General features: G+C 46.8%; 4 protein-coding genes across 7 annotated transcripts in view; 1 reads left to right on the forward strand and 3 right to left on the reverse strand.

Moving 5' to 3' along the window:
* Positions 1-716, reverse strand: part of LOC126539607 (uncharacterized) — a 1,835-nt gene extending 1,119 nt beyond the window's left edge. The window contains exon 1 of the mRNA XM_055075391.1: positions 506-716. Within this exon, the coding sequence (XP_054931366.1) occupies positions 506-715 (210 nt within the window). The 5' untranslated portion in view covers position 716. The remainder of the gene's footprint in view (positions 1-505) is intronic.
* Positions 717-2,387: 1,671 nt separating this feature from the next.
* LOC126539452 (1-phosphatidylinositol 4,5-bisphosphate phosphodiesterase delta-1-like) lies at positions 2,388-77,856 on the reverse strand. Of its 3 annotated transcripts, none has more exons than XM_050186294.3 (18): positions 77,509-77,856; positions 25,568-25,738; positions 23,233-23,509; positions 20,044-20,173; positions 19,470-19,585; positions 19,124-19,193; positions 18,956-19,043; positions 18,357-18,474; positions 17,781-17,866; positions 15,718-15,838; positions 15,521-15,606; positions 14,683-14,765; positions 13,300-13,371; positions 12,674-12,767; positions 11,444-11,629; positions 10,884-11,047; positions 6,593-6,728; positions 2,388-6,199 (listed from the first exon to the last, which is right to left on the reverse strand). In XM_050186294.3, exons 1-18 carry the CDS (start codon positions 77,561-77,563, stop codon positions 5,961-5,963), a joined length of 2,292 nt encoding a protein of 763 aa, XP_050042251.1. In that variant the 5' UTR covers positions 77,564-77,856; the 3' UTR covers positions 2,388-5,960. The 3 variants fall into 3 exon arrangements, with proteins under 3 accessions (XP_050042251.1, XP_050042250.1, XP_050042253.1); XM_050186293.3 differs by lacking the exon at positions 77,509-77,856 and adding an exon at positions 53,307-53,400; XM_050186296.3 differs by lacking the exon at positions 77,509-77,856 and adding an exon at positions 40,512-41,094.
* Positions 59,129-61,734, reverse strand: LOC126539455 (protein mono-ADP-ribosyltransferase PARP16-like). Its single transcript, XM_050186302.2, has one exon. It carries the CDS (start codon positions 61,717-61,719, stop codon positions 60,457-60,459), a length of 1,263 nt encoding a protein of 420 aa, XP_050042259.2. The 5' UTR covers positions 61,720-61,734; the 3' UTR covers positions 59,129-60,456.
* A 9,794-nt stretch (positions 77,857-87,650) lies between the features above and the next one.
* Positions 87,651-117,459, forward strand: LOC126539453 (uncharacterized). Of its 2 annotated transcripts, XM_050186297.3 has the most exons (12): positions 87,651-87,893; positions 99,257-99,411; positions 100,733-101,068; positions 102,352-102,621; positions 103,265-103,531; positions 104,292-104,470; positions 106,733-106,872; positions 107,147-107,301; positions 109,152-109,233; positions 110,444-110,564; positions 113,857-114,193; positions 115,986-117,459. In XM_050186297.3, exons 2-12 carry the CDS (start codon positions 99,267-99,269, stop codon positions 116,252-116,254), a joined length of 2,301 nt encoding a protein of 766 aa, XP_050042254.1. In that variant the 5' UTR covers positions 87,651-87,893; positions 99,257-99,266; the 3' UTR covers positions 116,255-117,459. The 2 variants fall into 2 exon arrangements, with proteins under 2 accessions (XP_050042254.1, XP_054931367.1); XM_055075392.2 differs by lacking the exon at positions 87,651-87,893 and having other exon boundaries at positions 98,813-99,411.
* Positions 117,460-122,805: the final 5,346 nt, after the last annotated feature.

Below are 122,805 nucleotides of genomic sequence, written 5' to 3' on the forward strand. Positions count from 1 at the left end.
GTTGAATCATGTCGGGCGGTGACGTATATACCGTATTTACTCTAATATACGTCGTCCCAGATTGAACTCGCCGAGAAATTAAAAATAAATAATTGAACATAAGTCGACAAATATATTCTTTTAGAAAAATAAGAACTTTATTAGAAAAATAAGTCTTTATGTACCGTAAGCACGGCTACTAAATCTTGCTACTCCATGTCACTAGCCAAATCCTTGTCGGAGCTAGTTGCCAGAGAAGTCATCCTCGGCACCCCAAACGACGTCCGCTCCCTGTGCCATCGAGTGCATTGCATATGCCAGTCTGGATAATCTTCTGACTGACGTCGTGCGCGACAAAGGAACTGCATTAGCCCAGTGCTCTAGGTCGAGGTTCTCTGGTCTGGAGGTTGAATCTCCCCTCAAATTTATATTTCTCCACCTGACTCCGCTGTTTACAGATCACTTTTGACAGCTCGCAATGACTCCACCGGCCAAGTTTGTTGGCGTAGAAGCGAGTGAGCCCTACCTGGTAATCCTTCGTGTAAGGCTCTTTTCCGTCGAAGCCGAAGTAACAGATGCCGCTGGATGGAACCACTTTCCCCGGCAACAGGTTGCCTTCGTGGAGTGCGCGGCCGACGTACGTCACTTCGTCTCCCTTGTCCTTGCCTCCGGCCACCGCATTGTGAGGAAGGTGGACTCCCTTGCAACGCACCCAGTGGCACGCTGGCCTGTACATGCTCACTGCACAGCGTTTTACGCGAAGGCGGCGGTGTCAGTAGCTTGCAAGCATATTTCTGCAGCTCTGGTTCTATTGCCCTGTATCATTATTCACGTTGTTCCACATAAATCCAGCTAAGTGGAACACCCCATTTGCAAAAAAAATTTCCTTCTAATAACTACGTGGAAGGTAATTGGAAGAATGCCGTTGAGCGTCGGAAGTTTGAGGATGAATTACTGCCTTTGTAACAAGTGCTCGGAAGGGCTATATATGCGAGCAAGGTTTTGAAGTAGGTAGTTTAATCACAGTATACAGAAATTCTTATTGCAACGTAGTGCTCCAAAGAAACAGCTTCGCTGGATTGGTAAATATTTCTTCAAGGTCGCACAAGTGTGCTCTTTTTTTTCTCAACTTCCTCCATGATGGCATCGGATGTCAGCGCGGGAACCAGTGTGTACATGCACAACTGCATTTCTATCGTGCTATTATTGCTAGTTATTATCATTACTATATTACTAGTCTTCGGTCGTGGTTGCTTCACCGCAATACAGGTTGTATGCTTCGCCGCATAACATGGATTTACGACGGCGAAGCTGATTTGAAAACCTACAACAATTTTATGAGATTAGAATATTCCTTACAGGGAAAGTGTATTTCGAATCGAACGGAATATTATACTATTCGAACTGATTATTCGAAGTTTCAACACCACTAGAGTCTTCACCACGCGCGAGGGATGATTCAGGACCCCTTTGAAACGCCACTCAAAAGAAATATTATAAGAGTTGTGTTAGTAAATTACCCTTACGCAATAAAAGAAAGAAAAGAAAAAAAAAAGAAACGAGGGGAGAAAAGAACTCTTACCACAAGACGAGGTACCGGTCATGGTGTTTTCAGCATGGAATTCAAAAATAAAGCTTTGACGTTAATTTTATCTTCTAATCACAGTGAAAATGACGTAAGTATATGTATATGTAGAGTTCAAGAATGCTTTATCGATCCGAATTGGCTTAATAGTAGTGTTTCTCTTAAGTGTATCTTTCATTGCATTCGGCTTCACATTTTTTCACATGTACAGCGATATGAAGTCTGAAAACTGAAGTATGTCACTGGAAAATGGACTAGCCCGGGGGTGGTAGAGAGGGGTTAGATATCAACCAGCTGTAAACTTATCTATTAATCAGCCATTGCAATGAAACTCATTGGGCTCCTTATTTGAAAGAGAAGTAAAACAAAGAACTCGACAATGAAGTTGTCCGCAAACAATACGTCACCAAGGTGAATATCAAGCCTGAGTGCAAAGAACTTCTGCAGAAGGAAATAGCTTGCTGGATAAGCGAGATTAACTGAAATTCACTTAACGTACTCATTCAAAAGCACTCAAAACTTCCGTTGTCGGTGCAGCACATGGGGATGCCCCCACACAAATGACGTGCACTCAGGCTTGCTGTTCATGTGATTCACCGTAGGTTCATGAATATTGTTTTCGTTGTTTTGCAAACAGAGTTTCCAACAATAATTTTCCGATTTCAACAATGACTTGAACAATGACCACGTGTCACACCACATGTTTTACACATGTGGTCTGACTGTTGAATTTGTCTGCTGTGGCTCGTATTCTCAAGGTGCCACATTTTTGCTCTAAATGAAATTATAATCCCAGGAGGGTCACAGAAAAAGAAACGCAGTCCACAGTTCAATGTCGGCCCATTTTATTCATGATGTGTGGTCACACTGTCATGTTTGTCTTAGAATGCAAGCTTTCACAATTAAAAATTATCTCAAACAACATATAAGCAGCATACCAAACATCTGTTCACTCATTTTTATTCAGTATTGTAATTATGTAAAAACCACGGCACAACCATAATCAAACCAGAGAAACACATCTTCATTATATGCATCGCGATTGTAAAATGGTGCAGCAACAAGTTTTCTTCAGTCACACAATAACTTTATCCCTGTAAGAAAAAAAAAGGGTGCAAAATAGGCAAAGTATATTACATGTTTATTTTCATTTGGAAAACAGTGTTTGGGGATGCAGCAATAAACATAAAAATATAGATGTTTTGTGGAATATTCAATCATTGAGGCAGTGAAATGTTGAGAGAAAAATTGAGACTGCACTGAGTACTGTGTACTATGTGTTCTTGATTTGTAGCAATAAGAACAATAACACTTCTAAACTATACTCATAAAAGCACATAACTCATATTAAGTGCACACTAGGCAACTTAAGATGCACCGCGCATCTTTTGAGCACAACAATGTGCAATCATTAGCCAAAACTAGCAAAAGACGAAGTCAACCAACGGCGTTTTTGTATGTGAATAAAAGCTCAGAGCGACAGAGTCTGCGGGAAGAATGGTGCCAGTAACAGCTTTCCACATGGCGTGAAAAACCATCATTATGTGATAACAAAGACAGAAAATGTACATATAATATCTGGTTGATACTGAGGTAGCCAGAAGGACATAACAAAATAATGTACAACATTACAAACAACTTTTTGGCACATAGTGACGCAGACAAGTCCATTATACAGCTCAAGCGAAGGACGCTTCACATTGACAACACACATTGCAATACACGAGCTGGGGGGCGGGGGGGGGGGGGGGGGGGCAGTGTAAATGAACAAGTGCTGTGAAATAGATAGACATTGTGCAATGTTAAAGCAGGAGACCGAAGTTTCGCAGTCTTTCCTTAGCTGCTACCATGATTCATTGTATTCACCTGCTGAAGAACTTGCATTTAATCATGATGTATATACTTGGAGATGTTTTTAAGACTAGTCCACTGCTCCAACTGACATTTTGCTAAGCAGCGCTGGTCTCGGTCAGTCCCGAGCGAGACCGCATGATGAGTGCCGATGGCTATTCTGCCACATAACCGTTAAGGTGTACACATTGATTGTGACAGTTACAATGTCATTGGGACACCCACTCCCCAAACCCATTGCAAGACCCATATAAAGAGAAAAAAAAAGCCAGTCCACCTGTGTATAATGTCCTGCTTATTCTTTGTAAAGAAAGTTTTAAGCTGCATTGCTTTAATAGGCAGAACATGTACAATCAAAAGAACATGTTTACATGATGGATATAAATTTAAGACTATGTGCCCCCATTGCAACATGCCCTCCGCTGTAACTAGTGGAGGAGTATGCTACCTTGACAAGCCCAACTCGAGGCTCGTTCCAGTGTAGCTCTTGCATAAGCAACTATGTATTTGGATGTGTAGGTTCTATCAGTGCCAAATGGCTACAAACTATATAGTCAGCAAATGTTGTCATTTTCTGCACAGCCTCAAATTCAGGATTGCTGTTTGTGGCACTGCATATTTTCAGTGCACCTGGTGCACCCTTTGACAGGCTGCATGGCCAAACTGCATGATACTCAAAATTTTTTGCAGAACACACGTCTTGTAATTTTTTTTACCTCATGGCTTGTATAAAAAACTCAGCAAAATCCATTGGAAAGCCAGCAGTGCTGATATCAGAATATGTCATCACGCATGACAAAACGGGTGGCGCTTACAAAGAGGTTGTAGCAAAATATATTCCCTTGTAAACATATTCACATCACCTTGACGATTTGTTAGCTGAAGCATATATGGGCAGTGCAAAGGCACAGTGAATACAATAAATTTGTGAGGTAAAAGGCACCAACAATGCTACATCACCAAATGTTGCTGTCATAAAAAGGCGCACCAATGAAAAGCAAAAAAAAAAAAGTGCCGTATTTGCTTTATGGGACCACTTTGTATGCAGCATGCAGTTTTCAGTGATCTTGTGCCTCTGCCAATATATATACCACGGTCGGAAACAACAAAATTTATGCATGAATCAGTCACAACAAGAGGCGAGTCAACAGCGGCTAACATCAAATAAAGTCTTTTTGGGTGCATTAGTGCACCATGTTGCTTGTTGCTTAGACTGCAGTATCTGCGATATTGGCCTGCATTTTCAGACTGCAGGATCGACCCATATTTTTCGTTCAGTAGCGCCAGACTCGGTCCAGCCTTAGGCATGTTCAGTTTAAATGAGCGCATCTGGGCTGTATGTTAGCCTTTTTGAGCAAATTACTCATTATTACTGCTCTGTACACAGCTAAGCACTAAGTTGATGCGTCTTCTTTTCAGGCTTCATTTAAACGGCTTTTTCATTGTCCTCTCTGCAATAGAAATCCTGAACAGTCTAATTTGACGAGATGAAAGTGGCCACATACACAGATCCCAAGAATGCAAAATTGATCTGAAGTCTCCAAAGAAGACCTGACCTTCTAAATTCCACCTGTCGGTGAAAAGCTGCTTTGAAAATTCTTTAATGTAACAAGCCAAGTATCAATAAGTATACAAAATGACTCGGTGATATTGCGAGCCTCTTTAATCTCCACAATCAGTATGGCCTCGATCTCAACCAGTTTATATTCTCACTAATTTGCCTGGCTCGGGTATACTAGCCCACTCTTGGTTAAATATTGACTGCAGAAAATTCCAACTTGTGAAGTTGTTTGGATCAAATATAGGTTTCCCTAATGCTTAAGCTTCATTTAAGCCCTTGCCTGCATGAGTAGCTGAAGCAGTCATTATCAGTCATTGTAGATAGCAAATAACTGTCATGGCATCGTCAGTATGACTTTGGCATCTAATTCGCAAATCAGCTCAGCTGGTAATAACTGGAAAGTCAATAAAAAGGCTGCTCAAGGTGAACATAAGTTCTTGCAAAGGACATTTGCACCTCAGACATTCTACGGCCTTCAACAAAAACATTGTCTTGAACAGCACTCATGGTATGCGCAAACTTTCCAAAATCTCTGTGCATAAGCGAGCTGCCTGAGGGCATTGTGTCACGACACCTGCAGTGTCCTGGCCTGTACAAAAGTTACAGAACAATAGGTTAGGCAACAGGCCCAAATATGCGCATCATGTCCTCAAAACTTCTGACAAAATATGTTGCTTCCCATTTTACCATAACTTCTCAAGTGCAGTGAAGTAAACCTTTGCGATCTCATCATCTGTAAAAGGCAGCATATTGGTGAACAAATGAGTGCATGATCAAACTATAGTAAGAAAAACATGCAACCGGCTGTGTGGGAAATGTTGGTTAGCACAGAAGAAAAGAAACACTACCACGTGCAACACAAACACGTTGGGTAGTTGCATAATGGAGTCATAATGAGGCACACTTTAAATGCCAAGGCTTAGAAAGCACGAAAAGTGCCCCGAGAGGCATGCACTTCTCAGTGGCAGTTCACGATGTGTGCAATCAGGGCTTGCGGAAGCTGACGTGCACAAATATGCTCGCTGGCACCAGAGAGATGAAAGCGTTGTTGCAGAGCCGCACATGCCGATAACCCTCCCGTACTGCATCCAGGGGGATTGCAAACTTGGCCAGCTTCATGTTCTTGCCTGTACGGCTCTCATCCTTGACCGTGAACACCAAAATGGCCAGCTCAGGGACGTGCACGGGCAGCTCAAATTTTTCCTCCCACGTTGGGTTGAAGCCTGCAAGGTATGCACAAATGAAGAAAAAAAAGTTGCACACCACAAAAAAATAATAATAATAATAAATATTAAAAAGATTAGTGTTTTGCATGCCAAAACAATCTGATTATGAAGCACGCCATAGTGTCAGGGCACTCCGAATGAATTTTGGCTGCCTGGGGTTCATTAACATGCGCCTAAATCTAAGTACACTAGCATTTTTCCATTTCGCCTTCATTGAAATGCTGCCACCACAGCCAGCATCAAGCCTGTGACTTCCAAGCTCAGCAGCAGCACAATGTCATAGCCATTAGGCTGCCCAGGCTGCCCCGACAGGTGAAACAAGCACCGATTACTTTGCTGCATCAGGTTGGGGCCAGTGGCATGCAAGATCGGAAGACCCAAGTGACTTACCATTGTTCCTGACGAACCTTGTCTTGACCTTCTGATTGTCACGTGGATGTCCAAATACTTTTACGACGACGTAAGGGTCCACAATTTCACCGCCCGTGGTCTCAAGGGGCTTGGGAAGCTGCTGGCCACTGAGTATCTGTAACATGGATTTGAATCCAGTGCAAGCATAAGAGAAGCAGGTGCAGATGTGTACATTTTATCATTTGTTGTACAATTATTTAAATGTTATTATATTTTCTGTTTGTTTCTAATGACAAAAAGATGCCATTGGCAGACACTGAAAACAATTTAAAAAAGATGTGCCCCATATTATATATATATATATAAATATATTAATTTCAAACGTTCACCACTGATTGTTTTCCATTTCCCATAAGTACATGCCTCAGCTATGATCTATGATGTTGTCCCAGTAATAAAGCAGGGGTGAAAGCACTGGCTGGTCTGAAGATGAAAATAGCTATAAGCTCTTTAAGCGAAGGTATTGTCCTGCTTGATCCCCGCTGCTCTGTAATGCCCATCATATAGGTAGTTTCAATGGTCACTGAAGACAATTCTCGAGAGACCTTAAGTGCTCAAACCGTGAAATTTTTGTATTGGTTAGAATACAAATAGAGTAGAATCTTGGTAATTCGAACTTCCGGTTTATTTGAACTAACACTGTGGTGCTGTCAAAATTATGTATATTTCAATGTTCAAAAACGTTTGGGCCGTTTAATTCGCAGATACCTCGCCGGCAACCATGCTCTCATAAGTGCGCTAACTCACGCTACAGTGATTCCCTACACAGCAGTGCGGCTGTTGCTCCTATTGCAAGTACCGTGTTTTGGCACGTATAACGCGCCGCCCACGCCAGAATTTCAGAAATTCGACACTGAGGTCAGCGAGTGGGTTACATGCTAATTTCTCCTTGAGATGTGACTTCACAGCAGTAAAATTATTGCGTTAAAGTGTGGCTTCGCGCCAGCGCAAGCCGCACTGCCGTGAAGCCACATTTTTTAAATCTTGTCACTCGTGCTAGCTCAGTGCACCTGCGCCGCCTAACGAAGCAATGAACAGAAGTCCTCCATTCAATAAGCTTCCATTATTTCGAACTCTGTTTAATTCGAATAAATTTTTGGGCCGCTTTGAGTTGGAATTATCGATATTCAGCTATTTAGACTACGAGCTTCAAATACAAGATCGAGTATTGAATATATTTGTTTTAAATTAGTAGCTGCCCAGTGGACTGCATGTATCAGACTTGTGTGCAACAAACTGTATATAATTACTTGTAATCAATTGAGACATTCATTGTAGTTCAAATTATTTTGTTCTGTAGTCAATTATATGTAACCTCTTGCTTTATTGATGAGGCAAGGTGTAACAGGCAAAGCAGCTTGGAGCACTTGCATTTGGTGGGAACTACATTAATATGCCTGCAATTATGCCACGTGGCTCCTTCAGGGATGCACATGTGTAGACAGGCAAACCTGGCCATTCAGTAATCAGTTGTTTCCTCATGTTAACACTCCACCAGATGTTGGCCAATGAATTGAACTAGCATTGCCATCGCTCCATAGCGATGGCCACTTCAGATGTCTATGCCAAAAAGTCATGTACAAACAATTTCTTTCATCTTGTAATTGGCCCTATCGCAAACACTTTCTCTAAGCCCCTGTAACAATGAAGCAATGAGATTGATGGAGGATTGGATGCAAGTATCGCAGCATTGAGTAACCACAATCTTGTGTGAAGGTGTTCATATATTATAATGCTGCCCATCCCTCCAGTATGCACATTGAGCAAGTTATAAGTGTCACTGCTGATGAATTTATTAACAAGAAAACGACAAAAAGTTGACTGACCAAAATTTTGAAAAGTATTTGCAAGTGAAGATAAATGACGTGAGACTGGCTACGGAGGATGCATTGAAAAAGCCAGGCCACATTGTTTTAGTTGATGCATTTGTGCAATGTCAATAAAGGTTATCATTAGAAGAAAACTTACAGAATAATAAAAATGGTTTTAGAGTGCATATGGCAGGCATTACCAAATCATGACTGGGAGCTTACCACTGCCGTTGAAAAGAAAAGTGTACAATAACTGCAGTTTATCAGTACTAAGATACGAGGCATGGACTCGTAGGTTAACAAACCAGCTTCAAAAAAAGTTAAAGACCGCACAGAGAGCAATGGAATGAAAAATTATAGATGCAACATTAAGAAACACGAAGAGAGCAGTGCAGATCAGAGAGCGAACAAGGATAGCCAATATTTTAGTTGACATTAAGACAACAAATGGAGCTGGGCAGGGCCATGTAATGCGAAGGTGGATAACCAGTGGACCATTAGAGTTACAGAATGGGTGCTAGGGAAAGGAAGCGCAGTGGCAGGCAGCAGTAAATTAGGCGGGGTGATAAAATCTGGGAATTTGCAGTTGCAAGTTGCAATCAGCTAGCCCAATACAGGGGTCATTTTAGATTGCTGGGAAAGGCCTTTGTCCTGGCAGTGGATCATAAAAATGGGCTGCTGCTGCTGCTGATTATGATAAATAAATGTGAACAAGGCGTAGTAGTAATTGATTGCCATTTGTAGTTACTCAGCTACTTTCGTCGGGCAGTAATTGGTCCCTGTAATCAATTACATTTTAATGAAGTAATTGTAATTGCAGTCAGTTACTTTTTTCTATAACATCTACAAGTGTATTATGCATGGATGCTTTTTCATGGTATGCAGGCTCCTATAACCACTGTAACCCCATGTATACTCTACCATTTCAATAACTCTAAATCCCTAAATAGATATTTGATATGAATGCTTTGTTTAAAAGAAAAGCATTTCATTCATATTTGGCATGTTGGATATTGCATAAACATAATTTCAAGAGCAGCTGATGCGTGTTCTGGCAATATGCACCTAATTAGATCCTATCTTAAGAGCACACTCCAGCTCGGCACGAACTCTGATTTCGCTATTCAAAGACTTCTAAAGTTCAGAAATACTTTTATGAGAAGACCAGCAAAGCAATTTGAAAGAAAATTGTTACAATCGAGAAAGAAAGTTAAATTCTGTTGTCTCTATGAAGCAGAATTTAGATTTAGGGCCTGGAATGTTTTACAAAATTCCAGAAAATCGGTAAAGAGGACGATTAGACTTTATGAAAGTGAGCCAACGACATAATCACCCGAAGTGGGCGGCAGGCCTAGTCCAGGATGCCGTGGCCCTGAGCCGATAGCTTCTGATCAGCAAGTTTCAAGAAAATGGAAGCACAGAGTTTACACATCTGTAACTCTGCACCAAAAACAGATATTGCAGTTCTGTGAACTGCATTTATTAGAGCGTGTAAAGGCAAATCTGATTTATGAAGTTGCAGCTGACATGAAATTGTTACAATGTTTATGAGGGTATTGCAGAAGTCCTAGTCACAAATTAGTGGTATATTTCAGAGCAGTGGATAACACATCAATTTCTTCTCCTCTAGACTATTTAGTGCAGATTAGATAATTGTGATAGTTCTTCTCCTTGCTGAGTTGTAAATGTAATACTTGAGTTATCTGAAATTTTGCAATTTTTGAGAATGTTCTTTTACATTGGCGAACTAAAGAAATATGTTTCTAATGGCCACTAGATCACAGCCTTTCTTTTTAATGCAACAAATGTCATCATAATCGGCGCAGTACATTGCTGAGGAAAGCGATTTCTCTGTTACCATGTGTTTAACTAGTCTGAATGGTGTGGTGCACAAATCAGATGAGACAGTGTGGTGCAAAACTGAGGTCGCAAGGTGCTGGTAAAACTTGGTGTTTTTTCTTGTGTGCTCACTCAGGCACAGTCGGAAGTGTCCAATTAATATATGTGACAGAGTACTACATGTGCTATACTGCACAGATTCTGCATTCTGTACGTGTGTTTCACAGCAGCCAGGTTCGCGTGAGTCGTAGGGTTCCATGTACATCCTGAGTCCCTGCATTGCTGTCGGCGGTAGTTCTAGAGCGGGAATGATTTTGTACAGGCTGTTAACTGATCAAGTTAGTGGTGTTGCAAATGTCCCAACATCTGGTGCAGGCCTGTTCACAATGTTTGCAGTTGTGTACATCTTTTGCATTTGTAGATTCTGCCTTGTGATTCATGATGAGTGACTGCATGCATGTGCACTGCGAAAAATGCAACTGAGTCTTTTTATTATGGTCTAAAATATAGTGATCGAAAAAGCTAAGGCCAAATAAGCAAAAGGCAACTTCTTTCTTGTAGGTGCACGCCTTGAAATTTTTTTTAAACAAGGATTGTTCATAGGCTTTTCTTTTTCTTACCCTCAGAACGAGTGTCTTTTTGAGAGATGGGTCAGGAGAATCCATCCTGAAGTTTCCTTTGCGGAGGAACTCTGGCATCAGCACATAGCCGCAGTGGCCATTCAGGGAAAATTTCGCTTCATTCAAGAACATCTTCTGGTCCCAGCTCTGGTAGTTCAGTGCCACTGAGGAACAGAAGACGGTCAAAGGCAAAATGAAGGCATCCAAACACACAGTGTTGAGTTTCTGAAAGGGCATTTTCTAAAGATTATGTAGTCAGTTGCAAGATTCCACGATTGAATCAGGGCGCACCAAGGTTATTCTTAATGAAAGACTAAGGCAGTATTGTGCAAACAAGTGAAGTATAGGATGATTCTTGGACATAGTTTTATAGTCTTCATGCCTTGGGATCAATACTAGAGGCCACGCTGTGGGTATCTATACTAACGGCCTTCATGATGCCTAGCAGTAGAGTCAGCAGCAATATCTCAAATTGTGGAAATTAGAATTGATCAGTGATCCCTTTTTGTTTTGATATAGTCATTTACTTGAGTGCAAGAAAGTTTCAGCAACAGACGCACCAATCTGGCAGCCAACGTTCCAGAATTTCACAGGGTCGTAGTTGCTTGAGTCTGTCCTGGTTCCCTTGGGATATATCCTGGACAGGTGCTTGCTATTGTGGCGAATTAAACTCTGGGCACCCTCTGGAGTCGATGAGATCTTGCTGGCCTTCACTTCGCTGAAGGAGGCCATTTCATTGAAGTGCCCTGAAACGATTAAATACACGCATGGTAAATTAGCAAAACAAAATGCATGTGAATTTGGAGAGACATAAAAGTTGAACGAGAAGGCAGAGAGCTTGTCCTGAGGAACATTACTGTGCTGGGTGAAAAGGGAGAGGGGAAAAAAGGAATGACGACGAATGACAACAATGACGACAGATCGAGGCATGAGGCAAAACATGTAGCGGGCAAACTTATCCATAGTCTTAGAGTCCAAGCCTACGCTTTTTTAACACATTAAGTAAGGCCTTCATGGCCTGCAGCTTGGTCAAGGGCCCAATACAACATACTCTGACAACATTTTGTTGTTGAGGCAGGTGCAAGCGTAAGTCAGCCTCTCTAGATATTCCATGTGGTGAGGGCAGTCACATATATGTAGTGCATGCTTTATGGTATATAGCACAGCTCACAATCTGGAGACTGAATTAAGATATTATTTCCATGGTGAAGGTAAGAAAATCAAATTCCAGTCATTCGACTATCAAAGACTGATATCTGTACTGTGCTCTGTTCAACAATCTGCCATGTTATTTCTAGTGGCAGCTCAACACTCACTGATGAAAGTCCGGTCAAGAAGATAAGACATCTCGATGACGTCAACTATGTAATGCCTTTAGATCAGCTGTTATCATTTTCAGTGACCACATTTTGCTTGCTCACTAAAGTGGGACCCAAATTCATGCTTAGGGGGAAAAAATTTGTGGTCTCTGATCTGATAGGATGAAACCATAGGAGGGGAAACACCAGCATGGATGTGATCTGATGCATGCATGAAGTGTTAATTTGTGCTTTTTTATGTAATGCTGTTATACCAAAATTAAGTACTCTTTTTTTTCTCTCCAGTTCTCGCATTCTAGAACAATGGTAGGATCTGCAGAATCAAACTGTGTTCACAATAGGGAACATACATTTTTCTGAAATACATTAGTTAATAGAAAAGGGATCAAGTGGTGCTCATATTTGTGGGTCGACAATTTTGCATTAATACGGTATGATGATGGTTGAGCATGAGGGTTCACTTTTACTCACATTTCTCAGCCTCTTCGAATGACTTGAAATGTGTTGCCTTGCAATAGTTGACACAGTCCGATAGCTCTTCAGCCAAGACACTTTTGTGCGTGGGCTAACCATTGAAGCAAAGGAAAAGTAAGAAGAAGAGGACACACTGAACTGTCATTCAGTAAAACAAAGCACAACAGGGAGACAGTTTTGCAATGTCACACTAAGTAGCTGTGAACAGACCTACATGAAAACCTACCAATGTGAGTTATGAACTTGTTTCTGTCTCAGTTCCTGGAGTATTATATGAATGACTGACCTGAACTCACAAATGGAGGATCAGTGCAAGCATGCAAATACAGCAAAACATACAGGAAGCATAACAAATGAATAGGAAAGTGGTCAAAAGCACATCAAGCATTCCATTTGAAAATTGGCAACAGAAACATTTACAAGCTTTTCAATAATCAGTCGTTTTGAAGAGGCACTGGTTAATTGTATGTACATTAACTATATCTGCATAGGGATATTTGAATGGCTAAAATACTTAGTTATTTCAGCTAGTGGACACTAAACACAGGCACTAGAGTTTAACAAGTGCCTAATGAAAGCGGGCACATTCATGTGACTGCTAAAAAGGATGGTGCCTTATTTACTTTGGCAGCAGTGCCTTCATCCTCGCTATCCTCATCCTGATCCAAGGAGAGGTCTTTGTTTAACTTCTTGCCCTGGAAGAAGCAAGAGACACGGGACACGACATAAGCAACACTGCGATGGAGTACAGAGAGCACAAAGTCACAACACAAGAACTGTAACAAGTGTCACGACAGAAGAACACACAGCCTGGATTTCATGACACACTGGACATTGCTAGGAAGCACAGTGCAGTCATGAATACAGAGAATGTCTTAAGTTATAACAAAATAATATTTGTAAGAGTCAGGCATACTGTGGTGATAGAGCTTTACATTTTGATTTTTTTTTTATGTGAACAGATGTGCAGATTAACTTCACTTCTTACAACAAGGGCCAGTGCTGGAGCATTGGATTATGAATTGCTATATAAGTGCACAAGAGCTTATTTTGGCACTTTCCACAGTTTTGGTGAGTTCCAACGTGACACCTAGGGCTTTCCAACAATTAAGGTGTTTGCTGTAGAGATATCGAAGAGGTGACTTATATATATATGTGTATATATAGCGACATAAATGTATTATCTTTATTTATGTTTAAGAACTGGTTCAAACAGACAGAAAACATGGATGAATAAAGGCACACATACACACGCACATAGGCACATTTATTGTTCAATTTTGAAGAATAGGAATGAAAGATCTGAGTTCATAATGCTGTTCTGACGAGTTCACTTGGTGTTGTTTTCCATTTAAACAATGGCGTTGCGAGATTTAAGGAAGAATGCTAATTAACACAATTAGTTTAGCTGTCCTGCATAAATACTTCATAGATATAATTAAGTATTCATGAAGGTGGCTGTTATAATTAAATAATTTTATATTGCATTGCACAACAGGCATTAGCCACAATTGACACTGTGTAGATATTGCGCATAGCAGCCGACTGCAGACACTAGGCGTCTGTCTCATCGAGAATATTGTGTTTTTGTCCGCAAGATATGTTTATTGAACAAAAGAGTGCATTATTACAACAGCTATGTAAAATATGTCTGATAAATATATGCATATAAAATTTAGTGATGCGCTGTCAAACATGAACTTGTCATACTGTGCCTGCAAATGTGTCACAAATGTGTCCGCAAATCTGAACTAGTTAACCAAATGGCACCATTATGTCATTGCTATGAGGCTGCCACTGATGTCTCTGCCGTGCAATCACATAACAGCACCACGCTCACACACTTGGAAGTCATTTGCAGGCAAGCACATAGAGACTTTATGCACCTGTGCACCAGACTAACAGTTTATGCTAATTCTGACTACACACCCTGGCCAATAACTGAAAAACAAGAAAATGACACGCATGCACTCTGAGGTGGCCAACTACTCGCAAAGACACATTACCTTAATGAGGATTTTATTCAGCAGTGCTGAAGGTGGTGGCATTGCCGTTTCTCTTTCATCGATCTGCTTCTTGTACAATAAAGCTGCAACATAATAGAAGCGAAAGCTTTAAGTCATGTTTTGCTCAAAAAATATGCACAAAAATAAGAACTTTCTGCAAGACAACCATATGCTTGGCTTCAGGCAGCCAATGTTATGCCTTCTAAAGTTCTAAACCATCAAAGTCTCTGACAACAGGTGGAAGAGGATACGCATTACCATGTTATATTTATTAAAATAAAGAAACAATCTTCAGCAATTAACAACAAGGAACACTTTTGTAGCTGCAGTTTGGTCTCTGAGAGGTTACTCACATTTCATATCGAAAACCTGCACAAGAAAAAAGATGGGTGACCCTGTTTGAGGAGAGCTGTGAATGCCTTTTGATCTAAGCGTATCTGGGCCGCTATTTTGTAGCGATGCCTTATGCCTTATTTTATGCTATTCTTATCATCCACCACACACGGCCGCCTGATCCCGTTGATAATGTGGGCAGACCATCGCTCTGACCACTGGCCAAGCGTGAAAAACCTGAAAAAGCATAGAATCGGAAAAGGCATCGCTACAAAATACCGGCCCAGCCTTCTTCCATTCTATCCCCATTGCAATGCAGCCTCCTTGATCAGAAACGCAAAACGTGAAGGTTTACTTTGGCTTTCAAAGCTGGAGTCCTTATGCGTGTATGATTGCCATTTATTTCCACTCACAAGACAGCTAACCGTAATAATGTTTAAACAGTACACAATAGTCAGACCAGAATGTTTGGATATAAAATGATAGAATGTATGAAGTAACGTACGGCCCAGCATTTCGACTAGGTGTTTGGCCATCACTTTCTGCTGCTCAAGAGTGCAGTGGTTCTCAAGAGACAAGATCACAGGGTACCTGCACAAGTGGTTGACATTTCACGAGTTTTGTCTGATAAGGCTCATTGCTGAATTCCAGCATATTGACAATATTGAACAGAACTTTTGATGGCTTAAACATTCAACTTACTGCGACTCTTTGAAGGCATACTGCTTTACCGACTCAAGGACGTCACGGAAGAGTATCTTGGTCGTGAGAGTGTAACCATGGTAAACAATTGGGTCATTGTCAGGCCCATCCCAGACGTCGACTAGAAACATGCAACCAGAGCAACGATTAGCATGTTAAACATGTGCCCTGGGGAATAAAAAATGCACAGTGATTTCAAGAATGGTTTTCAGCAGAAAGTAAAGATGCATGCACTAGGAGCAGTCTATTCTTGGTTGATCCCTATAAGGGATATAGTCGCATACTTTCACAACATTTCGCATGGCTCCGCACAGGACACATTGGTGTCTACAAGTGACTGCATTCCTGGCACAATGCCAAGCCAGTGGGCACCACCCTTTGCTTGGAACGCTGTCACGCATAAAGAGAGAGAGAGAGAGAGAGAGGAGGGAAGAAGGAAAGGCAGGGAGGTTAACCAGACTGAGCCCAGTTTGCTACCCTACACGTGGGGAGGGGAACGGGGAGTGAAAGAGAGAGAGAGAACTTAGGTGTAGGATGTCTATAGTCGGGCACTCAAGTCCGTTGCCTTCAGGTAGTGAAAAAGCGCTCGAACTGCTTTCTGGTCTAATGAACTGTGTGGCCAGGCTCCCAAGATCTTTGCTTCCGTAAATGGCCTGTCATCCAGTCTATTCAAGGCATGCTGGAGAGTCTCACATTGATTATCGAAGCGAGAACAGTGGCACAGAAGGTGACTGATGGTCTCTTCACACTTGCACTTAGTGCACATTGGTGAATCCACCATTCCAATACGATAGCTGTAGGAGTTGGTGAATGCTACTCCTACCCACAGCCGACATAGTAGTCACGCATAGAAGCTAACATGTCCAGTGCTATGATCGTACATATTCGCCAAAGTGAGTGACTGACAATATGGCCCCAGAAAAGATGTACCGACACTGTGCCAACTAGTACCTGAACATCTATTAATCGCTTTCATGCACAACATAGAATGCACAATGGCATGAACAGATTGCATGAAAAGGGGATTAATATGTGTATATGTGTATTCAAAGCAAATTGCTTTCCTGTTGTTGAAGCACTTAATAAGCATTAAGGTGCCAAACAACAGTGTCATATACGCCTTCTGTGTTGGTGTCCCTATTCTTGTTACCTGCTGATAATCATCCAGCAAGCTCAAAGATAAAAACGTTCAGTTCTCAAATGATTTGAAGTGTACCACAACCTTGATGGACCCACAAATAAAACAGGAAATAAACTATGCATGCTCAGGAAGGCATCAGGAAGACACCATAGCAACCATGCATGCTCTAGGAAGAGACCAAGTCTTTTTGAGCAGATTACAGAATAAAAAGTTTCTTTGAAAGTACAGTAGCAGCATGTCTGTGAACTCGCAACGAAAAGTTTACAGAGCACAGAATCAGCAATCACTTAAATAGTGTGAACCCTGCATTTGCAGACGCATGTACAAGTGCCTTAATGTGTGAATGCTTAAGTAAAGAAATAGTTCAGGTTGCGTACCTGTCTGGAAGGAAATGTAGTTTCTTCCTGCTCCAAAATTGCCTGTGCGGTCATTCCTAAACTAAATATCAGCTCTACTTTCGTCACATTTTTGTTATGGCCAATGTCTACTTGCTGCCAGTGGCGTGGAACACTTTGCACTGCAAGTTCCATTATGATTTTCTTGAACAATGGGGCTGCGTACCACTTATACTGGTTAATAGCCCGTAGGTGGCAAAAATAATTTCCTTTTATTCCAGCATGGAGTGGCAGGCCAAGGTCTTGCTACTGCAGCTGCACTTTTTGCCCTTGCTAACATTAAAACTGTTTCGCCAAGTGTCCTAATTTCTTTAGCTAAATGAGAGCTTAGCTTCAGCTTCATGGTTGATTTTCTCTGGAACTTACTTTAAATAAGGCTGTAAAGAAAGCTACTGCCTATTTTGTGCTACAAGACCATTTCTTTAGAAGGGATGTTATGTCAAACGGCATTACAGCTGCATAGGTAACAAAACGTCAGGAAAGTAGACGATTCTTAGAACTGAGCAAGACAAAAGGGCATAACTCACGCTCCAGGCAGCGGCATCCTTTCTTCAGTGCCCTGATGTAGCCCTCGACGCTACTGCTGCCAACAAGCTGTCCCTGAACTAAATACCTGCATATCATAGATAGGCAAAAGGGGAGGTATACTTGCTGTTATCTGATGCACAGATTTATGAATAGAAATGCTAGTCTGTACAGCTTCTGCAGTAAGTACTAATCCAGAAAAAGACTGGTATGTGGTAAAAACAGAGTGAAATTAGGGAACATCACATCACAGAGCACCTACAGACTGATTTCCTGTGAAGATGAAAGTAGTATTTGTGTAGTATTGCAAAAATGTGCAGCACCTCTTTTTCTCTTTTTGTTGTAGGAAGTGGCTGTATGTGCGTGCTGGAATACTGCTTCTTTTGGTCTCAATTTCAGACTGACTATGGTAGTGATTATTAGCTGCAAGGATTCACTTCAGCTCACATCATCCTTTCACTCATGTAACAAGTTAACATTGTGGAGAACCTGGTGACATAATTGTTACGTACTAACATTTTGATACGATAGGTAGAAAAATAGGGCAGAAAAATAGGGTGACACAACGAGCTCCTTACGTGTTGTGGGACGATGCTATGTAGTAGTGGTTCAGTGGTTGGTTCATATCCTGGCAAACCTTCCGGTGCTTGGCGTCAAATATGTCATGTTCTTCTGAAAGAAGCATCTCACGAAAACCTGTGCACCAAAAAAATGATTTCCTTTTACTGCAATTTCCTTTCGAAGCAGTTCTTCATCAAAGTTACGAAAAATTTCATCCTAAGCTTACCATTGTATTGTCTTACACCTTAAAACGTATGTTACAACCTGCACAATGCATTGTTCGTTGTTTGACCCTTAAATGACTGCTCGCTTGTATGCTTTGTACACATACATCCAAAGGAACTCGCCATGGTAGCTTAGTGGTTATAGCATTGTGCTGCTGAGCTTGAGGTTCCACGTTTAATCCCAGCCACTGTAACTACATTTCAATGGGGGCGAAATAGAAAAACGCTGGTGTACCTATTAATTTATACGCACATTTACGAACTGAAGGTGGTCAAAATTAATTCTGTGTTCCCCAGTTTGGCTTGCTTCATATTCAGATCATGGTTCTGGCATGTAAAACCCCAGAATTTTTATGTACAAAGAAACTTGCAAAATAATAAATGCAGTGTACCTGAAATTCCAAGATAGCCTTGGGGCTTGTACTTGTCTACTTCATAGTTTTCAATGATCCTCTTGCAGTCGGCCAAGGACACATTCATCTAACCAGAGAATAAACTAAACTTGCGAAAATTCATTACACACTATGCAAGCACTGTAACAGTGACATATCTCATCGCACCTTCTGTTCCTGGGTTAGGAACTTGTGCAGCTGGTCAGGACCCATCACATTCATGGTGTGGCCGGCATACCTTGATTGGAATAGAAATTGGAGCGAGTACCATTTCTCACTTATCAGAAATACAGATTTCACAGGCATTAAAATATTACCTTCAGAAACTCTTAATTTTATACCGCCTTTTTCGTAACTCTTTTTGTGACCTGTCGTGTTGCAAGTTGCATTGCTCCATGTTTTGCTCAGAAGTATTATGTTCACTGCCATTACCTCCTATCCGACTTAAAATTTCTGGTGAAAGTTATAGCAGCTATCAACAAATTAACTATGTAAGAAGGAGCGTAAGCCTCACGTTTTAAAGATGGCATCAATGTCAGGTCGTGACAGGAGGCTGTGGTAGAAGCTTATGAACTCTTCTCGGTCCAGCACATCTTCTCCGCTTACTTTGTGCTTCTTGAAATTGGCAGCCTGTGTCCAAGAGGAGTCACATATATTCTAAATCTTGCAATAGTTGTAATCAATACGAATAATGCAAATGCAAGGCTGCAACAGATCTTGTCAGTCATCAAAAGCCCATGTGGTAAATTCATAAGCTCATGATAGAGGAGTTTTGCAGGAATTTTATATCTGATGAAGAAGTTAAGATGAATTACAGCATGCTAGAGACATGACAATTTGAAACCAAATCATGTATAAGAATTTTGAGGAGAGCAATAGATCCAGCTAATAACATTATATTTTACCTTAAATAATGTCTTATTTTGACATCTACTGCATTCATTAGAAAACTTGAAGTAAATAAATATACCTTCTCAAATAGCAAATCCCCTAACAATTGATGAATTTGGTGATGAATTCCTATTATCTTGAGTGCCATTAGTGCTTGTCAAGGTGCCAGCAAAACATGCATAAAAATAAGTACCCACGTTGAAGAGAGCCCGGCAGTGACGTTTGTCCATGGTGATGTTGAGCTGTTTGAGGAGGCCTTGACACTCTTGGAAGTTCAGAGCACCGCTCTTGTTGACATCAGCTTTCTGAAACTGGTCCCGCAGCCACCTGGTAATGAAAATGAACAGATTGAAGGTCAAAAGGCGAACAAAGGAACACAGAAACATGAATAACTACTTGAACGGCAGCATGGGTGGTAGTATTTATTTTATTCAGGACACACACTAATAATTGAAACTTCGATTATGCTCCACTGTTCTGAGGTGAGTTTTTCCAACAACTGGTTGTCCCATTAGGCATTGACTGTTGTGATCTGCAGATTAGAACAGTCGTGAACCTACTAAAATAGCATCAGTACTACTTATATTTATTTAGCTCACTAGCATCAGATAATTATACAGAGGCATGAACACTCATGCCGAGAAGGTCCAAATATTAAATACCTTCAAAGTAAAAAAAAGTTTGTTTGGGAAAAGAGGACAAAAAAAAAGAGGGGGTTAGGATTGCAACTGTCCTGTGTCCTGCCATGGCCCAGTTAAGACAAACTTTCCTCCTGACTTTTGCGCTGACTTCTTTTTTTCTACTGGATATAACGGTAGATGTGATTTTCTCTTTATAATGCCCAAAAGCTTGTATGTGCATGCTCCTTTTTTGTGTGTGTGTGTGTGTTCTTTTGCTCTGCCATAAACATGCTTCGTTTTTGTTGTGATGCTAGTTCTGTTGTAGGCCCCAACTGCTCATGGCAGCTACCCATATTGGTAGCCGTTTTAGTCGGGTAAACTATACGACACCTTTCTTGTTTTAAATCATACCATGGGAGGACTATAAAATTTTTTTCAACTTTGTTGCATGTACGGACTGACAGCTCCTGGCAACAACAGGATCAGTCGCTGCCAGCCACTCGCTTCCTCCTCTCCCTCCTCCAGAGGGAAGCACGAGAGAGGAGCCTGGCTGCACTGCACAGGCACCACATGACACATTTCTGTGGTGGCAATGTATGTATGTCACTACACTGCTTGATTGCAAATCACATTAATGTCGACATTTATTGTGAGATGGGTTCTGCCAGAATGTTTTTGTTTACCGTTTGGATGGTGAAGGGAGTATCTCCATATGCATGCACAATGTGGTCATCTCAACCTGTTTATTATAGTTGCAAATTCTGTTTTTCTTGGCCTCAACATAGAGAGAGGAAAGCGTAACGTTGCATGGCAGGTTGTCATGTTGACACTGCATCCTACATTTTCAAGTGTACAAATGGTATTCAGACCACCCCTTCTTTTTGTCATCTGTGATTGGTCCAGATTGAATTAATGCCAATTTCCTCCGAGACTGATGCCAAGAATATCATTAAACTGTTTCAGTGCAGTTCCGCATGTTGTATATGACTTTGTATTTGGGATGAATACTGGATAAAAGGTTCACATAATATATTTGACTCACACTTCTAGGACAATTAAAGGATTTCAAGGATGCCAAAGGGGAAACAAACCTTATTCGTGCACATACATTGAAAAATAGCAAAATGTCCTCAATTTCTTGTAGCTAAGCAATTAGCTGTATTGGACACGCGCTGCAAGCTCTTCAAGCCACTTTTATATGTTAACTTTACCATTGTAGCGACGTCAAGTGCCTTCTGGCATGATGGTTAGTAGCATCCAACTTCAGCCAAATATACTCGTTGTGTTAAGGCCAAATGGCCGAAACTTATTTTTCTCCAGGCATTTCTAGAGCCCAGCATTCGAAAATGGAGCCATGATGGCTGCAGCATGAACTGATCTACTAGCTAAGCAACAATATGGTGGCATGGCATGGTTGCTTGATCTGACTTTGTCTAGCTCCATGGTGGCAAAGATGATTTAAACAAGCCTGTCATTGGTGCCTGTGGCCACACCACGTCATAATCATTTAATGACACTCTCAAAAGAAAATATCTGGTATTGTTGGCCAATAACAGTGTCCATGGCATAGCCCCTATGAGGAGTTTGTTACTTTGAATGTTCAAAAATTGCCCCCAACCCCAGTTTTCAAGGCATTCAAGGAGCACATATTTTCGTGTAGTTTAACTCTTCCCGTACCACGCCCATTTGCATCGTTAGCCCACTAATGATGGTTAGAAACGCTGCTTTCGAGACCTTCCGCACCAATCACGGACACACTGCGCTACCGGACGTGAAGGAGGAGAACTATATTTTTGTTTTCTAAGCAGTTCGATTTTTTACCAAGAGGTGGTTTCATATGCGCTCCGAAGTTTCGCAATCGTAAAAGTAGGAACCAAAATGGCTGCGCCCGGGAGCGGCACGCACGTTTCGAAAGATCGCAGCTCTTGTGTTTCCGCTGAGTCTGTGGCTCATTTTATCGATGGATTGAGCAGCAGCTAGTCCGAGGGTGCTGGCTTTTCGTCGGACTCTGAGAGCGACAACGGCACAAACCAGCCCTGTACATCGGCGGCCGCAGGCCAGCACGGCCAACTGCAGTGCTTGCAGTCAAATTTTTGTTGTGGTATGCCTGTTGAATAAAAAATTTTGATTTTCTTTGGAGATGGTGCTTATTAAACAGCAATAAATTTTGCATATCTCATCGTTTTTGCTATATATTTTTCCTAGTAGATACAAGTGTGTCATTACAAGTTTTGTTCATTGTTATCCCACAATCTTGATTCTGGCAGTTTGTATAGATCTCGTTAAGAAAGCTTTTATGCATGAAAAGTGCATTCATTCCGCTTTTTGTTTACGCATTGCATAAAATATTCACTGCACTATTTCCTTCAGAAAAAAAAAAAAAAGGAGATCTGGCATAACCTACAAAAAAAAAAAAAAACGCCTATTTTCCCCATGATAAGAAAAAAGCTAAAGGTCCTTGAATCTCTTTTTTCCAAATTCAAGGGCTTTGAGGGATTTCAAGGAGGCACACAGACTTTATTTGTGTAATTGCCTACGAGTTCGTTTCAAAAGGATTGAAAGTTTCTAAAGGAAATTGAAAATAACGCGCAATATAACGTACACGCAGTCTTAGGAGCGCATACGTGAAAAATCTTCTGTATGCCCCCTGGTAATAATAGCACAGAACCTCCCACGATTAAACCCCTCCCCCCCCCCAAAAAAAAAAAAAAAAAAGAAAGAAAGAAAGGAAAGTGGAGCCACTGTGCCTTCCAGGCGTCCACGCACCTCTCATACTCCTGGTCCCTGCGCGTGTTCTTGCAGTTCGCCACCAGGTGGCGCAGGCCGCGCACCCACAGGTCGCACTCGTTCGGGGTCCGCGCGACCAGGTCGAGCGTCTCGTGCTTGGGCGACAGGATGAGCGAGAAGCAGCGGTCCTCGCTCATGTCGGCGCCGCCGAAAGGCAGGTAGTGCGAGCGCGCGCCGCGGCGGTACTTGCGCTCGACGTCGTTGAACACGTCCGTCTTCCAGCCCTTGCGCACCTCCTCGACCTCGAAGATGTCCACTGCAATTGGAACGCGTACACAACGATCTTCGGTCATGCCCGGTAGTTCACTTAAAAGCTTCCATGAAAGCTTTATGCATAAAGCAGCAAGGTCAAATGGCGCATTTTCGTGTTTCCCGGCAACGGCAGCTTATGTAACCGTAACGTTTACCGGGAAACGCTGGCTGTGAACGCTATGCACGAAGGCGAGCTTTCTGGTAGAAACGCGGCCTCTTGCGTGGGTCGATCTCCTGTTATTGTTTCGCACTTTTAATATTTCAATCTGAGAAGAGCTAACATAAAGGACATGCACTGTCGGTGCTTTATTCCATTACAATTATTTGTGGGTTGCCGTTCTCAAAATTCCGAGGAATAACTTTGTAAAGAATGAAAGACAAGGTATGAGCAACTTTGGTGATAGAGAAGCGGTTGGGTATGCGTGGTTCGGACTTTCGTTTGCAATTCTTTTCGCCGAAGCCACGTCCACCGTCGTCGCCGACGCCGGATTTTCTGCGTGCTTAGGCGATGGAGGCGCCCTGACACTCCTCCGTCAAAAGGCGGTGAACAAATGCCTCTCGGCGCCACCACCGACCACAGCATCTAAACCTTCTGAGGCCAGAAAGCTCTCGCATGAGCGCAAGTTCGTTCAATGGAAACTGGCGCCTGCGTTATGTGCTATCGCTCACGTGCTCTCGCGCGCACGGGCTCTTGCACGCACGTGTTTCGATAATTGGCGCGTCGTCTCCAAAGAGCCACTTGGGCCTGACAATTCCCCGTTATGCTTTCATTTCGAACTTCGACTCTCGCGTATGCAGTCACGCGGGGTACGTGTTTACGCCGGCGTCAGGGGAATTTATGTTGAGTGACTGCCCCAGTTAAATCAGTGGCCTTTATCGTTCTTATGTTTAGTGCATTTCAGTTCACTTAACGCCCTTTTTCTTGTTCTTGGTTTTTTGCATCCGTCACACTGAAGTTACCAGTTTTCGCAAACCTGCGAGTCGAATTTAGTTAGTCTCTAATCATTTAGCTTTATCCACCCCGAGTCTCGGCCAATCCGCCATAGCGGGTATGAGCCATAATGGTCGGAGTGTCGTGCTGTTGTGCTGTTAGGTCGCCGGTGTTATATCCCACCACCAGGCACGTAACCGGTGAAGCCGGATTTTGCTGACCGAGGCTGCTGCTATATTGCTTTGCCGAGTAGCTCTTCGGTAGGACAGCACACCTGTGTAAGAAAAATCGGGTTATTTATGTAGCCCCATCTGTGCTACCTCTATACAAGTGCGCCTGTGGCTGGCTCCATTCTCTGTGGAAATACGTACGCAGTGGAACGACGAACGGCACTTTCCCGTTGCACCAGATATGTGCGCCTTATAAGCGCACAGTTCCTTCATTAAAGTGAAGCTTCGCAGGCCTTTTTACCCGGTGTTTGGCGCGTCTTGCTCAGTGGCTATTTCGTCGAGTAAAGTACGTAGGCAGACTCATGGACGCAGGACTGTCGTAGCAAAGTGTGGGCCCATCCTGGAGGTAGCGTTTAGCCAGCAGTCGCCTTGGGCAGAAGATGGAACTGATGTATAGAAACGTATTTTTCCTTGCTTCTTCTTTTTTTTTTTTTTTAATAGCCGTTTCACGAAAGCTTTTCTTCACATTGATTCCAGTATCTACGTTGGTTCTATTTTCATTACCGTTATTAATTTTCTGTACGTGACGTATTCGACACGACAACAGCAGCAGCAGCTACGGTTATCAAAGCCCGGCAGTGTTTGCTTCACTTCTGTATATTGTGTTAAGAACTGTGTCACCGTGGTTCCTCCCAGAAAAAGTGTAAGAAAATTGTGAATGTTACATTTGTTAGTCGTATGACTGCGCCTTTGTGCAGTGCTTTCTTTTCGTTATTTTTTTTTTATTTCGTCGTTTAGTTTTATTAGCGCCACGACAGTAGAGTGGGAACTGTCAAGGAAGAAGGTGGATAGGCAAGTAAAGGGTAAGGGGAGGGTGGCGATTAAGGGATAGATTTTGTTGGTATACGTTCTAAATTTGTTCGATAGGGAATCATGCAAAAAATCGCGCAATGAAACTGACCGTGGGGATTCCTAGCGAAGAAGGAAGGCTTCCTGGAGTTTCTGTACACGAGGTGCATGTTCTCCAGGAGAAGCTGGTAGCAGCGCCGGTAAGTCTTCTTGGCGGAGCGCACCTTGTACAGGCGCATTCCCCGAGACAGGCACTGCAGCACATCTTCGATGGCCGCAGATTCTGCGCATAGTGAGACAGGTAGGGCACGCTGTAAATCAAATTCTGCTCCCTGTAGTTGTCAGAATTCAGCGTTCTCTCTCAAGTACAACAAATTTCATTCAGACTGGTCTAGCGGCTGTCTCATAAAAGCATTTCTGCGTTTTACTATTTGAGCAGGGAAATCGGAGTTGCCCCGAGCTAAGGCTTTATCCTAACACGAACAGAGTAGTATAATGTTTATTTACCGTAGTATGAGGTATAGGACTCCTTATTGATCATTTACTAGTCAAAATAAATCAACAGCAAGATCATGGCGACCAAACTTGCATATTTCCGCGAACGTGAACCGGTGAGAATCGGCCATTTATAATACGGTATAGAACGCTAATAGCACACACCAGACGGCAAAAAAGGTAACGACAAGCATGCAGTGGGCAGGCGTATCACGTCTGCACCGTCCAGTGGGGACTAGCTGGACTGCTGTTAGGTAGATAAGCACGAGTTGCGTGCAGTTCGCGAGACGCCGTACGAGCTGCCCTAATCGGCATATAAAGCAGTGCATTAGAAACATTAGAAAGCAGCAATCGGAACGGTGAGCGCGCTAGTTTTCTTCATAAATGCACGGTAATATGGGGATCAGTGGCGAAATATGCTGCACATATTTTCGAGTGCTAATGATCGGCACATAATTGTTAATTCAACATCATCTCTAGATAAAGAATTGCATAAACAATTACGCAACCCCGCCATCAGTATTACTGCAGTGCCACATTAAAAATTGTGCACAGATCATCAAAGATGTGCATCCGCACCCTTACATTTCTATGAGGTACAGCCTACAAAACATGCATTTCGTACACCCTTGGATGCCTGGAAGGCGTAGTATAGGTGTTTCGTCAAAGCCAAGCCCTAGCAGGTGAAAAAGAATGACAGAAGGGTATATGAAGGGTTTTTTTGTACAACATTCTACTACTAATGTTGAAAAACCTTTTTCAGTGTTTGGCGGATTTATAAAGCCTACACTTTCACAGAATCCACCGACATATACACACACCACATGCTCCCGCGACGACTGTCTCAGGTGTGAACCGTGTTCAGGAACAGCGGTGCATTTCACGGAAGGTTCGGTGCATGTGCGCATATTCCTCAAGACTAAGTGCTTGGCACGAAGCTTTTATCAGAAGGTGATGCTTTCACTACTGGCTGATTTGAATTCTACAGATACAACACGCCCGCTAAAATCATTACTGGCACCCGTTACTTACAGAAATTTTATTTGATAATCATGGTGGTGACTTACAGTTCGCGCCAATTCTTATGTTCGCCGCTGCTGCGAAACTTCGTTAGTAAGAAATTACCATTTCATCTCGGATTCGTTATCTTTGGAAATCCGAGACAGCCATCGCAAGAGCACGTACGTGTTGTATGGCGCAAGGTGCCCAAAACCCGACTTCGCTTGTTCAGCGAATATTCTTACTAATACAGATTGTACCTGTACAGTCGGACTTCTTTACAACAGAGTTACCCACCGCGGTGGCTTATAGTGGCTATGGCGTTGCGCTGCTGATCATGAGGTCGCGGGTTCGTTACCCGGCCGCGGCAGCCGCATTTCGACGTGATCGAAATGCAAAAACGCTCCTTTCGCTGCACGCCAAGGAATCCCTGATGGTCAAAATTAATCTGGAGTCCTCCTCTCAGTCGACAATCGTAATCACATCAGGGTTCTGGCACGTAAAACCTCAGGACGTAATTAACAACAAAGTAGCATCGGAAGAAAAAAAAAATCATGTGTACGTTACAGCCGATATTCGTTGTAAGAATTAGCATCTCAACTATAGCGCTAGCAGAAGTCTACAATGCTCGGAGTCTGCACTTGACTGACGCCTTCGCTTCCTATAAACTAAGAATGAAACAAGCCGATGGAAAAGTTGGAAAGCGACACCGAAGTCACTAACAAGGCTATAGTTGCTAACCTATACGCGATCAGATGCCGCGAACGGTGCGGGCTTTGTTGCAGATGCGCATGCGCAGCTGCACAAGCGCACAAGCACGTACCTTCCCATCGGGCCATGCGCCGCCATAGCGTATAGTGCGTTGCACTATATCGTACGCCAGAAAAGTTCTACTGGCTGAAATTCACGGGCATGACGAAAGAAAAGCATTCAAAGACTGACGAAAGCAACCATTCCCATATGTCTGTCACTGAGGCTTCAACTCTTCCAAAAACAGAGGTGTTCACTTGATAGCACTTATATCGAGCTTATATATGTTAGGTCAGGCTACATTAAAATAATTTACACCCTTCAAAATAAATAAAGGTGTAAATGTGTATACTATTCAACTCGCAGTTGACACCCTTTTGGGTGTAAGGGTGTGAGTTATAGACACATTCACGCCCTTTTTATATTGAGGGGTACAAATTATTTTGCGGCGTACTGCACTTGGCCCGCCTTAAGTCAGAGCGTGAGAATTGCCATTGCTTTTCTTTCTTTTTAGTTTATTCCTTATTCACGCACTTCAACGTGAGGCGCGTCGTGGGATCGTGCACAGCAATGTGGAAAGTACGTTTCCCTAACCAGAGGGCAGCAAACGCAGCTATGAAGCCGTACATCTGGCAAGCTCGATAAGGTCCAGCGGGTAAGTGGGTGGGTATGAACCGTAAGTTTCTTAACAACTGTGCATCTTTCCTGCTCTCCACGAATTGCGAGGCGAGGCGACCTTCGCGGTGTGCCTGCAGGAAAATGCCGCGCTGCCGTCAACCTCTGCACGACAGCTTTCTAGAGAGCGCGAGCAGCTTGCACAGGCTGTGCGTTAGACATACACACATGTTTTGCAGATGACATCCGAAACGCCACGCCATGGGCCTCCATTTATTTAGCTTCCAACGATTGCTTCTGCAGGCGGCCGAGGGAGTTAAAAGGCGCAGCATATCTGTACAGCGTACATATAAAAAAAAATGCTGCAGTAGATGACGGTAAATATCTTGGCAGCTCTATTTCCAAGCACCCCAACGTCAAAATCACAGCAGGCTGTCATTTCTTAAGGCGTACACGACGTACTGCACATTGCAAGCTCCCAATGCTCGGCACGCGATTACTTTCGCATTCTAACCCCCATCAGAATGCTGCCGCCGCGACCGGGGATCGAACCCGCGACCTCGTGCTCAGCAGCACAACGCCACAGCCACAGACCCACCGCGGCGGGTCTTTGAAGTAAATTGCATCAGACAGAAACGTCACCAGCGAGTCGCCTGCCGTGCCTATAGACTTGAGGCATAACTGAGGTACTCAGCAAAACTGTCGTACGGCGAGCAAGTACGCGTTCGTAGATGAGCACGAAATGAGACAAACATAAAAAGATGACGGGAAGAGCAGCTTACATTGGAAAGCACGTCAAATGATGACCTTTTCACGACGACGAGCTTTCCTCCCTCACTCTCGACTCGCCGTCGACGCCTCTCTTTGCGGTGCGCGGCCGGCTGCATTAATTGCTAATGAGGAGGCGAGGTTGCGTGCGCCTAATCGCGCTGCTACATGCAGTGACAACAGAGCTTCTCAGACGACCTCGCTGCTGTGTCACGTTTCATTTCTTTCTTTTCCCCCTGGCGTGTCTCCAGCCGCACCGTTTATACAGCGGTGAACCAGTACGAACGAAAACACTTCAATTTGCGTTCACGACCACAGGTTGTCCTTGATTCATCGCTGAAATTATAAGAAGGTACCACGGAGTAGGCGTTTCAAGAGGAATCTTACGCAGGACAACGCGAGACAAACATGCACGTTTTTGTAGTGGTGTGCGAATATGCGAAATTTTCGAATGAAGAATGGAATATTGTCAAATTCGATTCGGTCGAATAGTCGCCATTCGCAAATGTGAACTTTTTCGAATAATTTCGAATGCCTTAATCCGTCAGTTGAGAGCGATAAAACACTGTATTGAAATAAAAATGCGATGAGTTAAACCCCGGTGGTCGTAGTAGACGATACACGAAAAGTTAAACAGTGGTGCTCGCTATGCGTCGAACTGGGATAGCCACATTTTTTGCTGCTATATACCGCTGCCATTCGGACACGCTGAGGAGTCCCGAATGTGCGACCAGAGTGCTTATTAGCTCATAATGCGTTATCTCATGCTTCTAGTAAAAAACGCTTCACAATTTGTAATGTAACGGCAGATGTTTATTAACATAGTGAATATAGTAAGACGCACGAACACCCGTTTTATCGAATCCCGGCCACGGCGGCCGCATTTCGGTGGGGGCGAAATGCGAAAACACCCGTGTACTTAGATTTAGGTGCACGTTAAAGAACCCCAGGTGGTCGAAATTTCCGGAGTCCTCCACTACGGCGTGCCTCATAATCAGAAAGTGGTTTTGGCACGTAAAAACACATAATTTTATTTAACACCCATTTTATATAAATGATGAAAGCGGCTCTTCGTTATTAGAAAACTATGCAATTCGGTTCGCTCGTAAAGATCGCACAGCTTCGCACAGATCGCAAAGATCGCACAACTTCGCACAGCTTTAAATTTTTTCTGTGCACTTACTGCAGGCTCACTCCTGGCAGCGCTGAAGTGGCACCTCTCTCTCTCTCTCTCCCTCTAACACCCCCCCCCCTCTTATAGTTGAGCCTCCTAAGCAGCAACGTTACACGTCGTGTAACTCGTGCCATAAGCTCTGGTGCACATTGTATCACTCGCAGATTGCTTCTGCAAGTCTTTCTGCACTACGTGTAACAGCCCGTGTGAAAAAGGAAGAAGAAACTAACGAGAACATTGAAACCAGCAAGACTGTTGACGCTAATGTAACGGCGTGCTAATTACCGACGTTCGAAATGTTAAGAGTTGAGCCCCTTCGTCAAAGCTATGCGGTGACACCAAAAAGCTCCTCCGTCCTCGCTTTAACCGCGAAAAGAGCAAACTCGCACGCGCGTCAGCGCGCGCGTAAACAAGGCGTAAATACGTCAACACGTGCTCACGCCGTCTGCGTACGACTCTCTATGGTGTGCGCATGCGCACGCTATGACATTTTCGGGGCAGCCGCGCGCCCTTTTGTCGCATGCAGGCACGTTTGACGGGAAGTGCGTGCTGCGATTGTTTCCCTTTGTCTGCCGCTGCTGCCGACGCCAGACATACCGCGTGTGCGAAGGACACCTGGTGGAAAGGGTGAGCGGGAGAGAGAGAGAGAGACTTTGGGGCGCTTTGACTAGCGCGAGTCTGCGAGACAGAGAGGGCACGGGAACGGACGCACAAAAACGCCAGTGATGTGGTGGAGCGCTGGTAAACACGTACTCTCAGTTTTGTGCAGCTCTTAACAACGAGCAACTCTTATTTCGGGCTTAGTAATTACACACTCTGCCATTGTGAAAACGCAGCGCGTTGAGAAAAGGTTTCCTCGACTGTTTTCGCATGCACGCTGTTGATTACGCAGAACACACAGGTGCCCTCACCTGGTTATATCCTCCCGAGTCTTGAATACAGCTATGGGATATAATTGGTCTATTAAAGTTGGTTTTTACGTTTTATTGGTATGTTACGAACTTGAAAAAAAAAAATTATATTTCTCTTTAATTTAAATGCCATGGTTAGATGCCAAAAGCTGCATCTCCATGTACTTGGAAGAAATAACCATCTCCTTGTGTTTACTATATGATGAAAACAACATTTCGTTGCCTGTAAACGCAGAGATGAAAATGGAACTACGTGTAGCATATTGCCATATATATATATATATATATATATATATATATATATATATATATATATATATATCCACTATAATTTCTAATAATTTATCGTTTCTTTATTTCATTTATTAAGCACAAGTAATTTCCCCTGTGTTGTCCTTGGTGTCAGTGCTTGTTGGCTTCTTATGATATGACTAATAAAAATCTGGCCCCTCGGTTAACCCCGTTTCTTCTCGTTCATATATGAACGAGAAGAAAGGGGGTTAACCGAGGGGCCCTATTTTTATTAGTCATATCATAAGAAGCCAACATATATATATGAACGAGAAGAAAGGGGGTTAACCGAGGGGCCCGATTTTTATTAGTCATATCATAAGAAGCCAACAAGCACTGACACCAAGGACAACACAGGGGAAATTACTTGTGCTTAATAAATGAAATAAAGAAACGATAAATTATTGGAAATTATAGTGGATGAAAAAACAACTTGCCGCAGATGGGAACCGAACCCACAACCTTCGCATCCTGAACTGAACTTGCGTGCGTAAGTGCGTAATAGGTTGTACGTGTACGGTCTCAATGCCTTCATCCTGCACCTCGTTCCGTCCCGAAGACGCTATATGAGCCTTTGTTCATTCATCCTACCAGTGTCGCCGACGTCAGCCGCTAGGGCTGCAAAGAAAATCAAACGACCTTGCGAACGCCAAGGCTTAAATTTAGTCGTTCCAAAGCGTCGTCGCAATTCTCGATGGCTATTCCCTCCAATTTTTGCTTCCTCCGATCGGTATAAAAACTGTGTTCTGGCGCCGCCGTCGATTATTCGGAAGCTTCAGCGCAAGCTGCCCGTATGCGTCCTTCCGTGGTCCAGTTTCACGTCCCCGCATTTCTTCGCCTCTCCGGAGTACCCACACTGGCCGAATGTGCAAGGAACTCGTATAGCTCGCAGAGCCAGCGTCGATGGCCTTGCGTTCTTATCCTATAGCCCGGAGACGCGCATTCGTTTTTTCTTCTTTCTTTTCCCCCGCCGGTAAAGAGGACGCCTTTTGTTCGATGCGTAAGTCGATACGGCGATCAAGGCGATGCTCGGTCCTCGCACGAGCACGCGGGCGCGGACACACGGCCGAGCTCGTGCACCGGCGGTCGCTGCGGAGACAGGACGCCGCGATCGCGCTCCTTGGCTCGTGAGAGGTCACGTAGTCATGAAATGACGCTCGCTCTGTCTGCATTGAAGCTCATCCACTACGTTCCCTGCCGGGCATGCGCCGCAGGAGGCGCGTCGATATCAAGGAGCATAAGTTTCCATCGCTCCCCTTCCCCCGCCCTTGCCCGGCTGTCATCATGGTGCGAGTAAGTGAGTCGGCGGGGATCAAGGGGTTAATAAAACTTTTGGTGTGGAGATTGCGCCCCGCGAAGGAAGTCGGAAGTAACACCTTTCCAGGGTACCTGTATACGTCTCAAGTGTATGTGAAATATTTTTTTTTTACCCGAGCCTGAAAAAAAAAAGACGATATGCGAAAAAAGTGCAGCGCAACTATTCACGCTGGACAAGTTGATTAATCGATTATAAATAATTATATAATTACATGAAAAGAAAATAGTCTGACTTACTACAAGCGACGGCAAAAAGCATTGCCCTGGTTCGTCCATCTATGCGTCGCGCTTGCATATTTTCAAATTTTGCCACAAGTAACGTGGGACCCAAAGTATAATTCAGGTCAGATATATGCAGCTCAAGGAGACAAATTCAAGTGCAGCCTCCATTGGAGGATGGAGGCTGCTCTCTCCATCCCTCGCCTCCGTGATTCGCACTCGTTGTTGAAGCGTGTCGGCGATCACAGACGCCGCGCTCTTCAGCCGCGAATACGCTGGCACCTTGCGGCCGCCCTGTCGCCAGCCGGCGTCCCTCTCGAGCGGTGTCCGCCTTGGCGCAAGGCCAAGGGGACACGCCCATGGCGCGCATCGCCGACCGCCGCGCCCTGTGCCCTCTAAGCCGGTCACGACGAGTGGTCTCAGTTTTACTGCGAGGACGAGAATCGATGCTCTTAACGCAGTCGAGTGGCACTGTTCGCGAACGGCGCGCCGGGCTGCATGCATTGCAGCTCGCTCGCGAACGCTTGCCTTGGTCGATTTTTTTTAATGCCTTGCCGTTACACTCCTAAAAAAAGTTTACCCTCCTTGGGTTGCGTTTTGTCCCCACAACGATAATCGTCGTCCGTCTTGCCCGCATTTCCTTTCTTTTAACGCTGCGAGCCCGGTACTTCCTAGTAACGAACGGTTTGCGTGTTATCGGCTTGGCACAGCATTCTCGACGGGAAAGTAGCGAGCGCCGAGTTTTCAAGAGAGGAAACGCAACAAGGCAAATGACGATTATTGTTGTGGGGCAAGATAAGCCCCAAAGGGTGTAAACTTTTTTAAAAGCGTAGGAGTGCCAAAGTGGGGTGAAAAGAAGCATTCCCGGCGATTTAGCAGTAAATGCGAGAGAAATGGGTTAGCATTACGTCGCACCTCTTAGAGGTCCGGTATCCATGATTTAATCCGCGTTCACCACATTGTAAAGTGTTGTTCGGGAGTTCAGTCGACAAGAAATGAAGAAATCAACCACTAAATAATTGATAAGTTTACTATTTATTTATTTATGCAAAAACTATATTCTTGTTGTGCATGTATTTTACACGGCAAGAAACCAAGGCGAACATCTTTGTTCCCCAGTTTTAATTCATGTAAATCGGCGCTTGGGCTTTGTGGGGTTCAACGAAGGAACTCTCTCTCTCTCTCTCTCTCTCTCTCTCTCTCTCTCTCTCTCTCAGTCCTTGTTGGCAACCACGAAGGCACCATCATCCCTACAAATAGACTCCTCCTCCGTTTGCACGTGGTAAGAAAATAATGGTACAATATACATGGTATGATTTCAGCTCTGCGCGCAATAAGAACCCATAGAGTCTTGGTTCTGACCATGCGCAGTGTCCGCTTACGCTGCTTCTTAGTAGCTTGAGTCAAAGTATTTGGTAGTAAAGTATTAGTATACTGTAAGAGAAAGACAAGAAAATGCGACAATTAATGCAACAGGCTACCAAACACGAGAAAAAAATATGAAAAAAACGGAAGAGGATTTCCGTAACAGAAATCCTCCAGTACATTGAAAAAAAAATAAGGAAATTCTTGGTTGATTGCAGCTATAGAAGGCAGTGCACGCGACAGTCGTAAGATATAACATGATGAAATTATCGAAATAAGAACCGTTCAGGGCAGTCGTAACGCGATGCGCTGTGGTAGTTTTTGGATGGGGAAAACAAATGACCCATACTTCAAAGTCTACTTTCATTTGCTTTTCCATAAAGCGAAGGATTATGATCGCCATGCAGCGTTACAAAAAAAAAAAAGAAAGCGTGCTTACGGCCGACTGCCACGCCTAACGCTAAACCGCCTCCTGCTTTCTTTAACAAACTACTCGCCAACAGTGACCCCATAATAAAGCGGTTCACAGCAGACGCGAGGTCAGGTTTGCTTAACAATATAATGCCCCTGTGACGAGGTGACAAGGCGCTGCGCGCAGAACTATTCTACATTCATTGAGTTAACTACGCCAGCGGCTGACGTACGGACCTCTTCTTTTTTTTCCCGACCTGAAAACCAGATTTTGTAATAAGCGGCCGGCAGAAACGCTTATCTGAATTTTAATATCCTGTCTCACCTGACATTCCCTGGCGTATTGTCGAAGAGATGCTTAGGCTCCCAAAGACCAGCAGCGAAGCCAAACTTTTCCTTTCGCTCTCTATTGTTGGAAGTGCATAAAATACTAACAAATCAAAAGCTTCGAAAAGGCCAAATCGCCGGCACTTTAGGCAGTTTTAGAAATAGGGCGTACAAAAGAAAGCAGAAGACGTACAGTGGAGTTTAGGTTTCAGAGTGCGCAAAACTCTATTAGCTTCGTTTGCACGGACTCGACGCGAGCGGCTCGACTCGGAAGTCGAGCTGACCCAACCTGACACCGTATGCGTTTTACATTGATGTTACCAAAAACGGGTTCTGCGAGTAAACGCACCCCTCGCGTGCAGGTGGGTTGACCGAACTCGATTCGACGCTCGCTCGGTCCGACCCGCTAACGTTTACGTGGACCCGACGAGCGAATTTGGGCCCGAGAAGCTGACTCAACCCAACCTCATCGGGTTGATGTAAACGTAACTATTGATACGTATACAGTGTGACGGCAGCGCTATAGGGAGACGGCACGAGGGAGGGCACAATTAAAGTGCGTCGCAGTCGCCTTCGAACTGGCTGCAGTCTAATTTAGTCAGGCAACACGGCCAAGTTTTGCGTGTGATTGATACGTAGAACCTTCGGGCAAAGTGATCAGACCAACAGACAGGTACATGTGTTAGTACTTACGGAATCACACACGACGAATAGATAATTCACCCCTCCAATTAACACTTGACCCTTCGCAGTTATGTTCACTGCATGCAACCTACTACAATGCCCATATTCATATTCGCATAGAGACAGCACGTAGCTCCGTGCAGTGTGCTAGAATTAACGAGTTTTAACATACCGACAACACTTTACCATCATGCTGCCTTCATGCTGAAGTGACTAACGCAAGAGTGAACACGGGACACTAGAAAGTCAACAAGGACAACCGCTTTTCCTTGTCGCCTTTTTAGTGTCCCGTGTCCACTCTTTCGCTAGTCACTTCAGCATGGAATACGAACTACCCCGGTCTCACACCCTGCTTCTAACATACTACCTTCGGCACCTTGCCAACTTTGCACGTGTATATATAGGTAAGGTGTGCGCCAACTTGAGGCAGTTTATCTATAGCACGTGCGAAGCCGGCATGTGGTGGAGACTATGCTAAAGCTCTCTAATATAAAACCGCCGTTGCTGCTCTGCCCTTCCTGCGGGACTTCTGCAGAAAAAAATTTTTCCATTGGTTTTTCAGCTTTCATTTCGTAACGCTTTACTGAAAGGCCTTATCTAAATATGCAGCGTATACGGCAAGCCTGCACGAAATCTGAGCGTCCCAGACAGTAAACAAGGCGGTATACCAAAAGGTAACCACGTATAGGAATTTCGAGCGTGGCGCGTCATTTTTACACGGTACATCTGCACTGCTGTTTATGCGTGTATAATGTCACGTCGCGTAACATCACTGGCCGGCTCACTGGCTACGGTGCCCCGTTTAAAGTCGTATAGCCAACGACAACCGTCCCCGCTAACGGTGTTCATCTTTCCTCAAGAGTCGTAGCGCTATTTCTTTTCTGGCACTTTTAGAAAGGTCTTTTTTTTATGTTTGAAAATACCCTTACAGTTCCCTGTCAGTGCATTGAGTAAGAAAGACATGAAAGAAGGAAAATAAAACAAGATTCAATGATTATCGGCGTAACCAGCGAACAAGGAATATAAATAAAATAATTGAACGACACGCGGTTGGGAGGCTAAGAATAGCTAATTAACGCTAGATGAAACCATGATAGCTAATATTGGCTTATTAAGTCATGGCATATGATTTTTCTATCTCTCTCTCTCTTCCCTCACCACTCCTTTCAGTTTTTCTTCTTTTTTTTTCATTTGGAGTTTTGCAGCAAAGTCGCAATCAAGACCGAAAGTTGAGCAAACTTAAAACTGGGTCAGAAAGAAGCACGTATGCTTCCTTATCTTGCTCTGCATTTTGTTTCTTTTTTTTTGTTTTTCGGTTTTCTGGCAAAACGAGAACTTCCCCTTAGGCACCGCCGGCCTCACGAGCGACACTAAAGTGCTCGTCCCCAGTTTTTGTCGTATTTTTTTTTTCCTCTCGAGCGAAGATGACTGCTCTAGAAGCTGAAACAAAACAATGAAAGAAAAGTTGCAACACAAATTACACGCACACTTACTGAGCACTGCAGGGTAGCAGCAGCGGGCCGCTCTAGCGCAGGAGGGTCGACGTTGAGTGTAGAATACTAAGTGAAGATTTATCACGCCTGCATACAGACTCGTGCTGTGCAGAGTAATGTGGTGTAGCGAGCTATACGTCACATGATCGGGTGTCTCAATTCACGCGTCGCAATTCACAGAACTGTTAGCACTTGCTTATGTCCGTGTGCCGGGATGCGATGCATCAAGTTCAAGATGCTGCGAAAGTTGCATACTTGAACCTGGATGTGCCGGAATATTACAACCGTATAGTATGGCGAGTTCTCGCAGACATTTTTACAGCTCATACACGATTCAGTTATTGCCTTAAATAAAAAAAAAATAAAGAAGAAAGACCGACTGCGCAGCCTGGGTTCTCTCCGGGACACGTGACAACGAAGAAGATAAAGTAAAAATATGGTCCGGAATCCCCCCAATGTAGGAAACCCGCACGAGGGTTTAAAGTTGGGGGGTGGGGGTGGGTTGTATCGTCACGAGACTGCTTAGTGTGTTATGAGGGACGCTGTAGTGGAAGGCTCCGGATTCATCCTGATCACTGCGAGAGGAGAGAGGGGGAAGAGAAAGAGGGAAGAGAAGAAAGGCAGGGACGTTAACCAGACGCATGTCCGGTTTGCTACCCTGCACCGGGGTAAGGGGGTGTAGCGTTGAAGAAAAGATAGGGTTCTTTAATATGGTCCCTACTAAAAACACGATTGACGCTCGTCTTGCAGGCGTTGCGGCGGTCGATAATCGAAACCGCGTCCTCGTTCTAGTGGCAGAAAAGCGCCAAGCCACCACGACAGGTCCTGACGCAACTCCTAGCGCACTCAATTTTTTTTTTACCCGTTGTAGTTGCTCAGTGGCTATGGTGTTGGGCTGCTGAGCACGAGGTCGCGAGATCGAATCCCGGCCACGGCGGCCGCATTTCGGTGGGGGCGAAATGCGAAAACACCCGTATACTTAGATTTAGGTGCACGTTAAAGAACCCCAGGTGGTCGAAATTTCCGGAGTCCTCCACTACGGCGTGCCTCATAATCAGAAAGTGGTTTTGGCACGTAAAACCCCATAATTTAATTTTTTAACTAATTTCTTTATTATTATTTATCGACGTATTCCAACATGGAAGTGATCGATTCTGGTTTGACGGAACCGCATGTAACGGTGAGAAATAAACGCACGCGGTGATGTTTCCTGTATTTCCAACAGCCGCGTCTTGTTTGACAGAACTGGTTGTCACAAAAAGTAAGCGTACGTAGACGGTAATTTCTTTTTTTTTTTCTTTTTTTTACCCTTTTTCAAATGAAAAAGGCCAAGATTCAGCTCCACGACCATTCCCGTCACGCATTCGTGCTAATAGACAGCGCAGAACAAATGGCATGACAGCCGGGAGCAAGCCCGCGGTCTCTCCTGCACGAAGAGCCATACCATGCGCCCTATAGCTGTCGTCCGAGGTCTCTCTTATCACGCCGCAACATAAACGCAGGCAGCGAGTCCAATCTCTGGAATCTGAGGCACGCCGAGTGGACAGGTTGCACCCCCCCCCCCCCCTTTGCCGAGTGACAAGGGGGGGGGGGGGGGGGGGGCTGCCTTCGACAGCAACGTCCTCAGAGTTCCAACAGATTTGTTTTATACATCTTTTTTCCTGCTCTCAAAAGAACTGGAACGCGACCGTCAACACGTTCTCCGTTGTTTGGAAGTGACGATTTGTAGCGACAGACTGCGTTATACGCCAGTGATTAAGCGTACGACGCGTGAACTATGCTTGATATAAACATTTCATGTAGGTCAAGTATATGGTGCGCTACGCACGCTTGCTGCAGAAAGCGTTTCGGCAATTAGGACAGGCGTTGTCCGCGACCGACGAAACCGGCCGGATAGAACAAACTTGTCTCCACGGCCTCTCGAGGAAAATTGAGCACATTTGATCGTTGCTCGAGGCTGTGTTTTGCGACTTCCCTACGGTGGGTCACCAGCCGAGCCGATAGAGCTGCACGAATTTGAAGCGTTCCCCGCGAAGCAGTGTCTATATCAGCTGAAACGATGGTAAAATTGGTGTGCGCAGTGACCGTGACAAGGAAATAGCTTGAAACGACCGTTTTCTTGGGACGGGACACGTGCGAAGGAAATTTCTGTCGAAGTTCGAAATAGAGAAGTCGGAAGGCTTAGCCGCTCAACAATGGCACCAGAACTGCGTCGACAATCGGGACGGATTCAGAATTCACTTGAAGGTTAACAATAACGAAAGCGGCTCAAGACATGCTAGGAAGACATCTTCGATCAATATATTCAACCCAAGATTAGATTATGGGGTTTTACGTGCCAAAACCACTTTCTGATTATGAGGCACGCCGTAGTGGAGGACTCCGGAAATTTCGACCACCTGGGGTTCTTTAACGTGCACCCAAATCTAAGTACACGGGTGTTTTCGCATTTCGCCCCCATCTAAATGCGGCCGCCGTGGCCGGGATTCGATCCCGCGACCTCGTGCTCAGCAGCCCAACACCATAGCCACTGGGCAACCACGGCGGGTGTATTCAACCCAAGAAAAAGGAAATAGGAAAGTGATGAACACTAAAAACAGCCGTTACTTCTGTTACACTGCAGCCGTAGACTTACAGATTCCGCATTTCGTAATTCCGGGAAACGACAATTGCGTTCTGTCTTGGCCGCTCCTTCAAGTTTGTACGCGGTAGCAGGACCGAGAGCGATATGCGCTACGCTGTATACCGCGAACAAGAAATACGGTAGTAGTGACGTCACGTCGCCGAGCGAGGGGATCAACCCCGCACCCACCGTTGCAACACTTCCGCAAAGTGCGCAGATGCACCAAGCAATCGCTTGCCTCGGTCTCTACCCCGAACACGACCCCGACGCCGTTCCGGGGTTACGTGGTGCGTGCGCTTCTGCAGTGAAAAAAAAAAAAAAAAAGCGCCACTTGAAACATCAGCAGGCCAACAAGAAAGAGGCGCAGGAGTGCCTGGTCGCGGGGTTGCGTCACCGCACCACGTGTTGCGCGCATCCCCTCAAAGCACGCAACGCGGCCCACCGCGCACACCCTCTCCCAACCATACGGCTGTATCTGGTGGTGGGAGTGGCAGGTGGCAACAACACAAACTGGCGTGAGCAGGCAGCTGGGAGCAACGCGCATGCATAGAAGTTGGCAAACCGATCTCGCAGCTGATTTATGAGCAGCAAAGACAAGGCAACGCATTTCCTACCTGCTTCCAGTTCGGGCGGTCCCTCGCGGAACCACCTCAACATCTTCCTCGGCGATCGCCTTCGCGATCAAGTTGTGTGGACACAGCGGAGAAGCGTGCTTGACGAATACGGCAGACACAGCGCGGCCACGGTAGCAGCCGACAGATGAACTTGGCGAGCAGTGACGACGAAGCGATAGGCGATGCTCTACCAAACACAACTGACCCGCTCACCGAGATGTCCGAGTATACCTCACCCACTTGCACACACGGACAATCAAAAGCGCACAGTGCTAGTTGAACTCACGATAACGTCAGACCAGCGTCCTTCTGGTCAGACAGATGCATTCTCCCTCTGCAGGAGGAGCTGTACCTTTTTTTTCCGTCTCCGAGTCTCCCTCTTCGGCGCGCGAAACCGGAGGCGTAGAGTAGAGGTGTCTGCGCTAACGCGCCTATCTAGTGGTGCTAAGCCGCCGCGCCGGTTATAGAGCACTGTGTGACGCGGACGGCGCTGGTCCGAAAAAACGCACTTGAATTGCGGGCCAGCAGCGCAGTAGTAGCGCGCGGGTGGTGGTAGCGCGAAAGAGCAAAAGTAAACAACCCGAAAGAAAGTGGGACCAAGCGCGACGCCATCTAGCGGCAGCGTGGTGCAACGACAGAGAGAGGGGGGGATGAACGGAATCGGTGGTGGCGAGGGCAGTATGGCTCTCTGCGTCAGATGGGAAGAAGCCCCTCCTTGTCACGTGGAGGGACCCAGCTGTTTTTGTTTCGACGGCGCCTCAGATCGACTTTGCCGAGATAGGCGGCGCCTATGAGATGTTTGGCAACAAAAGAATGTCCTTTTAAATCCTTGCCGAGCGACAGAAGAGCAGTTGCTTCGCGGAGGAAGAAAAGTAGATGCAAAGAAGAGAGTATATTATAGCGATGTGAGCGAGGGGAAGGAAGGAACTAAGCGGAGCGGTCGGCCAAGAAGCGATGAATTAACAAGACAGAAAAAAAGTCGGGGCGCCGGAGTTCGGTCGACAGAGACGACGCCAAGGCCAAACCGAGAGCGTATACGCGGGGCGCCTATGTGTGTGTGCGTGCGGATGTCTCCGTCGCTGCTGACGCGTAGCTCCCGGGAAAGTTGGTTGTTGGATGAAGGAAACAAATTTTGGCGCACATCCCTAGCGGTTAGCCTTTGGTTTGTTTTGTGGCGGTTTCGGGCGCAGTTCTTTTTTGCGAGGAAGAACGGCGTCGACGCTGTCGCTGACAACGGTAGAGTCTGGCTACTAACGCGCGCAGAAGGAAGAGCGTCGCTTTTGTTGATCGCTTGCAATGCGCACCAAGGCCACGGGCCCTCGACGTGTTATATCGCAAGAGCTTTATTTGAATCTTAGGTCTTACCCACTGGCGAAAAAAAAAATACTAGTCGGTGCGGAAGAACACCCAAGCCGCCACAGATTGAAGAGATAACGCTGGCGACATAGTTACATACGGATAAGAAAAGACGCAGTTTCGCCCGAAAGGCGAAGCATTGATAGCGCTAGCAAACTAGACGAAGTAAAGTTCGTAATTAAATAGAAATAACTTCTGAGGTTTCGCGTGGCAAAAGCACCATCTGATTATGAGGCACGCCGTAGTGGGCGGCTCCGAATTCATTTCGACCACCTGTGGTTCTTTAGCCTAACTCACGGCACACGGGCGTTTTTGAAGTATTTCGCCCCCATCGAAATTCGGCCGCCGTGGCCGGGATGTGAGCTCGCGACCTCGAGCTTAGCAGCGCAACACGTACCATAGCCGCCAAGCCACCACGGCGGGTAAGGTTCGTATATTTACCGGCCTATATATTGCAGCGCACAATCGATTGGTAATTAAATTAATAAGCGTGGCGTCACCTGCGGCAAACATGAGCAGATGTCACTCGATGTCCACGAACTTTGTCACAATCTGGCATGAGGAGTGGAGCGAAAACTACGTGTTGCCTCTCGCTCAAACGCGTCTTCGAAAATTTAGATTGCGCGACCTCCAGCAGTAGGCGCTCGCGAAGACTACACACATGAAGATACTGAGCACATAGGCTCCCCCAACTTTTGTACGTGCCAGAGATTACCTCCAACATAGGGCTAGCAGCTACGGCCGGGGTTAGAGGAGAAGAGGTGCGCTCACCTGACCCCCCCCCCCCCTCCCCAGCACGCGCTTGATCACGTGACCTACAACATCGTAAGACCGGGGAGCGCATCAAGCCACCATCTTTCTGGGCTCACCCTCGCATGGCCACAGTTTACGGCGCGCGGGGCGTGATATGATATTACCACACTTTCAAGTACATGCGCTAATTACTATTGAGTTGTGGGCCTCCTGATGGGGAGCAAGGAAATACACTATTTAACCGCAATGATAAAGGACAACACAATGAACTTGTCATCAAACGTGGCAGTGAAATTTCCAAAATACCAATATTTTTAGTTACTCTGCGTAATTAAGTGAACTATAGACATTATCTTTGGTTATCACAGGGCTAAGTTTACGTTCAGCGTTACGTTCACGATTTTTCACTTCACTAGGCGTTCGTCACTAGTCGTAGTAGTATCACAGTAGTCGATATAGTTCATCACCAGTACGAACGTTCAAAAGTAAGGTGCGTCTGTATATGGAGACAGCGTGACCGAAAGGGATGTCCTTCACCGCAGAGAACACACGCCTATTTCCGTTAACATTTAACAATTAAGCGTTCTTGCATGAGCCAATTAGGTTTGGGGTTTTACGTGACAAAACCTCGATACGATTATGAAGCGCGCCGTAATGGGGTACTCCGGATGAATTTTCACCACCTAAGGTTTTTTTTTACGTGCACCTAAATCGTGCACTTCATACGAGCGTTTTATTCGTTAGTGCAGCCGCCCGCCGTCGCGGGGATCGAACCTGCGGCCTTGAGCTGAGCAACGCAACGTCATAGCAACTCCACTACTGAGGGTTGGAGCGAAGCGAACCGCATCAAGGCTATTATTATTATTATTATTATTATTATTATTATTATTATTGTCGTCGTTGTCGTCGTCGTCGTTGTTGTTGTTGTTGTTGTTGTTGTTGTTGACACAGGCTAAGAAGTACCAGGGTGTGAACGGCCCCTTGAAACACGAACATGCGTGTACTAGCGTGCTATATTGTCTATCCTCATAATCAGTCCTCGTACGCCTCTTCCCTCTGAGCAGCTGGTTTCCTCAAATAAATTATCCTTCTCTCTTTCTATATCTCTAGGGTTGTAGTGCTGCCTTTCGGGAACAGGCGATTATCCTCTTAACAGCAGAACCCGACAGACAAACGGGGGGGAGCAGAGTAGTGCGAACCCGTGGGGTGGCCGAGGGATGGGCCAGGTTACGAAGCCATAAGTGGCTGAGCGCCGAGCTCGAGGCAGAATCCGCGAATGTGTTGCCTTGCCGTGTCGTAAAAAAGCTCGCGCACAAACACGGCACCTATTCCAGCGCATCTGTTTTTTTTTTTTGTCTGTTTGTTTTTTCTTTCTGCTTTTTTGCGTACGAAGACGGAATCATTCACAAGTGGGAATGTATTTAGCGAGCGCTTTCTTGCCAAAATTTCACCGTTACCCCACCCCCGGCAGAAATCCTGGGTGGGATATTTACTGCATTTAGTTAACGTCACTTCGTGATATAGTTTTCATTGACAAACAATTATCAGCATGCATGACTGTTTCATCACCATTTTCATTGTCGTATCGGTGATGACCACTTTAGTAACATCAGTCCGGGCACATTACCGGAAGCCAGCCCCAACATCTTCGCGTGTTGTGCAGTTTCTCCCGCAATTAAAGAGCTGGCTGCGATTGAGGCAGCTGCTTCTGAAGTGTGTGTAGTTATTTTATTTCCAATGCAGCATGGTGTCTGTCTCTTGCACTTGCGTACCATGTGCAAATGCGTCATTTAAGTGCGCCTAAACGCCCGTTGGATTCTGAACCTGGCGACGTTTAACGCTAGAACGTTATCTAGTGAGGCGAGTCTAGCAGTGCTATTGGAGGAATTAAAGGGCAGTAAATGGGATATAATAGGGCTCAGTGAAGTTAGGAGAACGAAAGAAGCATATACAGTGCTAAAAAGCGGGCACGTCCTGTGCTACCGGGGCTTAGCGGAGAGACGAGAATTAGGAGTTGGATTCCTGATTAAAAAGGATATAGCTGGTAACATACAGGAATCCTATAGCGTCAACGAGAGGGTGGCAGGTCTTGTTGTGAAACTTAATAACAGGTACAAATTGAATGTCGTACAGGTCTATGCCCCTACATCCCGTCATGATGACCAGGAAGTCGAAAGCTTCTATGAAGACGTGGAATCGGCGATGGGTAAAGTCAAAACAAAATACAGTATACTGATGGGCGATTTCAATGCCAAGGTAGGCAAGAAGCAGGCTGGAGACAAGTCAGTGGGTGAATATGTCATAGGCTCTAGGAATAGCAGGGGAGAGTTATTAGCAGAGTTTGCAGAACAGAATAATATGCGGATAATGAATACCTTCTTCCGCAAGCGGCATAGCCGAAAGTGGACGTGGAGGAGCCCGAATAGCGAGACTAGAAATGAAATAGACTTTATACTCTGCGGTGATCCTGGCAACATACAAGATGTGGACGTGCTCGGCAAGGTGCGCTGCAGTGACCATAGGATGGTAAGAACTCGAATCAGCCTAGACTTGAGGAGGGAACGGAAGAAACTGGTACATAAGAAGCCGATCAATGAGTTAGCGGTAAGTGGAAAAATTGAGGAATTCCAGGTCAAGCTACGGAACAGGTATTCGGCCTTAACTCAGGAAGAGGAGCTTAGCGTTGAAGATATGAACGACAATCTTATGGGCATCTTTAAGGAGTGTGCAATAGAAGTCGGTGGTAACTCCGTTAGACAGGATGGCAGTAAGCTATCGCAGGAGACGAAAGATTTGATCAAGAAACGCCAATGTATGAAAGCCTCTAACCCTACAGCTAGAATAGAACTGGCAGAACTTTCTAAGTTAATTAACAAGCGTAAGACAGCTGACATACGGAACTATAATATGGATAGAATTGAACATGCTCTCAGGAATGGAGGAAGCCTAAAAGCAGTGAAAAAGAAACTAGGAATAGGCAAGAATCAGATGTATGCGTTAAGACACAAAGCCGGCAATATCATTACTAATATGGATGAGATAGTTCAAGTGGCTGAGGAGTTCTATAGCGATTTATACAGTACCAGTGGCACCCACGACGATAATGGGAGAGAGAATAGTCTAGAGGAATTGGAAATCCCAAAAGTAACGCCGGAAGATGTAAAGAAAGCCTTGGGAGCTATGCAAAGGGGGAAGGCAGCTCGGGAGGATCAGGTAACAGCACATTTGTTGAAGGATGGTGGGCAGATTGTTCTAGAGAAACTGGCCACCCTGTATACGCAATGCCTCATGACTTCGAGCGTACCGGAATCTTGGAAAAACGCTAACAGAATTCTAATCCATAAGAAAGGGGACGCCAAGGACTTGAAAAATTATAGACCGATCAGCTTACTGTGCGTTACCTACAAAGTATTTACTAAGGTAATCGCAAATAGAATCAGGAACACCTTAGACTTCCGTCAACCAAAGGACCAGGCAGGATTGCATAAAGGCTACTCAACAATAGGCCATATTCACATTATCAATCAGGTGATAGAGAAATATGCGGAATATAACCAACCCTTATATATAGCTTTCATTGATTACGAGAAAGCGTTTGATTCAGTCGAAACCTCAGCAGCCATGGAGGCATTGCGGAATCAGAGTGTAGGCGGGCCATATGTAAAAATACTGAAAGATATATATAGCGGCTCCACAGTCACCATAGTCCTCCATAAAGAAAGCAACAAAATCCCAATAAAGAAAGGCGTCAGGCAGGGAGGTACGATCTTTCCAATGCTATTCACAGCGTGTTTACAGGAGGTATTCAGAGACCGGGATTGGGAAGAACTGGGGATAAGAGTTAATGGAGAATACTTTAGTAACTTGCGATTCGCTGATGATATTGCCTTGCTTAGTAACTCAGTGGACCAACTGCAATGCATGCTCACTGACCTGGAGGGGCAAAGCAGAAGGGTGGATGTAAAAATTAATCTGCAGAAAACTAAAGTAATGTTTAACAGTCTCGGGAGAGAACAGCAGTTTACGATAGGTAACGAGGCACTGGAAGTGGTAAGGGAATACATCTACTTAGGACAGGTAGCGAGACTCCGGATCTTGAGACTGAAATAATCAGAAGAATAAGAATCGGCTGGGGTGCGTTTGGCAGGCATTCTCAGATCATGAACAGCAGGTTGCCATTATCCCTCAAGAGAAAAGTGTATAACAGCTGTGTCTTACCAGTACTCACGTACGGGGCAGAAACCTGGAGGCTTACGAAAAGGGTTCTACTTAAATTGAGGACGACGGAACGAGCTATGGAAAGAAGAATGATAGGTGTAACGTTAAGGAATAAGAAAAGAGCAGATTGGGTGAGGGAACAAACGTGAGTTAATGACATCTTAGTTGAAATCGAGAAAAAGGAATGAGCATGGGCAGGACATGTATTGAGGAGGGAAGATAACCGATGGTCATTAAGGGTTACGGACTGGATTCCAAGGGAAGGGAAGTGTAGCAGGGGGCGGCAGAAAGTTAGGTGGGCGGATGAGATTAAGAAGTTTGCAGGGACAACATGGCCACAATTAGTACATGACCGGGGTAGTTGGAGAAGTGTGGGAGAGGCCTTTGTCCTGCAGTGGGCGTAACCAGGCTAATGATGATGATGATGATGATGAAACGCCTCTGCGGCTTTTCGAGAGCGATGGATGCTGGTTTTGAATAGCCGCAAGTTCAAGCAGCCCGTCACGTAACCACATCTGTCATGTGTGTTACACTGACGCGACTGGGTGTAGCCGGATAATGTAATTTTCTCAAGAGCGGCCAGACTTCGCGAAACAGCCCGAGTATCTCGAACTGTCGTCTCCAAAGATTTGACTCTTCGTTAAAGCTGCAAATTTCATCGCACCTCTCCCGCCGTGATGCAACATTACTGTACCGCCTCCTGTTGGGGGTGACTTTTACCAAAGCCTATGTTCATTCCTTAGCGAAATGTCGTACCCACATGTGACTCGTGCAACTGTGAAGGGACAATCGAACACGTGTGGTGTTTATGTCATCGTTACGATGTCGAACGCGACGCTCTTCGGAGTGCATTCGACTGGATAGATCATAGTCACTTTTCCGAGACAACGATTCTTGCACCGTGGCCCAACGCGTCGTGGGCTTACAAAGCGACGCGGACATTACTGCGGGCTCTGAAATCGACTGGCCTCAGTGACCGATCGTGGGCATGATGGACAGCCTCACGTGTTTGCGCTGCTATTACCTCCTCCCCTCTTCTTTGTTTGCTTGTTTCTTTCTTTCCATCACTTTACCTCTTCCCCCTTCGTAGGGTGGCAAACGGGACGCTCGTCTGGTTCACCTCCCTACCGTTCCTTTCTCCACTTTCTTTTTCCTCTCCCTTTAAAGAGAGACCGAATGAGGGCATTAACGGTTGCATTAATGGCCAAGCATGACACGGTATGGCTCGAGCCCACGTTGAAGTGAAATGACAGGCAAAATGGCCGACCCCGCAAGCTTACTTTGGAAACAAGGTGTGGGTAAGCCATAACGTTTCGCAATAGGCCAGTTCGGGAGCCAGTGAATCTTTGACCGCTAATTAGGGCCCAGGATCAGACCTCTCAAATCCTGGCAGTCCAGAGGGCTCGCGAGAGGGCCGTCAGGTTTCACCTGATGGTCCCCGAGTGGGCCTAGCCAGGTGACGTGGAGTTCGCTTACGTCTATAGTGGACCAAATAAAGTTGTTTCACTCACTCACTCACTCTTCCCAAGACGAAGGATGCCGTCGCACCCTTGTCATCAGCGAGCGGCCGCGGAACCCAAGCCTCGATTTCAACACGTCACGTGAAGCTCACCGTGACGACTCAGTAGCTGTGGCCTGGTTACTGCTGAGAGCGATGTCCCGGGTTCGATTCCCAGCCGCAGCGGAGGCACCGAACGTTAAAAAATAAGCGCGTTAAGGTGCGCATTAAAAATGGCAGGTCGACAAAATCATTTCAAAGCCCTCCGCTCCGTCGTTGCTTACAGTTGCTGTTTTATTTTGGAACGTTAAGAGGAAGCTTTAGCTAGGGTGCTCCTATATATATATATATATATATATATATATATATATATATATATATATATATATATATATATATATATATATATATATATATATACACGCAAAAGGAGAATTCGTTTTTCTCGGCAACCACTGCACCAAACTTGACGAGGTTTGCTGCATTTAACAGAAAATCTAGTGACTGTTGGTTTCGAATTTTTTTCTTTAGGCTGTCAATTTCTTAGTAAAGATTGGCCAAGATCGCAAATTTTCAGAAAACGAAACTATGATGTTTACATCTTCGCAACTCACCAATGAAAAATGATATCACAATTCTGTGAATCTGATCTCATAGCACATCTAAAGCGGATGAAATTGATATATTACACATGAATCTAAAAAAAATTAGGTGATGTGTAAATACAGCTTTTGCAGAACCCTTGTACACAACGTAACAAATTCGCGTAATATATAGAGTGACATATTGAATTTGTCCGCTTTGAATGATCTAATGGATGCCGTTTACAGAATCGTGATATCTGTTCCTGATACAGAGCTATTAAATTGTGAACTTCGTGCTTCTACTTTTTTCGAACTTATGAATTTTTGAAAATGATTTTGACCGGATTCAGGCCCTAAATCGAAATTCCACTGCCAACAGTCACTAGAATTTAATCTTCTCTCTCAAATGCAACAAATTTCATTAAAATGGGTACTGGGGTTATCTAAAAAAAATCGTTCTTGCGTTTTACATATATTTGAATAGGCCGCGTCGGAGTTGGATCAGAGCTAAAGCTTCCTCTTAAGCCCCGTTAAGCAATCAATAAGTACACTGTAACGTGGTCCTCGAGCTTGTCTACACAAAGAGTCGAAGGGCCCACTGATACGAGTACAGCATGCTTTCCGTATCGCCCGACGACCTTGCACTTAAGCCAACGTTACAGGTAGACCTAAGGCTTTAGGTAGACCGAGTTGTTGGCGCCATCTCGAGGAAATTAAGTGAACCACAAGGAGGATTCAAGGAGGATTTAAGTTTGAGCGGGTTCGAAGTCCTTGTTCCAAAATTTCGCTCCGCCTGTTAGCCTGAAATGGCTGGTGTGCTTGCCGGAGTGCGTCATCACCTCCGTTTCTTGCTTACGCGTACGTCCAAGTATGCGGGGGAACGCTTCATCAGACCAACGGTTGGAAAGCGTTCCACTCAAATAATTTCCGATCGTAGAGATGGCTGCATAGTTCAACCCGTAGACTGTGTTGCCTTGCTATCTACCGCCTCAAAGCTAAACCACTTCTAAAAGCACCCGCTGTACAGATAAGGTGGGTTCGAAGATAAATACGCGAGTTTGATTTCAAAGTAGGAGAGCAGCGTTTCCAGTCCGAACTAAGTAAGGGAGGGATACATTTATTGTGATAGAAAAGCTGAGAGGTCGGCCTGAATCAAGGTTATGACTTGCTACTCAGAACTGGGGAAGGGAGTAGGCGTTAAAAGGCGAGAGAGAGAGAGAAGTGTTGAAGATGATGGTGAGTGAACTCAACACCAAATACTCTTGAAATTCTCAAATCCAGACCGCTCTCGTGCAAGAATTTGACAAGAGCTTTTAGAACATCACGCCGATGACTAAGATTCGGGCCAAGGTCCCAATAGAACCTATTTCAGACAGCGGTTAAATGTTGCGTGCCAAAGATTGTGCTTGCACAGCGTATCGCGGACAGATGCACAAGACGTGTTCTGTGTTCTCGGGTGCCTCGTACTCCTCGCAGTCCGGACCGTCTGCACGGCGGATAAGGTGTAGGCAGTGCCGAGAGAACACCACACCTAATAGTAACCTGTGCAGCAAGCTTGCATTACTTCTTTTGATCGTGGACGATGAGTTCACTCGAGTCCGTGAAGGCGGCGATGACGGTGTCTCGGCAGCGCCCAATATATGCTACACTAGCTGTTTTCGTGCAGTAGTGTATACACCAAGGCACTAGTGTGTGTGTAAGGCATTAAGGAACACTAAGGCATTATAGTGTATCTCCCTCCAAGTTGCTATGTCATGCTACATTCATTACAGTGATCAAGGTTTCTGATATAGCTGACGTGGAATGAGGCTAGCTTCACAACTATGGTAGAGGTCAATGAATGGATCGACCGAAAGATCTACTAAAGCGCTAATTAGACTCAAGAAAAAACAAGGCCCGAGGAAAACGCAGCAGCGAGCCTCTTAAAAGGAAGCTCTACGCCGGGAGCTCCTATCTGTAAGGGTGCATCAAATGAAAACGGAACAGCAGTGCGCAGAAAATCGTATGAAGCATGTTGACATAAACATAGACGAAATAGAAGATACGACAAAAAAGGACACTGTGGGCATTCCTTCACAATAATACTCTACTTATACAAGATACAAGGTAGTATACAATTCGATGTCCACAATTGCAGGTGTTCCCTCTTCATTTGATCGACGGTCATAAATACACTGGAAAACCGTTTTACTCGGCATTCGGTGCACCCATAATTATGTGATTTGTTCCACTCGACAAAAAAAAAAATCAAATCTATTGACTGTGGCAAGCACATTTCATTTTTTTTTTAATGTTAAGCCGCGAATTTTCTAAAAAAATTGCTGAAAATTAAACAGAAGTACAATGTTGGCAACTCTAACTCATAAATAAATGACGATATCACAGTTTTATCGATTTATCAGTTCGTTAAAGACAATATCGCACCCATTAAAGCCTCTAATTTGTACAGAACTGATGCAAGGTATAACAAAAGGCATCTGGTACACGATGGTTTTCGCATACAGTTGCAATTCGAATGCGGCTGCCGCTACTGGGATTCGAACCAACGACTTCGTGCTGAGCTGCATGAAGCCATAGCCACCGAGCTACCTCGACGGGCGCGCAGGAACTTTAGTTCTCGTTTGAGCTCTCCGAACGACATTCTGTCGAAACGTTCTTTCAGAAATTATGAGAGTAGAGGCACGCAGTCGCGTCCTGCGCTATGGCACTATGGCGAGATCCCGTTTCCGCGTCGTCGCTTATCTTTCACTTCTACTTCCTTAATCCTTATCAGCCGTATTAAGAGGAAGCTTGAGCTCGGGGGCTCCCATATAAACGCATGGGAAAGGAGAAATGGTTCTTCTCGGCAACTATACGCACCAAATTGGATGTCTTGCTGTACTTAAAAGAAAAAAGAAGTTAAAGCTGTGTGAAGCGGAATTTTTGTTTAAGCCGGCAAGTTTGTTTTTTTTTATATGAAGCACGATATCGCGATTCTGTAAAATGTACCTAATAGTACATAGAAAACTGTCAGCTTTGTTGTAATATACGTGACTCTCAAATAGACCACTAATACGTGAGCAGGACTTTCGCGAAACCTTCGCAAACATTGCAGCAAATTCGCGTAAGAGTTAAATTAATATATCAAGTTTGTCCGCTTTTGAATTTCCGACCTATGCAATTTACAAAACTAGAATATATATATTTTTTGACGCTGAGTTACGGATTCGTGAACTTCGTGCTTCTATTTCCTAACATTTCCAGAAATTTTTGTAAAATCAATCAAGGCCATAAATGAAATTTACTCCCATCAGTCACTAGAATTTATCTTTTTTTTCTCTCAAATGCGCCAAATATCATAAAAATCGACCCAGGGGTTATTTCAGAAAATATATATGTCACTGCTTCGTCTGTCTGCAGTCTGCACTTCCTGTTCTTGGCGCTGTTACTCGTTTTCTCAGAAAAGTGTTCTAGCGTTTTACACGTATTCGAATAGGCGGTTTCGGAGTTTGAGCCGCGCTAGAGCTTCCTCTAAAGTTTACTGCATGACGCATCTGCCAGCGATCTCCAAGTTGTCCTTGTCCTGCGTCAACTAACTTCATCTCGTGCCTGTAAGTTTTCCGATGTCGTCGCTCCTTGCAATCTTCTGTCGCTTCGAACTCTGTTTCATATCCCTCGGTCCCCATTATTCATTCACGAATCTGGTTATACGGGCGTATGTTCTATTCATTACATGACATCGTCGTCTCTGGTTCTTCCTCCTCGTCTCAACTGTTGAGTATCATCCGCAGGCGATGCATCTATATTCTGTACGACCATTTTCCTGGCTACGCATACCGTTATCCCTTCCTTCACTCCTAGCACAGTGCATCGCTTTGTTTCAAACTTCTTGGATATTAGCTATAGCTTCGGAGCCGTAATAAGCTGGAAGGTGTCCTTGAATAACATGCGAACAGGTGATGGGGTCAGTGAGGACTAAACTTCGCTTGTATAGCATGTATATGTTTAGCTTTAACATCGTTATCCTTTTTTCCTCTTCCATGCATTCACACCGTGGCGCACTGACGGGAGGCGTTGTTAGTTTAACGACAACAATTCTTATTTTAGACAAAATATTACAACAGTTAGACAGCGTTGAGAATTTTCGGTACAATACTTATGCCGTAGAATTGAGGCTACAGTCTCGTTCTCCTCTATTCCAAAAAATAGCTAACAGTAGGTAAGAACATTTCAATCAAGTTTACAGTAACGTCAGCTATGCCCTCCCAGACATCGCATGCAGGGCACTATATGGCTATTCTATATTCGCCTAATTTTAAACAAGAAGCATTTTGTGTTAACGACATTCAGAAGTCGTGACTATGCCAAGGAATGCTTCATTTTTAAAAGCAAGCAAAGAGGCCAGACCTGTTAGGCACGCTCCGTTGCGGCTGTGTATGCTGCGCGGAGACGACAGCGCCTCTTTGAGCTTCCTCATCGCAATATGGCGTTCCTTGCCCACGACGACAAACTTCGTTCTGGTCGGCAGTTCGCGACGAGGCGATGTCTCAGACGCATGATTCCTGTGCACCCTTTCCTCTAATTGAACGTAATGGACGACGCGCGGCGCGGTCAAGGTCGCGCCATGAACGCACTGAAAAACATGGGGAATGTTGTTGGCGTCGTTTCGACCTTGCAGCTTAAGAAAACCCGGCCAAGGCAGGAAGTATAAACTCCTCCCCCGTTTGTTTCGAAATGAACCTGAAGGATTGATCGAAAAATTTTGAATTAGCGTAAGAACAGAGAGACTGAGAGGGAGGGAAAGAAGAAAGGAAATACAGGGGAGTAGTTCAGACCGTCAAGGTATTCTTCGAAAACTATATATTCTCACCCATTTGGTAGACAAAGGTACGTTACAATATAAGGGTGGAAATTAAGGCAAAATTCTCGAATATCGCGTCTAATCCTCAGCGCTGGTAGATCAGTGTTACGTCACGAATTTTCAAGCCGTTTTCTCGCGCTCTGGTGGTTCCGCGCGCAATAAGTTCACGAAACTTCCTACGTTTGATTCTTTGGTTAACTTATAATGCAATGACAGCTTTTTTTTTTTTTTTCACCGACTGAACCCTATCTACAGAACTGTTAAAATGCGCGACATCACGACGAGCTATAGTGCGGGAACTTGCCATTGGCGTCGCCACCAGTCTCGCTCGTCTTTTCGGTCGTATTATACGAAGCCTCCTCTCACAGCAAGAGCGGTCATTTTTGCTGTGCCACACGCGTAGTTTACCACAACAGTTTACCGAACCGTAATATTCAACTTTATAGCATCCTTTGAATGAACAACAACTTAAAGAGAAAAAGATCTGTTCACTAGTATTTGTACAATAAGGAGAAAAGCGCCACTCTTACCGTGAGACGAGCCTTTCGGTAAGCCAGAAAATCCGCAAGAAAGAAAGACGGGCAGCGACACCACCTTGAAGTTCCCGCACTACACCTCGCCGTGACGTCACGGATTTTTGAAGGCCGTTGTCTGTTAGAGCCCATGGCTAAATGTTTATCGGCAAAAACGGACTACATTATATTCTAAAAGAGATGAAGATTGACGTTGGCAAGTTTCGCGAACTTTTACCGAGCCGATGAGGCCCAAACACGAAAAAAAAAAGAAGGAAGGAAAGCTTTTTAACTCCGTGATGTCACATTGATGTGCCGGCGCTAAGGTTCCAGAGAGAGATTCAAGAAATTGAACTTTGACCTGCGTGGTCTCTTCGAATGATCAACTATTATCGCGAAATTAATGAAAATATAGTTTTTCACACAGTACTTTTCAGTCTAACCTGTTTTAGCGTTTCTATTTGGTATCCGTTTTACAGCCATCGCCCTTCTTACTACCCGACACGGCGAGGTTGGAGAACGCCATCGGCTGCTGAATCTCCCCCATAGGGTACAGCGTGTTCCAGAACGTAGCTTCCGGAACATCGGGGGTTCTCGAAAGGTTTCAAGAGCGTCCGCGCAGAGACGTGCTTTTCAAGAGGGTTGTCTGTCCAAACAATGAGCCAAAGATCCCTGGTGAGACCTTGCCTGCGACCTATCTGTGTGACACCGTGGTTGCTTCCACTTCGACTATAAGATGAAATTTATAAATAATCATAATAACCATAACCTAAAACAAGCGCACCCATACAGTTCATGCATACAGATCATTCATTAGGCCGAAAATGGAATACGCCTGCACCGTCTGGGATTCACATATTAGACGAAATATTAATGCACTGAAGAGGATTCAGCGGAAAGCAGTTAAGTTTATTTTTTCCAAGTACAGTATAACTCACTCAACCACAACTATCATGCACGATCTTGGTATACAGACATCACAACTACGGTGGAAAATTCTAAGGATTGAATTTCTTTTTCTACTCAAAAATAAACTCTCGATCCATCCTGCTCCATATGCCCGACCATTAACCACAAGACAAACCGGACATCACTCTGAATCATGAACTCCATGTCAAACAAGAACTAATGCCTTTCAATGTTCCTTTGCCCCCGTACTATTGAAGAATGGAACGCACTACCATTATCATTTTTAAACAACAGTGACTCAATTGAACTGATTAATTTCTTAACACAGATGTGAGTATTTCATTTGTTTTCTTCTGGATGCATGTATGATTTTTTTTTATCTTACCACTCCTGCTTGGGCCCGCATGGGCCTTCAGTGTTTTGTAAATAAATAAATAAATAAATAAATAAATAAATAAATAAATAAAGGCTAAGCAGGCATTGCTGATATTCAAGTGGACGTGCAGCGCCTCTAACAGTACCTGACGTCGTAACCGTCGTTTCCAGCAGGCGATACTACGATCTGCAATCTGACACCGCACAGCCGTTTGACCTTTGCAGATGTACGTTATACCTGGCCAAGACTGATGCTCGATTTGCCAAGTTACGTTTCGATCCTCGCTCCAAGCTTTTATTGCGATTATCTGAACACTCCAGGCGCATTTTTGCCGTCGGCGTCGCCGTTATGTTCCGTATAAAGCCCAATGGCTATAACATCATCGCCGCGCGCCGTATGCTGTATGTGCAGTACGCGTTTCGCCCTGAGCACTGTTTTTGTGATTGTGTTGCGAGATGGATAAGCGGAGTAGTTGGCTGACATTCATCATGAGAACTTTTGAAGAGCAACGAAAAATAAGGAAGATAGAGGAACGTCAGGGCAATACGCTTACTGGCAACTGAATAATTTATTGAATATAAAGAATACCGATGTACCGTAGGAACGATATACTGAAATATCGGTATATCATTTTGATTTTTTATCGCTTGCTTTGCACCACTTCCGCGATCACTTCTATACGCGTACACACTTGAAGCTTCTTCAAAAAATGCTTCAGTCGCGAGTAATCGTCTTGTCCTGTAGTTCCTATGTTTTGCGTCTTTTCGTTGCGCCTTGAACGTTCTCGTCATGTGACTGTGTTGCCTGCCTTTGTGCAAAACATTTCGACGCCCAACTCTCTTTTCCTTCAGAATAGTGGCTAGCCGGGCTCGATGGCACGAACACATTCTTTAGCAAACAGCGCGAATGACGGTACACAGAAGCGCCTCTGTCGTGTGCCTCTTTTCTGCGTCCCGTTATTCGCGCTGTTTGCTAAAGAATGTCTCTTTTCCTACGCTCCAGTAATAAGGCGCTCAGCGTGCCCGAATTCATCGACATTAAATAAGCGTAACTTTTTCCCGAGGTTACCTCTCAGGTAGCGCTCCCATTCCACATCGTCGCTGTATGAAATCCTCAACATCACACAAACACACACAATCACACAGGTACGCCAGAGAACCGAGTGCAGTCACGCAAAACAGAATGTCCCGTTTCGGTGCGAGTGCGTAGCGTGAGCCCCATATGCACCCTCCCTCCCCCCCTCTCTCTCCTGCCTCTTGGGTGTAGCCATGGCAACGGGCTACGTACAACTCGGGACCGGAAGGATCAATTCAGCCTCACCCTCACGCACCCGCGCAAGACACGCGACCATTCACAGTAACAAGACTCAAGTGGCAAGTCTTGCTCTTTTACAAGCAGCAAAGGTCACTCACGCCGAGCCGTAAGTTTTGGAACACCGCGTGCTTACAAACGATCCCCAAAAAACTAAACTACAAGCGGGCAGGCGAGGCTGAATGGCGGGAGATTTGAAATTTGTACACGCGCCTGCCGGTGGAAACAAAATTTAAAAGTACACACCATACACTCTTTTTTTTTTAAATTATGGGGTTTTACGTGCCAAAACCACTTTCTGATTATGAGGCACGCCGTAGTGGAGGACTCCGGAAATTTCGACCACCCGGGGTTCCTTAACGTGCACCTAAATCTAAGTACCACGGGTGTTTTCGCATTTCGCCGCCATCGAAATGCGGCCGCCGTGGCCGGGCTTAGATCCCGCGACCTCGTGCTCAGCAGCCCAACACCGTAGCCACTGAGCAACGACGGCGGATGCATGCACTTTACAACCGATAAAATTATTATTTTTTATTATTTTTTTCGTTTTCATCTGCACGCACTGCAGTCAGGACAACGAATAGCTTTAAATAAAGCGTTTTCGTAATTACGAGGGTCTTAGTTCATTCGACTTTGCTGACGGGCGTGCATAGATCCCATTTGTTGTGCGCGAACTATACTGCCGTTTTGCAGTTTTGTCCATAGGTGACGCGACAGTCAGCAGGCCCCAACAATATTAACTAATCAATGTGACTTTTAGAAACATCGAATCTATAAGGAATTTTGCTACATTTCCTGTCTTCGTTTTTTAATCGTTCTAGTACCCTAAAATCCTGGCAGGCGTTACATAGGGTAGCGCAACGACAAAGGACAATGTCGTATTTCAACCGCGCTGCAATGCGTCTGACGACGATGAAAAATTGTGCAGATATTACAAAAGAACGGGTGTTCATAGATTTGGAAAGCGCTTCAGAATGTTCGGGCTTCAGTCTACGGGCGAATATACAGACCGTTACTTGGAGTTGGTGATGGCGTCGCGAGGATACGCGATTGGCTGGTTTGAAATGCAGCGCATAACGAGTGATTGTAGCAAAGCTTGCGGGGAAAAAGAACGAACTGAAGTGCCTGCTTTTTCGAGCATAGATTAAGTTACGGTTTTGTTTCCGTTTTGCTTGATGATCTTCGGTAGCTTTTTTTTTTTTCTTGTTTGATGAAGCAAACAGCTCTACGTCGCAGTGTTAGGCTTCTTTATAAGGTAGGCATGATGATTCCAAATGAAGGATACGTACTCAACTTCAAGGAATTCGGGGGGCGGGGTCGGTTAGTCGAGAACAAAGTGTGCCTTATGAAACTCGTTTTTTTTTTCCCTTCTTTTTTATGCCGTGCTATACCCGCGATCAACTTTATGTAGCCGCGAATGGAAAGCTACGGAGGCAAATCGTGCGAAAGTGAAAGCGCTCCTGAAGATAGCCCTGCATATTCATACGTGTTAGCTTAAGTAACAGCAACATAAGACAAAACACACAGATGAGTGTGAAATTCGACTTTTTACGTGTTTCTTTTTCACGTTCAATGCTAAACCGTCGCAGAACGTGGGGGCTACGCAGATTCAGTATTTGCTCTAAGAAACCAAGAACTCTGCCAAACGTTTCCGCACTACTTGGCGCAGTAATACATGTGCAGAAGTTCCGGCCCTCATGCCTTCCCTTCATTCAAAAGGATATAAAGTTGGGAGATTTGGTACGGTAACACAATCTTGAATTGTAGTGCTTTCAGGGTAACACCACCACCCTTCGCGCTACAATTCAAGATCATGTTTCCCTTCATTGCCTAGGGAAGTTGTTCGCGAGTATAAATATCGCGTACACGTGTGGTATTGTTAGGGTAATGTTACGGGCAGGAAAGATATTTACAATATATACAGTTACAAGGTTGTCGCTCAGTGGCCAGGGTAACACCATCTACCGATCTTCGAGACACTTCAGCCTCCTCTTCACCTCCCAACTTCCTTGTGTCCACAGCGGCACAAAGTCGTACGTGACAGTATTATTGAAGAGACTCCAGCTACAGTCTATAGACAGCCAGGCAGCAGCCTCTAAGCGTTCTGAAAGACGTCTGCGTACGTGTGTAACATAAACGCAGCCGACGCATGTTCAGAAGGCGGGTATAGAACTGAAAGCACTGGCGAGTAAACAATCGATGAGAAGCAAATGGTGTGCTTTGAAGGAGAACGACAGAGTCAAAGCAAGAGAGACACATGAACGTGAATAAAGTAGAGAGTTTATTGACTCCTCGGTGTTTTTTTTTTTTAATAACTACAGGGCGTAACTACGCCATGCAATATTCAACGCGAGAGTTTTGAAGGACGAAAAAGAAAAACGAAAGTTACGGCCGGCGTTTACCGAGACATTTTGAAAGGAAGCTGTTAGACGCCGACATTGTAAAGATGCCAACCAGCAGCACAGCCTAGACGGTGCATGCTAGTTTACGACATGCGTGCCGTACAAGCGCGTCACGGCATTACAGATACGAACCGCGCTGGCTCACGAATTCGAGGTTCGTAGCACTTCCGTGAAAAATGAAAGAGAGAGAGATGGGGAACAAAATGAGAAAAAGGAAAAGTGATTGAGCAACAAGCGCAAGCTGCGAATCTGCAGCAAGCCTACAAAACTGAGGACGAAGAAGAAGAAAATATATTACCGCAACCGTATGTGTGAGCAGTGTTCCCTTTAAAAGATAGAGAACAGTCTGAGTAAAAACGACGAGTAGAACGCTGGCGCTACATCAGAGTGCCGGCGTGTTCTATAAAATTACGTAACAAAAATCTACACGGCGATGGTCCAATGACCTTCGTGCGGTTGTCCTAGCCAAGGTTTTTGAAACACGCTAACAAAAGAAAAATTTATCTAGGCGTAAAGAAATAACCTGCAGATACGACGTAAAACATTTGTACTGTACGTGAAGAAGGAGGCTGAGAAACCACTAGAACAACGTTGCCTATAACGTTGACTACGTCGTTCTAGAATAATACGTCTGTACAATACGCGTCGACAGCTACACCTTATTTTGAGCAAGATGACAGCACACGGTAATAGAAAAAAAAAAAAAAATAGAGGACACCCTGTTTTAACAAACGGCGGCTAATATTAAGCCCACCGGCCACTCGATAAGGCACTTCACGAGCTGGATAGAGCGGACACGACGTAATGACAGCTGCCACGATACCACGTCCGTGGCAGATGGCCCCTTAATTTGTATCACAAAGGCACTTTTAGCGCCACACCCTGTCACACATTTTTCACACTGATGAAAATTCTTAAAGTGTCTTTCTTATGAAAATTGGCGACTAGTGTTGGAAGTAAAAAAAAAAAAAAAAATCATAGTAGTCATCGGAGGTCAGGTATCGGCCTCCAACGCCAATTTCTTCCTCTTCTCGCTTTCCCGTTTCGCTTCTGTGGGAACATCGATCCTTGCGTTTTTTTAGGCGTGAGGTTACACCTGCGGACGCCCACCAATTTCCCATGTTAACCATTCTTTAGTCCGTGTCAAAGACAAGAGACGGACAGGCCGACCGGCGCCGAGCTTTCGTCACCAGTAGAACAGCTTCACCATGAGCTTGTGACCCACGCGCGAACTTGACAGCCCGATGCCGCACAGAAGCGCCGCGTACGCGGCAACCATGAGCCACGACTTGTTCTTGCACAGGAAGTCGTGCCAACTCGGCGAGTAGTAGGCCCTGTTCCCGGGCCTCACCGTGCCGGCCGGCAAGACGTCCGGCGTGGGCGGCGGCCGAACCGCCGTGTACACCAGCAGGTACTTGACGCGCACCACGGAGTTGTTCTGCACGAGGTAGTACTTCTCCGGAACCTTGCCTCCCATCGAGTCCTCGGCGTAGGCCCTGGAGGGCCTGCTCCTGCACCTGTCCTGGCACTTGACGTCCGGATGGTCGACCACCTCGCACATGGCCACGCAGGAGAGCTCGGGACTGACCCGCGAGTGCTGCCAGCCGTACCCTGCCGGACTGAAGGTGGCCGAGACGCTCAGCTCGCTCGACAGGTAGGTACCGGTGCCGTACAACGAGTTCTTGTTCATGTGGGCCAGCAGGCCGTTGTGGAGGATCGAGTAGAAGTTGTCCAACCGCGAGCCGTGGTAGGCGAAGAAGACTTCGCGGTCTCCGCGGGCGCCCTCGAAGCGCCGGTCGACCTGCGGGCTGTGCTCGACCTCGAAGACCGCGTCGACGGCAGAGTCACCGCTCAGTTCGGGGACGTCCTCCTTCCTTCGAGACCTGAGACGGACGCCGCCGCACGTGAGGACCCAGAGTAGCAGCTCCCAGGACTCCCGAGGAACTCCCTTCGCGGCGGTGCCTGCTGATGACTTGGCGCCATCACAGCCGGCGGGCAACAGGGCGCCAAGCGGCGGAACTCTGGAAGCCACGTCGCGAAGCTCGTCGATGCGCTTCGTGTCTGTCGCTTGATCAGCGAACGACGTTGGGAAAGGTCGCAGCACGGTGTCGTAACGGTACGAGCGCAGCGCGGCCACGAACAGAGACCACTGGAGGTCTGCGGCTTCGACGTCTTCGGCGAGAATTTTCGAGACCCGGAGGCGGGCGTCTTCCGAATCTTGGGGAGGCGGCGACCCCACCGTTGTGTCCGGTGCCGCCATGTTTCCGCCGGTGCCACCTGCTTCGCTGCTGCTGGCTGCTGCCGCAGCACGAGAGCGCTGACGCTCGCTGCGCCACGCCACGGCGGCAGCCGGCGTTGCTGTCATTTTGTTTTCGTTGTCGTCGTCTGCTTGTGCAGCCGCGGCAGCCTTTCGCGCCGTTCCACATTCGCTGCGCTTTCGCACGGCCATCGATACCGGCAGGATAACAAAATAAAACAAAACGAGCAGTAGGGGCGCTTGCGCAGTGCGAGGCGAGAAGCAGACGACGCCGGAGAGCGGAACCGAAGCGATTGGTTTGTGTTCACTTCATCGATAGGAGTTCTTTGTTATCGACTGCGCTCCATACGGCGCTTTTTTATCCCGTGGCCGCGGAGGTCGCAAACTGATCTCGGATAGAGGCCGAGGCGTCATGAGGTGACGAATGTATCATTACTTACGGAATTTCGCTTAACCTACGGCATTTCGCTTTTGCGTTTGCAGAAGTGAAATAGCCAGAATATAAACACCAGTCTATAGTTGGCTTTCTGCAGGAGTCTTCACCAGCGCCTAAATAACCATTTTGTTCTGCAGGTGTATTGGCGATGGTAAGGGCGAGTAATGGAAACAATACCTTTCCTGTGGGTGGGGAGAGCAACTGATGACGTCAAATTTTGTCAATAACTACCACAAATCATTCGTTCTCGCGCTCCCATCCTGAAAGAGGGAGCAATGCGTCCTTCAGTCGAGAGTCTTTGGCTGCATAACAGATAGTGCACTCGGGTTTCTCCCGACTGTTAGCCTATCACCGTTGTGGATCTTGCCACTTCATGTCACGGGGCTAGAATTAACAGACCAATGCACATTCCGAATAGCATATATGCTCAAAGGTGTATAAGATTGAAAGTTACTTGACACCACATCATGTTTTCGTCACATCCCTCTGTATAACTGTATCGTTAATTGTCATCACTCCCACATTAATTCGCGTTGTTTCGCGATTGGTAATTCATTTTTTTTCTATTTTGATTATTGCTTAACTCCACCATTTCCTTTGCCCTCACTTTCGTTCCCTACCATTTGCAATGAACGCTTTTATTTCTTTTATTTGCTTTACATACCGGTGCCTTAAGGGCGCCATGGCAGGAGCGAATTGAAGCAAGATGTAGCGAGCGTGAAATAATCAAAATGCATTAAAAAAAATTGTAGATAGTTGAAACCAGGCGCGGTGACATTATGAAGTGATGTCGAAGGACGAATTTCTGTTGGCAGCTTAATAGCCAAACGCATGCTCATTTCCTGGTAGAATTGTACTTCCTGTGAGTAAAATTGTCCAGGTAATACAGCCAGCGTAAGAGAAACCATGCTGTGGATGCTGTAATAATCATTGTGCTACAGGCTGTAGGTCTGCCCTGCGTCACGTGCATAGTGCAGACAAAGTGCAGACGGCTCCCGTCTGGTATAACGAAGTGAGCATGCCTTGGTCGACATGCTTCTTGCCAAATGGGTTGGGCGATTCAGCCTTTGCAGGCGGCTGAGATGAACTAGGTTCGACGCTCCTCCGACCCGACCTGCCAGCGTTTACACGACCCCGAAGACTGCCGCCCGCGACAAGGGCGCCCATACCCGCCTTTGTCCATTTGATGTAAACGCAGCTCATGTCGCCTCGTCTGTCGGCTCTACCACAGCGCGAGCTTTGAACCTTTTGAGAGTAACGTCGGTGGATGTCGGCAGAGTGTCTGCAGCAAAGCAGCCAACACTGCTTGTTGCGAATGGCCACCATGGGCAAAGCTGTTACACCGTACGGCGTAATGTCCGAGTCGCGAAGCTACGACAGGAAAAGATGGGAAGGAAAAAAATATATTGAGGCTACCGGTGTTTTATTAGTAGCATTGTAGTTGCGTGTTTGTTGACCACAATGCCTCTGAACTGGGATTAAGCCAAACGCTTAGTATTGTGTCTGGCCAAGCTCACCTGTGATTGGTGAAATGGAAGAATGGTCAATATATTTTTCACTATAGTATGTTCTTGCTTTCTCGACAGCGCTTGCAGCAGCACTGCGCACTGTTATAATAATGAAGTCGTATGCCAATGAAGCTACGTGTTCGGCACGCAAAACGGCTTTAAATTAGTTTTCCCGACTTCTTTGCGTCAAATTATAGTCACCACCCTCATACCCGCGGGGGGGATAACAAGAAATAAAAAAACGGACAATTGCCAAAGCGCCGTAAATAATTTTCTACAATACTTGTTTCCACGAACTTATTTTGGTTTCGGTACCCAGAAGGCATGTGGGTCATGACGTCATGATACACTGGCTCGTTCCGACCCTTTCCCGCTATCGCTATGGCTGCCACGCAGCAGAGGTAAAGCGCATCCACAGCGCTCTTTATGAGGAGCAGCATCACACCTATAGCCTTGTTGCTACGTGACGACAGCAAAGTGTCGCCATTCATGACGTCACCCGCTTCGGTGGCTTAGCGGCTATGGAGTTGTGCTGCTAAGCACGAGGTCACGGGGTCGAATCCCGGCTGCGGCGGCTGCATTTCGATGGGGGGCGAAATGCAAAAACGCCTGTGTCCCGTGCATTGGGGGTTCGTTAAATGGTTTTGGCAAGTACAACCCTACAATTCATGCTTCATGACGTCACAAAACGCCACTGACGGCAAGTCCGGCACTTCAGACCAGCTTTAATATCAAATGAAAGTGGCTTACGAATGTGTGTTTTCGAGAAACATGTAGTACAGTTTTGCAAACGTATAACGTATGTATCAGTGCTACTTTCGTTGCCATGTTTTAAATAAGAGTTCGTATGACTAATCTTCTTGCCCTTTTTGTTGTGCCCAGCAAGGGGAAAAGGGTTGTTTCCGTCCGACTGCTCGAGCAAAAGAGAACGATTATGGCTAAAGGCCGAAATAGAACTCCGCTCAGGGATTGGGAAAAATTCAAACATGACATATATGTGATTGAAGAGAACGCGGTTCGTGCTTAAAAAGGCACAACAAAGAGTTGAGACAGAAATGTCGTTGCTCGTCCCACATTACAGATTCCAGTGTTTGTCTCCTTTCCTTTTCATAGAAAATATCAGGTGCGACGCCAAGAAGAGAGGAAGGGTTGCAGTCACCCCTGACGCCACCATTGAAGTCGACCAGCGACGTAGTTATGGCCGTGTGCATGTTCGATAAGCAGACGTGCCAACCTTAGAATAAAAGAAATACCGCAGTCAAAGCCGAAAAATTCTAATGTTTGGCGATATCTACTAAATGTCGTTTCGTTATAGAACATGTTGATTGTTTATAAAGGATTCGCTGACATTCGCTTTTTTTTCTGCAGTGACACTGTGAACAGGCCCTCAGCTCTATGCAGTCGCAGCAAGAATGATGTGCATCACAGCCAAAGAGAAACGTTCTTGCAGTGTTTATGAAATATTCGTGTAATGGGCAGCCGAAATTTGGGTCGCCGTTACTACACATTTTGTTCTATAACTTCATGTCGTTGGTGTGGGCAGGTCCGAAGAATCGGGCTCTGAAAAAGCGATCAGCCAACGTATTTGAATTCTTCCGAAGTCAGTGGTTGCTCTTAACTAGACGCGAATGAAACATCGTAAAATTTCGATACACCGCGATTTCAATACGACAATCGTATTGATAGGTCATTTCACGATGAAATCGTAAAGGTTGGCAGGTATGAATAGGGCACTGCCAGCCCTCGTCTTCAGTCTGGCGAACGCTATGCTTGTATAACGATTTGCTCATTACACCCGCATCGGCAAAAACGTGAACAGCGCCTACAACGAGGCATTTGCTAGGATTGCACACGAAGGAATTTCTTACTTTGTATTTCTAGCGATACTTATCCTCTTGAGCGCCAGTTTCAACATGCTGTCTGCGTATCAGCCAGCCTGCGTATTGTCACCTTTCTGAAATATGCATCGACCACACTGCTGATTTGTAAAGCCAAGACTGCTCTCATATATTACGTTATCAGGACACCCTAGGAGTATATAAATGGCGGTAAAAGGAGTCGACACAGCCTTTATAACAGATTATATATATATATATATATATATATATATATATATATATATATATATATATATATATATATATATAGAGGATGTGCGTGTGTGTGTGTCAGTGTCATCTACTCGGGGTTCGCGCCAAGCATGCAAGCTTGATTGATTTAGCTGGGGAAAAAAATGAAAGAACAAAAACAACCTTGCAAGTAGGTCACGTGAGCCTACGTGCGCAACACGGCCGTCTTGTATGCGTGTGCTGCAGAAATTTCTATTTGCCCGTGCACGTTCAAGGGACACCTGCAGACTTGGACATGCTTTGTTTACCTTTCTCCACAATGGGAAACCTGCTGGCTGTCATAGGAAGCGGTGGACGCGGAACGTGCATGTGATTGTCGTGCAGGTGTCCCTCCAAGCTTTTGTACTCGGCTCTTCAGCTTTCTGAAATATGTTTGCACGCAACATTGGAGATGTGAAGGTCGGGTCTTATATTCCCCCGCAACCCCCCCCCCCCCCCAAAAGAAACAACAAGACAGAAAAGAAAAGAAAAAGAAAACACACAGAGACGTTGCTGACACTGCGTTATAACGGAGTCCGACAGAATAAGCAAGGAATGACGTTGCACAGTTGTCCGCTATAACAATTCTGCTTTAAGATGTTTTGTTCAAGGGCTTCAAGTCAAAACTTAATAATAATAAATTATGGGGTTTTACGTGCCAACACCACGACCTGATTATGAGGAACGCCGTAGTGGGGGGCTGCGGAATAATTTGGACTACCCAAGATTGTTTAACGTGCGCTTAAATTTAAGTGCCCGGGCGTTTTCGGATTTCGCCCCCATTGAAATGCGGCCGCCATGGCCGGGATTCCGTCCAGCGACCTCGTGCTTAGCAGCCCAACATTATAGCGACTAAACAACCATGGCAGGTTGATAATAAAATAATACAAATAAACAAATTATCGAGAAGGAGGTTGCATGCCTTGCTGCGGCGCCCGCCGGCAATCCCGACGTCTCGCCCACCGCAAGAGCGATGCGGGAGTGGACGTGGGGGGATCGCATGACCACTTTCAGAGACATCACGCAACACTACAGATTGAACAGAAGTAAATGCCCACCACCGCACGCCAAACGAAACAAGAAACAGGCGGTTGCCTGGAGGCAATTGCAAACACGCACATATCCGAACCCGGCGATCCTTCACCTCTGCTACCCCGACATTTGTTCGTCCGACGATTGTAAAGCGTGCGGAGCCAGAGCGACGCTGCAGCACATGCTGTGGGCATGCACCGGTAGCGAGCAGCAGGAGTCCCCGACGAACGGGGTAGACATGGCAGTCTCGAACCGAGGGGCGTGTTGGGAGGCGGCCCTCCTCAGCCACGACCTCGCTGATCGACTGTGGGCCGTCCGGCACGCCGAGGAAGCCGCCCGAGTCCAAGGACTCGAGGCCGTCACCTAGGCTGGGGTGATTATGGCCCCACCCCGCCCAAATCGCCGGACATTTAGAATAAAGCTTTCACTCACTTAAAGGGATACGGACACAAAATCTGAACATTTTACGAAAATACTGAAAATGAGTCCTCAGTGTGCGAGTACACCGAAAACAAGCAGTCACTTAGCTCATTTTTCAGCGGATGGCCTTTGGCGTTTCTGTGGGCGCGCGCAACGCCGCCCGGCCCAAGCGAGTTGGAAGGCGTGACGTCACGTAGCCCTCGTCGGACAGCCAGCCGGCCGGCCGCGGTCATTCGAGGCGCGCCGCCATCGCGAGCATGGATTCGGGTTCTGGTGCCTCTGCCAGCGATGAGCACGCGTCCGAAGACGAGGACCGTTCCGTCTTGGCAAGAAATATAACCGCTTACGGTTACGAGCCTTCCGCGTCAAGCGACGAAGAAGAGCAGGCTGTCATAGACGTGCCGGTCCGGCAGCCCGCGCCAGCAAGATGGTAAGCTTTTTTTCGAGTAAACTTGAAGTGCAGCAGCAGAGGTTCGTAAAGTTATGCTACGTAGGATGTAAGATGCCTAGTTTCGTGATGCATGTTGAGACAGAAAGGCGGATATTACGGCTGAATTGTAGGTATACCGTCGTAGCTCGTCGCTTCGTGCTTACCTACGCTGTCGGCTTTCGACAGCGTAGGTAAGTTTTTGCGCGACGAGGCACGGCATGCGTAGAATTTTCCAGCCGTTTCATAGCCCTGTGTTTACGGCTACTGTCACATTCACGCCATTAGAAGTAATTTACTGGTTGAACTCGTTGAGATGGGCGGCTGCGCTAGGGACCCGTCGACCAGATCACTCAGCTATACATCGATTCTGTAGCCATAGAGAAAGGAAACACTTTGGCTGTGACATTTACTAGCGAAATGCTGCGCGAACAATTAAGTCATGAAACCCGACGCATGATCATGCAAAGACCTATGAAAATCCGTCATTTTTTGCTTCAGGTTGAAAACCAACGTGTGAAAAGGCAATGTAAATGCGCTGCGCATTTTAGATTACTACACATACATGCTATTGTCTGGCGTTCATTCACTGGCTGCGTTTCGTATATTTGATCAAATAAAACAGCGCTCATATGCTTTAATTCAATATTAGACGCAGAGAGAGTGTACACAACATGAATATTTTGTTTTGTGACAGAAACATGCATCCGCAGGGTGAGCAATTTCTGTCACAACCCGTGAATATCTGTTCTTGCACAGCCAATGAAAGGGTAATTTCCCTTCTTTCAACAGGTGCCCCTGCGGTCACCGCTGCGGCTACATGCCTACAGAAAGAGAGAGGATCTGTTGCGCAGAGCAACAGAAGGTGGCGAACACAGCTGAGAGTTACAAATGCATCACTAAGCACGCGCTCTTTGAATTGTATTGCCTCAACAGGAGCCTTCTGAGTGGCATGCTGAGGCTTTTCAGCACATCCGGGCTGGTCGCATAATCATCGTCGACGAAGTGGTCCGCGCAAATGAAGCCATTTTTTAGAAGTCTCCATGCTGGGCGTGGTGGCTGACAGGCGCGTATCCAAAGTTTGCGCACCTTCTCGTCTCTGGGAAACGTGTGCGACGGCGTGTCACGACCGACGTTGCTGTTGTGACAACCTTGGGCGCAGTGATGTCTGGGCATTTGCTTCCGCCGCGACGAATGCGTCAATACCGATCGACGACCGTGGGAACGCGAGTGTAACGCGCACCACCTGCGCGGAGCACCGGCGGGATAAGGTTTCAGGCGGACCACGTGCGAACATCGCCGACGGCGATAAACGAACGCTGCAAGGGACCGACACTCCGGAAAGCCTGCCTGCGACGGCTGTGGCTGACCTTGGCCGCGCGCGCGGGAGGGGGGGGGGGGGGGGAGGGGGGGGGGGCGTGTTATCACGTCAAATTTTAGGTGCTACCGGCGGCCGCTTGGAAGCAAGGCGCAACAGAAAATCGAAAAAAAACAAAACAAGTTGTTTGTCCTTCCTTTTTTTCAAAGTAGCTTATTGTATTCGTCATTTTCAGCAGTTCAACTTTTGTTCTGACGCAAAATACCCGCCACCAACTTTTGTCTCCGTATCCCTTTAAGGTAGGTTGTTCCCTTTCGCGCGATCCATGAAATAGCGAGCCTATGTACCCCGGAAGAGTTGTCGATTATCCTAGGAGCCCTCAACATTATGAAAGGAAAGAAACCCATAATTGCGCTTAGGGGCGCGATCGGATACTGTTTTTCGAAACGCGCGTTCAGTTTGTGTTCTGTTTCGCCTCGCGCGATTGGTCTAGGCTGTGCCGAGTCGTCAGCCGCGCGCCCCAGGTGCTCGTACAGGCTCAACGTATTTAGTGCGATCCCGTTTTTTTTTTTTTTTTTTTTTTTTTTTTTTTTTTTAGTGCGATCCCGATCCCGATCCCGATCCCGATCCCGTTTTTTTTTTTTTTTATTTAGTCCGATCAACGTTTCAGCGCCCCTCAAAGGGGCGCTGAAAATCTGTTTCTTATTAGAAGTTTGTTTTTACAGAAGTCATCTATAGAATTAAAGATGTATTATTGTCCACTGTCCTTGCGGGAACAAAATGTCGCTTGCATTCGAGTGTGGCGCCATCTTGCGCCGAAGTCCATCTATTAATTTCTGACGTTCTGCGCTTCGAATTGGGGGCACTTTAGTACATAACGTTCTAATTGACCAAAAGCTTGACAATGCAAACTCGAGGGTGATGGTCCAACTCCTGTCCTACATCGTCAAGCTGGAGTTTGCGCTGACATTGTGCATATGCGATAAAAGGGGAGCTATTGCGTAACTGCTCCTTTTCGGCATTATGCAAATGTGTTCGCTGTCACAGAAGCTGACTCTTCACCAAGGCTGAAAAAAAAAACATTCTTTAGTTTCATGTTGCGAGGAAAGCTTCACTAAAGGATTAAGAATATTATCATTATGTATATACGCAGCTAGGCCGTGTCAAGATGTGATGTGATAACTTTATTTGGAATCCGGCGATTGGGAGGCCCGGGCCTGGGGCCGTCTAGATGGGCACTGGGAGCTGCTGCTCCCGTGCGGCATCCTTGGCTCGCTGGACGGCCCAAAGTTGGTCTTGGAGTTCTGAGCTGAGCAGCACGGCCGACCACCGTGCCCGTAGATTTTCTGGGGAGACTGCCATTTTATTTTGGTATATTTCACATCCCCACAACATGTGTTTAAGGGTGGCTCTAACAGACTTGCATAGCTTGCTCATGTCACTCTCGTATATATCGGGGTAGAAAGTTTTTAGTTGCACGGGACTCGTATAAGTTTCTGTTTGTAGTCGCCTCCAAGTAACGGACTCAGCTCTGTTCAGTTTAGTGTGAGGCGGTGGTAATACTCGCCTCCGATTTTGCCAAGAAATCCAAATAAATTCTGGGGTCTTATATACGTGACAAAAGCATGATCTGCTTATGAGGCACGCCGTAGTGTGGAGTACCTACGCGTTAATTTTGACCACTTAAGGTTATTTAACGCGTGTAGCTAACTATGAGAACACGGGGCGTTTCTTCATGTCGCCATCTATCGAAATGCGGCCGCCGCGCCCGGGATCGCACCCGCGACCTTCGAGCTCAGCAGCGCAACGCCAACGCGGTTTTTCGACGTCAGGCCTGCCAGTTTCCGTGCCATCGTTTGGCTGTTTGTGTCTACAGAAACTCGCGTTCGCTTCTTACATCTAGAAGGTTCGCTTCCGCCAAGTCTGCCGGTCAGGGCCTCTAGCTCAGCCGGGTAGTTGGCCTCAGTGCGCAGCGGCCGCGATATTTCGACGCTGTCGAATTATATTGTTTGTGTTAGGTGATTTCTTTTGATTTTGACCTAAGAAAGGAAAAAAAAGAACAAATGTTCCCACTGTGTTCTTGACATGCAAAAAATTCTGCTTGAGCGGCCGTGTTCGCCTTAATGGGAGTTTACTGTGTTCATTGTGAATACGTTAACCATACTAAATTCGCAAGAACGCTTCTTCAGAAATGTTGACGTGTTATAGGTTAGGATGTGCACAGAACGAGTCAGCTTTACCTGGAAGCGTATTCGGCGTTCTCACAACTGCACGTATAAGTGCCTCGTCTCTCGTATTCTCGCAGAGAAAGGACGCGTACATTACACGAACCCAGACAATGACCCACTCCTGCCAAATATAAGCGTATTACATGAACATAAGCTCCCGAGGCTTGTGGCAGCGGCAGATGCGCGGTGCTCACCTTATAGGAAGTGAATGCACTTGCTGAAAATGTAAACAAGTGACAGCAGCTTTCACGTTTATTCCGTGCTTAACTTAGGGACTGCGACATGCTAGCCGGTACTCCGGCATGGTGAGAGCCATCTTAAGGATTATTCAATAGCGCTCATCTAAAATTGCTTGCGATTACTACGAGACATAAAGGGGCGCCCGCAGGAAACCTATCTGATAACAATCCTACGGTCTCAAGAGGTGCGGAAGGGCTGACTTATTTATGCTCGAGCCGCCCATGGCCGCAAACCGCACGCGTGCGGCCGTGCGCAAAATTGCACATGTGTAAACGTAAATTGTAAACCACATGTGTAAACCTAAATTTGTGTTCATGTGTTCGACATGAGCAATTTCTCGCATGGCCACACGCGCGTGGTGCATGCAGCTTGCGGCGCCGAGCTGTGTGGTCAATCTGTGTGGTCTTTCGCCCGGGTGCGGACGTGCGGAAAACTGCACGTATGGCGCACAGGTGCGCAAATTTCGGTTTACACTGGGACCGCATGAGCAGCGTAAACCAAAATTTGTGCAAACGTGGGCAACATGTGCAGTTTTCCGCACGCGTGCGGAAGTCCGTGCGAATTGAGCGCAAGTCGGCCTTAACCATCTCGCCACGACCTCATTGCACAAGCTAGAGATAACACTTTCTTTAGGCGCTACCAAACAGCGCTTGCTTTTTTGTTGGACTTCTCTGGGAAGGGGGGGGGGGGGTGTCTCAGTAGGGTGTCTTAGCCCGATAGCGGTGAGTAGTTAGCCCATCATCTATTTGTAGTTTGTACTCATTGTAAATACACATCATGACTTATGGAGGTCGCGGGATCGAATCCCGGCCACGGCGGCCGCATTTCGTTGGGGGCGAAATGCGAAAACACCCGTGTACTTAGATTTAGGTGCACGTTAAAGAACCCCAGGTGGTCGAAATTTCCGGAATCCTCCACTACGGCGTGCCTCATAATCAGAAAGTGGTTTTGGCACGTAAAACCACAATTATTATCATGATTTCTATGTTACACAGAAAAACGTGTGGAGGGCTAGCCGTATAAGCGGACGTGACATCGCCGTGGCCTCCAAGATTGCTTGATCTCGGAGGATGTAGGTTCGCGTATTCTGCTTGGAAATGAAGGATGCCACGCACAGTACTTGTCTGTAGTCTGTAGCTGCGTGAGAGCTCAGTGAAGGAGGAAAGAAAAGTACCATCTACAAGAGTGTAGCAAGACATTACAAAAGCCAAACCAATACGGGTTTCTGAGAAGGAAAGCTTCGCAGTTGAAGAAAAAGTCGTAGAACGAGTCGATTTCTAGTCAATTATTGTGGTAATTAGTTAAACCTATAGGCTATCGGATTGCAGTGCGAGGTGAAATCAATAGCCAACTCGTTGCGCAAGATCTCCGTAACATAGCAAATCAGTATTATGGTAATTTAGCGCTAATTAATACATGAACACAAAGGAACAGTGTAGACAATGACGGGTGCTATAACCATAATTATAATGCTTGACCAACTAGCCCAAGAGTCAGTCCTCTTGGAGCAAATTAATTCTGCGCGAAATTGAGAAATTTGGTTCAGATACTTTTTTTTTTAGCGAAACTTCCTCCTCTTTGCGGATTTCTGCAGATCCGGTTTGTTATGGAAGTTGAATGCACTCGTTTATCTCTTAAGCGTAACGATTCTAGTCAGTTGCACGTATCGTTCACGCACAAGCGTCTGGGAGTTTCTTTGTCCAATCGCTGTTTGCAAGGTTCTGGTTGCAATATCTGTTTCATAGTCTTGGCGCTTTCGTTCCTGCAACGTTTGAGCTACACTGAACGCTACACTCGAATTTCCAATACACTACAGAGCTCGAGTGTGCGAAAACTAATGGTGCGGCTAACATATTACCGAAAACGCGCTCTGTAACAGCACTGTTATCCGGTGAATAAAACACAACAATTCTACGCTGAAGTACTGTTGCACGACTATATAGATGCTAATCCTAGAAGTACTATTGGTGAAAACCACTGTTGAGTTTGCTCTACCCACAAAACGCAATAATATTACGATCAAACTGCATTCAACAAATTTCCCCACACTCTTTTTTTTCGTCTCGTACACACGTTGACAGCCTGTCTCTGCAGTAGGACAAAGAACAATACAAGGTCAGGAACGCAGGCAGAAACGGGGTTACGATTGTGTCCGGAAAAAATATTGGGCACGGACAGAAGCATTTCTTTTTCTTCTTTATGCAAAAGTTGTGCCTATATATAATGCCTTCCCCAAAGCTTTTGTGCCACATAAGGGCACATGGAACGTGTTGTGCTCACTGACTCAGCACAGGTTTCTCAATGTAGTCGATCAACTCCGTGCAAGACAACTGGCAAAGAAGAAATGCTAGAAATGCAGTGTCATTAAACGCTCACAGTTGTACACGACAACGATGTCGCGTTTTCAGGATGGCACCAGTTTCGGAATATTAAGTGCCAAATTGTACAACAATATACATGGGCGTTCCAGTTACGTTTGTGCTTCGATGCCTAAAAGAGTGTTTTGTAAAAGAAAATTAAGTGGAAAGACGGTGAATTTTTACCGCTAGTTCGATGGAACATATCTAGAAACTAATGTCGTGCTGAAAGTTCAACCCAAGCGGTTATGCCATGTAAACGCAGCGGCTAGAATTCGTAAATCGCGATCCGCAAAGTTAACAAGTTAATTAGTGAATTTTTGTGAATTAGTTGATGTGTTTTGATTTCTCGTGCATGCTCACCTCCTTGAATAATCTACCTCTTGACTACAACTATGCAATCTCGCATAGTTGTCGCAGGTGATTTATGAAATCGCCGTAAAACTTAAAAATCGCCGCCCCTTATATTGCAGCGAATAAATATGAGAACATATTTAAGCAAAATGGCAAAAGCTTCTTTAGCGTGGAAGTATAGCAGAGAAGATTGCAGAGGGTATGACAAACGTCCCTGGAGCTAAAGCACAATTCGGTAGCATCAAAGAAATGGGCCTCCGGAAAAGTCAACTTCAATCGAAGCTTTCGAAAGTGCTCTTTTAAAACGTTGTTGTTGTTGATTCCTTTTCAACATCGTCTGCACACCGTCTTCTTCTTTACGGCTTCTCACGGTGGCCAACATGTTCAATTATGTGATTTCTGCAGAAATGCGAACATGGGAAGCTATATTTGAGAAAGCTCGGGGACGCCGTCATCAACCTTAAGATTCACAAGGTTCATGAAAGCGAATCGACGTTGTCCTAGCGGCAACATTGCAATATGCAGGGTTGAGGCCGCCAACATGAACGCTTATCACCCCTGAAATCTACAGAGCTGAGGCAGAATCGCGAATGACGAAGTGTCACCAGCCTTGAAGTCCGCAAGAAAAAGGTGTTTTTACGACATGAAAAATTGCCATAACCTTCAAACACACAATCTCGAAGTGTGTTCATAAAATGAAAGAAGTAGATCCGTGAAACGGAAAGTTGATCAGCCTTTACAGCCTCAAGGTCGAGGTATATTCATGCGCGTTGTCATCACTTACCTACGAAATGGCCACGCGTTCCCTTTGAGCTTTCGTGCTAGGTTTGGTCGGACAGAAACCCTCGCTTTCGTATTTTATACCACACATACTTGTCAGTGCTTTTGGAACCACGGCTCATGTGGCTGACATTCTGATTCCACACACCGCCTCTTCCTAATTAAGAGAGCCGTCGCATTACATATGGGTCAAACATGGGCATCAGTTATTGTACGCAGCAATCGGTCCGTGATCGACGACGCCTCTGCAAATCAAGCTCCGTAGAACGACTGTCGATGAGAGGTTTATCAAATGGTTAACTGAGCTCTACCCGTGCTATAGATAGGTGACGGCTCGAAAATTGACATCCGGTCATGTATCCCAACTCCTTGTGCACTCAACACAACGTCGCCCTTCGCTTTGCCTTCCAAAGCGAGAACCCCTTGCAAACAAAAATGAACATTTTGATCGATTGGTTGATTGATCGCATTCCCTTCGTGCAGCACATATGTATAATACCCATCTCTGCTTTCTTGCGAATCACGCGCGGTATTTTCGGTTGATCACTTTTGCGTGACGTCGCGTCCAACGTGACGCTTCACTGGAGCGACTGGCATCCAGTCCGCTGGATTAGCCAATCAACGCTCACTGAAAGTGACAGCTCCAAAAGAGATCCACCGAAAATGCTACTCCTAATTTTCTATTAAAATCATGTCGATAGCACATGTGCTTAGTGGTATCGCGAGAGCACGCGTAGACCTCTTGCAACTCTTCATATTGCAGACGTAAATTTCGCTCGCTTTAAACCGCCGCAATATCATCCTCCTGTGGTCACAATTACAATTACATGCGCAGCGGTGGTTATCGTGTTGCAGGATAGCCGGCCTTGTGTATTTGGCCGGCAAGTGTTCCGCCTGTGTATATAGATGACTAGCACTGGCGTCCTCCTAGACGCCATATTGGTGGACCATCACGGCGACAAGCTGCGTCCGTGACGTCATGTGCAAGGTGTCTATAATCGCCGCTCTTTCACCAAACGTGCATCAACTCGGTGTCTCGACACGCGGAAGACGTTGATAGGTGTAGTAGGACTCTTTTTCCTGGTTATTGGTGCCTTACGGGAACACTACGTCTTGAAAGACAGAGTGTGGGAGACCCGCATTCTGTAGACCGCAAAAAGTGAACGTCGGTCTTTCCTCTTCGAACTGCAAGCGCAACCCTACGAAATGTTCCACATCACCGCGATTTAACCGCATAAGGCACACAGCGGGGAAGTGGATCGTCCAGCTTGCAACATGCATTCTTGATTGCAGGCGGAGACCGTTCTGACTGGATACGGGCAGGTAACTTCTTCAAGAGTGTAGCCTTTTGAGCACACAAGGTCGATGCGAAATTTTACTGAGCATCCGAAAATGATCGATGATTGCATCCTTTCGTGCAATGCAGGGGCTTCTCACGGCTCTCCATCCGTTGTGGTGTTGGATGGCAGCGGTGGGCGCAAGGCTAATGGACAATCTGGTCCACGAGTGTGGACACCACTCGGTTTCGTCGTTGTGGCGTAATCCACTGCGCATCACGGAAAACACGAGGATGTAACAGGCTGAGAAGACGATAGCGCAGCGTTGGCATCCAAGACTTATTCTGTAGAGCGCGCGAAACGCGTTTTCATTGTTGCTGCTTAATAACTGCACACACAGGGAGGTATATGCTACATCAGAGCCGATGAACCCAGTACACCGTTCAGAAATCATAACTACCCATTTCCCCACAGAATACTGGCACGCATGCCAGTGACGACTTCTCTGCCTGTTCTGGCGATCGCTGAGCTGTACAGTGAGCTATAACCCTGATCCATGCTGAAATTTTCAGCTCCCCACCACTGCATCCCACCTCAGGTACAGTCGCCGTCAAAAGTTTACGGATCAGGCGACATGCGGAGCTTAAAATTTCCGTACCCTGGGCCCATCATGATGTTTGGATTTCAAGCTTGCATGCAACTAGACTATGCGAATAACGTGAGGTTTGTACAGCTTCACTGGTTACAGTCAAAACTTATTTATTTTATTTATTTATTTATTTATTTATTTATTTATTTATCTATTTATTTATTTATTGATACTGCAATCCCGGTATTGCAGTATCCCTATCGTTGGCGGCAAGCAGCAGCCGGGGCATCGTGCAATCGGAGTCCGCAAGGCGGCGCCACAGCTGCAGGTCACCTGATAAGACGAGGGCGCCTTGCCTTAGCTAAATCGGTGCAGTACTGTAGATGCTGGGAGCTCGCTTACGTAGATGGGACGAGCGCTCGCTCACCGGTGCACAAAAATGGCAAAATTTCCCGGACGCGTAACGTTTTTTTTTAAATCCTGCAGTCCTTTGAACTTTTTACACCGACTGTATACAATGATGGTAAACGCGGGGAGATTTTAGAAATGTGAGAAAACTGCTTTGACTATTTTTCATTTTCGGGACGCTAGTGGCTATAATTAGTTCTACCCACACATTCATGTTTTCAGCTTTAAGAAAGCGCTTTTTGACAACTGCGAAACTAGAGTGATCACTACCGTGCGTCCGGGCGACTTCAACAGTCCGGGCGACTTCAACAACGCCTATCGCGGTTCTTATCAACCCTACGCCGCAATAGGCACAAACGCCTTCAAGCCTTCGGCGAGACTGCGCGGTTCGTGAAATGAAACGTTTGAGCGATCCGTCCCTCCACTGATTTAGGGGCGTGTTTTGCCGGCCTCGCAGCATCGCGAGCGACGCGGCGTTATGTAAACACACGCGCCTCACCTGCGTTCAACGTCGGAGTGTCGCAGCACTCGGGCGTGCTGCAAGACGAATCCATAGTGAGCGATCACAGTTCTCGGGCCTAGGCAACGCACACTTGCACGCATTCGCAGGCACGCTCAAATGTACACTCGCTTGGACGCCGGGGTTGAAGTCGCTTGGATGCCGGAGTCGAAGTCCCAGCTGCCGCTGATCCTGCAGCTCGCCGCCCTTTTATTACATTTTTCATTCTTCTCTCTCGGTGAGACAGGATCTCCAGGCGGGCAATACCGCCGGCCGAAGGAAGGGAACTCGCACACAGGCGCGCGGTCTTGTCACCGCTCCCCATTGTTGGCGGCAAACAGCAGCCGGGGCATCCTGCAATCGGAGTCCGCAAGGCGGCGGCACAGCTGCGCTGGTCACCTGATAAGACGAGGGCGCCTTGCCTTAGCTAAATCGGTGCAGTACTGTAGATGCTGGGAGCTCGCTTACGTAGATGGGACGAGCGATCGCTCCCCGGTGCACGCTATTGTTACGCAACGGCCATGTCGTTTGCTTTCGACGACGATTAGCAGACGACGCTGCGAAACTCACCGCGAGACATGGACAGCTCCTTCAGGTCGCATTGTCAGGAAGGTGCGACGGTGCTAACGTTGTCACCTGTGCTTGCCTTCGCCTCTACTGGCATGTAACGGAGCGAGGATATGAACAAGCTGTGCCTGTTGAATGGGTCACGACGTCTCCCTATCGCGCGTTCCACTATCACGCGTCGAAAACGCTCTAAACGAGTTCTGATAAGAGTGCTTATCGTGCAGTAAAGGTCTGCCGGGACCTAGTATAGGAGAAAAAAAAAAGCAGGTAAGCAAGAAATGTCGGCACAACAAACGCCAGGCACCAAGACAAACAATACAGACTCTGCCTGTGCGTACCCACAGGATCGCGTGAATGACGTCACAACGCTCTTTCTAACAAATATTCCCCGGGAGAGTTGTCTGCATTCGAGTAGCACGCACGTTACTCTGGAAACCAAAATCGTCGCAATCCAATGGAAACCTTATCGTGAGTGTACAGCGCGAACTTTAAGCGAGGGACGTAGACGTGACAAGGGCAAGCCTTGTCTTCGGTAGTTAATGTTTTTCATATTGCTCTTTCACTCCGCTGTGTATCACTTCGGCGTATTAGATAATAAAGCCTAAATTATTAGTCCGCGCTTGTGGTTGTCTTGTCCATATCGTCGTTTAGCCTTCGCGCTGTAGGCTCACGATAATGGATTACCAACTAGCCCTATCATCATCCACCGTGCCAAGTGAAGGGCCACACGACCGTGTCGCTGCAAGTGTGCTTTAACTTAGCACAACTGCTTCAAAAATCGGGGTGTATTCATGCTGCACTGTCGAATCGGGGCTTGCATATGCTCTGTACAGCTTTCACGTAACTGCGTAATTTTTGTCATCTACAGACGTGACATCGGTCGCCTTTGTGCAGAGATTTTTTTTTCGCGATCCATGTATTGTTCAGCACATTATCACGACGAGTGATAGCGTGTCATATTGGACATTTACTAGGAAAGAAAGTGGACATGTGGAGACGGCAACGCGTGATAAAATAAGCCTTATCTTCGAGAGTGGAAATAGAGGCTCATTTAGGCGGAGCTGCTTCGCTGGAGCAAGAAAAACGAGAAAGTGGGCTAAAGTGAGGAAAAGTTCGAAGTTACAGAGGTGGCCTGCATATACAGTCTATATGAAGGCTGCTAAATTCATTTTTATTAGCATCCACTGCCTACGAAATTCAATTTAGCTGTTCCACCTCATTTTCTGCTTGTTTTATTTGTCCATACAAGATGTGCTGACTAGCTTTGATCGAACATCGTTAACAGCTATTCTTGTTTGTGTACTTATATTCAGAAATTCTCAGACCACCTTCTGAGAAAGTGTATATAATTAATAAAAAAGTAAAACGCAAGTGCACCTAATAAATTTAAGTGTTCGTGTATTTCTCGGCGTAGGGTTGACAATAGCCCCGATGGGGTTTTATGTGGCTCATGCTGAGCGCGCACACAGGAGGGCTGTATATATTATCAATGCTGTGAGTGAAATATTCTCTCCTTCTGCGCATATTTTAGTCCCTCTTACCCCAGTTCAGGGCAGCCAAACGGGCTCAGGTCTGGTTAAGCTCCCAATCTCACTTTTCCATCTGTAGACTGTCAAAGTAAATTTTGGGGTTGGGTAACTGTTGGCAGATACATTTGCTTTGGCCGCGAAGTTTAGCGATTTGCTAATGGGGTTTGACTTTTCGAAGGGACACGCCTACTGTGACAGACACAGCTACGGAGGGCGTCCGATGAATAACGACGAGCGTCGGCGTATGGGCGAGGAGCAGGGAAGGAGCTCCAGTACGGCGGCATCCAGGTGGTGCGGCAGTGGCGGGATACATGACCAACGCGGTGGCAGCGGAAGCAGATCGGTTTGTCGTCTGGGGTTCGCCATTCAGCAGGATTGCGTAGTCTGGGAGCGAAATATTGGTCATTACAGGTTGTGGACATGGGAATGGATGCCGAATCAGGTCAGGAGACAGAGCAGGCGGTAGGGATGCCAAGGTTTGCAATTTCTTGCCGCACAACTGCTTGAACAACGGAAATAGTGGGAGCCGCTTGTTCAAAGGTACCGTCAAGGGGTCGTGGATGAAGGGGGTCCGGACTCGCCGCTTCAATCTCACGGCGAACGATACGTGTGACGTTCTCTTGAAATGGTCGTGTGGCGGTAAGAGCGGAGCAAGAGGACGTGGCAGGGTTGTTTGGGAGCCGGGAAAATTGTGGGACGACGCGGCGGCTTTTGGTTACCTCTAAGTGGCGGCATTCTTTGACGATGGCGTCGACGGTAGAAACGTCATTATAGGCGAGCAAATTGAAGGCGTCGTCCGCGATGCCTTTTAGGATATGGCCCACCTTGTCAACCTCGGTCATGTGCTCGTCGACTTTCCGGCAAAGCGCGAGCACTTCCTGTATGTAGGAGACATACGATGCGGTCGACGACTGGACACGGGTGGCAAGCTCTTTTCGCGGGGCCTGTTGGCGACCTGACGGGTTGCCAAACAGGTCCCGAAGCCGCTCTTTGAAAATGTCCCAGCTGGAGAGCTCGATCTCATGAGTGCGAAACCAGACACGCGGTGTCCGGTCCAGATAAAAGATCACATTGGCAAGCATGTTGGTAGGGTCCCAGTAGTGGCTTTGGCTAACACGCTCATACATGCTGAGCCAGTTGTAGACGTCAACGTCATTTTGGGCGGAGAATGTCCCAGGATCACGGAGACTAGGAAATGTAACGCACGTTGTGGTTGCCGCAGGTGTAGGTGGCGACGGGGTGGTTCCATCACAAGCCATGGCTGAGAAGGCGACGTTGTGGCCGCTTCGGAGCTCCGTGGCAAGGACGGGGAACGTTCCACCTCCACCACAATGTTACTCGAAGGACGAGTCAATAAGACGAACAACTATTTACAGGTTATATTTACAACAGCGGTTGCAGCGCTGACCGGTTAGATTCACAGCGCGAGCCCAGTTCGTTCTTTTTTTTCTCAGGTGATAGCGCCCACGTGCCTCGTTCAAACAATCAAATACCACACGCGTGTAGCAATATTTCGGGCACCTGGGGTAATTTAATGCTTACCGTAATCTCGGCGTACACCGTAAGTTAATTTACACCCTTAAGAGAGCGTGAGGGTGTAAATCGGTCTATAACACCAACGATTATACCCAAAAATTGTTGTAAGGGTGCGAGTTATAAACCGATTTGAACCCTTGTGCACACATGAGGCTGTAAATTAGTTTGCGCTGTAGACGGAGCGTTCCTGCGGCGCCGGAATGCAGCTGTGGCGGCCGATAGTCGAACCCACGACCTCGTGGTCAGCAGTGAAACTCCGTAGTCACTGAAACATCGCAGCAGGCATCCGGCCAAAGACTGACGAACTTTGACACGAGGGAGATCACGTCTCGCGTCCTATAATCACGTGGGAGATGTCAGCGTTACGATAGACACAAATTGTTTTGGCCTTGTGGATGCATCATTTATGCTAAGAAAAGTGCAGACCTTGGGGGCTGCTCTAGACGTCGTCATGTTTAGCTGTGAACACTGTCGAATACCGCAATATTTGCGTGTAAACGCAAATAGAGGACGTAAATGCTGTTTGGGCAAGATCGTAGCGGTCAAGACGGTGAGTTCCACAATATTACAGAAGTAGGCGGTGTCCGGGAAGCAGCTCTTGTTATACTGTTACGTTAGGTCTGGGATTCTCGACTCCCTTGCTCCCCCTTATGTTGTTTTCGCTGCATGGCCCTCGCCTCTCCCGTTATCTGGCTGCCCCGCGTGGCTTGGGTGTTGTGGTTGCAGGACAGTACAGCGGATCAAGCGGCTCTTGTTTAAACTAGGTAGTGTATTATCCAGGTGTAGGAGATTAAAGCGACTTTCTTTGTTGTGTAAGCTGTGTATAGGCGATGTTTTCAGTTTTCTTTTATGGCTTGATATTTATTTGAAACAATGTGTCACTTTAAAAAACAGTGCTGTGATATTGTATTTCAGCTGCTGTCATTGTGGACAAAGGGGCGAAGGATCCCTCAAGCCGTCATTCGAACGGCTTTTCCCTCCGCCTCATGTTATTCTGTGCCGTGACGAAGCAAACAAAGCAATCAATCAATCAATCAATCAATCATACAAAACTTGTTTTGATGGTGTCAATACGTTGTGTTGCTATACTGATTCAATGCTAGCGCGTTACTGTCGACAGTCATCGTGAGATGGATTCTAGCGCAATTTTTTTAAATTATTATTAATATAATCTATATTATCTGTGTTCAAGCATATATTATTCGTGCCTGTTAAACGGCGCCGGCTACTTCCCTTAATTCATAGATGTACTCCACCCAAAATATGTAAACGTTTCAAACAGTTTGAATTTTGGGAATTTGTCCAGGAACACTTGCCGTGTATTTGTCACAAAATAGGCAGTTTTTATCATTGAAGATATTATCATGCCGTCTTCGGCCACTGACCCCGCACTGAAATCGCTATAGTTGGCCAATATCTCTGCTCTCGAACGCGTCCTTACCGCTGCAGAGAAGACCAAATAGGGTTGTTTGCTTCTGCAACTCCGGAATCAGATAACGCGATAAGCACTGTTACCAAGAGTAAAAAATAGAAAAAATTCTGTCAGTCACCAAAAAAAAAGAAAGACAGACTTTTCTCGCTCTGGAGAGATGACGACAGAGACGACTTATTTTAGAAAGAGGCTGGATGTCGGGCTTGAAAAGACGTGTGCCCTTTCCACAACCCTCCCTCTATTTCTGTGATAGTGCCTACATTTAATAAGTAGACGCACACATACAAAGCAATTAATTATTCGGTACAAGAGGTTAAAGCGAACCGCTTGAAGAGGTAGCTCGGAAATGTGCTTCTGGAACTGCAACGATTCCGGCGTAATACAACTGCTCCGAACTAAGCAATGAGGCAGGCGCAAATGCAATACAATACTCACAATACTCAGTGTGACGAAATCCGCTGGGGCAAAAATAGGAGGCTCAAGACAGGAGAAGTTCGAGCCCGAACCGCGAGGAACGAATTTCCGGCTCAGTTCTGACATGGACTCGCGCCGGCCGGCCGTGCAAACGCACCAAATTTCATCGACGTCTCGCAATCACAAAGTAAGCTCTTCCTTCGTCGAATACGGCAGTGGGGGAACAGTTGCGCCAAAATGCGCCGAGATCGGACCTTTGTGCCATCCTGCGCCAAAACGGCATTTTGGCGGGAAATTGCGCCGAGCCTGCGCCAAAGCATGCATAAGAGCGAAACCCTCCTTCCGTCGGTGCAGTACTTCGCAGCCAGGAAAACTGAAGTCAAAACTAGCAGCATGCTATTATCATCATCATCATAGAAGGAAGCAAAGCCCGTCCATAGCTTCCCGTAGGATTGAGTCATCCGGTTCGTCATTCGTCCATCGTTCTCTGGCGGACGTGCAATGTGGTGCCGATGTGCCGCCTTGCTGGCGCTTCATTTCGGTGTTGATAGAATCCGCGTGGTATACCGCGGAGTTTGCCGAAGGAGGATGTTACATTCTCGGATTAAAGTTAACCTCTTTCGATGCTTATGGGTGATAGCGGGGCTTTGGAAAAGAGCCGCTGCGATCATAATCGCACGTGGCGCATAGTTAGGAATGGTATATTAGCGAATGAGGTCAAATGTGGCACACCGCGAGAGCCGGCACTTCCATGGGCGCCGCCATGTTCGTTGACGCATAGCTTTTGCGTCGAGTTTGGGTCGCTGCGCTATTTCGGTGAAATAGCGTCGCCGACGCAAAACCCTATTTGCATGCGTCTCGCGCATGCAAAGTGGCGCTGACGCTATCTTCATTTTTTTTAAATTTTTTATTGCGGCCGCAGTACATTTGCGGCCCAAATTTGAAAAGTCCCTAATGTGCATGGCATGGTATGGATGCATTGCATGATGTTATGTTCAGTGCAGGCGCGCGTATTCGATCGGTCTTGCGGTGAGCCTTTGACCACAAGCAGTGTCTGTCGCACTGTGTTGCATCCTGGGTTAATAAACACACGCTTGTTGACGATCTGTCTGTGGTGCCATCTCGGCGCCGTATCGACGAAGCCTGCCGTAGTGCCCTTTGTGCGTCGCGTTGTGGAGGAGCATCGCGTCATTTCGTGACCGCGCTTACAGGGTACGCCTCGCGCGAACCTGTTTCGACAACATGTCGACTCATCATCATCATCATCAGCCTAGTTACGCCCACTGCAGGGCAAAGGCCTCTCCCATACTTCTCCAACTACCCCGGCCATGTACTAATTGTGGCCATGTTGTCCCTGCAAACGTCTTAATGTCATCCGCCCACCTAACTTTCTGCCGCCCCCTGCTACGCTTCCCTTCCCTTGGAATCCAGTCCGTAACTCTTAGTGACCATCGGTTATCTTCCCTCCTCATTACATGTCCGGCCCATGCCCATTTCTTTTTCTTGATTTCAACTAAGATGTCGTTTACCCGCGTTTGTTGCCTCACCCAATCTGCTCTTTTCTTATCCCTTAACGTTACACCCATCATTCTTCTTTCCATAGCTCGTTGCGTCGTCCTCAATTTCAGCAGAACCCTTTTCGTAAGCCTCCAGGTTTCTGCCCCATATGTGAGTACTGGTAACACACAGCTGTTGTACACTTTCCTTTTGAGGGATAGTGGCAACCTGCTGTTCATGATTTGAGAATGCCTGCCAAACGCACCCCAACCCATTCTTATTCTTCTGGTTATTTCAGTCTCATGATCCGGATCCGTGGTCACTACCTGCCCTAAGTAGATGTATTCCCTTACCACTTCCAGTGCTTCGCTACCTATCGTAAACTGCTGTTCTCTTCCGAGACTGTTAAACAATACTTTAGTTTTCTGCAGATTAATTTTCAGACCCACCCTTCTGCTTTGCCTCTCCAGGTCAGTGAGCATGCATTGCAATTGGTCTCCTGAGTTACTAAGCAAGGCAATATCATCAGCGAATCGCAAGTTACTAAAGTATTCCCCATTAACTGTTATTCCCAATTCTTCCCAATCCAGGCCTCTGAATACCTCCTGTAAACATGCTGTGAATAGCATTGGAGATATCGTATCTCCCTGTCTGACGCCTTTCTTTATAGGGATTTTGTTGCTTTCTTTGTGGAGGACTACGGTGGCTGTGGAGCCGCTATAGATATCTTCCAGTATCTTTACATATGGCTCATCTACACCCTGATTCCGTAATGCCTCCATGACTGCTGAGGTTTCGACTGAATCAAACGCTTTCTCGTAATCAATGAAAGCTATATATAAGGGTTGGTTATATTCTGCACATTTCTCTATCACTTGATTGATAGTGTGAATATGGTCTATTGTTGAGTAGCCTTTACGGAATCCTGCCTGGTCCTTTGGTTGACAGAAGTCTAAGGTGTTCCTGATTCTATTTGCGATTACCTTAGTAAATACTTTGTAGGCAACGGACAGTAAGCTGATCGGTCTATAATTTTTCAAGTCTTTGGCGTCCCCTTTCTTATGGATTAGGATTATGTTAGCGTTCTTCCAAGATTCCGGTACGCTCGAGGTTATGAGGCATTGCGTATACAGGGTGGCCAGTTTCTCTAGAACAATCTGACCACCATCCTTCAACAAATCTGCTGTTACCTGATCCTCCCCAGCTGCCTTCCCCCTTTGCATAGCTCCTAAGGCTTTCTTTACTTCTTCTGGCGTTACCTGTGGGATTTCGAATTCCTCTAGGCTATTCTCTCTTCCACTATGTCGACTATATCAGTTAAAAGCTGCATGGTATATGGTAAGCACGCGTGCGTTGGACCCTGCGCCAAGAGTGCTTGCTGCTGCGCCAAATCGGCTTTTGCCTGCGCCAGGACTTGCGCCGAAAGGTGAAATGGCTCTTCCGCCACTGATACGGTATACATAATTTCGAGCTAAAGCAATAACCGTAGCGCTAACACGAGATACACTGGAAATATGACGGGGCGAACGCTACAGACGTAGCGTTCCTCCCGTCACACGTCTTTTGTTCACAGTGTTAGCGCTACGGTTATTGCTTTAAGTGTGAACTAGACGAGTCTCAAAAACAAGTTCAACTAAGCACAGTATTTAGGGCGTGGCGTAACGTATAGCTGACACTGGCTTCTTAAGTATTGCAAGCTTTTGGAGTTGCATGACAGGTTTTGCGGCTTTTAGGTAAATTGTGGACAACGGAAACACTCGTAATGTCCTTGTAAAAGCTTCGTATCACTTTCGAAGCTCAGAAAAATATCTGGGCTTGGTCTGCGCGTCGCCTCCGAGGTCATGTGCGACGTCATCAGTGGTTGCTCATATGCTCATCTCTTTCTTCGCGAGCCATTTCCTACGTTGGTGCTGGCAGAGGCAGACCTTGGCATCCCATTTTCTTGATGCCGCGCCGTAATAACGCCACGTGGCGCCTACGCCGAAAATTCGTCGAAGGTTTGTTCCACGATGGCTTGTTCTTCGCGGTTCGCTTTTGTGGTTGAGCGGTGCTTTGTTTCGTTTTTAGTTCATACAAAATTCGAGCGGGGCAGTACCAACGTTCAGAAGAGCTGCCTTATGCAAGTTAAAAGTTTAGGAAGTTATCAACGCAACGTTTTCTATGTGGCGCGCTTATTAGTGAAGCAGCACGGTACCTCAATATTTATTCAGGCTACATCGTGCTTCGTAACAGTTCTTAATGCGAACGTTGAGGCTTTTTCGCTCTGCCACGACATCAATCATTAGTAATTCATGCAAGCGTGAATTCGGGACAACGGAAGTGGGATATATTGAGTCTGAGCTGTTCGGCTGAGTTGCCTCCGTAATCCAGCACGGACCTCTGATGGCGCATCAGCAACATTGCGCCCACACACAAGACTCTGAGACGATGATGATGCGCTTAATGGCCTCCTCGTTTCAAATAAGGCGTCAAAAAAATTCATTCGAATTGCACTTCCTATCTTGCACGCTTTCGAGCCCCTCAGATCCTAATGCCTTTTACAGTGTTCTTTTTCTTTTTAGTCGTGTTATAGGATGTTTATATGTCCGTGTGTGTTTTGAGGACTCTCTGTCAAGACCGATATCTTCCGGTGTCTACGGGTATACACAATCGGGTTATCTCCGACGGCGGTCATAAGCGTCACCGCCAACACCGCTTGGCGAACAATAACGATGACGTCGTCGTAGTCGTTCCGTTCGGTGACCAGCAGACTGGAGCCGCGCCGAGGGAACGACCAATTTGGTGGCGGTGTCCCCATCTCGCGCGCATATCAAAAGAGGCTTCCCTCTCGTTCACTGTCGGTCCACTTTCCCGCGCCTTCAAATACGGTCCATCAACCCTCTCGCCCTCTGCACGCACCTTCCTTACATCGCTTAGTGACCCCCTCTCTCACAACGCCGCCGTTAACTTTACCGTTGCTCGCCAGCGTCCCCCAACCCCACTAGGGCTCACCGCCGCAAAGGCGCAGCATTCATAGAACGCGTGAAGCCTAGCGTGACGTCCACCTTTCCTCGGTGAGAGCGCACTACTTCTGGTGGGAGGTTATAAACGAATACTTGAGAGAGGGAGGCTAATGGTGGGAGGAGAAGGGAGAGGAGGAGGGGGGTCACGGGGCTAGGGGTTGTGGGGCGCAATAAACAAGACAGCGGGGCAGAAACGAAACCGCTCTTCAGGTGGATCAGTTGGACCGGGCCACGCGGGAACTGCTCGGACAGTTTGGGACCGCCCACGACGACGATCGAAGGATTGACGACGATGACGACGGCTCGGTGTGCGCGTGCGTGATGGATCGAGACGCCGGATGACGAACTGTGCTGCCGCACTGTCTCTCTCGATGCTGGACTGACGTCGACGTGGTGCATCGGTACAAGGTGAGAAAGGCTGGTTGACAACTCTTTGACAGGCACCTCAACAAAATTGTACGTTGGCGAAAGTGAAAATTATAAAACACACATATTGTCGCTGACTGTCAAGGAAAGAAAAAGCTAATCCTGTTTGCGGACAAGGCTCACTTGACAGCTTTTATATATATATATATATATATATACCAGTGTCACACGGGTACTTTCGATCGCGATCTAGCTTGATCGGGATCAATCTTTTTTTCATTCGAGATTGGCTTGTTTGTGAATGATTGAAGAGCCAACTAGGCTCGCAGATTTCATTCTTCTCCGGCTTGAACGTTCTTTCAAAGCGTGCGCATGAGAGGGGATATTATTTAGTCTATTATCCATTTACTTTCCACCCGTTTTTAGGTTTCTCTTCATTTGTATCGTGATTATCTCCGACCAGACGAGAATTCCTCGAAACGGCAACTTTCTATCCTTGTCGATTTCTTGAAGAAGTGTCCACAAAGCTGAATTTCCTCAACATCGAGAGTGGTTGTTCTGGTTTAACTTGCACTCAGACATGTTAGCGTCTAGGTGATTTGAAGTTATCGCAACAGCTTCATGGCTTTCGCGCACAAAAGAATACCCGCGCTTCCTTGTATATCTTCGCCATTTGATACATCTTGAACAGCAAGTATATTTTGCGCCAAATTTTTGTCAACGTGCTGTTGCGGTACGCTTTATTTTATCAAATGAAATTCCGAGTTCATTATATTTTGGTCCGTTACCGAACTTGGCTAACATATCTTCAGAAACACATAGGTTTTTCTCCTGGTGGAAGTGACCAATTGCGCGCCAAATTTAACCCCCTATATTTTACACATATTGTCTTCAAAATCGTTAAGCTGTTCTTCTGAAAAAAGAAGCTAATAAACGGAAAGCTTTCCTAGGTACACAATTCTTATTTCGTCCGTTCGACCGTCTGAGAGAGATGGAGTGGTTTTTGAAAACGTGCGCCTAGTGATAACGCGGAAGGATGAAGCAACAGAAACGCCTTATACAGGGTGTTCCAGCGAACACTTTAAAAATTTTTTAATGGTTGCCTGTGCCAAATAGCTCAATTCTAGTTTATGAGCCGGTCTACTCGAAGCGGCGGACACTACTTGCACAAAAAATTGAAATGCAAATTGACTAATTAACAAGAATTCACGAATAAACTTTTTAGCTAATTATGACCCATATTGCAATTTACAAATTCTAGCAGTGGACTTCGCAAAGCCGATCCACTTGGAACGAATTCTCGGACGACACCAGTTTCGAGGTATAAATTCCCGAACTTTGCGAAGAAATGCATTGCCGTTCCAGTTACTTGTGTGCTTAGTGCATGAAACGAACCCGCCGTGGTTGCTCAGTGGCTATGGTGTTGGGCTGCTGAGCACTAGGTCGCGGGATCGAATCCTGGCCACGGCGGCCGCATTTCGATGGGGGCGAAATGCGAAAACACCCGTGTACTTAGATTTAGGTGCACGTTAAAGAACCCCAGGTGGTCGAAATTTCCGGAGTCCTCCACTACGGCGTGCCTCATAATCAGAAAGTGGTTTTGGCACGTTAAACCCCATAATTAAAATAAAAGTGCATGAAACGACGTTTTGTTAACAAATTAACCGGAACGCCAATGCGTTTCGGAAATTTATAACTCAGAACTGGTGTCATCTTGAAAATTCGGTCTAAGTGGATCCGCCATGCGAACTACACGGCTAGAATTTGTGAATTGCAATATGGGCCATAATGTAATTAGTTAAAAGCTTAATTAGTGAATTTTTATGTATTAGTCGATTTTGCATCTCAATTTTAGTGCATGTATTGTCCGCCGCTTCGAGTAGACCAGCTCATGAACCAGAATTATATCTGCCACAGGGAACGTTTACAGATTTTTGAAAGTGTTCACTGAAACAATCTGTGTGTATATATATATATATATATATATATATATATATATATATATATATATATATATATATGCGTGTGTGTGTGTGTGTGTGTGTGTGTGTGTGTGTGTGTGTGTGTGTGTGTGTGTGTGTGCGTGCGTGCGTGCGTGTGTGTGTGCGTGTGTGCGCGATAGGAAAAGCGAGAAAACGCATTCGGCACAAGCGACGCAGAGCGGTCATCTCCGTAACCTTAGAACGACCTGCATCGAATATGCGAAATCATACCTAATTTACTTACGCAGCATATACGAGCGGCAGTCTTATCTCCGAAAGGATTTCCAGCAAGGATATCTTACGAGCAGGCCTATTTCTGAAACGTTTCCCGGATAAATGAAACAAGAAATTGCTGACCACCGGAATGCAACACACTGTTGCAAAGTCGACACCATATACACAGGTACCTCGGAAAGGCTGGCTCCCCAATGATAAAGAAGTTCGCCCTTCTGTGCCAATCCAAATGGAGATAGATGAGAATATTCCGTTCGATCAATAATACATTCCTGGCCTAGCTGACTGTCGCGAATCTCACTTGTTTCAATTTGCCAGATTCGGAGAGTCAGTGTCAACACTGGAGTTCGAGAACGCGGCGATATATGCCTCTTTCTTTGGATGATGACCGAATGAGTTTAAGCTCACGAAACTGCGCGGAGGATATTGAGGGACGCCGTTGTAGAGTGTCGCGGACGAATTTCGACCAGCTGCGGTTCGCTAGCGCGCAAAAAAAGAAGACAAGTGCGAGAGCGCATGTCTGCATTCTACGCCCGTCGGATTGCGGCCTTCGCGCATTCGGGTGTCGAACCCTGAACTTCCTGCTCTGCGGCAGAACGACACAGCCGCCGATTCACGGCACACGCCAACACGAGTACGACATGTTGGTCTATATGGTTATCGCCGTGTGCAACTTGCTTAAATTATTGTTTGTTTCCATTTTTCTCTTCATGCATGACGACCGATTTCAGCCTAACTACATTATGTAATCGAACACTTTAATCTCACTCCACACCAAAGCTGTGGCTCTCCTTCGTTCTTTTTTTATTCAGAAATCCATGTAGGCATACTATTGAAGAAATTCAACTCATACAGAAGCGTGCGTGTCTTGCGCGTTCCTTCCTTTTGTGCCCTCGCCGATCGTTGTGTGAGCTGAATTTTTCGAGAAAGTGGACGCAGACCAACTAGCCCAGAACTTTCTCTTCCGACTGCTATTGAAGAAAGTCCGTGACTTCAGTAACTCTCCCATTTCAGGGATACCATATAATGAAGGAAAATTATCGAGTGTGAACTTTATAGGGCTCAAGGCAGTACGCTGGGCCATTTCCAGTGAATTAAGAGGAAAACAAACAGATTAGCAAAGCAATAAACGAGGGTCCAGAAAGGACGATGTTCTGTTGCTTATTAACAGGATGGAAACGACGCTGTCCTGTTGCCTATTAAAAGGATAGAAGATGACGTGGTCCTGAATGTTGTTTCTTTTAAGGTGTTTCTTCTTAGCCCAAAAAGTTGGAGATGACTCAAATGTGGTTGACCGTAAGTGTTTTCCAATAAGACAGTCGTGATTTGTTTGCGAGAAACATGCATGGATATCGCAAGGTGTGTGTAGAGTTCGCACCCTGCGTGCTAAGTTCCCGTTAAGTGCTGAGCTTACATGTCAATGCTCCAACATTTAGCACGAAGCTCTTGCATGCCAATGCTGAACGTATTCTTTCGCGCCCATATTCTTCCGATAAGTTACTCACAAGGAAGCAAATTTCGACTATTGCGCCGTAAAAAAAAAAGTGCACCCTTAAGGGTGCTGATATGTCCCATGGGTGACACCCTGTAATCTTTAGGCTGCAAAATATTTGATTGTGTACGATAGGATGCCCCAAGCTACACCAGCAATGAGAGTAACGGTAGTGGAAAACTTCGCATTAATTTTTACTACCTGGTGTGCGTTGGATACCTGGCAGGATAGTTAGACAACGCCGCAACTGCTATTAATGTTTATTTCGTACAGCTTTCGTGCCATCTGTCGCAGCTACCATCATGTTGCCACAATTGTAGTCGCCAAAAGAAAGCAAACTTTGTTTGTCTCCTTCAGCGGCTTGATGTTGCCTCTCAACGGTGAGGATGTTAACTATGGCATAAACTGAGCACCCTTTAAACACTCATAACGGTGCTAAAACATTTAGTGTGCAGTTCACTTGCGATCATCAAGACAAAAGGGACAAAGGCGGAGGCAGGAAATCAACTAGCTCAACGTGTCACTCTTTTCATCGAACTATGTTGTTATCATTTGCGTCCTTCGCTTTGTAACCGAGCATTCCATAGGCCGTATTCGCAGTGAGTCTCTTTCAGTAATAGAGGAAGAAAAGACACTAAAAGTGTGCGTCACGTGATACTTCTTAAGCGTAGTCATAAGAAATATAAAGGTTGCAGCACGCATCTTTTTTTAAATGTTCGCCACGAGCTGCGAGTACATTCGCTCTTTATCTACGATGGCTTAAAAACCTGTAGCAGTAGAGATACACTTATTATGGTAAGAGAGACTTATCAGGGACACAAAATATCACAATGGCTGTTTGCTCACTTTGCTCTTGCTCTATCACTTCGCTCTTGCCGACTTGTCCTACTTAAGGAACTCGGCAATATACTTGTTCGAAGCAAGTACTCATCTGGGCATATGGCTTTTTGCGCTGGCATAAGAGGACGGTGCTGGCAGCATCAAATTCTAGTTTTTAATGCGATTAGCATTATTTCTCTACTTCAGGCGTTTCGAGCCCGCATCTATCTATCTATCTATCTATCTATCTATCTATCTATCTATCTATCTATCTATCTATCTATCTATCTATCTATCTATCTATCTATCTATCTATCTATCTATCTATCTATCTATCTATCTATCTATCTATCTATCCTCTTACGCAGACCATTGTGCCATGCCATTGTGGCGTCGTCGTCATGCCTTCTACGCCGACGCAGTGGTCGAAGTTCTCTAATAGCTTGAGCCACTAGCTATGTGCTCGTGGTTGTGATGCCTTTGTGGTCGTTGCATCGTCGACATTCCAGCTTTGTCATCTGGCTCTCGTCATGCGTTCCTCGTCACGACATTGTCGTCATAACGTTGCCAGACATTTGTTGTCGTACCGTCGTCGTGATGCCTTCGTGGTTTTTCTTTCGCTGCCACTCCCGTTTCGTCATCCGACTTTCGTCATGCCGTCATCGTCATACAGTTTTCGTTATAGAGTATAGTCGTTCCTCATCATCGTCATACATTTGTTGTCATTCCATTGCACTTATACCGTTGCCATGTCATCGTCGTCGCGAGCCGTTGTTTTACCACAGCCATCACTTCAGTAACGTCATCCCGTTGTCCTCATGTCTTCGTCGTTCCATCGACGTCATTCCTTCGTCATTCTAGAGCGCAGTGATTCTCTCATCATTCAGTCGTGATTGTGCCGCCATTGTCGTGCCATCGGCTCATTGCGTCGACGTGAAACAGTAGCTTTTATGCATCCGTTGTCATAGTTCATGCAGTCGTCAGGCATTCATTCTCATACCGCCGTCATGGTGCCGTCGTGGTCGTTCTATCGCCATCGCTCCAGCTTCGTCATGCTGTCGTCTTCAACCGTCATTATCATAGTGCTTGTGATACAGGGGTCGTCACGTCATCGTTGTCATCCCAATGTCCTCATACCGTTGTCTTGGTGTTATCGTCATTGCTTCGTCGTCATACAGTTGTCGGGCATTCATTGTCATACCGCCATCGTGATCCCGTTGTGTTGGTTTCATGGTCGTCATTAAAGCGTGGTCATCCCACTGCTGTCATGCCGTCGTCGTTACACAGCCGTCGTCATACCATCGACGTCACGCCGGCGTTTTGCCAACGTCATCACTTCGGAAACGACATTCCATTGTCTCCACGATATCGTCGTCATACTGCCTTCGTTGTTCCATCGACGTCATTGCTTCTCCATCATTCTAACGTAATTATGCTGTTGTTATTCAATCGTGATTATGCCGCCGTTGTCATGCCATCGTCGTCATTGCGCCGTAGTCAACCAGTCGCTGTCATGCATCCGTTGTCATACAGTTGTCATGATGTCATGGCCGCGACATCGGCGTCATTTCAGCTACGGCATCCGGCTGCCGTCATACACTCGTCACTATCCTCTTCTCCACATGCCTACGTTGTCACGCTGTCGTTTCTTTTTTATTGATTTGATATAAGGAGATGTTGACGCACAATTTAAGGCGCCGGCCACTCCTTAGCTCTTGAATGGGTCTAGCCTACAACATACAGGCTTCAAGATTACGTATACCATCGCCACCGTTTCATAATCGTCATGCGATTGTCGCGATGCCGCCGTTGTCGTACACAGCCTTCGTGGTTCCATCGACATCAATCCTTCTTCGCCATTTCATCTTTGTCACCGCGTCGTCATCATGCAGTCATGCTAATGAGCGACCTTGGCAAGAGATTGCCATAGCAAAGTGGATCGATACAGGAGACAGTGGTATGCTGCGTACATATCCGAAGCCGCTGAAGCCTCAGTGCCAAGTTGACAAAAGTGCTTTATTTGAACAACGTCGGCGGCCGCGCCGACCACGCCCCAACGCAGTGCGGAGTTCTTGTCCCATCAGAAAAATCGATGGGCACTTAGCTGAGCTAAACTGCGATAAGCGAAAGCCTATCTATGAATGCCTCTGTAGCTGTTGTCTGAACTGTTCTGCGAACTGACGCCGCAGTGGCTGCGAACATGGGATGCAATCACAGCCACATGGCTTCAAGGTTCGTCGCCGACATGCGCGCACCTCCACGCGCATGTCCGCGCTCTCCCACGCGCCCACTCGCACAACTCTACTGGCATGGCGCCTCCTCTCCTTGCTCCCCTCGCCGGTGATCTCCGCTTTCCCGCGTCCACCACGGATTGCGCCCGGACACTCGTGAGCCACTAAAGGCTTCCGCCTTAAAACCGACACGGCGGCTGAATTCCATTGCCGTATCAGTCGTCATCTGCCGGCGATTATTAGCAGCATCGTCAGTTGCGGAACCCCACGTCTGGCGCCACCACGGGCTGCCGTCTTGCACAGTACTCGAGTGTAACGCAACTGCGCACGCGACACACAGCCACGAACACGCACGAACACAACACTCAAAATGACCGCTACATAGTTTAAATAACGTCACTTCAGCAATGCGGTGCGTCGGTGCATTGTTTGGATGCTAATCGCATTGCCGTCGACAGTTATCGTGCGATGGGTTCTGTCATAATGTTTCTTATGCATTTCTTTTTGCAATATTGCCTTTCCCCATATTTAAACTTCGCAACGTTTCTGAGAACAGAAATCAATTTTTCGTTACGCTTGACGCAGTATCCGTAAAATCGTAGAACGAGCCCGAATTCGTAAACTTAACGAAAATTTCGGGAGAGTTTGCAGGTATGGTCCGATAATAAATGCAAGCACAGCGTAGTAAATAAAGCCGTCCGAAGCCACAAGCAAGAAGGTCAGACAAATCTATGTACTGGCTATCGTTACCATGGTGGCGGAAAGGCCGCCGCGCCAATGTTCTCCTGGAGGTTTTAGTAATTTGTGTGCATAGGAAACACTACGACCGCGCTAACAACATTTGCCTGTAGCAATGCAACGACGATAGACGGGCGCCGATCTTAACAAAATACTTCGCGTGAGCGTGCCATAAGTTTCTCGCGAAGGGAACGGGACCACAAAGACGTTGACCACAGCAGCGCCTGCGCTGACTCCTACCGAAGGTCATGAACCTTCCGCCTTGCCCGTTTCAACGTACAACAAAGAATTCCACAAAGGACAAGCTCATAAAAAATAAGGGAAGAGAAAAGAAAGAGCGATATGGAAGCGGGGTGGATTGTTTGCATGAAGCAGAAAAGAGAAACGCTGAACAAAGGAACGGCACAAACTAAAAAAACAAAAAGGGGGGGGGGGGGAAGAAAGAAAGGCAAAGCGCAAAGGGAAAAATTTTGAACGTGGCCCATCTACAAACTCGCTACACGTGACTGCTGGGATGTTTGCTTTAGGCCCATTCGTTCGCAGGACATCCTATGGCCCAGTTTGAGAGCGCAGTGAACTGGAGACCGCGAAGAGATCTGGCGATTAGCGAGTTTACCGCCGTTGAACGTCCAGCGGGGCCCTTGTGACCGCCCCCACGTAGACTACCACAAAACTACAGACTCGGCGCTGGGGCCCGAATATCACATTCTCTAATCTTACAAATTCTTGATTCTAAAGAGGTTCACGCCTCGTTCGCAAGCGCAAGGGCTGTGATTGTTCTCGACGGTAACGGTGCGCAGTGATCACGTTGTGTCCTCTTCCAGCAGCGACTGCATTTTATGTGCGTCATGAGCGTCGTTGAGCAGTGAAAACTAGTTTGAAATTCGACGTTAGCCCTGCGTATTTTCTTCTTTCAATCTGGAAAAAATAAATCACACTCAGTCGGACTGATCGTAGCTGTGTGGCGTCTTGGCAGACTATTACGATGCACATGCAGATTTTTATAACGTTCATTCTACCGTTCTTTCTCCTCCCTTTTTCTCATCACTCGTTACCACTGTGTTTCCCTTCTCTGGCACGGGCTAGCTAACCAACGATATCATCTCGTTAACCTTACTGTCTTATTTTTACTTTCATGTCCACATCTTTCTCTGTAGTACATGTAAGTCAGATTCCACAATAGTTGCAACCAACTAGCCCGGCTTCCTTGGGTGAAGGCTCATCACTAGCTCTACGCTTGAACGTTTTCATCGTGAGAAGTTCGTCCAAAACACAGATCACGCTCGGTCTGAACCCGTAACAACACAGAAGCGATTTCCTCTCCCTGATATCGCAGCTACAAAAGGCCACAAAAGCAACGCTGCCACATTTGAAAGCTGCCGGACTGAGTGACCGATCGATATCCCCAGTGTATACCTTCTCTACTTCCTTTAATCTTTCCCTCCCATTTTCCGTTTCCCCAGTGTAGGGTAGCCAACCGGGCTCAGTCCTGGTTAACCTCCCTGCCTTTCATTTATTATTTGCTCTCTCTCCTCTCCCTGAGTGGTCCCCCAAATTTCTCTAATCCTTTTCTTTTTCTGTGACAAATTGGGCTCTACAAATGTATCTGGATGGAGAAATAACCATTTTAGATACAAACAAGATTACTCAATGTAATGAGTTGTTTCTGGTGTTAAAATTGCTGTTAAACGGTACCTTGAGAACTGGCTATCGAAAAAGGACTATCGAAAAAATCAAGGAACAAAAATATTACGCTAACAAGGAGCCAAATACAGATCCACAGCGCCCTGGGCGAGAGAGCTGAACCTGTGTCAAACACTGACGTTACTGACCTTGCGACTCGAAGTTTAAAAAAAGAAAAGAAAAAGAAATTCATATATGATCCAAATTCGTGCGGCTCCACGGCCGCCTGAAAGGCTGTGTTAGACATTCCGTGCTAAGTAGGCCATATACTTACCAAGCGGTGCATATGATTCCAAACAAAAGGAATACAACGTTACACAACAAAAGGCTGAATGAGAGAGGAAAGATGCCACAACGACAGAAAGCAAAAAAAAAAAAGACACACACGTGCACACACGCACAATAAAAGAATTGGATGCATGTGTACGTGCAAACAGCATTCTCTCCAGTCGCTATAGCTAAACCTGTGCCGAAAAACCAAAGAAAAAAAAGGTTGGGTTGCCCACTTTGGTAACAGGCGGCCACGACAGGGTGAGAAACGTGTATATACGAGACAAAAAAAGATAACACCGCAAAATGTGGGCTACGGGGCGGAAAGGGACAACCTCTCCTTTCGCATCATCCCCGCTACACCAAACGAGTAGGAGACAATCCGGTCAAAACGCGGTGCCGTCATGCGTGTTACAAAAAGTCGGCCAGCCGTGTAAATGAACAACAAGGTAGCGGCGGCGAAATGAAGCGCTGCCGAGTAAGAAAAGGCGACCGCGCACAAAGCCCGGACAGCGGTCCCACCGCCGGCAGAATGCATGCACGTATGAATGGACTATACGAAGAGAGGGGGAGTCCTGCATAAACGTCGTTGCCGTACAGTGTCTGCCGGGTGCAGTTTCTATTTCAGAGCAGGAGGAGTCGATGCCCCCTATGCATCTTCTGGCGTTGTCCCCATCTGTTCCCTCTCGACTCGTCTGTCCATAGGGTGCTTGCTCTGTTGCCGTCGGCTCCCACCGTGGGACCCGTCGACGAGAGCACGCCGTACCAGGAAGTTGATCAGCCGGCGACAGGCGGCGAAAGGCGACTCGGGGTCCGCTTACGCGGCTCTTGTGGCGCGGTCGCAAAATGGACGAGGCGTTACGGGGCGGCGACCCCGTGACACTTTTTAGGTGTCGAGAAGTTGACAGGACTCGCGTTGCGTGGGCGCTGCACGGCGGCGCGGGCAACGGCAGGCGTTGTCTTCTCCGACTAGCGGTCATATCCGGGTCACGGTTTGCCAAAGAGGGGTTCCAAAGGGACTGCCCACTTTGCTTTCCGGGAGCGTTCAGGTCCTTTAACTATAGCAGTGGCGGCTAGTTAAGTCACGGGTTCAATTCCTGACCCGGATGGCACCACGTTCCGTTGAGGGCAGACTGCGAAAACACTTGTCTGCCGGCCTTTGGGTGCAACGGAACAAAAACCGGACGGCTAAAACTAATCCAGAGCCCTCGACTACCGCTTCTTTCACAGCCCCGCATTGCTCTTTCTTTCTTCCTTTCTTTCTTTCTTTCTTTCTTTCTTTCTTTCTTTCTTTCTTTCTTTCTATCTTTCTTTCTTTCTTTCGCGTCTCCCTGCTTATATCTCTTTTAATCCCTTAACCTCATTCTCCTTGCGCATATGGTTGGAAACCCGACGTGCGTTATCTATTTACTTTCTCCTCCTCCTCCTCCTATTACACACCACAAAATTAGTTAATCATTCAGTCAGTCAGTCAGTCAGTCAGTCAGTCAGTCAGTCAGTCAGTCAGTCAGTCAGTCAGTCAGTCAGCGAGGTCTGTTAGACTGCCCGACCTTCTCGTTTTCTTTCATATATTACCAACATTAAATGGTGTGAGTGCGGCTCAAGTATTCTTCCCCTTCATACTACTTTCCGTTCAGTCTCCCGCTTACAGCATTAAAACGAAGCTGCAGTATTGCTGCTGTCGATTAATAGGAGAGTTCTTTTTCTCGTAGACGCTGGTGGCATCAAGTCGGGCCGCTTCAGTAGGAAAATGGCTATTCCGCATGTCCGTACGTAACCACTGACGTCACATATTGGTGGAAATGATGACTCAGGTCGTGTGGTCTTGAGAGATCACGTGGTTCCACGGGTTCCCAAGTTGAACGAGCGGATAACTTAGCCGAGTGAAGGCATGTCGACAAAGCACGGCTGTCACCTGCGCTTGCCCCTCAACGTGCGTGTCCATCGTGCATGCAGGACAAGGGACATGCGCTCCAGGATCGGCGGGCTGGCCCTGACCGTCCGGACCGCTGGTGTCCTTTGCCTCCTCCTCAAAGCCGGCGCCATGGCGGTCCCCCAGTCAAGGGAGCTGCCCACGCTCAGGGAAGTCCAGTTCTGGAACAAGCCTCCCGGTGAGACAGTGTGAAGTCTGGCTCGAGTGGCAAATGTGTCTCGCGTAGCGAGCGTGCCCAGGGGTCATCGAGCATGTGGGGCTTCCTAAAGGGTGCGCAGGAGTCTTTCTTGTACTGTAGACAAATCTCTGCAAACGTACACCGTTCTCTGTAAACGTCGAGCACGAATGCGACGGCGAGATCGCGCACGCGTGCGAGCTTTGCAGAGGTACAAAGTAAAGTTTAATACGGCTATACGAGCTATGGACAATCAAGGCCGGCCCTGAAGTGGTGCCCCTCCCCCTCTCCCCTCCTCATCGCCCCCCTAACAGTTCGAAGTGTACAGCGATGGAGTGCCTGCCTGCACCCAAAACGAACATGTACAATCAGCCCCCCCCCCCTCCACCTCCTCCCCTAAAATAATGGGGAGGGGGAAAGAAAGAAAGCCTGGCGCCGCCTTTTCGCACAATACCCGATGTGGCATAGAGGTACTAAATCCTGGGCGAGTTGGTATTGCATACGGACGAAAAAATGGCGTGTTTCTTTCCCGTTCCTTGTTTTCTCGCGCTCTTTTTGGTCAGTATGCCCGATGTTCAGTCAAGCTGGGAAAAAAGAAAGAAGAAATTATATTTAGACCGGTTTTGCTGAGTATATAAGTTGGTACAGATTTAAATTCATATATACTATGGCTAGAGGACATAAAGCGCACGACAAATAAGACCGACATAGGCGCTCGTCCCTTTCGTGCGTTGTGCAAGTCGCAGTCTTCATAACGTCGACCATAATACCCGTTGGCTTCGGCAAGCCTCAAACGATAAACTGGAAAGTGCCACGCGCCGCAGTCATCAAGCGGCACGTGCCCTCCAGGACGAGTCAAATAGTTGCGCGACCGCCGAGCCACGTGGTCATGTCTCGAGTGCGAGGACACTAGCTCTGATTTGAATTCGCTCATGAACTCACTTGACCGCTTGATGAAGTCAGCAATCGACTGAGTGAGGGAGCGATCAGTCGAGTGGTCGAGTGCGCCGTCAAGTGAAGGAGATGTCAATCGAGGGAGCGAGTAAGCAATCGAATAAGCGACCTAATGCGTGCGTCAGTGAATCAGCTAATGAGCATTGGCTTTTGTAGTTCAATAGGTAGAAAGATGAGCCAGCCGGTCATGAGTTGAGTGAGTGAGTGAGTGAGTGAGTGAGTGAGTGAGTGAGTGAGTGAGTGAGTGAGTGAGTGAGTGAGTGAGTGAGTGAGTGAGTGAGTGAGTGAGTGAGTGAGTGAGTGAGTGAAAGTCGGGGGATGAGTGTGTGTCGATCTGCATGGAGCGAGTGTACCATATCCATACTCGCAGTGCATTCGCGGAACGAGCAGTGTCCCCAGGGCGAGGACACCGTGACGTTCGAGAAGACGGTGGCCATGAAGCCCGCCTCGCGCCGGCTGTCGCCCATGTTCGCGCCGCGCGAGGACTTCCGCTCGCGCGGCGCCGTCACGCTGGACTGCCTGCGCCGCTGCCAGGCGTCGCCCCGCTGCCTGGGCGTGGTGGTCAACTACGAGCACAACGCGTGCTTCGCGGCCACCGCGCTCGACGACGAGGACGTGGCCAACACGCTCGGCTCGACGACCGACCAGCCGCCCCTGGTGCCGGCCTCGGACCGCTCGAACTACTTCGCCAAGATGTGCGTCCACGGTGGGTTGCCGGCTCGAGAAAAAAAAAAAACAAGTATACGCTCGTCTCGCGGTACTGAAAAGGCGCGCGTGCCAAACACGGATGTGATTAAAGGAACGCAAAATGACAAACACAGGCGCCGGCTGTCAACTAAAAGGATATCGCACTGCGGTGGGAAATGAAGGAAGATGAGAAACCCATCTGCGCATGCTCGAAGAAAGGCAGCGCCAACCCCTGAATCGTGAACACGTGCGAGCATTCGTGAAAGATAGCTATTTAGTCTTGTACATCCTTACTTTTTTTGCAAGATAATCGAGGGCTCGATTAAGCTGTCAATTACGCACGTGCTACCGCTGTTAATTGTGTTAGCGTGGCGCGAAGCACGTGTCAATGTCATGCTTTAATCTGTGCACATGTACTTATTTGTAGTTTTCTTTCTTTCGCCTTCTATCCCGTCCCTTTCCTGGCGGCACAGCTAGTGGTAATAAACGTTCTCTTTTCTTTTGGTTGCCCTTGCCAGAAATACGTGATTGTTTCGTTTGACGATAAGCAATGCGCCGACCATAATGCGCGGATATGTTTTGCGTCTCCCTTCCTTACCGCCACTGCGATCCTATGAGTTGATATTCGGTGTATGTGTTGCACTTTTCTTTCCTTCAGTTGTGTCTGTGTTTGTAAAGGTCTCTCTCACTAACGTAAACAGTCGCGTAGCCATGGGGTGCAGACCGGACATGCCCTCCCCCTTCCATTCTCCGAAATTTATGTGTTAGTACGGCGCCTGCCCAGCCAGACGCAGACAGTTAATAAATTACTCCAGTGCGTTCTTCCGTTTGCAGGTTGACTTGCATTTGTAACAGCGGCTTACTTCAGACTCCAAACGTACACTTGGATTTATGGCACTTTCTTGGAAACCGCCTACAGAGCGATTACACGTCGCACTTCCATGTAATTACGCCTGGCAGGCGTTCTGATCCGTTATTTCCTGCTTCCGGTTGGATTTGTGTTGATGGTACGTGCCGCGTTACCGTGACTTCGCTATATCGAGGGTGTACTGTAGTTGGACGTCGGCACCGTTCCTGCCGATCTCTGTCACATCGCCTTTGGCTCGCTTTATCACAATTCTTCCAACAGTCACTCCGCTTTTAACAAAGTACCGCTTATAACGAAGTCACATTACCGATGAATTTGTTATAACGAGGACTTCCTGTAATTTCCAAGTCGTCGCTGGTCCTGCCGACCTCTGCGTCCTCGTCCTTCGCTCGGGGCCGTTAACCAAGCGTTGTCGCTTTGCGCACTGTCATCAGGTCCAGCGTGCGACAAGGACTGGGTGATGGAGCGTGTGCCCGACAAGGAGCTGCGCGGATTCGACGACCGCGTGGTGTCCGGAGTGCCCAGCTGCCAGCGATGCCAAGAGCTGTGCCTGCACGAGGCCTCGTTTCCCTGCCGCTCGGGCGAGTTCGACGCTCGCGCCAGGGAGTGCCGGCTCAGCTCGCAGGACAGGCGGTCCCAGCCGAGCGCCTTCGTTCCGGCGCAGGGACCGCACGTGCACTACTTCGAGAACCTCTGCCTGCCGGGTAAGTGTTGAGCACGATCCTCCATTTTCGTACAACTCTTATCACAACTGACACTCCATGGTGCCAGGAAGGGGACAATGGGGAGTCAGAAGCAAATATTGGGGTGTCGGCTTTCCCTTCACCCCCATGTGCGCGCTACATTCTGGGTGAGGCAGTGCGTGTTCTTCACATGAGCATGAATCGACGTGGCCGTCTTCCCATTTTCACGCAACTGTATATGTTTACAATTACGCAGCTGTCGATGCTTTACAGAAGCACCTAAGTAAATGAGGTTCAGTTAGTGCAGTATTACCTGTGTGCGCTCTCTGGTTATACTATGCATACCGCAAGATGGCGCCACCAACACGGCTGCTCGCTCTTACGTCCGTGAAGACTAATAAGTTACATCAACAAGCTAAAGTTTTAATACCGGTACGAACCTACGTGCCCCGCGATAACTCCTTTTCGGAACCTCTTCACATTCAAGTAATGTGTTACGAGAGATAACAACTCCAGATACAAATGCAAGTGGGTTGATTAAATTGCGTTTATGAATGTTACTCAAGATGAACAGAAAAACGAAGGCAAGAAATCCGAGGTTTGCTATAAAGGAGCTGTGTCCGCGTGGCGCCCACGAGCTGTCATTCCCGTGCGCCACGCGCAGCATCCTCGGGCCACGCGGCCAACTGCGACTTCGAGCTGCACAAGGACGTGGACCTGCGACGGGCCGACCAGGTGCGCAGCGCCTTCAGCGCCGACCAGTGCCGCTCGCTGTGCGAGACGTGCCGCGAGTTCACGTGCCGCAGCTACAGCTTCGCGCCGGCCGCGGGCGTGTGCGCCATGTCCGGCGACGACACGGTCAGCCTCGGAGGGTTCGCCCTGCGCATGACTCCCGGCGTCGGCTACTACCAGAGGCCCACCTGTCCGGAGCGTACGTATACTCTCCCTCGAACAATATACGAAAGGGCACGCCGAAATTGCATCCGCTGTTATTTGTACTAATCGTGCGAACGTGTACAAACATCTCAAAGACAAAGAAAAGCGGGCTATCAGTCGTCTCCCAAACTGGACACCACGCCCACCCGCTTACGGAGGAGAGAAGGGGAAAAAAAGGAGAAAGAGAAAAAGGAGTTACACGCTGACTGTTACGCATGAGAGTCCAGTCCCGTTGTTGACAAAAATTCCAGTACAGCTTTGTGAGTCTCATATCGAGTTGACGGACGGACCTTCGCAAATAATATGCGATTAAGCGCAGTGCTTGCCAGATTAAGTGCAGTTTAGCCATAGTGGCTGAACACGCATGCCCAGCATAAAATTGCTCAATGGCACTAAACTTTAGGCGGGGGAACCACCTGCTAAATAGTTACACTTCCGATTCGAATTCACGTGTCACGGGCAATTGGTTCATGAAAACAAATTCGGCGTTTCCTCAAATTGCTCCGACATTCGGCACCAGCAGAGTAACAGGCCTGTTACACTACGAGTGTCACTACGCCACTGCTGCCGCAATGAATGCCGGTAGTAGAAACCCTCAGCGGGCTGAAGGGCGACTATGGTAGGGAGGATGTTGTATTCGCACCGTGACGCTGCACTGTCTCGGAGACCACGCTAAAGCTGATGCGGCAGTGGACTACTTCTCGGTTCTAAAGCTCCTTTTCGGCAACGCCTCGTCTCCTCGCCACACCGTGCAGCCGTGCAGTTGTCGTGCACGCGTGAGTCGATGGCGCTCACTCTGCACACCAAGGATCCCTTCGCGGGAAGGATCTACCCGCGAGACGAGACGGCCGGCTGCGACGTCCAGGGACGCGGATCTCGGGAGACCACGCTCGTCATGGGACTCATGGATCGGCGGTGCGGAGTCTCCGAGGACGTGAGTCTCTCACATCTCGCACTGTATAGTGAAGTTGGACTGGCAAATCGCACTTCTGAAACAGCAGATATGTCTCTCTTACTGTACTACGAGCCTTGGCAACCCCCCCCCCCCAAAAAAAAAAAAAAATATGTACTTAAGAATGACAGACGGGATTGAAGGCTCCGCACTAGCTCAATGTGACGTCATAAGGTTTGGATAGTGTCTCCTCAGGATTAGCTATATGTTTATCGGAATTACATTACGTTCTGTATAATAACCGAAGGGTCAGCCAAGTCAGTTTACGCTTGGTTCACCGGGATGACGTAAACGTGAGATGAAGCTTAGAAATTCATGAAGTCATATAGACTGCACCTGCTCACCTTGCAGTAAATGTGCCTGTGATGAAGACAATGCCGAGGCAGTCACTTTCTCATCGCATCTTCCCTATGTTTACCAAATTTCTAACGCATTTTCTGAAATACGCTGCATATCCAAAAGCTTTCTCCAACCAAACTTCAAGCCAAACCCCATAATATGTTGCACAATCGCGTCTTTCGGACACGACGAATTCAGTTCCGACATTTTAAAACCATGCGCGTCAGTATTGTTGCATATCCAGCCATATACAAGACTCAACTTTCTAAGTCTTGTGATGTGGGTCTCTGCTTAAAAAATAAATGTTATAAAGTTGCCTTTTTAAAGCTTTCTATACAAATAGTTGATTCCCTTATCTACGGTGGCCGCTATTTGTCAGATGTTTGCAAGGACTCTACAGTGTTCTATGGACGCGTAAACATAGGCCAGAATGCTGTTTTCCTGGCTCAGCGTGGTCTTGCGGGGCTGTTGTGTAGCATTGAGACACAAATAAAATTTTGGCAGATAGTAAGCTTTGTAGGAATTTGTGTGAAATTATTCTTGGCTTTCGTATCTAGACATTTCTTGCATATAGCTTCTTGAACATGCTATACTTGGATCATTTCTAGGCGAACTATAGAAAGAAATATAATGAAATTGCATGTAAATTATTTTCTAATAAAATATCGTGCCTACCAATGAATAAAAAAATAATGTAAGGCTTCTGACAATGAAGCAAATACTCGATTTCTGGCAATATATCCCCCACCTGACTTGGCTCCTTCTGCGACAATCGGAATAGCCCTCAAATGTAAGAATAGAAAAAAAATCTCAGTACCCTTTCAATCTGTGAAGAAGGATGACCAGCGAAGCTGTGTATGTGGGCCCCTTAATGGCGAACTGCAACTCCGCCGCAGGTCGGCCCGGCATTGTACTATCTCCAGGATCGGCCCACATATGGGGAGTTTTTTGCTTACGACACGAAAATTTCCTTCGCTGTAACCAAAAAAGCACGCAGGAACTCCTCTGGAAGTTGTCTAAGTATGCTTAACCATTGTGCCGCTCGCTCATCTCCACGCAGTCCAGTGTCATTATCAATGTTATGAAACGATCCGACCAGTACAAAGGACAGTGCTGCGGCGACACGAACTGGTGCGGACGGCGAGGCAAGGTGCATTAATAATGCCAAGAAAGTACTACAGGTTGCGGCGCCAGGTGCGCTGATGACGTCCCGATCATTATAACCCGTTATCGCTCTTTAGCCCCTTATCCGTCCTAGTCGAACCATTATGAACCGTGATCAAACGTACTCCGGCGGCGGCTGCGTATATGGCACGGCCGCGCGGACCGTACCTTGAAAGGGATCTGCGAAAAGGGCAGGATGCGGCTTGTGCTGAGAGCGTCGTGAGCGCTTGTGTTCTCACCGCCGCTTCGTCCGCGTTGAAGCGGCAGGCAGGACGAAGGTAAAGTCGCTCGCTGTTGCCGTCTCGGTCTTAAAAGCGATCGTTTTACGTTAGGCACGGAAGGATGGTTTTTTTTCGTTGGGTTTGCATAGGAATGCTTACGGATTTAGAAGCCGCAGTTTCGCTCGAAAGGGGAAGCATCGATTGCGATGGCAAATTATTCGACAGCTATACGAAGTAAGGATAGTTTTATCTTCCGTATAAACTTGGAAACATTCACTTGCTAACTAAATTAACAAGCATGGTGTCCGCGCGCACACGCAAACATGAACACATTACACTCGATGACCGCGGACACTCGCTGGCGAAACGCTGGCGTGAGGATGCGCGGCAGCAGCAGCGAGCGAAGTGACCTTCGTGCTGTGACCTTTGTGTGTCTATCACTTCAACGCAAACTTATAAACCTCGTCGTGGCTAAACGCGCCACCGAACTCTTGCTATGTGGCGCGTTGCCGGCTCGCAGGACCGGGGCAGATTCACGAGCACCATTGTGATCCAGCAGCATCCGGTGATTCAGCAGAAGGGCGACAGGATCGTCAAGCTGTTCTGCGTCTTCGACACCGGAAACCGCACGGTCACCAACACCTACAAGGTGCTCGTGGGGTAAGCGCCACGTGTGGTTCTTGTTTCTCCGTCGCGTGTTTAACTCTCTCTCTCTCTCTCTCTCTCTCTCTCTCGCTCTCTCTCTGTGTTCGCTTATCTCCACTCTACCAGTAAGTGGCCCAGACGACCCAGATATTTGTTTGTTTGTAAGGAAGGTATACTTAAAGTGAAGGACCGTGCGCAAGTACCTAATGTATTGTCAGAATTCAGTATCCGACTGCACGGCAGTCTGTCGCCAGTCTGTCGCTCTCACGAGACGCGGTTTTCCTTTCAGCGGCGTGGGTCCGGCGAGCCGAGTGCCAGGCGTGGTGAACGCGACGGCCCCCTCGCCGAACGTGCGCCTCCGCATCACGGACAGAGCGGGCGTGGACGTGGCCGGCGCCAAGCTGGGCGACGAGCTGTTCCTGCGCATCGAGATGGACGACGACAGTGGGTGGCCTCCGATGTACTGCATAGAACGCTGAACGTTCGGACGACAAACCGCTCGCAACTGTGCATTCGTTCGTGCAGCCGCCTTTCGAGCTTCTAAATGGCGTTGCATGAGCTTCTATAGCGACGGTGGAACATTGACTATAGGAACTAAGCAAACTTCCTTGACTATAGGAATCGGACTATCATAATGGACACGCTTCTTGATTGTTTTTCCGCACACAACGCACAAATTATGGTCAGCTGTTGGTCGTACATCAACTGCCTAACATATTAAATCTTATGCAACGAAATAATGTCAACACCCGTGTCTGAACTTTAGTTTCGGCGTTTGTTGCAATGATGCACTGCCTAACAAGATTTATATGAGATATATACCTGTGAAAATAAATCAACTCAAATAAATTCAAATAATAATTCGATAATTAACCCATATCAGTGAATTACGCTTTTTCAACACCAAAACGGGCACTCTGCGCCGTCAGAGTAGACTCGGCAAGCCACGAAGGATGCATAACTGAAAGACGAAAAACCATGGCTCCGTGCGAGTTCCCGCGACATCTCGCTGTGACGCCATCGTTTTCGCAGCGTTCTACTCGAAAGGGCAATATTGCATTATGACGAAACTAAAGAATCCACCTTGCAAGTTTCGAGAACTTTTACTGCCTCAAAACGACCCGAATGCGAGCAAAAACGTTAATATCCGTGACGTCACACTGACAGACTGGCGCTGAGCGAGGTATCACCCCGAAATTCAAGAAAAGTAGAGTGTGGCCTTCATTTTCTTCCGCAATAATCAACCCCTTCCCGCCGTCTGACTCAAAGTTTTGAAATGCTTTTGAATAAGTTTAGACAGAATGCTTAGTAAAAGCAGGGATCAAAAGTTTGGGGACGCTTGCGAGTTTTAGAAGTGGTGTCCCACAACTATTTTAGTGCGCCCATAATCCCACCCTCCACTTGCGTTTATTTAGGCTGTGTTCATTCTTTTTTTTTCATTCGTTTTTACTCCTGGCCCTATTTCTAAAACTCCGTAATAATTTTTACGTTCTGTTGCACACTGTACTGGTAGCGACCACTAACATGAGAGAGTTCTGGCTTGTCTATAGACTTCTTACCGTTCACGGAATACCGGGTTACCGGAGCCGTATGCGGCTGCATCGAAGCTGGCAGTGACAAATTGTGGCGCTTTGCCCAGCTACAATGCGATTGAAACATTTGTGTCGCGCGAGTTTTCTCGTCTAACGAAAATCACAAAATGACTATATTTTGGCGTTTACGTCGCCACCAACGATTTACGCCGGCACTTGAGTAAAATATGGTGAGCCACTGCAGTGTTAGCTTTGTGTGCCCTCAGCGGAGACACAAGCTGAGACACAAGATGTCGCCACCAGCGTTGTTTCTGTAGTACATCTCTCCGGTAACCAGACACTCTACACACGGTAATACCTTTACGGACAGACTAAAACTGTCCATGGGGTCTCTTCTAGATCTCTTCACTATTTCCAAAACTCGTTCGTGCAGGAACTAGACAAAGCTTGCCTGCGTGTACTAGTGGAAGGCCAAAAGAGTGCGTGGTAAAATTACAAAGCCAGTAATTAATAAACAGTTCCGCGATTGTCCTGAGGGAGAGTTGGGCCCCGTGGTAGCCGGCGGAGAGCCTTTGCAGCGTTTCTAATGTGTTCGAGTAAAGTTCTGTTGACATGAGTGATATGTGCGTGGAGTGGAGGATGATCTAAATATTGCATTCGGAAAATCCTTGCCAGCCTGCGCGAGTTCGCACTCTGCTCAAGGTGTCTCGATGTGTGCCTGTCGCATAAACTTGCTGGACTTACACCAATATTTTTCCCCAGGCGTTTTCGGGCTGTTCGCGAGGAACCTTGTCGCGACGAGTGGCCAGAACGACGACTCCATCGTTCTCATTGACAGTGCGGGGTAAGTGCAGTTGAAGTGCAGTCATCGACACTGCGGACAGAATCGCCCAGCTATATAGTACTCAAACCCTGTGACGCACAAGCGCGGTTCCTCATAAGTGATCGTTGGAACAACATGTTTATCTTTATCTGTGGCAATGGAGAGTGCATTTGTACGAGAAAAAAAAAATAGGGTAGTCTGTATCAGCACGCAGCCGCAGTGGGGGATGCACGTGCGTGAAACGACCTGTGCTGTCCGTTTAGGGTATATGGGCACTAAGGTACAGAAATGACGTAACCAAATATTCAAGTTACATTTCTTCACGCATTAGAAAAGTTGCATGCCTAACTTATGTCACAGCAACAGGGCCTTGCGGTCTAATTTTGCAATCGCGCTCACTCCCTGTTCGTAGTGGTCCCGTTTCTTTTGCAGATGGTGTTTGGGCAGCAAGGTAAATAAATGATTCCGCCTAGTGGTGGCGCCCGAGACTGCCCTGCACCGCTCGAGCCCGCCGCGCCCGGGCTAGGGCTCCAGCGCTTCCCCCAATTTACCTGCGTATGCGCTCCCGATGGAGACGGACACGTTCCAACGCGCGTCAGAGGGGTTGGATATTCCTCTGCCTTGCTGCCCGAGTCTGTTCACACCGTTTGTGGACCCTGAGAGTGGAACGCGGGGGCGCCATAGCCGAGTAACCTGACATTTCAGCAAGAAAATTGTACACATTTAGGCCGTATAACCCCCGTATGTGCGCAGGTTTGACTTTCATAAGTGACACCTACTACGGCAGAAGGAGCTCCCTGAAACGCGACCACTATCGCTGGGGTGGATGACCGTACTGCCGAACTAGATGCCTCTCTGAACGCCGCGCGCGAGGCTAAATTAGCTCCGATTGCGTCATGCGTTGTGCGACGGTGGCGACGTCTGTGCCGTTGCTCATGCATGATCGAGTAATGGCTTCCTTCCTCTACACGATACCATAGTAAAACGCACGGGTAGTACGGTTGCAAAGCAATAATGCTATGGCATATTATCGTTACGTGTGGTTGCAGCAAGCGACTTCCCTCTTACCGAACTGAAAGATGTTTCATGTCAAAAAATATATATTGGCGTGGTATACATATACCGCTGTACATGTGCCGTACCCGAATTGCGGAGGCTTTCAGCGCAACGAAGGAACAAAGGCGCTGACCAATTGTGTAATTTTTATTTTGTTCCTTTATCGGCAACGCAGCTGCCCTACGGACAGAAATATCTTTCCGGCTTTGGAGAAGTTGCCCGGAGACAAGACGAGGACGCTGCAGAGCCGATTTGAAGCCTTCAAGTTCGCCGACGACGTCGTCGTCCGCTTTCAGGTATCACGCGCTCGCGTCTGTCACAAAACCCTGCACGTGTGTGAGCCACAGAACTGTACGAGTGTCAGTTTAAATTTGAGTAATAGTTCAGGAAGGTGAATGACAAGCCGGTTACTGTTTTTACACTGCTGGTTTCTTTGTGTTCTCCTGACGCTAACATAGCAATGGTGGTTTCAAGATATATTCCGCAGACGAGAGGGTCCGCGAAATCAGTTCCTTAAAATTTTCTTAGTCTCTTCCTTTTATAAGTCAGTTTCATACAAAAAATTACGAGATTGAATTGCATGAGGAATTACCAGAGGGAGTACATGGACTGGGCTAGAACTGGTCCTTCTGGCTCCAAACGGATTTGGGACTGAGAACTGACCGTTTTCAACAATATATTGCTTGATAAATACAACAGTTTACAGCGAATATGCATGTGCGCAAAGACTGAATTAAATCGTCTAGAAAAAAGAAAGAATACGATTTCTTGAAAATATAAAAAAGAGATAAAGCGTAATAAACGAAAAAAAGAATCTCTGAAGTCACAAGTACGAAGATTAGATAAATCCGTGTACCAACCATCATTCCAATGATAGCCGAACCATCGCAGCCCCCTCTGATAATTTCGGTAGGAAACCATATGGACTCAGCACGCTTTGACGTAAGAGACTTTGACAAGGTCAAGGTCACATGCAAGGTCACATGCACGGGGTAACTCATTCAGGCTCTGCATGTGTGTTCACGCGTGACTGCGTCCTTGTCGTCTACGCTGTCAAAAGCTTCTACGTCAACAATGAACCAACTGTAGCCTACACTCTTAAAAAATTTTCACCTTTTAGAGCGCATCCTTGTACCACAATGATAATCGTCATCTGATTTGCTTGCGTTTCTTTTCTCGAAAACGCTGGGCTCGCTGCTTTCCTGTCGAGAATGCTATTTCACGCATGATGACGTGCATATGCCGTTCGTTACCTGGAATTACTAGGCTCGCAGCGTTAAAGAAAGGAAATGTAGTCAAGATAGATGACGATTATACTTGTGGGACGAGATAAGCCCCAAAGGGTGAAACCCTTTTTAAGAGTGTAGGTTAAGCTTTACTTCTTCATTTGCAGGTACTGTTGGCCGATTGGGCCGCTACGGTGGGGTACAAATATGGCACAAAACGCATCATGGCTTACATAAAGCAGCACTGTATAGCTAATACATAGATTTGCAAGTCACAGCCTGCCATTATACATAAATATAATACAAAATCTGACTTAACAACCGTCATGTGAAACAAAGCAGCAATGTGTAGCCGAAAAATGCATCAGGTGCCTTGTACTTGTGCTGAAGATCGCGACCAGTAGAACTCGTGGATCCGGCCGCGCGGGCTTCATGATTTTTAACCTTCGGCACCATTAATCTTACCCTATCTTGGTCTGCGATTTCTCGATTAACCTTCCGATTACTGCTTTACGCGCTTTTTCGATATATAGTTGAAGCTCGTATAACAAAGTCGAATGCGACATTGAAATATCTTCGTTACATCCGATATCGTTGTAAGCACACATTCGCTGCACACTGATATGAATGCGAAACTTTGTACGCTTACTTCGTTATACCCGATAATTCATTATATCAGTGCTGGTAAATCGAGGTTTGACTTTAATGATGATTAATCAGTACCCGCCGTGGTGGCTTAGCGGTTTTGGTGTTTTGCGCTGGTAAGCACGAGGTCGGGCAATCGAATCCCGGCCGCGGCGGTTGCATTTCGATAGGGCTAAATGCAAAACGCGCTTGGAGCCTCCACAGGCTTTATATCTAGCAATACTGGGGACTTTTTTCTAACTGTGCCAAAATGGCGGAACTTCGAGAAGGTGGTTTGGAAATTTGTGACGTCACAGTCGCCTAGAGGCGCTGAGGGCTCGGCGCCAAGTTAAAACAATGAAATGGAGGAACTTCCGCGTTAATTTTCACCGAAAATAGTCAATCTTCGTCCAACAAATGAATGAACATCTAATTTTGAAAGAATAATTTACACTGGTCTAGAATAATTTTCGGGACTGGTGTAATATAGCGTTTAGGCTCGACTGGAGGTCCTGTGCGAGTGTTTTCGACAATTTGATCTTTTCTTAAATGCGATAACATTATATAGGTGGACTTCACTCAATGTGGAGGTACCTTACAGAAAACATATATGCCGATCCAGAAGTCAGCATTGCCTGTCGAAGCCGTGTTGAATGTGAGAAAAGGGCACGTGACACACACACCAGACGCTTCAAACAGCAACGTTGGCACGAGAGCAGCATTCGTGCGATCGTGGCCTAATGGTAAGACTGCTGTGCTGCCAGGCGGAGGCTCGGTCCCACCATCGGTTAAGCCTTTCTTTACAGAACCATATAAGCGGAGTTCAACCACCTTGGAGGTATCTAACAGCAAACTCGCGGTGTGTCGAGCGTACACGCGAGCGCATCATAGTTTTCACGAAATCAATCTTCTATGGCATACGAGGTATATGTAAGTGTCACATTGATGTTAGTGTGCAAAGTCGCCCGTGACGCGCGCAGCTGTCGAGACGTCACAATCTATATGCAGTATCGCACATCACAAATTATGCAGTAGTGTACTTAGAGTTGGAGTCGTTAAGTTGATACCCTAATTTTATTGTCAAGGGAACCTTCTCTTTATTTATTTTTTCTATTTGCCATGCTCTCCCTTCATCTGTGTAGCGCATAGCCAAAGCCACCTAGCTGGCGGAAGCGCTGTACACCCTGCTTTATGACGTTATGCTATAACGTCACGAAGGGCTTGACGATGGAAATTTCGGCCCTAGCAGCACAACGTCATAAAACGGAGTGCGCAGGCCTTGCAATATCTAGTTGGCGTTGTTATAGACCAACATGAACGTCTTCTGTTTTAGTCTTTCCGCCTTCATCTCCTCGCATTCACACTCTGCCTGATTGTGTGTTTCTATCTCCGTAAAAGCAACAGGACAAATGGAAGATAGGAAATTCCCATCTTCCATTTCTGTGTTGCTGTCACCTCCCTTCTGAAGAGTATAGGCAGGCGTCGTTCCCCTTCCGGTGGCAGTTGCCAGCCTGCTCCTCGCTCTCCCTTTCCCGTTAATTGTACACATTTGTTCAAATAACCTCTGTCTATGCTACTTTCTTTCTTTATCTCTACTTTCTTATCACTTTACCTCTCCCTCCCCTCTATCCCCAGCGTAGGGTGGCAAACCGGATCTTCCCCTCTGGTTAACCTCCCTGCCTTTGCCCTTTCCTCTGTCTCCCTCTCTGCAAAAAGCCGATGACGCTGCGTGTCGCAGGTCACGGTGCAGTTCTGCCTGCACGAGTGCGCGCCGGCTACGTGCGCCTCGGCCGGGGCTCGGTCCTTCGGCAAGCGTCGGAGGCGGCGACGTATGTACTTCCAGCCGCTAGGCCTGCAGAGGCGCATGAGCCGCCGGTCGGCCGTAGCTCCGCCGGTGACCCCTAGCGGCGTCGCCTCGAACGCGACGCCGGCGAGCGCCGTCAAGCCTGGCGCCGCCAAGAAGCACATACTGCCTACCATGCCGCTTCCCGAGTATCCGCTGCAGAGGGAGATCATCGTGCAGGGCATCGGAGGTGGCGGCACCGACTCGGGCGTCTTCAGCAGCCGGGACCGAAGTGAGTGGCACCTCCTGGCCCACGGCGGTCCAGGACAGGGGCCGACATCTGCGTCGTCATCGCGCAAGTTCACGACGCTTATTCAGCAGACGGGAGCGAGAAGGGCGAATATTCGAAACTGAAAAAAAAAGGGAATTGATTTACCATGAGCCTAGGTGGGCCGATCCCGGAGGTAGTGAAGTCTATGGTACAATGTGGTTAATTTTCGGCTCTATTGGTGCTAATTACGGCTGCACCATTAATGTTTACCTACTCTCGACTAATGCTCGCTTGTCTCGTTGAGACCTACGTTTTGATACCTTTTGCGACTCGCTGCGACATTCCGAAGTAACGAAATTGCAGATAGGCCAACCCGTACGAAGTCAGCAAAGATGACCTTGCCTTCGAGAAATGATGTTGCTACTACTCTACAGTGTTGCTACACCAGAGACTCCTGTGCCGTACTGGCCAAAATTAGTGGACGCGACCATCAGCGCTGATGACAATATCTTGCGAAGCTGTAACTTATGCGCGCAGGACTATCACGGCAGTGACGAACTGCCTTCCACTTATCTGATTGATTGATTCTTTATTGGTTTATCACATATACATGTGATGGGAGGCGAAGGGAAAAGCCATTCTAGAATGGCTTGAGGGAGTCCTTCGCCCCCATACTGGCAAAGACAACAGCAGAGGCACACACGTTTTGTTCACATGGTCACATGGTTCACATGATTGCGTAAACGTATCGGCAGCGACAAAGTCATCGCGAAGGTGTCTTTTCGTCTGTTCGTTTTTCAAGACAAGCAGAGTCCCGGAGCAAGATAACGTTTCCAGTATGTTATGGTTGATCACAGCGTCTCAAGGTGTCGTCACCATATGCTGCCTTGACGAATGCGTAATTCGTTTGCCGGTATTCCGGTATACGTCTGCACTGTATAATATAGACAAATGATGAGCAATGATGAGTACAGACAAATAAATGAGCAATGACGCGGCCCCTTCTAGGTTCAAAACACCGGTCTGAATCCTGTGTGGCCCGCGCGTTCTTGTGGCTTCCGCTGTTCAGAAGCCCTACGTCTCAAACTGGCCAGTAACGTACGAAGGTTGAGTTGAGTGCATCGCAGCGCGCCGATTCAGCGCTCCAGACAGAAATGTCGATGACTGTACATCACCGCTGCCCTATAGATCTGTCTGTGAATGCTTTGGTTGGTTTATATACGTGTTACCATTTACGAAATATGTACCGGGATAGCGGAGATTCAAGCACGAGCTGCAAGCCACCCTTGTGATGCTGATTTCGATCACGCAGAAATCTTGTCGTGATCTGTTATAAATCGGTTGCAGCGGATAAATTGAGGTAGCGAGCACCTCAGCTACTCCATTTTTCTATGTTCTAAAGAGGAAAATAACTTATACTCATCAATCACATAACTAGTTATTCAATGTGTCCAGGAACAACCCAAACGTCTCAGTGCTGGCGTACGTATACATAGTAAACGTAAAGAAAGACACAAAAAAACTTGCAAGACATTTGCAAGTACAGCTGAGGAGTTCGAGGGAAGTGTGGATACCATGAAGAATTATTATTATTATTATTATTATTATTATTAATCGATAATCAAAATAAGGTAACATCAGCTCCCAGAACAATTATCGCAATGATTGACTACTGCTGCTACCGCCGTCGATGCTTCGAGCAGTGTTCTGGCTAATCCGTACACCCGGCAATACAGCCATGCAGAAGAATGAAACTTCTCACCAACCCTGATCGTGCCGCGAGGTTTTCACGCTGCCTTCCTCCTTTCCACAGCGTCCAGGAGCGACTCGCGCATGGTCTGCGCCACCCCCAGCGTCCTGACCGCGGCCGTGGTGGCGGCCTTCCTGGTCCAGCTGGCGCTGATTGCCGCTTGCCTCTCTTGCGTGGCGCTGGCTCGGCGATGCGGCGAGAAGCGACGGGGACACATGGACGACGACGACGACGAGGACGACGAGGTTGTGGCGACCACGCCGTCGTCCAGCAGGGTGACGCCAGTGCGGGCGCCACCGCCCCGTCGGGTCTGGACGTCCTCCTTCCGATGACCTGGTGTCCTGTCCGCCCGCAGTGGACGTCGGTGAACACCGTTTCAGGAGCTGCGAGGAGCACAGGGATGGCGAGGACCACGTGGGACCAGAAAATCGCCACGGCTTAATCTTGTTTTCCAAGGCCTGCCGATGATTTCTGGGTGACGGAGGGAGAAGGAAAGGGACATTCCTCCCGCTCGTCAACTGCTTCTTGTTTGTCTGACAGTAAATCACATTTTTTTTGTGGGGGTGGGAGACTTTGTTACAGAAAGATGCGCCCTCATTAGCAATGCCATTTCCATAAAAAGGAAACCGGTTCGGCCGATGTTTTCGTTTTCGGAAGCCTGCTGTTAATTTTGGAAAATAGAGAGGAGGGGGCCGAAGTCCCGCTCGCTCGTAAGCTATAAGCTCCTTGTTCTTTTCACAGTAACCAACAAAATTCCGGTGTGGAGGCGTAGGACGCTTTGAAGCCGAAGGATGCACCGTCACACTGGTTATGCCAATTCCATAAAGCGACCACTTCAATGGAGGGACTTGTAACTTATCGAGCGCGGTCGGACCTCTTTTCGTGAGGACCATTGTGGATCAAACGCACCGTAATGAAGTGCAAGGCGTACTTGCAGGCGTACCTGTAGGTGTTAACGCCACGAGTAACAACTCGGAAACACGAATACGTTTGGACGTCAAGGACAATATACAGTTCGAACACGGTGGACCAGTGTACTTACGGCTATGCGGACTACATCAGACCGACTTGACTCGTGAACCGCAGGGCCCGTTGACAGAACTGTGGACTTGAAGGAACACTTGCGATTGTAGGGCGGACCGTACTTCGGACTGCAGGCACCATCCACGAACACCCGGGACCCAGCCTGAACTGGAAACACTACGTTGTACCGTAGTGAGCAGACGCAACTGCACGGACTCTGCAAGAATCGCTTTAAGCGGGGACCTCTTTGGACTGTCAGGCCGGCAGTAGAAAAATCTGTACGCGTGCCACCTTCGACATCTAAGAGGCGCAATGTCAGAGCAGGCAGACTTTTCGTTCGACCCCTTGTGTGACGGCGTACAACGTGAATCGACTGCATCGCGATGGCGGCGGCGAACGAGGGCCGACACAGGACATGTAAAAATAGCACGGCACAACGAAGGGCGAAAGGCATTGTGATTTCTCGACGTGTTTACACGGCAGTAATAATAATAAAGAAAGAGAAACAATTCCATTGTGCTGCCATTATTGGTGTTAAGTGGTCCGTGACCTGTTGGTCGTGCACATGTACTGGTATATAGAAATAATTTCTTGGGATGGAGGGAGGGCTATGAGTCATATGGTGTAGCTTTTTTTCTTTTTTTTGCTTTATGTTTTGTTGAAGTTTATGGAGCAGTAAATGTATAAAATTATATTCGATACAATTAAGTTGTAAGTGAAATAAGAAAGCGGTAGTGACCTCCTAGCTGACGCCAACATACGTTGTTTTAATCAAATAAACAGCAGATAGTGGATAATCTCTACCTATGTGGAAGTTATTCTAAGCATAGGGACCATGAAGAACACTGTAGAAAGACAACAGAGAAGAGTATCCAAATCCTAAATGTAAACTAATAAATAAAGATACGGCGGAAGACATTACATGAACGACAAAGATTGTTCATCTTATACATATGCTACAAGCGAAATATATTACCAACTACAGCAGAATTACATTCAAATTATCAAACGCACAAAAGCTAATAAACTAAGCTAAAAACGTATTATGAAAGTGCTGCACAAAAGGCCGATAAATCCTTAAAATTCATGCTATGTAATTAATCATCTAGTTGGTAACCTTCGTACGAGAGAACTGTTTACGCGGGCATTGTGCGCACGTCTTTCCCTACCTTTAGCATGCACTTCACAGAGGTGGAACAGCCGGGCGAATTTCGCCAAATTGCGCCGAGAGCGGTACTTCGCGCCATCCGGCGCCAAAACGACATTTTACAGGAAAATTGCGCCGAGCCCGCGCCAAAATATGCATCAGAGTGAAACCCTCCTTCCGTCGATGCTTGGGAGTTAGCAAAACTGAAATCAGAACCAACAGCATGCTAACGTCATTATCATAGATTAAGAAACTCTATGCGCCTGTCGCAGTCATCCGGTTCGTCATTCACGCATTCTTTTGTCTGACGGTCGTGTAATTCTGACGGACGTACAATGTAGCGCCGCTGTACCGTCTTGCTGGCGCTTTATTTCGGTGTTCTTCGAACCAGCGTCGTACCGTGGAGTTTGCCGAAGGAGAATGTCACATTCTAGGTTGAAGGTAAGCTTTTTCCATGTTTATGGGTGATAGCTGGGCTTTGAAGAATAGCCGCTGCAATCAGAGTCGCACGTTGTGCAAAGTTAAGAATGGTATTACCGAATATGCTAGACTATGGTACAGGGGCCACGATGACAGCCGTCACTTCGATGGGCGCCGCCATGTTCGTTGACGCAGAACATTTGCGTCGAATTTGGGTCAAAGCGGTGCATATATAGTCACTGAATGCTATCATGTCATCACCCGATCGGTGACAGAGCGGTCAAGGATCACGACGTTGTCCGGTCGGTAGGCGGAAGGTTCGGGATTATTGTTGTGACAGGGTGGCCTCGTAGTCACCCCTATTCGGGCTGTTCGCTGGGTGGACTGCGGTAGTGTGGCCCCGGTTGGCCGCCGACGCATCCTCGTCCTAAGTTTAGGCGAGGGTTATTCGTGGTCACGGTCACCACTCGCCTGCGCTGCCGGCCCTTGCAGGCGAGAAGGGGCGGCTGCAGGCGACGGGGGGAAGACCGTCTGCGGGCGGGTTGGCCACAGTCCACTTTGTTCATTTTCTTTTTCCTTTTTGGAGCAATAGCGCTTAAGAGCCGTATGCTACATATACACATGCAGTGCCCTAGATTTTACATACAGTTTAACTTTTATACAACGTGGTTTGCAAGGAGACCACAGGCATATTGGGTGCTGAAGACTATCATGTCATTACCCGATCGGTGACAGAGCGGTCAAGGATCACGGAGTTGTCTGGTCGGTAGGCGGAAGGTTCGAGATTGTTGTGAGGGGGTGGCCTCGTAGTCACCCCGATTCGGGCTGTTCGCTGGGTGGACTGCGGTAGTGTGGTCCCGGTTGGCCGCCGACGCATCCTCGTCCTAAGTTTAGGCGAGGGTTATTCGTGGTCACGGTCACCACTCGCCCGCGCTGCCGGCTCTTGCAGACGACGGGGGGAAGACCGTCTGCGGGTGGGTTGGCCACAGTCCACTTTGTTCATTTTCGCGAAGTCCACTTCCCCTTAACCATCGGAGTAGCGAGAGTCGCCACTTCGATGGGTGCCACCATGTGCGTTGACGCAAAACATTTGCGTCGAGTTTGGGTCGCTGCGTTATTTTTATGAAATAGTGCTGCTGACGCAAAACCCTATCTGCGTCTCGCGCATCTGCATCGGCGCTGACGCTTTTTCTTTCTTTCGTTCTTTTTTCTTTGCGGCCCCTGTTTTAATACTCCCTAATGTTCATGGCATGATATGACTATGTTGCATGATGTCATAATCAGTGCAGGCACGCTTACTCGATCGGTCTTGTGGTGAGCCTTTGCCTACAAGCCGTGACTGTTGCACTGTATTGCATCCTGGGTTAACCAACACGCGTTTGTTGACGATCTGTCTGTGTTTGGTGCCTTATCTGCACCTTGTCGACGAACCCGGCCGTAGCGCCCTTTATGCGTCGCGGTGTGGAGGAGCGTCGCGTCGTTTTCTCACCGCCCTTGCAGGGTAACTCTCGCGCAAATCCGTCTCCACAACATATAGACTATATTAGTTAAAATTTGCATGGTATATGGTAAGCATACGTGCGTTGGACTCTGCGCCGTGCTTGCTGCTGCGCCAAATCGTCTTTTTGCCTGCGCCAGGACCTGCGCCAAAAGGTGACATGGTTGTTCCGCCATGTCACCTTTGACATGGCGGAACAACCATTGACTTCATAACTACTTCGTCCACGGCTTTAACGACCGAAGCTTTTATTCGAACGTTAAAGGCATGCGCCTGCTGAATTTGCTGTTATACGTAATCTGCGTAATGCAAAGCGAACACTTGCCGCATAATATAGACGCATTATGAGCTTGCGTCCAAGGTGGCCTAGCTGTTGTGCCGTTCTGTATGGTTGTCTTTCTTGTCTGAGTCCTTTTGTGCCCATATCACGTTAATCAAAGATGACCCAGTTATAGCACAAGTGAAAGCGCTATACTATAGTTATGGCTGCTTCGAGTTGCGAAATTTTCGAATCGAACGCGAATATTCGAAAAATATGGGCTCAGAACATCATATCGACTACCGGCGAATATTTCACTACATTTAGATGTAGAAAGAGAGACATGGTGAGAAACTGTGCAATAACTAAATAAATAAATGAAAAATCATTCGATACAACCAATGCTATATCGAAGTCCATTCAACTTTGGGAACCATGGAGCAAGAAGAGCAATGCCTCTGTCCAGTTTCTTGCTGTGCATGGGTACTTGCAGCGCGGTAGGTTCATTGATTTATATATTGATTGATTGATTGATTGATCATACACAGGCACCCAAATCCCTTGGTTTCGTAATCGAAAACTCTCTAATTCATTACCTACCTTGCGTGGCCCCTCGTCCATTGAGAAGCTAATGCCTAATGAAGCGGGAGATAGTTGAGTCGTGCCGATGTGGCGATTGCGTGAGCATATATGTGTCTGCCTGAATTTTAAGTGAATGTTCGAATAGTGCTCAGCTTACTCCTGCCTATAAGGTTCAACATATTGTTCGGCGTACTTTCTTTTCGGTTTTTATTTTAATCAAGGAATTCAGTATTTTGTCTTTCAACTTTCACCGACACCGGCATTGCAGGATTGTCTGCTCCGAAAGCGGCCACTCGTCGAGGCGGGACAACGTGGCCTCGAGTGACCGCCTACGTTCGCTGTTGCAAGGCTGAAGCGGCAAAGAACATGTTTGATAATATCCTGGCTTTCTCGCTGCTGCAATCGTCACATGGCAGTACTGCCGACTGTACATCACTAAGCACAGTAGCTCTTTAATTGCATAACAGTGTAATGTATGTACATGTCCTGCAAAAAGCGCATCCGATGCGCTTTAAAGGGATACGGACACAAAATCTGAACATTTTACGATAATACAGAAAATGAGTCCTCAGTGTGCGAGTACACCGAAAACAAGTAGTCACTTCGCTCATTTTTCAGCGGATGGCTTTATTTTTGGCGTTTTTGTGAGCGCGCGCAACGCCGCCCGGCCCAAGCGAGTTGGAAGGCGTGACGTCACGACACCCCCGTCGGATAGCCAGCCGGCCGGCCGCGGTCATTCGAGGCGCGCCGCCGCCTCCATCGCGAGCATGGATTCGGTTTCTGGTGCCTCTACCAGCGATGAGTACACGTCTGTAGACGACGGCCGTTCCTACTTAGCAAGAAATAAAACCGCTTGGTTACGAACCTTCCGCGTCAAGCGGCGAAGAAGAGCAGGCGGCCCTGAACACATGCAGGCAGGTCAGGCAGTCCGGGCCAGCAACATGGTAATTTCTTTTTCTAGCAAACTTGAAGTGCAGCGGCAGCAGTTCGTAACGTTATGTTACGTAGGATGCAAACTGCCTAGTTTGGTCACCCGCGCTGAGGCGGAAAGGCAGCTATTACGGCTGAATCGTAGGTAGCGTAGCTCGTCGCTTTGTGCTTACCTACGCTGTCGGCTTCCGATCGCTGCACACTTCGTTTTTACGCGACGAGGCACGGCATGTGTAGAATTTTCCAGCCGTCTCATAGCCCTGTGTTTACGGCTACTATCACATTCACGCCATTAGAAGCCATTTACGAGTTGAACTCGTTTAGATGGGCGGCTGCGCTAGGGACCCGTCGACCAGATCACTTAGCTGCATCGATTCTGTGGCCATAGAGAAAGGAAAGTCTTTGGCTGTGACATTTACTAGGGAAATGCTGCGCGAGCAACCAAGTCATGAAACCCGACGCATGATCATGCAGAGACCTATGAAAATCCGTAATTTCTTGCTTGAGGTTGAAAAGCAACGTGTGAAAAGGCAATGTAGATAAATGTGCTGCGCATTTTAGATTACTACACATGTATGCTGTTGTCTGGCGTTCATTCACTGGCTGTGTTTTGTATATTTGATCAAACAAAAGAGTGCTCGTATGCTGTCGTTCAATATTAGACGCAGCGAAAGTGTACGCAACATGACTATTTTGTTTTGTGACAAAAACATGCATCCGCATCGTAAACAATTTCTGTCACAATCCGAGAATATCTGTTCTTGCACAGCCAATGTAAGGGTAATTTCCCTCCTTTCAACAGGCGCTCCTGCGGTCACCGCTGCGGCTACACGCATACAGAAAGAGAGAGGGTCTGTTGCCAGAACAACAAAAGGTGGCGAGCGCAGCTAACAGTTACGAATGCATCACTAAGCACCCGCTCTTTGAATTGTATTGCCTCAACAGGAGCCTTTTGAGCGGCATGCCAAGGCTTTTGAGCACAGCCGGGCTGGTCGCGTAATCATCGTCGACGAAGTGGTCCGCG

This window comes from Dermacentor andersoni, chromosome 11, assembly GCF_023375885.2.
Source record: "Dermacentor andersoni chromosome 11, qqDerAnde1_hic_scaffold, whole genome shotgun sequence".
Taxonomy (NCBI): Eukaryota; Metazoa; Arthropoda; class Arachnida; order Ixodida; family Ixodidae; genus Dermacentor; species Dermacentor andersoni.

Bases quoted from the DNA above. Each gene is read 5' to 3' on its own strand.
- LOC126539452 (XM_050186293.3), bottom strand. From the start codon at position 53,376: ATGAGGAAGCTCAAAGAGGCGCTGTCGTCTCCGCGCAGCATACACAGC. The intron at 25,739-53,306 runs GTCTGGCCTCTT...CACTATGCGCAG, and splicing joins CAACGGAGCGTGCCTAACAG to AATCTGCGGCCATCGAAGAT. The intron at 20,174-23,232 runs GTGCGTGGACGC...TTTCATTACCAG, and splicing joins AGGGACCAGGAGTATGAGAG to GTGGCTGCGGGACCAGTTTC.
- LOC126539453 (XM_055075392.2), top strand. From the start codon at position 99,192: ATGTCGACAAAGCACGGCTGTCACCTGCGCTTGCCCCTCAACGTGCGT. The intron at 110,565-113,856 runs GTATCACGCGCT...TGCGTGTCGCAG, and splicing joins ACGTCGTCGTCCGCTTTCAG to GTCACGGTGCAGTTCTGCCT. The intron at 114,194-115,985 runs GTGAGTGGCACC...TCCTTTCCACAG, and splicing joins CTTCAGCAGCCGGGACCGAA to CGTCCAGGAGCGACTCGCGC.
- LOC126539455 (XM_050186302.2), bottom strand. From the start codon at position 61,719: ATGGCCGTGCGAAAGCGCAGCGAATGTGGAACGGCGCGAAAGGCTGCC.